Source organism: Bos indicus x Bos taurus, chromosome 18 (assembly GCF_003369695.1).
Source record: "Bos indicus x Bos taurus breed Angus x Brahman F1 hybrid chromosome 18, Bos_hybrid_MaternalHap_v2.0, whole genome shotgun sequence".
NCBI lineage: Eukaryota > Metazoa > Chordata > Mammalia > Artiodactyla > Bovidae > Bos > Bos indicus x Bos taurus.
Genome location: NC_040093.1, coordinates 41,982,441 through 42,126,619, shown reverse-complemented (window position 1 = coordinate 42,126,619; position 144,179 = coordinate 41,982,441). Strand labels below are relative to the sequence as shown.

General features: G+C 43.6%; 3 protein-coding genes and 1 non-coding gene across 4 annotated transcripts; all 4 read left to right on the top strand.

The window, feature by feature from the left end:
• Positions 1-46,243: 46,243 nt before the first annotated feature.
• Positions 46,244-73,473, top strand: MMP2 (matrix metallopeptidase 2). Its single transcript, XM_027516538.1, has 13 exons — positions 46,244-46,744; positions 49,918-50,144; positions 51,129-51,277; positions 52,338-52,466; positions 52,686-52,859; positions 55,437-55,610; positions 56,473-56,646; positions 58,815-58,970; positions 60,203-60,338; positions 64,565-64,701; positions 66,173-66,332; positions 70,684-70,793; positions 72,557-73,473. Exons 1-13 carry the CDS (start codon positions 46,589-46,591, stop codon positions 72,658-72,660), a joined length of 1,986 nt encoding a protein of 661 aa, XP_027372339.1. The 5' UTR covers positions 46,244-46,588; the 3' UTR covers positions 72,661-73,473.
• Positions 73,474-79,666: 6,193 nt separating this feature from the next.
• On the top strand, positions 79,667-143,904 carry LPCAT2 (lysophosphatidylcholine acyltransferase 2). Its single transcript, XM_027516536.1, has 14 exons — positions 79,667-79,917; positions 85,811-85,950; positions 87,397-87,614; positions 89,115-89,227; positions 91,367-91,427; positions 92,319-92,377; positions 93,855-93,889; positions 96,535-96,589; positions 106,396-106,478; positions 109,757-109,882; positions 111,734-111,887; positions 133,753-133,851; positions 139,499-139,634; positions 143,423-143,904. The coding sequence occupies exons 1-14, from the start codon at positions 79,747-79,749 to the stop codon at positions 143,605-143,607; spliced, it is 1,635 nt and encodes a 544-aa protein (XP_027372337.1). The 5' UTR covers positions 79,667-79,746; the 3' UTR covers positions 143,608-143,904.
• Positions 120,466-120,572, top strand: LOC113876884. Its single transcript, XR_003506618.1, has one exon. It is a non-coding gene; the product is annotated as a U6 spliceosomal RNA (small nuclear RNA).
• CAPNS2 (calpain small subunit 2) lies at positions 124,917-133,841 on the top strand. Its single transcript, XM_027516537.1, has 2 exons — positions 124,917-128,174; positions 133,753-133,841. The coding sequence occupies exon 1, from the start codon at positions 126,096-126,098 to the stop codon at positions 126,834-126,836; it is 741 nt and encodes a 246-aa protein (XP_027372338.1). The 5' UTR covers positions 124,917-126,095; the 3' UTR covers positions 126,837-128,174; positions 133,753-133,841.
• Positions 143,905-144,179: the final 275 nt, after the last annotated feature.

Genomic DNA, 144,179 nt, shown 5'->3' with positions numbered 1-144,179 from the left:
CTCCGCAAGTTCACAGTTCAGGAAACGGAGGCCCCGGTGGAGGAGACAGGCTTACTAAAGTGCACAGAGCGACTGAGAACATCTGGTCCCAGGCGCCCCCGCTACCCCTTCTTGGCACACCTCGGCTGTATTTACACAGTGTGCACACCCGCGTGGCCATGTTTGTGTTTTCCCCGGTCCTGAGAAAAAGCCCACCAAGCTGCCAGATGTGCGGAGCTCAAGGGAGCCCGAGGAAGTGGTTTGCCAGCGATGAGAAGCAGGCCTGGTCTGGGTGTAATCGCTCCTTCGTATCAGCCTCGCCTTTCCGCCCGCAGGAGATAAGAAATGGGAATGAAGGAAGCTGACAGCCAAGCACATACCCTGCACCCTGAAAATGGTTCCCTCTGCCCTCTTGCAATCCGTGGGCTTCCACAGCCCCACCCCTCCTCGGCTTGGGCGAAGCCCCAGGACCCTGCAGTGCAGTGAGGAAGAGACACCTCCTTGGGGTGGATCCTGTCCTTTGCCCGTTCCTTCCATTAATAGCCCCCTCTTTCCCAGGGTCTCTTTTGAAAGAAGACATCTGACATATCCATTTCTGCTTTATGTGTCAGCTCTTGCATTTCTCTAGGGAACCCACAGAAGAGAAGCTGGAGCCAAACTCAAAAGCATGAGGTTCCAATTGTGACATTACAGGCTGTTGGCCGTGAGGGACTTCTTGGTCCACTTTGGAGGGTACCTCTTCGGGACCCCTTATTCCACCTTCTGATAAGACTGTCCTGAAACTCAAGGGGCTCTGCCAGTGTCTTTCTTGTCCCACATGTCACATTTATCTTTGTCAGTGCAGACCTTGTCTCCAAACTATTTTCACTTAAAACAGTATCCGTGCGTGTTTGTGTGTACCCATGAGAGATGGGGGCTTCCCTGGTAGCTCAGCTGGTAAAAAACTCGCCTGCAATGCAGGAGACCCTGGTTGATTCCTGGGTTGGGAAAATTCCCCTGGAGAAAGGACAGACTACCTACTCCAGTATTCTAGGTTTTCCCTGGTGGCTCATACAGTAAAGAATCCACCAGCAATGTGGGAGACCTGGGTTTGATCCCTGGGTTGGGAAGATCCTCTGGAGGAGGGCATGGCAACCCACTCCAGTATTATTGTCTGGAGAATCCCATGGACAGAGGAGCCTGGCGGGCTGCAGTCCATGAAGCTGCAAAGAGTCAGACATGACTGAGCAACTAAGTATACACACACACACACACACACGAGAGAGAGAGAGAGAGAGAGAGAGAGAGAGAGAGATTGAGAGAGAGAGAGAGAAGAGCAGAGAGGAGAGAAGAGGAGGGGAGTGGGAGGGAGGGAGGGAAGAGGGAGAGTGAAGCACCTAATATGTGCTCAAATCCTCCCCACAATTACCCATCCTATGAAATAGGGTTTTTTAAATTTATTTTATTGAAATATAGTTGATTTACAATGCTGTGATCATTTGTGCTGTACAGCAAAGTGATTCAGTTATACATATATATTCTTTTCCATACTCTTTCCCATTACAGATAAAGAAGATGTGGTACATATATATATGATGGAATACTACTCAGCCATTAAAAAAGAATGAAATAATGCCATTTGCCGCAACATGGCTGGACCTAGAAATGATCATACTGAGTGAAGCAAGTCAGGCAGAGAAAGACACACACCATGTGATATCACTTACACATGCATCTAAAACATGATGCAAAGAACTTACCTACGAAACACACTCACAGCCGTAGAGAGCAGACTTGAAGCAGGTTTTCTCAGCCCGATTCTCCAGGTGAAGACCCTGAAGTGCCTCTCTCCTCTCTATGCCTTGCCTTCATCTCCCTCCCCTCTGCCCTCTCCTGCTTCCCAGCATCAATGTCATCCTCATGCACTGTCTAAGGAGGCCCATGCACATCGCTGGCCTGAGTAAATAGCCTGCCAGCCAGCACTCCATCTCTCCACAGGGCTGCTTACAGTGAAGGCTGTGCCTGGATGGACACCTGGCCTCAGCAGCTCTTGAGGAGCCACAGGGCACTGCAGAATGCTCCTTTCCTGGGGGGGATGTAGCCTTGAAACAAAACACCACTGTGGTCAGGCAGCCGGGGGGAGAGGAGCCCCAACTGAAGAATCAAAGAGAGCAAAGGTGCCCCTGCCGGTTGTGCCACCTCAGGTTAACCAATCAGCCAGTCTCCATTAAATGGGGTAGTACTAACTAGTTCTAGTACTAAGTACTAGTAGTACTAACTCATACTAGTGTTAACCACTAGTAGTACTAACTCATACTGGCTGACTACTGCTAGTACTAACTAGTAGCTTAGGGCTGCCTTGAGGAGGAACTGAGTGTTTGGAGATGTACAGAGCCCACAGATGACACCCAAAATGATTTTAGGTGATGCTCAGATAAGACAGTAAATAGCATTGATTTGCACAATTAGTACGTTATGTTCTTATAAACTCCCTTTCAACTCTCCTAATAATATCAAGAAAGTCTCCATTTGACGCGAGTGTGCCTTTAACGCCTGACATGTGTCTTCTTTGTGCTTTAAAAAAGACAGGGAAGACTTCAGGTGCGGAGCCTATTCTAGGCAGCAATACCGGAGTAGAATTTACGAAATTTTTTTGATCAGAATAATTTATATGGTTATTGGTTTTCTATTTACACTGGTGGTATAAATTTCGCTTTGTAAGTAAATGGATTTAAGTTTTAATAAAAACAGGTCCATTAAAGAGAGGGGAGAAGCACTAGGTAGATAAGATTCAATGACATTCAAATATGGCCAAAGTTTTAAAGGGAGCCAGGCTTCCGCAGAGGCTCAGCACTAAAGAATCCACCTGCAATGCAGTAGACAGTCTGCAATTCATGAGACGTGGGTTCTGTCTGTGGGTTAGAAAGATCCCCTGGAGAAGGAAATGGCAACTCACTCCAGTGTTCTTGCCTGAAAAATCTCATGGACAGAGGAGCCTGGCGGGCTGCAGTCCTAGGGTCGCAAGAGTCAGACACGACTTAATGGCTAAACCACCACCAGCATAAAGGGAGCCACGCGTGATGCAAGTTTGGAATCACTGAGAAAATCTACATCAGTGGGTTCACGCAGTGATTGTGACTGAGGTTTAGGCATCAATCCAAGAGGTGACACGGATTCTGAGAATCAGGACATGGTCCAGACCCAGATCCTCTCTCCCATTCCCTCCATCACCGGGCCTCAGATTGAAGAAGTAACCATAGTTCATAGAACATGGGTGAGGATGGAAGCTGGACGAGCACTTGAACTGGTGCCAGGGCTCTAGGGCTCAGGCAGCATGGGCTCAGCTCTTCCACATGCCCGCCCCGTGTGTCCTCATCTAAAACAGGGAAAACAAACTAGGTCCTCCTTCCCACTCTGAGGATCTGGCAACCCTTCCTTGTTTCGTCCATCATTTTTCTCTGTCTGTTTCAAAGTCAGATTCTCTGATGAGAAGTGAACCTCCTCTAATGAAGCCCTGGGCTTCTCCTAGGGAACACCGCTACAGAAAGATGATCAATGCAAACAAACAAAAAACCCTCTGGGGTTAAACCAGTTCACCTTTCTGAATCTTGGTTCCTCATCTGTAAAATGCTATTCCTGATAGTGCAAACCTCCTAGGATCTGTAGATTCACACTAAGATGATGTAAATGTCTCACAAAATGTGAGGAGTTACCTCAAGATGTATGTGGACAAAGCATTAAGTGATATTGACACAGAAAGCAAGTTTCCTCATTGCACCAAGGAGAAAGTCTCAGTTTGGTACTAAGATGGACACTTCTCTGACACTTGCCAAAAAACCCTAACTTAAGCGGAGAGCAAAGCCTCAGGCTCTTGGTAGGCAGCAGGGTCCACCTGGGATGTTTAGAAGGATGCTAGAAGGATGTTTAGAGGGATAGGAAGAATTTATCCCCAGGTGAGCCCTGGGGACAGTACAGCAGCCACAAGGCCAGCGGCCTTTGAGTTGAGCCCTAAAGAGGGAGGAAGTTTCCTCCAAGTAAAGCAGACCGGGGAAGATACACAGGTATGAGAAAGGGCAGTTCCCCTCAAATCAGGGTGTCTTAGCCTAGTGAGTACCATGCATCCCTTTACAGAACAGTGTCTTTTTTTTGTATGTGATTTGAAAATATCTGTATTGTTTCCATTGGTTTTTAAAAATTGTGATGAATTACATCACATAAAATTTACCATTCTATCCAGTTTTTTAATTAATTTATTTTTAATTGAAGGATAATTGCTTTACAATATTGTATTGGTGTCTGCCATGCATCAGTATGAATCAGCCATAGGTATACATTCATGCCCTCCCTTTTGTGCCTCCCTCCCACTTCCCACCCCACCTCACCCCTCTAGGTTGTCACAGAGCACGGGGTTTGAGCTCCCTGCATCACACAACAAATTCCCACTGGCTGGCTGTTTCACATATGCTAATATATGTTTCAGCGTTAGCCTCTCTATCCAGGGTTAAGTGTGCAGTTCAGTTGCATTAAGTACATTCACACTATTGTGCTACCATCTCCACCAGCATCTCCAGACCTTTTTTTCATCTGCCCAAACTGAAACTCTGTACCCATGAAACACTAATGCTCCGTTCCCCCTCCTGCCAGCACCTGGCAACCGGCATTCTACTTTCTGTCTCTATGAAGTCAACTCCTCTGGGTATCTTAGACAGGTAGGATCATACAGCGTTTGTCCTTTTGTGACTGGCTTATTTCACTTAACGCGAAGTCTTCAAGGTTCCCTACAAGTAATGTGTTTAAAGGCATAAAATTTTAAAATAGGATTACAAAGAAAAAATCATATTAAAGGACAGCTATTCAAGTAAGTTTAAAGATATAAGAATTCATGTGCTTCTATTAACCTTTAAATAACAAGATAGAGAAGTGGATCTTACAGTTATTATAATTTCAAGATAGTAATGAGTCCATTTTAAGATATCCTGGAGCAACTATAATATGATATTAAATATCTGTGATTTCTGTTGATGACAAAAGCCACATGCAGTGCCAATACAGTCATGGTTTGTTACCTACATTCAGAATTGGAGGAAATGCTAACTTTCAATTGGAAGTTAGAAAAAAATTAATGTGTGTGTGTTTGTGTGTGCATGTGTGTGAGTGTGTGTGTGTGTGTGTATACAGGCCTCTCTGGTGGCTCAGATGGTAAAGAATCTGCCTGCAATGCAGGAGACCTGGGTTCAATCCCTGGTTTGGGAAGATCCTCTGGAGGAGGGCATGGATATATACATTTTCCCATCTAAGTTCACAGACTCCCTGAATCCTCCCCCAGGAATCCTTCAGGCAGCTTCTGCTCCATGGGCTTCAAGTTAAGAAGCCCCCCAGAGAAGGGGTGTTTTTATTCTCCACCAGCTTAAGTCCGTCTTGGTTCAGAAGTGAGACAAAGGTCAGATTCTTCCAGCCTCCACCTAATCTCAGAAACCACTATCCACACCAGTGGGTCAGTTTCCAACTCACTGGGGTGCACAGTGGGGCCAATTTCTGGACATCAAACAACCTTCCCTGGGCTTCCCAGGTGGCTCAGTGGATGCAGGAGACACAGGTTTGACCCCTGGTCTGGGAAGATTCCACATGCTGCAGAGCAACTGAGCTCCTGACTTACAACTACTGAGCCCACATGATGCAGCAACTGAAACCCACACACCCTTGGAGCCTGAGATGACACCACGAGGAGAAGCCCGTGCACCACAACTGGAGTGGCGCCCCTGCTCACCGCAACTGGAGAAAGCGCACGCAGCAAGGAAGACCCAGCACAAACAACCTTCAATAACCCCACCCCCGCCCCCACCCCAGGCACTGTGTTTGGGCTGCAGCCCATGAAGGGGAATGATTAAAATAGAAGACAAGCCCATTTTTGCTCTGAAAGCTGCTCTGTTTAGCCTTGTGGTTCATTTCTATGTCATGCACACAGCATCTGATAAAGATGAGGGGATGGCCTGAAACATGCAAGAGCCTCATCACGTGGATAGGGTTTTAACCAACAGGAGACTCACGGCCCTGTTCATAGTAGTTGTTTAATTTTTCTCATCTGCAAACAGGCTTTGGATCGCCAACATTTAATTAAGATGCAGTTTTCTTTTCAAAAGCAATGTTCTAATAAATACCATCTGAGTTGGGGCGGGGTGGGGGGAGGGTGGTGGGTGCTACAGAAATTATAACTGCAGCTGAAACACCGAGACTCGCAGCAGACTAACCATGAAGACCTTCTGGAAGGGAATAGTTTCCATGTGCTTCAGAAAGGAGGTCACGCCTGGTGGACCGTGTTCCTGGGCTTTAAAGCCAAGCCACTGTGCCGTGGGTTCTGCCTTTTTGTGTGGAGAGAGGACCAGAAGAGGCAGAGTTATAGCTTAGATGACCCTCTGGCCTAGCGTTTTGACTTCAGAATCAAGAAGGTACAAGGGGTGAGGTTAGAAGGATTCCTACTGCCCTGAGACCTAGCAGCCTCCGAGAAGGGAGTGCCTAGAAAAGAAAATCTTTCTGAATTGAAATGTCTTGGCACCCTGTGTCTATTCCCTCACCCACCACGTAGATTTGCCAGATAAAATACAGGATGTCCAGTTAAATTTGAATTTCAGATCAATGATGAATAATCTTTTATTATAACTCTGTGCTGTGCAATATGCTAAAATATGCAAAAATATTATGGTTGTTTATCTGAAATTCAAATTGAACTGAGCATCCTGTATTTTTTATTTGCTAAATCTGGCAGCTCTACCTTAACTCAAACTGGATCCTGCAATGTCTCCTTGGGATCTTGGGAAAGAAACTCTGGGCCAGCCTGGGACTTGACTGAATTCAGCTTACAGACATCTCTGCAGTCAGCACGGTGGTTAAGGATGTGGCACTTTGGGGTCTTAAAGACTTAAACTGCCTTCCAGTTCAGGCCTGTCACTGCCTAGCGCGTTGTCCTTGAGAAGGTTACTTGACCTCCCACAGCTTCATTGTTGTCCTCAGCAGAATTTGGAGATTGAATATCATGGGTGATGTTCAACCATATCCAGATATGGTGTGTGGTCCAACTTGTCCTGGTCATTTAAAAATGAAACCCTCCCCAAGCCAGGTGATAAATAGGGCTTCCTTAGTGGTATGTGTGTGCTTAGTCTTTCAGGCATGTCCAACTCTTTATGACCCCATGGACTGCAGTCTTCCAGGCTCCTCTGTCCATGGGGATTCTCCAGGCAATAATACTGGAGTGAGTAGCCATTCCCTTCTCCAGGGGATCTTCCCGACCCAGAGATCAAACCTGGGTCTCCTGCATTGCAGGCAAATCTTTCCTGGGAATGGCTTCCCACTCCCACTCCCACTGGGGTCTCGAAGAGTTGGACACGACTGAGTGACTAACTAAGCCCCCTTCCATCTTGCCAGCCATCCTGGCTTCCTGTGCCTCCCCCAGACCCTCACCTTTTCTCTTCTTGCAATGACTAGCTGGCACAGACAAGGGCTTCACTTGGTGTCCTTTCTGATTGGCCCATATTGTAGTGTTAGTCAGTTCAGTTCAGTCACTCAGTCACATCTGATTCTTTGCAACTCCATGGACTGCAGCACAACAGGCTTCCCTATCCATCACCAACTCCCTGAGCTTGCTCAAACTCATGTTCATTGAGCCAATGATGCCAACCAGCCATCTCACCCTCTGTTGTCCCCTCCTCCTCCTGCCTTCAATCTTTCCCAGCATCAGGGTGTTTTCCAAGGAGTCAGTTCTTCACATCAGGTGACCAAAGTATTGGAGCTTCAGTTTCAGCATCAGTCCTTCCAGTGAATATTCAGCACTGATTTCCTGCAGACAGAATGGAAACCATAGTTACAGAAAACTGACCAAACTGATCACTTGGTTCACAGCCTGTCTAACTCAGTGAAACTATGAACCATGCTGTGTAGGGCCACCCAAGATGGACAAGTCGTGGTGAAGAGTTCCGACAAAACGTGGTGCACTGGAGAAGGGAAGAGCAAACCACTGCAGTATTCCTGCCTTGAGAACCCCGTGAACAGTATATTGTAGTGTGCTGCTGATGCTGCTGCTAAGTCGCTTCAGTCATGTCCGACTCTGTGCGACCCCATAGACGGCAGCCCACCAGGCTCCCCCGTCCCTGAGATTCTCCAGGCAAGAACACTGGAGTGGGTTGCCATTTCCTTCTCCATATTGTAGTGTACTGATAGGTAAACAGATTAACTATTACTTCTGTGAGGAATGTGCACGTGTGTGTTCTCAGTCATTCAGTGGTGTCCGACTGTTTGCAAACCCACAGACTGTAGCCCACCAGGCTCCTCTGTCCATGAGATACCCAGCTCAAAAGGTTGCTGCAAGGATTAAATGAAATGATATAGAAGAACTGTGGGAAATAGGACCTCAGCCCATGAGTGACAGACATGCATGAATGAATGAGTGAATGAATGAATGAATCCATATACTACTTATAAGGGAGAGCCTTAATTTTCTTTATACACAGCAAAGTTATTCTCTCTATGAGTATATATTTATATGTATGTGTAATATATGTATTTATTTTATATGTATATATATATATACACACACACACACATACATGTGTGTGTGTGCTAGAGTCACTAATTACACTGGCTTTAAGAAATCTTAAAGATCACTCTTTAAGTTCCAATTCAATTCCTTCCACTTTACACAGAGGAAAACTGAGATCTGGTTTTATTTACTGACTTATCTGAACAAAGCCATCTCTATGCACTGGAGGAGAATTGTTTTGAGGAATCATTGGAAAGATTTTTTTGTTCAAAAATATCCCTTTCATCCAACTGCCACAAAGCCTAAAATTTCCCCATTAGCATTTTCACCATTTTTTTAAATTGAACTATGGCTTATCATGGTGTTCCTCAAAGCCTACTCTCTTTAACGGGAAATGACCCAGGGTCATCCAGAGAGACTTAAGCACTGGGTCTGAGGAGGGAGGGGGGTGGTAGAAAGGAGATTCTAAACGAAGCTGAAAGGGGACCTAGGACTTGCCAAAGACACATGTGGCCAACTTTAAAAACTTTGTGACAGGCTGGCTATGCATGGGATTGTCCCCTGTGACAGTTGCATGCTTGTGCTGTTGCATAATACAGAAGGACAAAATGCATACAGACTAACTGATCATTTCATTCAAAAGAGCTCCTGACAAGAAAGCGGGACCCCTTGATTCAGTCTTATGCTAAACAAAGCTAAAAATCTTTCTTATATTGTTGGTCAAGGGTTTTGCCACTGGGTGGATGGAAATGTTTTCCACAGATCTACAAAGCCTGGATGGTGAAACAAAGCCTCAAACTATCCAGATACAAAAATGTAGCCGGGACTGTATCTGCTCATATACACAAATTGGTTCCACTACATGGGTTAACGCTGACTCTTGGGAGTCCAACATCCCTTACATTCGGTTGTCTTCTTTATTCCATCTACTTGCTATTTGGGGGACGGTTGCTGATACAGACTAGACTGTTGGCTCCAAAACATAATAAACATGACCTCCAGTCATTTGATTGGCTTAGTTTGGAAGATCAGAGCCTTAGGGAAACGAAGAGGGAAACTTCTAGAAAAAAGGGGTTTCAAATTCTGATCTTTACTTCCAATATCAGTTCATTACCAATAGATGACCACTAAAACAAGGAAGGATTTTTTCCTATCTGAGTCTAATTAGTTTTCATTGCCTTTTCTCCGAGTTCTATTGTATTCCACTCTACCCATCGGCTGCCTGTTTTAATTAATTTTGCCCTGCATTCAAAGGTTTTTGCTTTGGAGCCTCTCTGTTTGATTTAAATTCCTTTTTTGCAAATAAATAAATAAATAAATATCAAAGCTAATGAGGCTCTGAAGATTTGAGATGTAAATATCGTATGCAGATTCTTTTTTTGGGTCCCAGCTCAGCGGAAGACCAAAAATAACTCTTGGAAGAAGTTTGATTAAGAAATCTCAGGCTCCCCCTTCCCTGTCTCCCTCCAGACAATCTTTCTGCTGGCAAATTTCAGTTATTTCACAAAAAATCATGCCCCCCACACGCAAAACCCCGAAGCAAGTTCCTTTCAAGAAGAACTCAGGAGGGTGCAAGATGGTGCAGAGCTACTGAGATGGGTCTCCTACCAATGGATTCATGTCCATCCAGAGAGGTTTCCTATGTACATACTGTACAAACTCACATACCTACACACATACGTGCTCTCTCCAGGCACTCACGTGCACCGTTTACGCTCATGCATACAACACGAATGCCAACTCATACAGACATGTTCTGTGTATGCGTATCCTCACCCTTACACCAAACGCGTGGACCCATGCACACACAAAATCATACACATTCTGACACCCAAACTCACCCACATTCATACACACAGACACCCACACATGCTCACTCACGAAAACAGTGCACACATTTTCATACACACCTGCACAAACTTCATTGCATCCACACACACACACATGTTCATCCACTCATACACACTCATATACACACGCATAAATGCATGCAGTCTCATACCCACACATATATCATGCTCTGGCCAGTCCGGGTTTCCCATCTCAAACCTATGCCACCTACATTTGAACCACGTCTCTAACATGCTCCCCAAAGACCTCCCTGGAAGGCACCCCAGGACACCCCCACTCCTTTCAGGCATACCTAGGGCCTCCCCGGGCACAGTTATTAAACTGTATCCAAAGAGCTCTTACACAGTGCAATCTGCTTTTGCCTAGGATATTTGTATCTTTACCGAGAAAGGCTGATTCATTTCCCAGAAATTTTCATCTGCTATTAATCTTCCAGGATATAGTTAGTGTTGTGATATTTTCAGATATTGTTTTCGGGTGGCGGCGGGAGGGGAGGGTGGATTTCACGTGGCTGTCCCCTGGCAGTTTCTGAGATTACTCAGTGCACTAAGCAGCTCAGAATTGTGTGACAGCATTTCCATGCAAGGGACTTACAATCATGTTTCATTAATTCGACGTGAATGAAGCCTCATTTCTGGCCTTGAGGAGCTTAAGATTTATGTGAAATTAATAACAGAACAGATGTCTTCACAATTTGGTTCCTCTGGAAAGAAAAAAAAAAAAGGGAACCTGATTACTTTGAAAACTTCAATGCTGGAAAATGCAGACCCAGGGAGTTTTTACTCCAGGGTAAAGAGTTATGCCTTGATATCGTCCACATCTCAGAACTAAGCGGAATTTAAATGTCAGATTTATATTAAATAGTCATATTCCCCATTATGACATATATAAACAACAGCTTATTACTTTCATTAATAAGATATGTTGGGCATTTAAACTAAAGCTTCCGAGATAAAGCTGGCACCTCATAAGCAGGAGACACTGGGGACGGCTGGGGAAGATGCAGGCAGCCTGGTTTTGAGCTTGGTTTCTGATAATTTAATCATCGATTCCTCCTAGGAAAACAAAATGCATCTGTGCTCACACAAAACTCACTGCTTTCTAAAGGAGTCATCTCCCACGGATGTCTGCGCTGGGGGGCCCAATGCTCTCCATTTCACAGGACATTTTAAGTCTTGCTTCTTTATTTTCTCCTCTTGCCTGAAATCCCTTTTTTAAAAAAATCTAGGCTTCTGTAGCACTAGGCACCTCTCCAGCTGAATTTTAACATTCCTCCAGGCTCAAGTATGGGTGCACAGCAGTGGCGGCTGGGTTTTTACTTCTCAAAGTCCAAATAGGGAACGTGTTGTGTGGAAAGATCACCCACAGGCTCTGGAGGAGGGGGGTCAAAGAACAAAGACCCACACATGGATGGATGGACAGACATATGGACATTCCCCTCCTTCTAGCTAAGCAAGTTAAAGACGCTGCAGAGGCAAAGTGAAAGTCGCTCAGTTGTCTCCGACTCTTTGCAACCCTATGGACTATACAGTCCAGACTACTGGAGTGGGTAGCCTTTCCCTTCTCCAGGGAATCTTCCCAACTCAGGGATCGAACCTAGGTCTCCCACATTGCAGGTGGATTCTTTACCAATTGAGCCAAAAGGGAAGCCCAAGAATACTGGAGTGGGTAGCCTATCCCTTCTCCAGTGAATTTTCCCGTCCCAGGAATTGAACCAGGGTCTCCTGCATTGCAGGTGGATTCTTTACCAACTGAGCTATTAGGGAGGGGGCTATTAAATGGCAAAGTCCAGAGTGGAGGTAGTAGGTTCCAGACCCAGGCCCCTACTATGACTATGATGACCCGGTCCTCTACTCCAAACCTACTGGGTGGTCATTGAAGCCGCCACCTCCCCCATTTCCTCTATGGAGAACACAAGAGCATTGACCCAAACAATCTGAAAGCTCCTCCCATCCTTCATTGACTCTCATTCGGGGCTTTCCTGTCTCTGACTTCCTTAGTTCTCCTCTCATCTCCCTTCTTTCAAACCTGGACCAGGTGGGGGCGGGGGTCCCCTGCCCCAGTCACCTTTACGGACTGACGCATAAACAACGGTCAAGGGAAGTTCTCAGGTCTGGCCTCGGCACTTCCCAAGGGCGTGGTGTTGGGTGAGGCACAGAGTATTTTGATCCCTCGGTCTTTTCACCTGTAAGTGCAGTGTAACCCTCGCCCAGGGCTATTGAGACAGTCGTGTGAGCTGATGCTGGAGGGTGGGGGAGACAGTCCACAAGTAGCAGCCGCTGTTAGTAATCCACAGCTCCACGGGCGTGACAAGCAGCGGGCCTGAGGGAGACAGAGGTTCCCAGGAGTGACCTTAGGACACCGCGGGCTGCCAAGGGCCCCACCACCCCACTATTGAAAGAGGATTGTCTGAATCTTCTGTATCTTTGGCTGATCTCGGGTTGTGGCTCCAACAGCAGTGAGGAAAATGCAGAGAGACGGCCCCTTCCAAAGGGGCAAAGACGGCTCAGAGACACCCCAAGGGTGCATGCCAGTGGCACTGTGGGGAAAAGCTGGCCCTTCCACCTCTTCTTTTTTTAATTATTATTATTTTTTTTTTGCCACGCTTGCAGGATCATAGTTCCCCAACTACGGATCAAACCCGTGCCCTCCACAATGAAAGCAGAGTCCTAACCCTAGACTGCCAGTAAATCCTTTCCTTTCACTTCTTCAAACATGTTGGAAATATGGAGTTTTATGTGAAAGCTTCCTAGGGTTCTCTAGTGGCTCAGACAGTGAAGAATCCCCTTGCAATGCAGGAGACCCGGGTTCGATCCCTCAGTGGGGAAGATCCTCTGGAGAAGGGAATGGCAACCCACTCCAGTATTTTGCCTGGAGAATCCCATGGACAGAGGAGCCTGGCGGGCTACAGCCCACGAGGTCTCAAAGTGTCAAACACAACTGAGCAACTAACACTTTTGACTTTCCTTGTTTTGAGTAGAGGTCACTGAAAATGAAAGTGTTAATCACTCAGTCATGTCCAACTCTTTTTGATCCCATGGACTGTAGCCTGCCAGGCTCCTCCATCCATGGGATTTCCCAGACAAGAATACTGGAGTGAGTAGCTGTTCTCTTCTCCAGGGGATCTTCCCGACCCAGGAATCAAACCCGTGTCTCTTGTGTCTCCTGCATTGTAGGCAGATTCTTTAGAGTCTGAGCGACCAGGGAAACCCGTGTTTGTTCTAAAGGACCCACAATTTATCTTTTCTTCTCTTGTACCTCTCACAGCTCATGACAAGTCTCTACTGAGACCAGCACAGAGTTAACACAGGATATTGTTATTGTTGTTGTTCAGTCACTCAGTCACATCTGACTCTTTGCGACCACATGAACTGCAGCACAACAGGCTTCTCTGTCCTTCATCATCTCCCGAAGCTTGCTCAAACTCATGTCCATTGAGTCGGTGATGCCATCCAACCATCTCATCCTCTGTCGTCTCCTTCTTCTCCTGCCTTCAATCTTTCCCAGCATAAGGGTCTTTTCCAAGGAGTCAGATCTTTGCATCAGGTAACCAAAGTATTGGAGTTTCAGCTTCAACATCAGTCCTTTCAATGAACACTCAGCAATGATTTCCTTTAGGATTGACTGGTTTGATCTCCTTGCAGTCCAAGGGACTCTCAAGAGTCTTCTCCAACATCACAGTTCAAAAGCATCAATTCTTTGGTGCTCAGCCTTCTTTAGGGTCCAACTCTCACATCCATACATGATTACTGGAAAAACCATAGCCTTGACTAGACCGAACTTTGTTGGCAAAATAATGCTGCTTTTTAATATGCTGTCTAGGTTTGTCATAGCTTTTCTTCCAAGGAGCAAGCATCTTTTAATTTCATGGCTACAGTCACCATCTGCTGTGGCTTTGGAGCCCAAGAAAATAAAGTCTGTCACTGTTTCCATTGTTTCCCTGTCTTTTTGCCATGAAGTGATGGGACCAGATGCCATGATCTTAGTTTTTTGAAAGTTGAGTTTTAAGCCAGCTTTTTCACTCTCCTCTTTCACTTTCATCAAGAGGCTGTTCAGTTCCTCTTCACTTTCTGCCATAAGGGTTGGGTCATCTGAATATCTGAGGTTATTGATATTCTCCCAGCAATCTTGATTCCAGCTTGTGCTTCATCCAGTCTGGCATTTTGCATGATGTACTCTGTAAATAAGTTAAATAAGCAGGGTGACAATATATAGCCTTGACATACTCCTTGACAAATATCACAGGATCGAACTTGTGTCTCCTGCATTGGCAGGTGGATTCTTTACCATCTGAGCCACCTGGGAAGCAGATATTGCTGTTGCTGTTGTTATTCTTATTTCTCATATTATTTATTCTCACCCACACTCTCCTTGGCCAAATCAATTCATTTACCCTGAGGCACAAAAGATGAAGCACAGAAGGAATATGAATATCACAGGAAAAAGACCAAGGAGTTAGCATTTTGAATTCAGCCAAAGGCATAAAAATCCTAATTATTACGCATGTGTGTAACTCTTTCCACTTTTTCCTCCATCACTTCATTTGATTCTTAAAAAAATAAATAAAAAGAACTTACCATATAGCATGGGGAGCTATACTCAATATGTTTTAATAACCTATAATGGGAAAGAGTGAAAAAGAAATATATGTATATACTGTGTGCTTAGTCAGTCAGTTGTGTCCAACACTTTGTGACCCCATGGACTGTAGCCTGCCAGGCTCCTCTGTCCACGAGGATTCTCCAGGCAAGAATACTGGAGTGGGTTGCCATGCCCTCCTCCAGGGGATCTTCCCAACCCAGGGATCAAACCCAGGTCTCCTGCTTTGCAGGCAGATTCTTTACCAGCTGAGCTACCAAATAAGCCCCATATATGTGTATATGTACATATATCAGAATCACTTTGCCGTACACCTGAAAGTAACACAATTTTGTAAATCAACTATACTTCAATGAAAAAAAAAACTCAAGGAGTAAAATCAGGAGGGAAAATTATCTCCATTTACAAATGAAAAAACAGCCCGTTCCACCCAAAGAAACATTTATTTAGCAGAATTGGGATAGAATCTGAGTCCAGTTCAGATGTTTTTCTACGGAACACACATGTATATTCATGCAGCACATCCACACATACTCATTCTGTCATAAATACAGAGATCTAGGACTTCCCTGGTGGCTCGGTGGTAAAGAACCTGCCTGCTAATGCAGGAGACCCACATTCAATCCCTGGTCAGGAAAGATCCACATGTCACAGAGCGAAGCCATGCACCACAACTACTGAGCCTGTGCTCTAGAGCCCGGGAGCCAAAACCACTGAAATCTGAGCACCCTAGACCCCATGCTCCGCAAGAAGAGAAGCCACCGCAGGGAGGAGCCTGTGCACCGCTACTAAAGAGTAGCCCCCACTGGCCGCAACTAGAGAAAAGGCCGTGCAGCAACAAAGACCCAGCACAGCTGAAAATTAATAAGTAAATAAATTTAAAAAGAAAAGAAATACAGAGATATAGAGATAGAAATAAGCAGATGGATCTAACAAATGACAAAGTTACAAACACTCATAGGCCTCACGTAACCCCTGTCTTGAGCCAACTTTATTTTTTATTTTTTTGGCCACACCTGGCAGTATGCAGGGTCTTAGTTCCCTGGCCAAGGATCGAACCCATGACCCTTACACTGGAAGTGCGGCCTCTTAACCACACTGGGACTCAGATTCTGTCCCAATTTTACTGTTTAGTATCTGGACTGCCAGGGCTGCCTCTTGAGTCAACTACACACCAAAGAATCAAAAGGTCCCTGGGCCACACATTTTTAAGCCATGTATCAAATAAGCTGCTTCCCTACCTTCTTCCAATCTTTCTACTATCTTTTTTGCCATCTCCCAGCCCAGAGCCACCACATTGGCCATTTTTCCTGTCCCCCATCCTTATTTATCTCAACTGTGACCAGGAGTTTCTCTTAACTTTTGCTAATAAAAACTCTATTCAATTCAGTTTATATTTATGGATTGCCTAGGAGGTTGTTATTATCATGTCTATTTTACTGACCAGGAAACAGGCTCAAAGAGTTTAAGTAGCTTGTCCACGGTGGTACAGCTGGGCCTGACCACTTCCTCCTGCCATCCTTTGACCCAGGTGGCCTGTCATTTGATTCTACCCAGTTTCCTCCTGTTTGAAACTGGGGAGAATGAGAGTTCAGGTCCTATTCTTGAAGCAGGAAGGAAGCGGTTCATTTGAGTCCATCTTCAGATGAAGTCATCTTCATTCATTCATTTCCCATTTACTGAGTTCCTTCCTAGGTGGCGCTAGTGGTAAAGAATTAGCCTGCCGATGCAGAAGGCACAAGAGACACGGGTTCGATCCCTGAGTTGGGAAGATCCCCTGGAGTAGGAAATGGCAACCACTCCAGTATTCTTGCCTAGAAAATCCCATGGACAGAGAAGCCTGGTGGGCTACAATCCATGGGGTTGAAAAGGGTTGGACACGACTGAGTGACTAAGCACTAACGCACGTTCTATGTGTTAGGTCTCTTGACTTGAGATTGTGAAGGGTTTGGAGGGCAGAGGAGGAGGGAGAAGAGAGAGCACTACTCATTAAAGTGTCATTGGTTCCAAAACATTTATTCTTGAGTTAAAACCTATATTAGCAACCATTCATGGAAAATTAGCTAGCAGTATGTAGATGTATGCTGGAGAAGGCAATGGCATCCCACTCCAGTACTCTTGCCTAGAAAATCCCATGGATGGAGGAGCCTGATAGGCTGCAGTCCATGGGGTCACTAAGAGTCGGACACAACTGAGCGACTTCACTTTCCACTTTCATGCATTGGAGAAGGAAATGGAAACCCATTCCAGTGTTCTTGCCTGGAGAATCCCAGGGACAGGGGAGGCTGGTGGGCTGCCATCTATGGGGTCGCACAGAGTCGGTTGTGACTGAAGCAGCTTAGCAGCATCAGCAGCATGTAGATGTATGCAGGAGATCAGGGTTTGATCCCTGGGTTTGGAATCCTTTGGAGAAGACAATGGCAACCCACTCCAGTATTCTTGCCTGGAGAATCCCATGGACATAGAAGCCTGGTGGGCTCTAGTCCATGGGGCTGCAAAGAGTCTGACACGACTGAGCAACAGGGCAACACACACATACAAATGTATAGCATGGAGATCTATAATAGTAGGTAATACATGCATACACTGAAAACACATCTAAGTATGAAAAGACTCTCAGGACTTCCCTGGTGGTCCAGTGGTTAGGACTCCATGCTTCCAACACAGGGGTCGCAGGTTTGATCCCTGGATGGGAAACTAAGGTCCCACACGCCACATGGTGAGGTCAAAAAATGAAACAGTCTCTATCACATTCATCACGCAGCCACCCTGTTTTTCCCCTTAGGGACAATGACTTTAGTTTTTCATGAGTCCATCCAGAGATGATAAATCATACATCAGTGAAACCACTGATTTCTCTAGAATCCCCCCAAAATAATATATTATCAAAGTGACATACTTGCCAATCTAATCAATGAAAAAGAGTATCTAATTTTTCTTGCCTGTTCGTAGTCTTAGAACATTTATCTGTTCAGTTGTTTGATTTTTTCTTATTGATTTATAGAGATTTTTTATATATTCATTAAATCCAACTTTACCTAATACAAATTACACAGTTTTCCATGTTTAAATTGCTTTTTAGGGGACCCTCATGGCGGTCCAGTGGTTAAGACTCTGTACTTCTAAAGTGGGGGGCTCAGGTTTGATCCCTGGTTGGGAACTAAAATCCCACATGCCACACAGCACAACCAAAAAATTTTTAAATAAATTGCTTTTTAATGTTTTTGTTGTTGCTATTGTCATTGTTACGCAGTGTTAAATTTTTTTTTCTTTGTAGGAAATTGATCAATATTTTCTTTTATGGATTCTGGAGTTTCAGTCAAATTTTGAAAACTCCTACCCATTCTGAGATGATTTTAAAGTTTCCCTATATTTTTTCCCAGTTCTTCTGGGTTTTATCGAATGTACAAAATATTGATTCATCTGGAATTTATTTTGGTGTAAGTTGTGGGGTAGGATCCACTTTACACTTTTTCCAGATGCTGCTCCTGCTGTTCAGTTGCTAAGTCCCATCTGACTTTGCAACCCCATAGACTGCTGCCCACCAGGCTCCTCTGTCCATGGGATTTTCCAGGCAAGAATACTTGAGTGGGTTGCCATTTCCTTCTCCAGAGGATCTTCCCGACCCAGGGATTGAACCCAGGTCTCCTGCTTGGCAGGCGGATTCTTTACCACTAAGCCAACAGGAACCAGTTATTCCAAAGACATTTATTAAAGAAACCATGTTTTCCCCACTTATTTGAAATTTTCAAACCTTGGTAGCAGCTTCTATTCCAGCTTTCTTCATTTATTTCATTGTTTGGAGGTTAGAAAACTATCTCAGACTGATAATATCACTCACTATGCTTACAAGAAACATTTTGCACAAAATTTAGGAGATAGAGATAAAATAATGTTGGTAGAGAACAAGAGCTGTAAACATCCACTCATCAGAGAGACACATCACACTGATGCTATGAATGGCTTGGTCCAAATACTTCCTATCATGAACCTCTCTGATTGTGCTCAAGTTTCAGTCACCGAGAGAAAAAAACTCGAATACCAAAATGAGACATAAAAGCGCAGAGTTTTGGGGCTTCCCCGGTGACTCAGTGGTAAAGAATCCACCTGCCAGTGCAGGAGATATGGGTTCAATCCCTGGTCCAGGAAGACCCCACATGCCACAGAGCAACTAAGCCCGTGCACAACTCCAGAGCCTGTGCTCTAGAACCCGGGAGCCACAACTACTGAAGCCCACGCTCCGGAGGCCACGCCCCACAGCAAGAGAAGCCGCCATGATGAGAAGCCCACACGCTGTGCCTAGAGAGTAGCCCCCACTGTCCACAGCTCGAGAAAAGCCCGAGCAGCAGCGAAGACTCAGCACGGCCAAAAATAAATAAATAAAATTATTTTTTTAAGTGCATCATTTTGTAAACAAAACTTCACAACATGTGGGTTGAGGAGGTTCTCCTGTGAGGACAGCTTCAGGAACATGATGTTAATGTTGTGATTCTGCAGTTACTATCAGGCCACTACCCACCCCGCCACACACACACACACACACACCAGAGTCCACCTCACCCTTTACAGCAACAATTTTAATTCCTGGGGCCGGCCTTGAGCTTGAGGTGAACCGAGGACCTCCTTTCCACTGGGGAAGGCCTGGGTGCCCTTTAATCTTCTTAGAGCAAAATCCACTGAGCAAAATTATAATTTGATATGGCCGCACTTAGCCAATAGAAACTCATAAACCGTCTTAACATCGTAATGCATTGTGAAAACGAATCGCTAAGCACCATGAAATATATGAGAACCCCAGGCCTCCATTCATCATCAACTTTATACCAGGGCAGCATGTTAAAGTGATTTCAACTTCAGAGCAGAGCTTCCCAAAGGGTGCTCCAGTCTTAATTAAAATGTCAGTGAAGTACAGAAGTGCATGGGGGACATTTTCAGAAATCATTCCCTTTTCACTTGCCAATGGATGGCTGTTCCCTTCCCTTGAGCCTTGCCTGTTTGTCCACTCAGGGCAGACATTTGGCCCACCCTTCTTCTCTGCTACAGGGGAACTCTTGTCCAGACCCTGTACCACCCCTTTGGGAGACTAGAGGGAGGTGGGCCACAGATGTCTATGTGAGGCTTCCCTGTCTCTTGAGCTGCCCAAGTTAGCAGGCAGGGGTTAGCATCACCTGGCTACAGAGCCCAGAACTAGAGAGTGAAGGGTGGGGTGGAAGAGCAAGGGGGAAGGAAGATGAGAAAGTCAGCCTCAGACTGACCGGGGCAGCATGGGTAAACCAGGGAGACAGGAGTAACACAGGGATGCTTTTAACTCGGGAGTTGAAAATGCAGATACCTATGGAGCCAGACAAGGGACATAACAGGGTGTGGGGGAGGTGTGAGGTACTAGGAAGTGGTGGAGATTGTGGTCAACTCAAAATAACCCTCCCCTCGGATAAGGAAGGGCTTCCCAGGTGGCTCAGTGGGTCAAGAATTTGCCTGCAATGCAGGAGGTGCAAGCAGACCTGAGTTCGATCCCCAGGTCAGAAAGACCCCCTGGAGGAGGGCATGGCAACTCACTCCAGTATGCTTGCCTGGAGAATCTCATGGACAGAGGAGCCCGTGGACTGCAGTCCGTAGGGTTGCAAAGAGTCAGGCAGAACTGAAGCAGCGGAGCACACATACACAAATAGGGCAGCTGCTACTCAGCTTCAGATTGTTCACATGTGGAATTCAAGCTGGATGTCACTATGTCTTCTGACTTTTTTCAAATCTAGATATCTATATTTTTAAAATTTGAAACCTCCTGATTTTGTGTTGGTTACTTATATTATTTCAATATTTTAAATTTTAAATATTTAAAGCCCTTGTGTGGGTCACTTCTATTATCAAAATAAAACATATGCATGGATGAATTTTGACTTTCAGTCCTGGGAGGTACTATGAGGCCTCAGTTTTATCGCTTCTTCAATTTCAATATCCATCCATCCATCCATCTGTCCATCCATCCATCCATTTTTCTATTCATCTATCCATCTACCCGTTTATTCACCCATCCATCCATTTATTCATTTATCTATTCACATATCCATCCATGTGCATCCATCCACCCATCCATTGATATTCGTTAATGCCTCCAGGTACAAGGGCATGTGATAGAAACAGAAACGAGTCTAATCTCAAGTCCAATCTTATCTCCAGTCCTATTCTGGTCTTATCTTGACCTGAGAGAGGGACGCAGCCAGATACAGTTTTGAAATAATATTGTTTGCATGTGTGTGTGTGTGTATGTGTGTGTGTGTGTTTTAAGTACAGACCAAAGATCAAAAGTCAAGGTCTTTAGACCTATCTTGGCTCTTAAGTTCCATGTAAATTTGGGCTCATGCCATCCCTTCTTCAGGCCTCTCCTTTCCCACAGCACAAGCTGGAGTATCTTCTTTGAGACTTGAAGTTATCACCTGTGACCACTTCTGGTCTGGTTCTTAATTTCATTCTGGCCCAAGGTCAACCAACACTAACCTTGGTCCTGACAACACCTCAGTCTGGTGAGTTGGTCTGAATAGGCTCACCTGCCTGAATCTGCCACGACTTCCTCCCTGTGATCCTCCGGGACCATCCACAAGAAATGCCTCCATAAATGCCTCCCTGGAAGGAGGGAGGAGACTCCTGGGACAGGGCCTGAAGATACAGGCTGATCTGAGACTCCACGGGACCTCAAGGCATTCTGAGTGGGCTCTTCCCCAAGGAGCCCTTCCTCTCAAAGGTAGCTAGGTGCGTACTGAATATTTGGCTCTCATTCAAGTAGCATCTCTCAGGAAAAACTGTCACTTGGCAGGATCTCCCGGGCCTCAGGTAGAGGAATCAGCCTGGGAGGACACTTGTGATGGGGAAAACTGTCCTGTGCTTACCGAAACTCCTATCTCTAAGGCAGCCTTTAACCCTCCAGAGCCACGAGGAGGAAATAGACCCTTCCAAAGGTGCATCCAACCTCAGCCTTCAGCTGAAGAATGAAACATTAACTTGTTTATGTCTAGAGTTGCCAAACTGCAACATAGCTTCTAGGCTCTTTATTAAAAGCTTAGGATAATACCTTTAGACCATGAATGCCTGCTCGCTCTGTCTGTTTCTCTGAGTTCGAGGTCCCCATTTTCTTTATCTGCTGATCTTTTCCTTTGTGTCTTAAGTTGTGAGTCTGTACCACCTCTTGCACGTATTCACTGATTTGGGGCCATTTCGGGTCTGGTTTCTGAATCCAGCCTGGGGCTTTTATTCAACTGCCTTTCAGAATTTATGGGTCTTCAGCAGATAATCTGGCCATAATTTAACATTTGTGTTTTTTCAACTCTGTTTCAAACATTCTTCTTTTATGGGGTTATGCAGCCCTAAAGGGACACAGGAATGGGAAGACACGTTTGGGTTTGTTCTGCCTTTGTTTGAGCCTGTTGTTGAGAAATAGTGTATATTTTGTTCATCATCTTATCTTTCCAGCTTTTGATCGATAGCAGAGTGTGTTTTTTATATCAGAACTAATCAAATTTATTCAACAGATTACACATTCATTTTACCATTATGACATCGTACGAACAGATAATCCACACACACACACAAAAAGCCTTGGATTTCTTAAAAGTGAATTTAATTATAAGTAGTCATGTGTGCTGGAGAATTATAATTATGAAAAGTCATGTTCTGTAAGTCTGAAATGACAGATTATATTTCAAAGGCTTATTGCAGAGGAATTAAAGGACCCAATTTATTAGTTGTAAATGTACGATTATTGCAGCTTTGCTTTTAAAAAAAACCCACGCGCGCACACACGATCACAGTATATTCTAGCCGGATTTGCTACGTCTAATCCTTTCGACAAGAATTGTATTTGGCACCAAAAGCTGCCACTCAGTTAATTTGTTTGTGAGACAGAGGCAACTAATCTACATCTTCTGATCCCTGAATGGCAATAATTTCCAGGACTTGGTGGGCATATTCTGCTTCCCTCATTCCCATTCTTGCAAAGTGATTAAGAAGTTGATGCAATTCAAAGAACAGAAATAATGTTGTCAGGGAAGAAATGGAGACAGTCTTGTGGATGTTGGTGGGAATGGTGGGGCGGGAAGAACAACGTCTTCAAAGAACTCGGGACTGGACCACATTTGTTTCTACAACAAACATTTTCTGGGGCGTCTACTATATTCCAGATACCACACTGAGTATCTTCTGTGTGTTATCTCAATAAAGACTCAGAAAAACACCCTGAGGTTGCAACACTGTAAATTTGTCTTACTGATAGGGAAACTCAGGCTTGGAGAGATCACCAAGTAGCTGATACCCAAGTAACTGAGTTCCTGAGCGACGGAGCCAGGACTTGACCAGAGGTCTGTCTGGCCCCCAAGCCTGTGTGATCACCCCAGGGTCCCCATTTCTCTCCTACGTGGGACTCAGAGGCTCAGTGGAGAGAAAGAGTGGAGGGCAGTGGGCGTGGCCCAGTGGCAGTAAGCAGAGGTGGGAGCTGTGTTTATAGCACTCTCCATGACACAGGAAGGGAAGAGGAATTAATCGTGTGAGTTGGGAAAGGGGGGTTGCTTTGGAGAGGCTCAAAAGGATCAACACCACCCATGACGTTGAGCCAGACCCTGGAGGACTAGGTAGGTTGCTCCAGGCAGAGGAAAAGCATTCCCAGCAGGAGGAGCAGCCTCTAGAGGAGACAGGTTCTGAGGTGCACAAATTAAGTATCTTGTGTTTGCGAACACTTGTGTGATGCGGGCTTAGGGTGTAAACAAGAGCAGGGGAGTGGAGTTAGGGGCGGGAAGCAGGCTTGGATAGGCACTGGGAAGAGGCTTTAATGCTCAGCTATGAACCTCCCTGATGGCTCAGCAGTAAAGAACCCACCCGCCTGCCAACACAGGAGATGCAGGAGACGCAGGTTCCATGCCTGAGCCAGGAAGATCCCCTGGAATAGGAAATGGCAACCTCTTCTATTCTTGCTTGGGAAATCCCATGAACAGAGGAGCGTAGTGGGCTATGGTCCATGAGGCTGAAAAGAGTCAGACAAAACTGAGCAACTAAACAACAGCAGAGGCTCAGAAAGGAGCCCAGCCTCCCTCAGCCCCACTCTGCACAGCTGGGGGTGATGCGCTTGGAATAGAAATATTCCTTCAGGAGACTGGGGTACTGCCCACAGATGCACTTTGGAAATGCCCAGTCCTTTTCCCGTCTTCCTGAGATCCCTCCTAGTGGCCTGCCATCCTGCAGTTAGTCCCTCTTGAATTCTGTGACAATGAGCCTCCATTGGGTGGAGTGGGCAGAAGCCTCCTTGTCAACCCCTCAGGGCTGGTCACTGAGAGGGCAGGGCCAATGACCACCTGAGTTTGATGAGCGTGCGGACGGGATATGGAGAAAGTTCCAGACTTGGAGCCTGGTTTGGGCATCATGGCTGGGACCCCAGCCGGCGATGGGAGTTTGCAGGTCTCTGGGCTTTACAGCTGATAGGCAGCAGTCGAAAGCCAAGCTGTGAATTTTCCTCTTTGAAGGTTTCACCCACCTGAGAGGGACGGATGAGGTGGTACTTTCAGGAAAGGGGATTGACTGGGTTCTTAGAAAAACAATAGCCAAGAGCTTACAGCTGGGGCAGGAGGATTGGGGTCACCAGCTGGCTGTTTGATATAGAGATTGGTTCCTGATGCTTTGGAATTCAAGGGCAGGAGGCATTCTGAGGCCTCAACTAAGCCACGGGCTCCCCGGGCCCTGCCCGGGCTCCCCTCCCTGCGTCCTACAATATGTAGGGTATTCTGATTGTCCATTTCTCCTTCCTCCTCACTTGACTTATTTTTTTTCCACTGGCGAGTGGCTGGGATAAAGTCTTCCAGGCGTTTATCTGAGCCATGGAGGGACCTTATGGGGGTGCCAAGCGAACAGATCAACTCAAACTCAAAGCCAGTGGCTTTTTCTGTTCCTTGCCTGGGGGCAGTTGCTTGCTAATTATAGTGAGGGGTAGAGGCCTGGCTTGGGTGGGGAAAGGAGATATTCTGGACAAGGGACAGGCAGATGAAAGGTCATTCTTGCAAGTAAAAAGGCACCTACACAGAATCAAGAGATCTTGAGAGGGCAGTGCCAGAAGAATCCATGGGTTCCCGCTGTCATTAGAACACTGTCCAACTCCTTGCTGTTGCTGTTGCAACATGTCCGACTTTGTGCGACCCCATGGACTGCAGCCTACCAGGCTTCTCCGTCCATGGGATTCTCCAGGCAAGAACACTAGAGTGGGGTGCCATTGCCTTCTCCATCCAACTCCTTAGCCTGGCCAAATAGCATGATCTGGCCCTAACTTCATCTTCCTTTATTCCTATACTGCATCACTAGGGTTACTGGGTGCAAGCAACAGAAATCAATTCTGGCTAACTTAAAACAAAGTGAACATGTTAGTTGCTCAGTCGTGTCCGACTCATTGCGACCCCAAGGAACCTGCCAGGCTCCTCTGTCCATGGAATTCTCCAGGCAAGAATACTGGTGTGGGTAGCCATTCCCTTCTCCAGGGGATCTTCCCAATCCAGGGATTGAACCCGGCTCTCTCACATTGTGGGCAGATTCTTTAGGGTCTATGAACCACCAGGGAAGCCCAGCTTAAATAAATGGGCATTAACTGGAATGATAACACTGGCATGGAGGCAAAAATTAGACAGCTAGGGCAGGTGCCAGGATGGGAACACCAGGTCCATGGGACCCCAGAACTGGCATGCTTGGGCTCCCAGTGTTCAGTATATACTTATTTTGTTCATGATTTTCTGGAGGTCCCATTGGTTAAACCCAAATCACAAGCCCACCCTGGCAGGGTACCCAGAGGAAGATCCTGGTCCGTAAAGGCACCAAGGACCCACATGGCTTCTGAAGAGGGAAGGCAGGATCTTCTGTCTTCTCAGCAAAAGAGAAGCTCCCCAGCAGCACTGTCTTTGTGGAAGGAGAGAAGTGCCCCCCAAGGAAGGAGGGAAGATGCTTGGGGACCAAACCACAAATGTCCTGCATGTCCTTCCACACTCTGCTCCAGTCACAGTGGCCCTTTTGTTCTACAAATACAGTAAGCCTGCTCCCACCACAGGGCCTTTTCACCTGCCATCCTTTCTGCCTGGAACACTCTACCCCTGGTTCTGCACATGTCTGGTTCCTTTACCTCCTTCAGGACTCAGATCTTGTATCAGCATCTCTGAAAAGCCCCTCCCTGACCACCCATCCTCAGGTTTCCCCATCAGATCATCTTGATCCCAGCTTCACATGTCTTCTAACCACCAGCCATGACCTTGATTATTAGTTTATTCATGTACCTACTTTCTATTGTCTATCTCCCTCCACTTGAAGGTACGCACCATGAGACCAATGACTGTAGTTAGTTACTGCTGTATATCCAGTGTCCAGCGCAGGGCTTTAATAAACATTTACCAGGGAAACAAACAAGTAGAGACAAAGAGATCCAAACAGAGAAGGTGGCTTGGCCAAAGATGATCAGAGAGAAGACAGTGATGTCAAGGATGCAGAAGCCAAACCTTTCTTGCTCTGGGGCACCGGGTGGGCACTGGCTAAAAACATGGGCCCAGAGCAGATTGCCCAAGGCAATGCTTGCTAACTGTGCTAGGTATCCTCTTTGCAAGGGGATCTCCCTCTGAGTAAAGGAATAACCATAACAATATATTCCCAGGAGCTTGTTTGTAGGGTCAGATGAACTCATACATAGAAAGTGCTTAGGAGAGAGACTAAGAATATCATAATCCAGGTTGTTACTATTCTAGATATTTTATGTCCTTGTTATTGATTGACAGATCAGCGTCCAATCCCACCCTTTCGGCAACCAGGATGAAGAACAGACAAGCAAGACAGTTATAGTAATGGTCAGACAGACAGGCAAACACCGCAGCTCACAGGACCAGAGGCCAGGAGGTCCTGCCACGGCGCTCCAGCTTACCTGCGCAGAGCCCTTCATGCAAAGTGCAAGTGACACATCCCATGCTTTCTTCCTGCTCACCCACCGGCCCTAGAGCTGGGAGGGAAGTTGTCTGCTGGCTCACTGGGTAGTCGTGGATAAGTGACTGCTACTTTCTGGACCTCGGTTTTCTCCCCCTTTAAGCACAAAAATGAGATTCTCAGATGTGGAGTGGGTTGATGATTTTATTCCTGAACACATGGGAGCAGGTACAAATACATCAGTAGACGTCCCTTTGCAGTCCTGCTTCTTAAATCCTTGAGTTTAGAATCACCTGATGGCACCCCACTCCAGTACTCTTGCCTGGCAAATCCCATGGATGGAGGAGCCTGGTAGGCTGCAGGCCATGGGGTCGCTAGGAGTCGGACACGACTGAGCGACTTCACTTTCACTTTTCACTTTCATGCATTGGAGAAGGAAATGGCAACCCACTCCAGTGTTCTTGCCTAGAGAATCCCAGGGACGGGGGAGCCTGGTGGGCTGCAGTCTATGGGGTCGCACAGAGTCGGACACGACTGAAGCAACTTAGCATAGCATAGAATCACCTAGGAATCGTGCCTAAAATGCATGTTCTTAGCATGCACTCCACCCCCAAGATCTGGATCATTCGTTCTACAATGGAGTCCTAGAACGTTTAACGAACCTCCTCAGGTGATTCTGGGGCTTCCCAGGGCTAGTGTTAAAGAATCTGCCTGCCAATGCAGGAGACATAATGAGACGTGGTTTCGATCCCTGAGTCGGGAAGATCTCCTGGAGGAGGGCATGGCAACCCATTCCAGTGTTCTTGCCGAGAGAATTCCATGGACAGAGGAGCCTGGCGGATTACAATCCATAAGGTCAGATCGTAGAGAGTCGGACACGACCAAAGCCACTTAGTACGCACGCACGCAGGTGATTCTGAGGTTGAAGCTGAGTGTGATTGTACATTAAAGCCACTAGACGGAGCCACAAGCCCAGATAATGGTCTGACTCATCGAGCTCCACGCCTGCGGCTGCGTCACCAAGAGTAACCACCAGATGGCGCAGCCTGTCTGCAGAAGGAGCCGCTCCTCCGAACTGTGGGGTTGAGTGGAGGGTAACCTGGCCTTTACAACACAGTGGCCTGAGGGGCATAGATATGCTTCCCTGCTGAGCTGGCTTTTAGCCTCAAGAAGAAGCTCTGAGGCCAGGGGAGACCTAGTTCTATTTCAGGGTGATGGGCTTCCAACCCCTTGTTTCATTAGAAAACTCCATCTGCCAGTAATCGTGGCACAAAATCACTGTAGATGGTGATTGCAGCCATGAAATTAAAAGATGCTTACTCCTTGGAAGGAAAGTTATGACCAATCTAGACAGTATATTAAAAAGCAGAGACATTACTTTGCCAACAAAGGTCCCTCTAGTCAAGGCTATGGTTTTTCCAGTGGTCATGTATGGATGTGACAGTTGGACTATAAAGAAAGCTGAGCACCGAAGAATTGATGCTTCTGTTGCAGTGTTGGAGAAGACTCTCGAGAGTCCCTTGGACTGCAAGGCGATCCAACCAGTCCATCCTAAATGAGATCAGTCCTGGGTGTTTATTGGAAGGACTGATGTTGAAGCTGAAACTCCAATACTTTGGCCACCTGATGCGGAGAGCTGACTCATTGGAAAAGACCCTGATGCTGGGAAAGATTGAGGGCAGGAGGAGAAGGCAACAACAGAGGATGAGATGGTTGGACTTCATCACTGACTCAATGGACATGGGTTTGGGTGGACTCCAGGAGTTGGTGATGGACAGGAAGGCCTGGCGTGCTGTGGTTCATGGGGTCGCAAAGAGTCGGACACGACTGAGTAACTGAACTGAACTGAACTGAAAGGACTTGCATTCAGTAGGTGCTCAACAAAGACTTTTAATCAGATACACAAACACACGCCTACTTGATGAGCCCTGTAGGGAACACAATTATTATAGAAAGTGCTCCATTAAAAGTACCTACTGCATGCACGCCACACACTGTGTTAAGTGGTTCATAAACACTAACATACCCTCAACCCAGTCCTGAGAGATGACTGTTATGAATACTGGGCAAATAAAGAGAATGTGCCTCTCTGAGGTGTAGACACCTAGAGTCACACAGTCAAGTAAGTCATAGTCAGCACTGGACTGTGGTTACAGGGCAAGGACTCTGAGTCAAGGAGGGTTTCCTGAGGGTGAGCTCTGCAAGTAGAGTCATGGAGTGAGGGCATTTGGAAAAGACCCCTGAGCAAGGGTGAAACCAGTGAGCTGAGGGTAGCAGAGGGCAGGGAGGGGTATGACCACAGAGGTGCTGGGAGGGGTGGAAGATTGTGGGGTTGGTTGGACTACTGAGCTGAGGGAGGAGCAGCTGCTGCAGGGGAAAGAATAATGGACTCAGGTTGCAGTCTTACACTTAGATGCTGCATGTCCTTGGTTAAGTTACTTACCTTCTCTGGGCTCACTTATGCCCACTCACCAGCATGCATGCTAAGTTGCTTCAGTCATGTCCAACTGTTTGCAACCTGATAGACTGTAGCCCACCAGGTTCCTCTGTCTATGGCATTCTCCAGGCAAGAATACTGGAGTGGGTTTCCATGTCCTCTTCCAAGGGATTTTTCAGATTGGAGGGATTGAACCTGCGTTTCCTGTAGCTCCTGCATTACAAGTGGAAGTCTTTACCGCTGAGCCACCGGAGAAGCCCCTTTCCCCTCATATTCGTAGCCTAGTCACGAGTTCAATGAGAGGACTAAGCACGGTGACCTCTGAGAAGGTGCTTGCCTCAGTCCTTGGATCATATTGAGCCCCTGCAGGTGGCTCATCTCCCTTCCCTTGTGTGACCCCAGCAAATCTTCCTGTGTGCCTCAGTTTCCCCATCTCTCCAAGGCGTCTGTGTAGCATGCTGGTTGAGTACAAGGGCCCCGGTGTCAGTGGAGCCCCAGTGATACTACGTACAATGACCTTAGCAATGCCCATCTCTCTCTGCTTCTTTTCCTCAACTATAAATCAGAGACACTAACACACGACCTGTCAGAGGAACACCATGAGAATTCAACGTTCAAAAAAGACCCGGCCCAGTGCCTAAGGCCCCTTTCCAGAGGTGACTTCCATTAAACTGAGAGGCGCAATCAGACCCTCTTTAGGAGCCATCCAGATCTGACATGCTGGTTCTTCTTTAGTTAACAGCCTCTTACTTCTTTTCTCTTTTTTTCCTCTTGACTACACCTGCCTCTCATCTGTGGGGCCCAACGTGCCCGGGTAAGCCCCATAACCTCAGACTATGTGCTTCAATCTGGGCTTCCCCTTCCCCAGACCAGTGTGCCCTTCCACCCTATAGGACGGCCAGCTTGGAAAGGTGGCTGACAACAAATGAATGGACAGCTCAAATGCATAAACATCACTGCATTCACAGCAGAGGGCATCACTCAAGAGTCCTCTCTGCGACCTCTCTGATGGGGAATGGGGGTTGGGGGGCAGCCTGTCTGAACACATCCAACGACAGGGAGCTCACTACCTGGTTTCCATCTACCTTCCCACCATGACCCGTGCTTCTCAGAGCCATTCAAGCAGCGGCGGGAATGCAGGCCCTTCCTCACGGATGCCCTGGAGCCCACCAGCAGGATCTGCATTCCCCCATCTCTTCCACAGCGTGGTGCCTGCACAGGAAGATCTGACCCCCAAGAACTGAGGAAGGCGGGTTCTCTGCCCGGCTTAGTGACAAACTGACACTGGCACAGGCTCATCCACCAACCGTGCGGCTGCATCCTGGCAGCAGAAGCACCTCGGTGGTGAGCCTTGGCCAGGAACCAGGTGGATTCACTTGCACACTTTTAGGTACAGTGATGGAACTGCTACCCAAATCAGATGAAGTCTAAAAGTGTTCCTCAAGCAGAAAGACCAGGTGAGATGGTTTCAGGTAAAGCTGGATCCAGGGTTTCAAATACTGTTCCCTCATCCCTCTTCTGCTCCTGCCTCCACTGTGAGACCAGTTTTACCCCTTGGATAGAAACCAGCAAGTGGCTCCTGGATCCTAAGGGCTGGATGCTCCGACTGGCCAGGCCTGGGCCCTGTGGGAGAAAGGTGTAGTTTCCCAAGAAGAACCCAGTGTACTGTTAACGAGAATGGAGAAAGGGGGTGGAGCAGGCACAAACAAGGGCTGTGCCAGTACTACATTCTATCCTGATGATCACGGCCAGAAGCCTGGACAAAAACAAACGTGGCGGTATGGGGAGGAGGGAGTGGGCAGAGGCGCAACCTCAGGGCAGCCAGTGACCCAGGGGCTCAGAGATCCCATGTGGGTGTGATGGAGAGGAAATGGAGGGCCGAAGGGCAAGACAGGGGTGGCAGGGACGGAAGCCAATAGCCCACTTGTCCTTCCCAGCCTAGTCAGGGTCATTTTGCTGCCTGAAGGTTTTTGCATCCACCCAACTAGTCCAGGCGAGGCAAAAGAGGGTTTCACCTGTCCTCTGTCTCCTTGAGGTCCCTTAGAGAAGCCACTGTCTCAGCCTAACCTCTGGACCCTTTAAGGCCTCATTCCTTTGAGTCACTCTTGGGAAGTCCTACCTGAAGTCTACCTTGAGTTTCTCCTGCTGTTGGTTACAAATTAACAACTCTGCCCTGAGCCTCTCCAAAAGCCATCTGTTCCCACCTGACCTCCACGTGGCAGAAAAGGGAAGACCTGGGGTGATGCCTGTGCCTTTACAGTACAAGAAAAGCCCCAGAGCTTTGAGTCGTCCAAAATGGCTCCTAGTTAACCCAGCTCAGAGTTCCTGGGTGCTCATTCTGGCCTTTCCTTATACTCCGGGGACCACTGCACCATTCCCACCTTTGCTTACTTAGCCTACCCTGCCATCTCCCCACATCTAGCCAGAATCATTAATTAATGAATTGAGTACCTCCTATATGCAAAAGCTGTTTAGCTGTTCGAGTACTGGGGCCACAGCTGACATTCTAGTTCAGGAGTCAAAGATGAATCAAGAAATGAAAATTAACAAGATGGTTTCAAGACAGCTGTAGCTGCCAGGAAGGAAATAACACAGGGAGGTGGATACTTTCCAGGCATGGTCAGTCAAGGAAGGCCTCCCGGAGGAGGCAACATTTGAGCTGAGATCTAATGGATAAGATTGGCGCAGGCCAAGAGGACAGGCATGTTTCAGCTGGGTCCTCCGGGGAATACGTTCTGGGATGGGGAGTCCAGGAGTTTGGGAAGATAAGGCCAGAGAAAGAAATAGAGTGAGGAAGCAGGATGGGCCAGAGAGTCTCAGCTTCCACGACAGCTCCTCCAAAAAGGTCAGGTGGCCCCAGCCGGGAGCTCTGAAGCCCAGGTACCCTGTGTGCTCGGGGACCCTCTGAGGCTTGACCGAATGAGCACGGCGTAGGCTCAAAAGCTGAGGCTGATTCCTGCTGCTGTAGGCGGTCAGCTCCGTGCACTCTTTGCCACTGAACAGCGTGTTCTTTCTTGAAAGAAGATCTACGGCCGCCACCAGGGGGTTGCCCATCTTTTAGGAACTGAGAGAAAGCCAGCGTGGCTGCAGATAAAGCAGGGGCAGGAGGAGACGGCGGGCGGGCGGGTCAGCTTCCCGTTTGCTCCTCCAGATGGCGCTCCATCTCCCGCCCCGGGCCCAGCTCCTCCCGCGCCTGGGGAGCCCAGCAAAGAAGATTAGGAAGAAAGACAAAGGAGGGTGTTTATTCCAGGATCCCTCCCCGGGATTTTTTTCTTTTTTTTTTTAGAGGAGGGGGTTGGGGGACTGTCCTTTCGTTGAAGGCACCTGCTCTCCCGTAACTGCACCATTCTGTCAACCTTCTGGGCCTGATTGATCCCAATCTTGCTTCCGGCCCACTGCCCCCCTCGCCACACTCCACCCACACGCTTTGTATTTAATGCCTTCCTCACTAAGCTCTCCTTGAATTATCCTCCTCCGAGAGTGCCAACTGCTCCCTCCTGGGCTCCTGACTGTGTGGAGAGGACGTGGCCTGGGATCTGTAGACCAGGGCTGTGGTTGGGGTCCCAGCAGGAAACCTCAAAGGGTTTCCCTGGCCCCAGGGAACGGCCACTATGCTCCTCTAGGACTGACTGTTGGCACACTCGTGTTTCTGCACGTCTGCTTCTCAGATGTTCTGGGACCAGAGGCAGAAACAAAATGAGGGAGGTCTGTGACCTCAGGTGGAGGATCTGACTTCTCAGCTAAGTCTTTCACTATCAGTCAGGAATCTCAGATTGCAAGTGACAGAAACTCAACCCACACAGGCTTCAGCAAAATAACAAACCACATGCAAATTTAGGAGTTGGGGGCAGTGGGGTAGGATATATTGATTCACAAATGCAAAAGCTCAGGATATTCAGGCTTCAGGCAGGGCTGGGTCCAGGAGTTCTGTGGATGCCACAGGTGCTCAGCATCAGCGTGTCTGCTCTCTTTGGTGTAGCTTCAGCCTCAGGAAGCCTCCAGCCTTAAGAGCATCTCACTTTTGCATCACACCATTTAGAGCCGAAAGTGTAGCTGCATCCCAAGTACCTCCAGTGAAAATCCTGGAATTAATTTTCATGGGCTCCAATGGACTCATAAGCCTCCCTCTGAATCATCACCTAACCAGTAATACTCAGTTCACTTTTTAGCCAGGCCTGGGTCACATGGAGTCAGGAACCAGGAAGCAGGTCACATCCACTGAACCTCATAGACCAAGAATTTGGGAGAGGAAGTTCCCCAAAGGAAAATGAAGGGGAGGGGCAGCTACCAAAAGCAAGAAGACAGGGTCTTGGGAAGGAATAAACAACACATGGCCACTGCCTCCCCTGGGTCCAGTCTTCTTATGTTAAATATCTCACATCCTTGTTTTCCCTCTTTAGCGATACAGACTTCATCTCAATGCTGCCATACTCCAGCACCTGAAACAGTGTTCATTAAAGTTTTCCTGAATGAATGAATAAATGAATGAATGGCAGAAATCAATGCCATATCTTGGTGTTACCTAATCGTTGTTTAGTCGCTAAGTCGTGTCTGACTCTTTGCAACTCCATAAACTGTAGCCCACCAGGCTCCTCTGTCCATGAGATTTCCCAGGCAAGAATACTGGAGTGGGTTGCCATTTCCATTTTCAGGGGATCTTCCTGACTCAGGGATCAAACCTGCATCTCCTGCATTGGTAGGCAGATTCTTTACAGCTGAGCCACTAGGGAAGCCTGTCACCTAATTGAGACCTGTATAAATTTCCCAATGCTTCTGTAACAAAGTAGCATAAACTGAGTGGTTTAAAACTAAAACACCGGAAATTGGGACTTCTCTGGTGGCCAGTGGCTAAGACTCTGTGCTCCAGTGCAGGGGGCAGGGATCAAACGCTGGTCAGGGAACTAGATCCCACCTGCTGCAGCTCAGACCTGGCACAGCCAAATAAATTTAAAAAAAATTTTTTTTAATCAGAAATTTATTCTATCACAATTCTAGATAATAGAATTATCTATTCTATTAGAGGCTAGAAGTTCACAATCAAGGTGTTGTCAGAATCATGCCCTCTGCAAAGGCTCTAGAGAAAAATGTTTCCTCGCCTCTCACAACTTCTAGGGGCTCCTGTCAGTCCTTGGGATTCTTGGTCTTCCAGCTGTGTTATTTTAGATTGCACCTCCATGGTCACATGTGTGTTTCTGTGTGCAAATTTCTGCTAAGAGCACCAGTCATTGGATTACGGCCCACCTTAATCCAGTATGACCCCATCTAAACTTGGTGATTTTTACAAAGACTCTCTTTCCAAGTGAAGGTACATTTTCAGGTACTGGAGGTTAGGAGTAGAACACATCTTTTGGGGGGAACACAATTTTTTAAGGGCTTATTTATGTATTTGGCTGTGCCTCTTCTTTGCACACAGGATTTTCAATCTTCATTGCAGCTTGCATTCTCTTAGTTGCAGCATGGAAGATCTAGTTCCCTAACCAGGGATCAATCCCAGGACCCTTGCACTAGGAGTGTGGAGTCTTAGTCACTCGACCACCAGGGAAGTCCCAGGGGGCACACTATTTATACATATTACGATTGGCTAAAAGATGCTGCAGTAACAACCGTATCCCCAGATCTCAGTGGTTTTTTATGTCAAAGTTTGTTTTTCCACTTACCAAGTCTGCAGTGGTAAGTGGGACTGGTTGCTTTCATTTTGTGGTTCTGCCACATCACCATGGGGCTCTCGGGGTTACCACAGCTCCCAGGGTGATCACAGCAAGTCGCCAAGGCAGAGACAGCTAAACGGATGCACAGGGGTCCTGGAATGTATGGCATGTGCTCACCAACAAGTTCATTACCACTAGATATTTCCTATGCTCCCCTAGTCCCCTGGGCCTTAACCACTGCTGGGCACGGCCACAGCTCTGCTGGTCACCATGAACACCTGCTTCTGCAGCTTTCAATGTCTCTAAATGGTGTTAGGGAAATTAAAATGGAAGAAGTCTTGTTCAGACTTAAGAAGCAGGAGAGCAGTGCTCTGACCTTGCTTCTGACTGACCCGCCTGGACACTCCCGGGATCCTGTGCCTGCCCGCAAGCACAGGAAGTCAGGCAACACTTTAGATAAGGAAGGGAGTGAGTCTTGGAATCCTTGAGCCCCTGAGGGTCTGGCCAAACCTCTGGGGTCTAACGAAATCCTATGACTCACAAGGTGAAAGAAACAGCATTGTGAAAACGTGGAAGTCAAACCAGAGCTGCATGTGGGGGCACAAACTGATGATGATATCAGTTTGCGGTCTGATAGTATAAGTAGGAATCCCCCAAACAGCAATCTGAAGTCTCAGCCATGCAGTGGACACACTGCCCGGGAGCTTTTCCTGTTTGGGACTCCAGATTGCTGTTATTCAGGACTTCCCAGCATGCCATTCAAGTGTGAATGCTGGTTGGCCCGATTTGTTGATGTACATGCTGTTATTCTTCTCTGCTGTTTCTAGTTCTCTTTTCTTTTAATGACTACATATTGAAATTAAGTTAAAGAATCCTCTATTAAATATTGAAATTGTAATAAATGGTTTCTTTTGTTAACGAATCCTTTGAAACTGAAACAAAGAAAAACTCTTAGCAAAACATAAATTGGCGACATGCGCAGGATTCGTGAAACAAAATGCCACTCTTTAAGAAGAAAGAGGTTAAGATTAATGAAGATTTTATTCCTGGATGGGAAGATTTGCCTTACTGTTCGTTAGCTACTGAATGGGGCATATCCACTGGATTGTGTGAGAACGGAGACCCCAAGTTAAGGCAGACTGAAGCTTTAGAATTTATTGATTGTGGCTTGTGCCAACTGAGAAACGACAAGAATGTACAGTGCTGAGTCGGAGAGGCCAGATCCTCCTCTCTGCCTACCTATAAGGTACAGGAAGCCAAATTAAAATTGGTTGAAGAGGGGTGGGCGGCGGGCAAAAATAAAAAAAATAAAATAAAATAAAATAAAATTGGTTGAAGAGAAATTAAAATCGGATAAAGAGTTATGCAATTTACAAGGATAACTGTCCATGTTACAATGTCAAAGTTACATTTTAGCTGACCAAGTCTCCACTTTTCAGTCAGTAGGCAGAAAAGCTGCTGTAAAGGTTGCAGAAGTTAAATAGCAAAAGCAGTGCTTTCGATATCAGCAGATGAACAAAAAGAAAGTTCATCTGGCGACAGCTAAAGCAGGAAGAGATTGGGACCCCGATGCTTGGGATGGGAGATTAATCCCTCCAAAATTCAAGGACCTGCTTAGACTGTAAAGGTTTCAGAAATACAGTGGGCTAAAGGACATAGATTTTGTGTGAGTGTTAAGTCGCTTCAGTCGTGTTCAACTCTTTGCCACCCCATGGTCTGCAGCCCACCAGGCCCCTCTGTCCATGGGGATTCTCCAGGCAAAAATACTGGAGTGGGTTGCCACGCCATTCTCCAGGGGATCTTCCCTACCCAGGGATTGAACCCACGTCTCTTACGGCTCCTGCATTGGCAGGTGGGTTCTTTACCACTAGCACCACCTGGGAAGCCCTAGAGAGGTTTTACCTAAAGCTAAACAACAGATAATGGAATTTTAAAACTCCCCAGGCAAAAAGGAGACTCAAAAATATATAAGGCTATTTGGTTTCTGGAGACAACATATTCCACATTTGAGTCAGGTATTGCGTTCACTTTACAAAGTAGCTCAATGTGATGGAAATTTATTAAATAATTAGGCCATTTCCAAATAAAATAAGATGCTAAAACCTTAATTACTAAACACTGGCTTCCTCCTGCAGAGAAACTAACGCTATTTTGGACTATTAATTGTCAACTAAAAAAACTGCACAAAGCGAGAGTCCTGAGTTGAGTTTTATTGGGGGCAATATGAAGACTGCAGCCCGGGAGACCGAAGCCCAGGTAGCTCTGAGAAACTGTTTCAAAGAGGCGGGGGGAAGGGACAATGTATATGTGATTTTGGTAAAGGGGGGAGTGCAAACATGCAGGCACATATTTTTTGTAGAAAGTTTCTGCTGGTCTCATGAAGCTTCTGCTACTCATGAGAAACAGTCGTCAGCATGAACAATTTTAGTGCTTTTCTAGATGTGAGGAGATAGAAGAATTGAGCTCATAAAATTAGCTCCCAAGAATATCTAACTGACTAAAGACCTGTCCTACCAGTTTTCCCGGAGCACAGAGTGCCTCGTTTCTGCTCTCCACCCAACTCCTTCAGGGAGCGTTGAATGTCAGCAGCTGCAGTGGCACTTGATTTAATCCTTGTAGAGGTAGAAATCCTTGTAGAGGCAGATGGCAAACCGGCATGGCAAGTGCCAATTTGTGGCTGACATAATGAATATGTTAGGTACCATCCTGAGATCTTCTCTATAAGCAAGTAAATATTTTTTTTAGAAATTAGCACTGGTATTTATGGTCACTAACCTGACCTGCCTCTTGAGAAATCTGTATGCAGGTCAGGAAGCAACAGTTAGAACTGGACCTGGAACAACAGACTGGTTCCAAATAGGGAAAGGAGTACGTCAAGGCTGTATATTGTCACCCTGCATATTTAACTTATATGCAGAGTACATCATGAGAAACGCTGGACTGGAAGAAACACAAGCTGGAATCAAGATTGCCGGGAGAAATAGCAATAACCTCAGATACGCAGATGACACCACCCTTATGGCAGAAAGTGAAGTGGAACTCAAAAGCCTCTTGATGAAAGTGAAAGTGGAGAGTGAAAAAGTTGGCTTAAAGCTCAACATTCAGAAGATGAAGATCATGGCATCTGGTCCCATCACTTCATGGGAAATAGATGGGGAAACAGTGGAAACAGTGTCAGACTTTATTTTTCTGGGCTCCAAAATTACTGCAGATGGTGATTGCAGCCATGAAATTAAAAGACCCTTACTCCTTGGAAGGAAAGTTATGTCCAACCTAGATAGCATATTCAAAAGCAGAGACATTACTTTGCCAACAAAGGTCCATCTAGTCAAGGCTATGGTTTTTCCAGTGGTCATGCATGGATGTGAGAGTTGGACTGTGAAGAAGGCTGAGTGCCTGAGTGTGAAGAATTGATGCTTTTGAACTGTGGTGTTGGAGAAGACTCTTGAGAGTCCCTTGGACTGCAAGGAGATCCAACCAGTCCATTCTGAAGATCAGCCCTGGGATTTCTTTGGAAGGAATGATGCTAAAGCTGAAACTCCAGTACTTTGGCCACCTCATGCGAAGAGTTGACTCATTGGAAAAGACTCTGATGCTGGGAGGGATTGGGGGCAGGAGGAGAAGGGGACAACAGAGGATGAGATGGCTGGATGGCATCACTGACTCGATGGACGTGAGTCTGAGTGACCTCTGGGAGTTGGTGATGGACAGGGAGGCCTGGCGTGCTGCAATTCATGGGGTCGAAAAGAGTCGGACACGACTGAGCGACTGAACTGAACTGAACCTATAGAATGCTAATATAAAGGACAGTTCATGGTTGCTTAAGGAAAGTAGAATGTGTGTTTTTAGTAAAGAAGGTATGAAGAATGGAATTGCATTTTGTTAAGGGAAAAGGAAGTAGGTGAGACTTACCAGTGTCTGTTTTTGAATGGGAAAATACATTTAAGGATACAGACAGTGGTAAGAAAGGTTTGTGGAAAGCGGATCACGAGAAAAGAGTTCTAGGCATGGTACAAGCGTTCTTGGGATGTTGAACTGCCTTTGATAACAGATTTTAAGTTTCTTTTCCTCTTAAGTGATCTGTTCTATATTTGCCTTTGAAATCTTTTATTGCTACTTTGGCTGAATGAATAACTATTATTTCATAGTGACCTATGATTTTATCTAACTGAGTAATCTAAACCCTTTGGTATTTTTGACACAACTTACTAAAATCTAATTCTAAAGAAACTCTTTTGTCTGTTTGCCTGCTTAGTCACTCAATCATGTTCAACTCTTGGCGACCCCATGGACTGCAGCCTGCCAGGCTCCTCTATTCATGGATTCTCCAGGCAAGAATACTGGAGTGGGTTGCCATTTCCTTCTCCAGGGAATCTTCCCAACTCAGGGATCGAATTAGCATCTCTTGCATTGCAGGCAGATTCTTTACTGTCTCAGCCACCAGGGAAGCCCTGAAGCCCTTTTGACCTCTAACTAATTTTGAGGGTGCTTCAGAGGGCCCTGAGGCATCCCAAAGAAAGATATTAAACTAATTAGGTTCATCTGGTATGTTAAAAGTACATGGAAAAGAAGTCAAAGTGTTAGTCTCTCAGTCGTGTCTGACTTTTTGCAACCCCATGGATTCTAGTTCCCCAGGTTCCTCTGTCCATGGAATTCTCCAGTCAAGAATATTGGTGTGAGTAGCCATTCCCTTCTCCAGGGGTTCTTCCTGACTCATGGGTTGAACCTGGATTTCCTGCTTCGCAGCAGATTCTTTGCCATCTGAACCAGCAGGGAAGTCAAAGGTACAAAGGAAATACTGTCAAATAAGTAATAAATCTTCGCAGGTTATATTGTATGGCAAATGTTACGAATACAGCTATTTTAGAAATTAAATAGAATTCATAAGGCTCTGACATGTCCTGATAAAATGTTATCAGTCATAATTCTAGTTACATGTATTGACTTAAAAAATACTCACAGCCTAAAAGATGAGATTTATGTTTTATTGGGTGGGAACTTTTAGGACTTCAAGCCCAAGAGACAGGATCTCAAGTACCCCTGAGAGAACTGCTCCCAGGAAGCAAGGGGAGGAGCCAGGTTATACAGAAGTTTTCAAACAAAGGGCATGTAGTCTGAACATCAAAAGGTTATTGTTAATTAAAGAAAACCAGATATCCCAACTTGAGGAATTTAGCTCTTTCCTATGTATGGGAAGATGCAAGAGTCTGGGCTCACTGAATTTATTCCTTTCATATGCATTTCCGCTATCGGAGCCAGTATCCTGTGTTTTCCCACCCTGAGCTTCTTTTCCTCGGGGCTCACCATAGGGAATGGCTGTAGTCTGATGGTTGCTGAAAACTGAAACTGTTAGTCACTCAGTCGTGTCCAACTCTTTGTGACCCCATGAACTGGGGCCTGTCAGGCCCCTCTGTCCATGAGATTTCCCAGGCAAGAATACTGGAGTGGGTTGCCATTTTCTTCTCCAGGGGATCTTCCCAACCCAGGGATCGAACCTAGGTCTCCTGCACTGCAGGCAGATTATTTCCCAGCTGAGCTACTAGGGAAGCCCCTGATGGTTGTTAGATAGCAGGTATTCTCCTTCCTGCGCTCCCTTAGGGCTCACAGACTCACATTCAGTTCAGTCGCTCAGTCGTGTCCGACTCTTTGCGACCCCATGGACTACAGCACTCCAGGCCTCCCTGTCCATCACCAACTCCCGGAGTTTACTCAAACTCATGTCCATTGAATTGGTGATGCCATGCAACTATCTCATCCTCTGTCATCCCCTTCTCCTCCTACCTTCAATCTTTCCCATTAGAGGGCTGCAATTGCTGATGACTGTGACATTCTAATTTACTGATATGGCAAGAAATACTCCATTTCTCAACACAATATTCCATTCACAACAAACTGTGGAACATTCTTAGACAGATGGGAATACCAGACCACCTTACCTGTCTCCTGAGAAACCTGTATGCAGGTCAAGGAACAACAGTTATAACCAGACATGGAACAATGGACTGGTTCAAAATTGGGAAAGGAGAATGACATGGCTGTACATTGCCACCCTGCTTATTTAATTTCTATGCAAAGTACATCATGGGAAATGCAGGGCTAGATGAATCAAGATTGCCAGGAGAAATATCAACAAACTCATATATGCAGGTGATACCACTGTAATGGCAAAAAGTGGGAGGGAACTAAAGGGCGTCTTGATGAAGGTGAAAGGAGAGTGAAAAAGCCGGCTTAAAACTCAACATTGAAAAAACTAAGATCATGGCATCCGGTCCCATCACTCATGACAAATACAAGGGGGAAAAGTGGAAGCAGCGACAGATTTTCTTTTGGGGGGCTCCAAAATCACTGCGGACAGTGACTGCAGCCATGAAATTAAAAGATGTGTGCTCCTTGGAAGAAAAGCTATGACAAATTACACTCCCTTTGAAAAACTGTTGTTGGCTTCTGACTGGGCTTTGATTGATACGAAACAATTGACTATAGATCATACTGTAATATTAAGACCTCAAGTGACAATCATTCAATGAGTACAAAGTTCACCCAAAACCCACAGGACTGGGCAAGCCCAGGAGTCCAGCATAATAAAATGGAAATGATACATTCAGGACCAAGCCAAACCTGGGCCACATGAGTTCATGGCATTACACAAAAGAATTTCTGAAAATCTTACAAAAGGGCTCAAGCAACAGGCTCTAATTAAGCCTAAGATAACTAAGTTACTTGTAAAATGGTGAATGCCCTTTGACTGTGCAAGAAAAACAGCATGCGTGGTTTAGCGATGGATCAGCTAAATATATAGGATCCACTCGCTACTGGAAAGTGGTGACATATAATCTGGTCACTACTAAATCACTGACAACTATCAGGGAAGGTAAAAGTAGCCAATTTGCCAAGTTAGAGACATTACTTTGCCAACAAAGGTCCATCTAGTCAAGGCTATGGTTTTTCCAGTAGTCATGTATGGATGTGAGAGTTGGACTATAAAGAAAGCTGAGCGCCGAAGAATTGATGCTTTTGAACTGTGGTGTTGGAGAAGACTCTTGAGAGTCCCTTGGACCGCAAGGAGATCCAACCAGTCCATCTTTAAGGAGATCAGTCCTGGGTGTTTATTGGAAGGACTGATGTTGAAGCTGAAACTCCAATACTTTGGCCACCTGATGTGAAGAGCCGACTCATTTGAAAAGACCCTGATTCTGGGAAAGATTGAGGGCAGGAGGAGAAGGGGACAACAGAGGATGAGATGGTTGAATGGCATCACCGACTCCATGGACATGGGTTTAGGTGGACTCCGGGAGTTGGTGATGGACAGGAAGGCCTGGTGTGCTGTGGTTCATGGGTTCACAAAGAGTGGGACATGCCTGACTGACTGAACTGAACTGATGCTGTTTATCAGGTATTAAAGCAAGAAAATCTAACTGAATGCCATATATACACAGATTCTTGGTCGGTAGCCAATGGATGGGCCACCCGGCTTCCACTGTAAGTAAAGAGTAACTGACTCCAAACAGCTATGTGGAAAATTACGGTCTAACATTTGGGAAATTGTTAAAATGACTAACGTTTCAGTCTTTCATGTAGATGGTCACAGGGTTCCAAATTCTATGGGACAATGGTATAACTCTATTATTCAAGCCTGAATCCAAGCAGTAGAAGTCTATCCAGATTCCAGCGACTTAAAAGGTTTGACTCTGTGGGCACACCAGAAATGTGGCCATCTGGGAGAAAAAGCAACATACAGACTATTCTTCAACTAAGCCTGTAATGAGGATTGTCATTCACACCCCAACCTTCAAGGATAGGCTACAATTAAAAGAAAAATATGAAGGAAGCTATTGGGGAATCTTCAGGCTGGAGAAACATGAGCCAGACCCAAACTCAGGATGACTTCTCCTGCCCTGCCAACAAGGTCTGTCCTTTCTTAACTTTGACTGTCTATGGACAAAATTTACCTGTTTTCTAGATTACACAGCACTGCTAAAGATACAGCTCAAGCGTTGAATACAAGTATTATGTGCCAATTTCCTGTGTTACTTTAATAACTGTGCCCACTTACTGATAGACTGTGACAAAGCTACCTAAGGACTGCTACATGGACCAACTTCTCACATTTGAGGAACCATGCTTACTGGAGTACTCCACCAACTATTGTGAATGGACTATCTTCCCTAAATCCTTTAATATGTTTTTTGAAATAGCCCCTCAGTTTATATGTATTGTAACCAATGATGTAGAAACTGCTTCTGTGTATCAGTTAGGAACCCCTTTTTCCAGAAGCCTAACACATGTTGATCATTTATATTGAAAAGGGACCACCTATTATTTTCCTCCTATGAGAACTTTTTATTAAGGACTCAGATGTTATTTCCTACTTTGTCTATTCCTAATATTAGATTTTCCTTAGAACCTTTATGTAAAATTTTGCAAGGAACCAAAGAGTTACAAAATTTCACAGATAACTGCAATTGTGCCTTGATAGAACATTGTATCATTACCACTATTGCTGCCAATAAAATAATGGAAGTAAGAGTTGATGTATGAAAGCATACTTCTATGTTGAAACTTTTTCTTTACTAAATCCTCTACTGCTCAAAAATTGTTCTCTGCAATGTTTAACCCATTACTTGTGTCTTTGGTCACTTTATTTCTGTTGACTATCTGCAATTGTTACTTGACTTATAGAATTAAGAAGACTGCTTGTATTATTTTGCCTTATTCCTATGCTCTCCAACCTAAATAATCCCAAGATTGACTTTTAGGGAAATTAAAATGGAAGAAGTCTTGTTCAGGCTTCAGAAGCAGGAGAACAAGCCTCTGACCTTGTTTCTGACCTGCCTGGACACTGCCCAGATTCTGTACCTTCCTTCAAGCACAGGAAGTCACGCAGCACTTCAGATAAGAAAGAGAGTAGATCTCGGAATCCTTGAGCCCCTGAGAGTATGGCCAAACCTCTGGGGTCTAAAGAAATCCTATGACTCACAAGGTGAGACAAACAGCATTGTGAAAAGGTAAAAGTCAAACCAGAGCTGCATTTGGGGACACAAAGTGATGATGACATCAGTTTGCGGCCTGGGATTATAAGCAGGAACCCCCAAAATAACAATTTGAAGTCTCACCTGTGGCATGGACACGCTGCCTGAGACCTTTTCCCATTTGGGACTCCAGACTGCAGTTGCTCAGGACTTCCCAGCACACTGTTTAAGTCTGTTGATGTATGTGTATTGTTCTTATTTGTCTTTTCTTTTAATGATTGCATATTGGAATTAAGTTAAAGAATCCTCTAATAAATATTGAAATGGTTGTGTGTGACAAGTGGTTTCTTTTGTTAATGAATCCTTCAAGCCTGAAACAAAAGGAAAACTTTCCATAAAACAAATGGGTGCCAAGCACCTACACTGGGCACCAACGCCCTCGAAATGCCAAAACTGCACAGGTTGTGAAGAGGTATAGTCAAAGCTGCCCTGTTCCAGAAGTACCCAATGTCTTACAAAGGTTTTGGGGGAAAACACTAAACCTCAAAAGGGGCAAGTGATGTAAATGAGCAAGACTGAGCTGAGTCACATGTGAGGCAATAGAGAATGGTGGGGACTGTGGCAAACCAAAGCCCACACCTCATCTAACGAAGGCAGCCGCTGTTTGGCTTCAGCTATCATCCCCTGTGGAAACTGGCACCCAGTATTGCCAGGTTTGGGGGAATTTCTAAAGAAAACCAGAAAGTCAGATTTTTACAAGTTTCAAAATGCTGTTCAGGCGGGATTCAGCCCACAGGCCACGAGTTTGTAAGCCCTGCTTTAGTGAGACAACTTTTTCCATTTTCACTCCCAGCTCTCTGCTCTCCAACTTGGCTCTCTGGTAATCCAGAGGATGTGGACCTGAGCCAAACGGGGCTAAGCCAGGAGGCAATCCCCCTCCCCCACTGACCTCAGACTCACCCTCCCCAAAACAGGCAAGGCTTCTCTCTGGGTCAGGACGAAGGGCCAGGCTCCCTCCTGTGGGGTGAAGTCCCTCCCAAGGGGTTTCTTACAGACTGACTTCTGACCAGCCAGCAGGGCATGCCTGTCAGACAAGCCTGTACTTGTCTGAAACCCACTGAGACCCGAGCTGCAGAGGCTTTTCTGGATCTTACAATAAAGACCAGATTCATCACCCTGACTTCCGACACCCTCACAGGCAGATTCTCACTGACCGTTTCAGCCCATGATGTTGCTCCTCACATTGGTCCCTGCTGCCCCTCAGTCCCATCTCTTCCCCTCCCCCACTTCACCCCCAATTTTCAGACAGAGGGAACTTGCTGTCCTTCCTCTCTGGACCTTTGTAAATGATGCTCCCTAGACCATGAAGATCTCCTGGAGGAGGGCATGGCAACCCACTCCAGTTTTCTTACCTGGAGACTTCCCATGGACAGATGAGCCTAGCAGGTTACAGTCCATGGGGTGGAAAAGGGTGGGACACGACTGAGCGACTAAGCACCGCACAGACCATCCCGAACCATCCTTCCCACCCCCAACCCCCACCTAACACTTCCGTGTCATCAGATCCCAGCCCAGAAGTTACTTCTTCCAGGAAGCCTCCCCTGACCACCCATACTAGTTTAGGGACTGAGATCAGGTATTCCCACACCTGCTGGAGAGTCCTATCACAGCAGTGAATTCTTTTTCCTGAGAAAGGAAGGGGACGTTCCTCAGGGACAGGGACCAGGACTGCTGGGTTTCCGAGTGGATATCTAGCACCTAGCATTAAGCCTGAGGCCAAGTAAATGCTTAAACATTCATAGAAGGAAGGAAAGGAGGGGAAGAGAGAAGGAAGCGGGGCGGGGGAGGCGAGAAGGAAGGAAAGGAGGGAAGGAGGGGAGGACGGAAGGACGCTTCCTTTTGTTTCCATCTCTGTACCTCTTTCCATCTCTCTCATCTCTCTCCTTCCATCTCTCTCATCTCTCTCCTTACATCTCTAATGATCTAAATGCTCTCTCTCTGATGATCTGTAGGTGCGGCTGATCATCTCTTTTTGACCATTCCTCCCCATCTCTGACCCACGACCCTGGAGTGCAGGCCGTGCTGCTCCCCAGGACGTCAGAGTCTAGAGTGGTCGCGCCGGATGTTTCTCCGCGGGGGTCCTTAGGTTTTGCGCCCCCGTGGGGAGTATAGAGGTTGGGAGGTCGCGCACTCATGGTGCTCACAGAGGCCCAAAGCAGCTAGCTGAGGGGAGAGGAGGCGGAGAAAGGAAAAGAAAGGAGAGAAGAGGCGGAGGGCAAGAGGGGGAATGGGGCGGAGAGGGGCGGGCCCGAGCGCCCCTCCAACCACACCCGCCGCAGCCCTGCCAGCGTCCTCCCAGCCCAGCCGGCCACATCTGGCGGCGGCCCTCCCTTGTTTCCGCTGCATCCAGACTTCCTCCGGCGGTGGCTGGAGGCTACGCATCTGGAGCTTTAAACATAAAAAGGCTCTGCCAGGACTGGGCGAGAGCAGGCGGCGGCGGAGCGGGCTGGGGGCCGGGCCATGCTCTGCTGAGCCGGGCAAAGCCGAGGAGACCGAATAGAATAGCCCCTCGGAGCGCAGCGCCGCGCGGGGGAGCAGGCGCCAGCCAGGCGGCGACGCGGCCACACGCACCGAGCCTGCCACCCCCGGGCGACGCGCGGGGCCCGGGAGCGCAATGACCGAGGCGCGAGTGTCCCGGGGCGCGCTGGCCGCCCTTCTGCGGGCGCTCTGCGTCCTGGGCTGCCTGTTGGGCCGTGCCGCCGCCGCGCCGTCGCCCATCATCAAATTTCCCGGCGATGTCGCCCCCAAAACGGACAAAGAGTTGGCTGTGGTGAGTTGCGACGCTAGCCTCATCCAACCAAGTTTAGAGAAACTTTGGAGCGGGGGGAAGGGCCACCCCTCCCCCCACCCCATGGTGGGCTTACAGTGTGGGGGAGGGGCTTCAGTAAACCGCGCGGGGTGGTCTTTGGACCGCCGAAGGTGGGATGGTGGAGCTGCTGTAAGAGGAGAAGGCCTTTGATAAACAGCTTGGCAACTTTCAGGACCCAGAGGGGGGGCGCACCACCAGCAGGGTCGGGAACCGAGGTGCTATGGCAAACCTCTGGAATGGGCCCCTTTTGCAAATAACAAGGACATTGTCCAGGATCTGGGATTTGGCAACAGGGGGGCGGCTTTGTAAACAACTCTTGGACACATCTGGGGGGCTGGCTGACAAAGCCAGTTGGCCAGCGTCCTTGGAGGACTTTGGCAAAAAGCCTGAAGGGGTCTCTTTTGCGAACAGTGGAGGATCCTTGAAACCCCTGTTTAGGGGTTCCATTTTAAGGAAGAGGGAGCCTTTGACACACAATTTGGATAAAGCTTTGCACACGTGAGGGTGGGAGCTCTGGGCAAAGCAGAACTTTGGCCAACGTCTAGGAACCTTCTGCACACATCTGGAGAGGGGCCCTTGGACCAACCTCTCAGGAGTCCTTTTGGCAAGTATTTGGGGCCGATGGGAAACGACCAGCGCATCTTTTCTCAGTGGCTGAATGAACAAGTTGGTCAACGAAGGTCAAGGGTTGGACCTCAGAAAGTTTCCTCGAACTTCTCCAAAGGAGTCGGACGACGGAGGGAGAGAACTGGCCAGCAGGGCGGAGGGAGGGGCAGCACGAGGGCCCCGGCGCGTGGGGCGGGGGCGGACTGAGCCCGGCTCCGACGGGAGAGCAGCCAGGGAGCCCTCCCTCCTGGCGGGGTTCCGAGCTGCGGCTCAGACGTTTTGAGAGCGCGCGAGTGCGCGCGCCTGGCGCCAGGGGCATCCCGGCCAAGAGGTTGCACAAGCAGGGATGGGGGCAGCGGAAGGGCACTCCCCCTTCCCCCGTAAGCACCTCGGGCTGGGTCTGGACCCCTCAACACGTTCCTTCCAGCGCACATCTGCCAATTAGTTGCTTCAACCACCCTTTGTTGTTGTTTAGTCGCTGAGTCAACCGCCTTAGAAAGCCCTTATCCTCCCCACACTGTCCAGGACAGGATCGTCAAGCCCTTGGTCACCTGGTCACCCGGGGAACTCCTTCTCAAGCTATGACACCAGCCCTGCCCCTTTTCCAGCATCCAGGTCTCTGCCTTTTTTGGACAAATGGAGCTGGTCTGCATAATGATGGGGCTGTGGTTGAGGGCGAAGGTGGAGCTTTGGAGTATCAGTCACGAAGCTACCTGGGCCCCCACACTTTATACAATCTATGGAGGTCCATGTTGCCCAGAGACATACAGTGGGGGGCTTGAGAAACCAAACTTTGAACTTAGACCACCTGACTTCAAATCAGGGGGGTGCACTAACCAACTGGCCTAGTAAATCTTGGGCAAGTGACTTCTCTCTGAGCTTCTCCTGCAAACTGAGGGTAATAAGGGTTCCTGTCTTGGGGTTAAAGGAGCGATAATCTTAGGAAATTCCCTAGTGGTCCAGTGATTAGGACTTTATGCTTACACTACAGAGGGCACCGTTGGATCCCAGGTGGAGGAACTAAGATCCTGTGTGCCTCGTGGCATGACAACAAAAAATAAATAAAGGAAAATAAAGGAGAGGTAATCTTAGACACTTTGAAGGGTACTTGGGACATGGAAAGCACTCAATAAGTGTTAGTCATCATATGTTATTATCGTTTATTATTAATATTATTATTATACCCTTTCTTTCCTCTTTCCAAACTACCCTCCTAAACAAGGTTGCTACTGCTAACTGCTAAGTCACTTCAGTCATGTCCGACTCTGTGCGACCCCATAGATGGCAGCCCACTAGGCTCCTCTGTCCCCGGGATTCTCCAGGCAAGAATACTGGAGTGGGTTGCCATTTCCTTCTCCAATGCATGAAAGTGAAGTCGCTCAGGCGTGCCCGACTCTTAGCGACCCCATGGACTGCAGCCTACCAGGCTCCTCCATCCATGGGATTTTCCAGGCAAAAGTACTGGAGTGGGTTGCCATTGCCTTCTCTGCCTAAACAAGGTTAGGGCCCCATTAATAAGGCTCTCCCCACCATTCCTATCACATATTTAATTTTTCACTTATTTGTGATCCGTCAGCCTCCCTATACTGGGCTTTGAACCCTAGAGACTGAGACTAGAAACATCTGTCATGCTCACCACTTGACCCTCAGCCCTAAGACTGGGCTTGGCACCTGATAGGTGTCAGAAAGTATTTGTTAAATAAATAGATGAACTGATTGGTCTCTGACCCCCTGCAAGGGACTGTTTGGTTTTGGCCTGCATTTGGGCTGAGCCAGCTGCACAGTCACAGAGGGACGGGATTGTTTTCTTTGGGAAAATGGCAGATTCAGATTTGGAACCCAGGTCTGTCTCTTGCTGGAGCCCAGGGCACACAACCCTTATAAGAAAAGTGAGGGAAATAATCCCTATGTCATCAGCATTTTGGTGGATTAAAAGAGACAATGGAGGTAAAGAGAGGTGGTAGAGAGATAACAGTTCTAAGCCTGGGCTCTGGAGCCAGTTACTTGGGTCCCAGTTCAGTTCTGCCATTTAAGAGCTGGTGATCTTAGGTAAGTTTCTTAACCTCTCTGTGCTTTAGTATCTTCTTCTGTATGATGGAGATAGTTATACTGTCTACATGATAGAAGCTATGAGAAGTTTTGTTTTGTTTTGCCACACTGCGCAGCGTTGGGGGGATCTTAGTTCCTGGACCAGGGATCAAACCTGTGCCCCCTGCAGTGGAAGCAGAGTCTTATCCATTGGGCCACCAGGGAAGTCCCTGCAGTGAGCATCAAATGAGTTAACACATGCTGACATCAGTACCTGGGCATATAGTGGGCACCCAACATGTACTCCCAAACCACAGTATCTACAGTTTGTATGTCACTCGGCTAATGGGAGTGTGAGGCCATCTGGGAGTGTGTATGTCACTTAACCAGTGGTTTGGGAACCTGGGACTCTACCCAGTGCCCTGGGGTTGCTGATTCCTTTGGCCAATACTATACCATCCTAACATGGCTGTTTGTGCCTGGGTCTTTATTTCTTCCAGCAATACCTAAACACCTTCTACGGCTGCCCCAAGGAGAGCTGTAACTTGTTTGTGCTGAAGGACACCCTGAAGAAGATGCAGAAGTTCTTCGGGTTACCCCAGACAGGTGAACTGGACCAGAGCACCATTGAGACCATGCGGAAGCCGCGCTGTGGCAACCCCGACGTGGCCAACTACAACTTCTTCCCCCGAAAGCCCAAGTGGGACAAGAACCAGATCACATACAGGTGCCAAGGCAGGGCGGGCCCTGGTCCAAGGGATACTGTGTCTCATTGGGCGTTGTCTTCTCCCCTCTCCGGGGACCCAGGAGGGATCTTGGGAGGACTTGGCATCCTAAGGAGTTTGCGTACAAAGTTCTTAGGAATGGAGTCAAACGGACCAGGACTTGAATCTCACCCTTCCTGGGTGTGGGGCATTGAACTACTTCCTTTTCAGTGCTCTGACCCTTGACTTTCCACTCTACAAAACAGAATTAAAACAAAACCTTATTTATGGGTAGGTTGGGAAGTCGACCGCGTACATAAAAGGGTTTCACAGTGTCCAGCACATAGTGAGAGGGGGTAGCCATTCCCTTCTTTAGAGGATCTTCCCACACTAGGGATCAAACTTGGGTCTTTTGCATTGCAGGCAGATTCTTTACCATCTGAGCCACCACAGAAGCCCATAATCAATGCTAGTCATTGTCATTATTAGATGAGGTTATTGAGTGGGTAATGAGAACTTGATGATTGGTTGCTATTGATAATTGGGTTTTATGGTATAGAGTTGTTGTAATTGGTTGTTAATTGGGCTGAGAGAGCTCTGTTCTGTAGGGCTCATGCTGCACTCCAAGGATGACATCTCTGCGGGGTCCCGGAATGCACTGTTTACATTCCTATCCGTATGGGTTGATCTAAGGCTCCGCAGGACTTCAAGGCGCTCTAGTGGGCTCTTCTCCCAGAAAGCTCTACTTAACATGTACACACATGCCTGCGTGTGCATCCACACACATGCCTGCGTGTGCATCCACACTCATGCACACACTCATGCAGACACATACCTGTCACATGTATGCACACATTCACACACCTGTGCACACGCACCCACCATTGCACTCACACACAATCACATATACACACCCTTGCACACATACATACACATTTGTAGGCCTAGGCATACGCACATGCCTTTGCACACCTGCACACACTCACATGCACTTTTGTTACCTCCAGGATCATTGGCTACACACCTGATCTGGACCCCCAGACAGTGGATGATGCCTTCGCTCGTGCCTTCCAAGTCTGGAGCGATGTGACTCCGCTACGGTTTTCTCGGATCCATGATGGAGAGGCTGACATCATGATCAACTTTGGCCGCTGGGGTAGGCGGAGGAGGGGCGCAGGGGGTCAGTGTAGAGATAAAGGGGCAATCTGGATATTAGAGAGGCATGGGGGGAGTCTCCTTTCCAGCTTAGCTAGGAGGGTAGAAGATGCAGACACTAGAGTGGTGTAGACTGGAGCAGACATGGGAAAGCCACATTGACGCGAAGTGGATGATCTGACTCCCTGGAGGTGGTGTGACACTGAAAGCAAATGGTCTCCCCACACTGTCCAGTATAGTAGCCCCTGGATCCTCAAGGCTACTTACTCTTAAATTAGTTACAATTAATAAAATTTTAAATTCAGTTTCTTAGTCACACTAGTCAAATTTCAAGGGCCCTGTAGTCACATGAGGCTAATAAGTTGGACAAAGAACATTCCCATCACGGCAAGAAGTTCTGTTGGATGACACTCGTAGACGCTGAGGAACTCTAGATATGAAAGTGGGTCGGATACAATGGACCAGTGTAGACTTGAGAGTAAGCAGAATGGATGCCGGGGTCTAGGGCACCATGTGGGTTGGGGTGGGAACACAGTAGTGTAGACATGAAGGTAAGCAGTGTAGACATTGTGAGTGGAAAGTAATGAGGGTAAGTAGCACAGGAGACACTGCAGGTATGTGGGTAGATGGTATGGCCCTGGGTGGCAAAGTGGTTATGAGGGTTAGCGTTGTGGCCATTGGGAATAATATGACTTGAAGGGAGGTGATATGGCTAAGAGAGGATGTGAAGGTAGTTGCTATAGACACTGGGGACAGCGAGGGTGGTGGCGAGGAGACTGGTGTGGCAGTGTAGCTATGTGGGTAAGTGTAGCGTCATCAGCAGTAGTGTAGACAATGAAGGCTGGTGGTAGAGATTCTGAGGGCTGTGTAGACCATAGGATGCTGACAGTCAAGTCAGCAACACTCTACTGGCCTGCTGTGTCCTCAGTCCTGGATAATCCAACAGGGCGAGGGAAGGGGTCAGAGGGTAGATGGGCTGAAGGGCCCCAACCATGGATGAGATGTGGCTGGGGTTCAGCCCCCAATGGGGTAACTAGAAGCTGAGATCCAGTGTGTTTCAGAGCATGGAGATGGGTACCCTTTTGATGGCAAAGACGGGCTCCTGGCTCATGCCTTCGCCCCGGGCCCTGGAGTTGGGGGAGATTCCCACTTTGATGACGATGAGCTGTGGACCCTGGGAGAAGGACAAGGTAAGAGTATGACCATCTACATGCCTGAGCCTCCTCGCCGATTTTCTGCATGCCTCCCTGTCACCTAGCAACGAAGACTGTGGCTTCCCTGGCAACTGTAGACCCCTCCATCTGCTCAGGTGGGAGGGGGAGGGAGGTCACACACCCCGATGAGTCACAATCCTGGTCTCCAAAGAAAGGCCTAGAGAGATTCACCCTCCACCCTGTGTGGCTCCTCAGTGGTCCGTGTGAAGTACGGGAATGCTGACGGGGAATATTGCAAGTTCCCCTTCCGGTTCAACGGCAAGGAGTACACCAGCTGCACAGACACAGGCCGCAGCGATGGCTTCCTCTGGTGTTCCACCACATACAACTTTGACAAGGACGGCAAGTATGGCTTCTGCCCCCATGAAGGTGAGTGTCCTCCTGGCTTCAGGCCTTGACCTTCCCAGCCTCTATACTCCTCAGGCTTGGCACGGCCAATTAGCCAGTGTCCCCTCCACTTCCTTCAGCCCCCACATCCCAATTTGAGCCATCACTGTGCCCTTCTCATCTGTTCCATTATTCACTTAATACTTTCATTTATTCACTTCCTTTTTTAAGCTTCACCATTAGCAATATTTTTGAACTCATTAGTTTGATGTGCTAATTATTTTTTCCAACATACATTAAACTGAACTTAGAATGATTAAAATGCCCAATGGGTCTCTTAAGAACTACTTTCTACCCTCTAGCAGAATTGGAGGTTCAAGGGTTGAGGAGAGCCTTGGGATGAATCAGAAGCCTAACAATGGGATTGGTACTGAGGCCAGTATCCAACCTGGCTTGGGGACACCGACCTGGGGGATTTCAGCCATTGCTTCTGGTTCTGATGCTGACTCTGTGTGTCTGGGGGCTGTTCCATCTGCCTTTCTTGGTCTCCATCTATCGTGGCTTGTGGCTGCATCTCTGGGTCTTGGCAAAGGCATCAGGTTTGACCTAGTATTTATATGTGTGCTTTTGTCAGTGCTTGAGACATAAGCTCTAGATATTTTGAAACAATGTAGAGGGAATTTTTTTTAAAGGGTGAGGGTATTGACATATACACTCAGTTCTTTTTAATTTATCCTTGACGTACTTCATAATCAGAAATCATGAAAGGACAGCATATATAACCTTATACTCTTATCAAGTCATCATGTTTAATGATTCAGGAGGTTGAAAGCTGAGAAGATGTGGAGAAAATGTGAAAAAGTCCAAAACCTTTTAAAATACCTTTTTTCTTTGCTAGTCCATAAAGACTCCTTGATCTATATATACCTCTGTCTTCTTAGCTGTAATTTTACACGTTTGTGAATCTTTCTGACGTTATTGCAACTGAACCCTAAGTACCAGCCCTGTTGACAGAAGGAAAGAAACAAAGAGCTAGTTAAATGTGTCCCTGTTTACGCTTTTAGTACCCAAAACTCATGCAATACTTTTTTATTAAGTAAAGTTCAAGCCATTGGCCATTAATAAGTCAGAAATACTTAAAACCAAAAATATTTAATGTATCTTGCATTTCCCAGTAGGGATTTGGATGGCGTTAACCTTCCATGTGTCAACCCCTGTGTTTAGAACAGAATGTCTTGATAATAGAAGGGAAACAGCTGTAATTCATAAGTTGAGGAAGGGTTTTTCCCTGTTTGGGACATTAACCATTGGCTTGGTCCTTAGCCAGATGTAAGTACGCACGGCATGCACGTGTTTGGGTCTTGGGGCAGAAGTTCTGGTTACTCAGCCCCTCCTGACTGCTGAGTCAGTGTCTGCTTGTCTCCATCCCTTTGGGGGCAGGATTTGGGAAGAGATGGGGGCTTCCTGGGTGGTAGAAATGCTGCTGATGGGAGGCCAAAGGTGGAGACTGGTCTCCATTGAAGTTAACACTTCGCCTTTCCCATTTCAAGGCCACCAAGGCAGCTTGTCTTCTTCATCAGCCGCCTTGTTTCTGGCGTTCCAGGAGAAGGTCTCTGGGTTGGGGAGAAGGGAGCAGTGAGGGTAAGGGGCCCTGAGACTTGTGGGGGTGGCCAGGGACTGGGCTTGATTCTGGCCATGGTGGAGTTAATGGGGGCTGGTGAGGTCACCTCTGGCGCCGTTGTTCACAGATGGTCCTTGTTACGCACTTGTGGTTTTGCTAGTTGGCAAATCCAAAGACACACCATTCTGTAGCTTTGGGTGGATGAGGGTGCGGGGCAGCAGGGGGAGAACCCAAGATAGACAAGCCCAGACTCTTAATCCCACTGTCTCCCCTGAACCCTCCAGTCATGGCCCATGTCTTGGGGTGGTCAGAGTGGGAGCCTGGGGTGTGTATTAAAAGGTTCGCAAAGATACCACCTCCCCCTCCCGCCCTCCCTCTCCTCTCCCTCCTGCAGGGACCACAGCATCTGGGAAAACGCCTGGGGTTGAAGGGAGGTGAAGTTTTCTCTGTGTGCGCAAGCGTGAATGACAGAGTGAGGAAGGCAGAGATGGAGATCAGTGTGTTTTGTAGTTCTCAGTTACAACCCTCATCCATCTAGGTGATCATGAGTAGTTCTGGAGCCAGCTTTCTTCAAACCTCAGTTTCCCTCTCTGTCAAATGGAGAGATATTGCCATCCTGCCCACCTTGGATGATATATTTAGCAATCTGCAGGGATGCAAGCATCAATCAGGCAGAGTGGACTGTGACCCTGGGGCTGGAGTAGGGCTCTGGAGGCGCCTACCATGTGCCAGGGGTTAACTATTTTATTGCTGAGACAGAGGGGGGCGATCCATAAGGTCCAAGGAAAAGGCTGGGGCTGGCAAGGGAGGAAGGAGTATTTACCCCCAGAAGTTCAGAGAAGCAACAGTTTACCAACCAGTATAGATTTTTTAAAAATATTTTATCAATGCTATGACTTCCCTGGTGTGAGTGGGCAGGTGGGCAGCCAGCTCTGCATTCACACAGGTGCCCAGCGGATGCTCACATTCGCACCCTCCCCCTCTCTCCTGCACCCCAGCCCTGTTCACCATGGGCGGCAACGCCGACGGACAGCCCTGCAAGTTCCCGTTCCGCTTCCAGGGCACGTCTTACGACAGCTGCACCACGGAGGGCCGCACGGACGGCTACCGCTGGTGTGGCACCACCGAGGACTACGACCGCGACAAGAAGTACGGCTTCTGCCCGGAGACCGGTGGGTGTCGCGCCTCTCCCCACCCTCTGATAGCAGACCCACGAGAGCCCTCCCCACCCCGCTTCCCCAGGACAGGGGTGCTAATCAGGACGCTCAGCGGCTGGCCCAGCATGGACACCAAAGTCAGAACAGATGTTGGGCACCCACAGCCAGTTCAGCTGAATTGGCTGGTGATGCTTAGGCATCACCAGCCTAAGCTGGTTCAGGCCCGCCCAGGACTCCCTCAGAATGACCTGCACTCCCAGCCTCCCTGGTCTTTGTCTCTTCCTCCCCCTCATCCCAGAGTCTCTCTTCCCTGCCTCTCTTTGTCTTAGTCTGTATCTCTTTTGATCTTTGTTTTTCAATAAGAACTCCTTCCCTCCCTTCCTTCCTCCCTTCCTTCAACAGATATTTGCCGAGTCCCTGCTCTCTGCAGAGGACACAGGTAAGTCTCCCACTGGCCCATGTGTGATGGAGCTCCCAGTCTTGGAAGGGGTGTTGGCATCCTCAGCTCTGCCCAGCTTCCTCTGGCCCCACCATGGCCCCACCCATGGAAAGCTAATTTTAAAAGCTCTGGAGTCTGGCTGCCTAGGTCTGCATCCCAGCCCTGCCACTTCTCAGCAGCACTGCCTAGGCAAGTTACTTAATCTCTCTGAGCTCCAGTCTTCCCATCTGTGCAATAGGAGATAATCTAGGGTCCCTACCACACAGGGTTGTTTAAGAGGGGCCAAGATGTGAGATGTGTATAAAGCCCCTGACCCAGTGGCCCGGACAGAGCAAGCACTCAGTAAGTCTGGTTTGTTAATATCCACGTCCTGTCGTTGCTCCTGGTGGAGGCCTCAGACCCCCTGCCTTCCGCTGACCCATGTGCCTTATCCCACAGCCATGTCCACTGTGGGCGGGAACTCGGAAGGTGCCCCATGTGTCCTCCCCTTCACCTTCCTGGGCAACAAGCACGAGAGCTGCACCAGCGCTGGCCGCAGTGATGGGAAGTTGTGGTGTGCGACCACCTCCAACTACGATGATGACCGCAAGTGGGGCTTCTGCCCCGACCAAGGTATGAGGAGCCCTGGCTTTAGGTCAGAGAAGCCGCACATCCGGCCCCGCCCATATGTGGGCGGGGAAACCGTCCAGAGTCCCCACCCACCTCAGCCATAGGCACCGCCCCCTAGACACCCACCTACCGGCATCTCTACTGCGGACCCTCCCACTCACCAGAGACGCTGCCGTTCCTAGTGGGGACCGCTTGCCTGCTTAGCCCCGCTTCTCTGGGCAAAGAGGTGGCCTCCAAAATAAGACCTGATCCATCCCAGTTCCTGAGTGGGAGTCAGTTTTCCCCAGCAGATGCTGCTTTCCTTTCCCACCTCTTTACCGCTCCAGGTGGGTCTGTCACACTCCCAAACATTTCAGTGCTCGATACAGGGAACCCTGCTCCAGAGAGATGATTCTCCTGCGAGACATTCCCACTCCAGCAGAGAGCTGCCTTCAGGGAGCTGGGTGGGCAGAAGAGAGGAATACAGTAGGCACCTCATCCTTGCTCTCCCCACCCTCCACGCAGAATGGGGAAGCCCTCACGGCCCTCCCTGCCCCATGGGCACCATCCTTTGCCAGGTTGTGAATGGAGGAGTCCTTGTCAGTAATGGGTGCTGAAAACACAGCTGCCAGGGACAGCTCTCTGCCTTCCAGGGCTCACAGGCTTGAGGGAGAGAGTAACCAGGAGACAGGCTGTGACCTTACTGTGTGGTCACTGCAATGAACAGGATCCTTGAGGGCACCGGGGAGTCACTCTAGGCTGCAGGGCCCCGTGTCACTGGGTTCAAGGACCCAGATGACCAGGTGAGAATGCTGGGCTGGGGCCAGCCAGTATTAGGGCAGCCTCTTTTTAATGACAGAGGCTGGCCAAGGGAATTTTTTTTATCCTCCCCCAAGTGCCATGCTAAGACTTACCCTGATTTTACCTGCTCTGCTCCAGCCTCTATTTAAAGGTGGGGTTCTCCACCTGCCGGAGTGATTTAAGACTCCAGAGCAGGTATAGTGTACTTGGTTGGGGGAGGGGGCAGTGTATTAGTGTCCTCTTGCTGTTGTGTAGTTGCTAAGTCATGTCTGACTCTTTTGTTATCCCATGAACTGTAGCCTGCCAGGCTCCTCTGTCCATGGGATTTCCCAGGCAAGGATACTGGGGTGGGTTGCCATTTCCTTCTCCAGGGGATCTTCCCTACCCAGGATCAAACCTGCATCTCCCGATTGACAGGTGGATTCTTTACCACTGAGCCACCAGGGAAGCCCGTTTTAGTGTCCTAGGGCCGCCATAACCAGATGGCTTAAAACAACAGAAATTTATTCCCTTCTGAGTCATCCAGAAGTCTAAAATCAAGGTGTGGGTAAGGCCACGTTTTCACTAGAGACTGTATCACTCCAATCTCTGCCTCTGTTCTTTGGCCATGTACCTTCTAAGGACGTGGGTCACACTGCATTAAGGGGCCACCCTCCTGCAGTATGGCTTCATTTTAACTTGTAGCTTAATTTATTTGCAAAGACAATATTTCCAAATAAAGTCACAGCCACAGGTATATGAGGTTAGGACCTGAACATGTCTTTGCAGGGACACAGTTCAACACACAATCGAGTGCAATGATAGGATTTGCCCACTGTCTGGCTTGAGCCTGGGCAACCACTCCAAGTGAGCATCATTTTACTGCTTCCCCTGGGTTTCCTTTTTGGAGACTCTGCAGAGCAGGTTTTGCTCTTGTTCTTTATAGAGAAAACGAAGAGCCAGGTAATGGGATTTTTAAACAAACGGGCCTTTAAGTACAGGATTTGCCAATGCTGCGTGCTCCCCTCTATAGCACATGTGCAGTCCACATGGAAAGGGATGAGGGGACCTGGGTTGACTCTAATTGAAAGTAAAAGGTGTGGTCTGTTAACCCCAGAATTGTCCGAAGAAGAAAACATCAATATGTGCCACCTCCATGCTCTGAACCCTACCATGGAGATGTCCTCATATGTCCCCATTGTCAGAGCCAGGCCTGACTACTACTACTTTTTTTTTGGCTGCACCGAGTCACATGTAGTATTTTAGTTCCCCAATCAGGGATCAAACTCGTGCCCCCTATTGGGAAGCCCAGAGTCTTAACTATTGGACCACCAGGGAAATCCCCTGATCTGACTTTGTCCCTTATCTCTCTCCCTGTCCTTCTGCCTGCCTCCCCTCCCTATGGCCCTCAGGGTACAGCCTGTTCCTGGTGGCAGCCCATGAGTTTGGCCATGCAATGGGGCTGGAGCACTCACAGGACCCTGGAGCCCTGATGGCGCCCATTTATACCTATACTAAGAACTTCCGCCTGTCCCATGATGACATCCAGGGCATCCAAGAACTCTATGGTAAGCCTCAGCTTGGGGTCCCTGGGGCAGGGGTTTGGGGAGGTCGTGTCACTGGGGGTAGGGTGCCAGTGGGGGGAACCAGCCAGATCTGGGACTGCAGGAGACAAGGGCAGCAGTATTAACCTGGTCTGGGGATATTGGAGCATTACTCTAAGGCCTTCGGACAGCCCTTTCCTTTCCAAATAACACCAGTGTCTGAGCCTCACTTGGCTCCCCAGAGCCACGCCGCAAGGCAGGTGGGGCAGAAATGGGCTCTCCATTTTCTAGGTGAGTCAGCTGAGAAAGGTAACTTTCTGGCCTCAAGGTCAATGAGGTTTACGCATCCAAGTGAGGTTTAGAATCCAGGAGAAGTATTAATAGCTAAATACAGGGTAGAAATTCCCAGCACCTGGAATGACCTTAATGATACAGGAGTGCAAAACTTCTAGTTCTCCAAACAATTCTTTTATTTTAACGTGTAGTAGGATCAGTACAGCTAGTACCTGGAACCACTGATTTATGTATATTAATGCTTGCAATGAGGCTAAAGTTTACAAAGTGACTCCATTTTTTAAAATAAATCAACGTGTAATAGTACTGGCAGCACTTAGACAAGGCTGAAATCGTGAAAATGGTTCTGGAGCGAAGAGGTGTGGGGAGCACAGAACTTGGGAAAGAACTGCAGTAGAGTGAGTGAGTGGCTCTGGGTTCGAGCGTCGCCTCTGCCACTCACCAGCTTCAAGGGATGGAGCCGGCCTTTACCTCTCTGGACTCAGTTTCCTCACCTCTAAATGGTGGCTGGTTACCCTCAGGAGTGAAGGAGGTGCCTGCCACACCCCCAGTGCTGGCCACACGGTCTCGCCTCTGACACTGACTCTCTTGTGGGCTCAGAAACCTGGGCTTTGAGTTTAAATCCTTGGGCAGGTCATATACAAAACTTGTCTGGGTCTCAGTTTCCTCATCTGTAAAATGGGAGTAAAGATGATGCCTACCTCTTAGGCATATAGAGAGGAATAATTCAGGGGATGTTGGGGAAGAATGTTCATACAAGGTGAAGGACCACAGGATTCTGGTTTCTGTTCAGTCTCCTTTCCAAGTGCAGGCCTCTTCCCTTGTCTTCCCTGGGCTGACACCGAGGCCAGAATGCTATTCTGATGGTCTTTAGCAGATTGGGTAGGCCGGTCTTGGGGCTCAGCCTGTGGGGGAGAACCCCTGGGGCTAGGGAGAGTCTGAGGTCGGGTGTCTTCCCCCAGGGGCCTCCCCTGACATTGATACTGGCACCGGCCCCACCCCAACCCTGGGCCCCGTCACTCCTGAGCTCTGCAAACAGGACATCGTCTTCGACGGCATCTCTCAGATCCGTGGGGAGATCTTCTTCTTCAAGGACCGGTGAGTGTAGGAGCTGGCTTCCTTGCCCTCTGCCCTGTGTCCATTATTCTCTTGCCCCCATCTCTTGCTCAAGGACCCCACTGGGGGCTTCACAGAATGACCGGTATGAGACCCATTTTTGCTGCATGTCCGACAGATTTCGGTGCTACCACAACAGGCACTTCCTGTGCTGTTTGCTAACCTGTGGGTCTCCTCGGTGTCTCAGCTTCGGGCTGCAGTATGCATTCAGGGATGGTCTGCATGTCACTCCCTCTCCTGGGGTTAGCGGTTACTCGTGACAGATGGCAGGAGCACAGGAGGCCAGATCAGACCACACAAATACATTTAAGGCCTCCAGTCTGAGCATATTTGAGAATACTTCACTGGCTGAAGCTACTCACATGGCCAAGCCCACTACCTACTCTAGGGGGTGGTACTGCACAGTCATGTGACATCACACATGGATGTAGATTTCTAAAACAGGGATGGAGGGAAGACTTAGGAACAATGCATCTACCATAGACCTTCTCCTGGAATGGCCTTGACCTCAATGTTCTATGTTTGGGGAACAAGTCACCACAGGGCAGAGAGGTGGTGTCCTTCAGGCTATAAATAAAGGCCCGCACTCAATCCACCAGGGCTGTGATTCACCCAGCTGTCCTAGAGGCAGGCAACAAATCTACAACTACATTAAAGCATCCATCCATCCATCCTTCCATTCTCCTACCTATCCATCACGCATCTATCATCCAGTATCCGCCCATCCATCCATTATCTGTCCATCCATCATCGTTATGTATTCATGCGCATCATCAAGTCATTCATCATCTGTCCATCCATAGAGCGTAATAGTTGGGAGAATGGTTCTGGAGCCAGATTGCTTAGGTTAGAATCCTGGACCTGCTACTAACCTGTTGCATGATTACAGGCAAGTTAATTGTGTATCTTTTTACCTCAAATTACTCTTTTGGCTCAGATGGTAAAGTGTCTGACTGCAATGAGGGAGACCCGGGTTCAATCCCTGGGTCAGGAATATCCACTGGAGGAAGAAATGGCAACCCACTTTAGTATTCTTGCCTGGAGAATTCTATGGAGAGAGGAGCCTGGTGGGCTACAGTCCATGGGGTTGCAAAGAGTCAGACACAACTGAGCGACTTCACTTCACTTCACTTCACTTCACTCCACTGCACTTCACTTCACTCATCTCTAAAATGGGATTAATAGTCCAACCTATCTCATAGGGCTGTTTTGAAGATTAGATGAGCTTAGTGCTTAGAACAATGCCTGACACAGACTAAGTGTGTTCAATCATACTAGCTGTCCTTATTGACAAATAATTACTTGGCTTTTACTGTGCCAAATCCTTTGCTAAGTTTTGGGATCTGGGAGTGAGGTGTTTTGTGCTGTGGGCAGAGGGGCTGCTTAATGCCTGGATTGTTGTTTTAGTCACTAAGTGGTGTCTGACTCTTGCTACCCCATGGACCATAATTCACCATGTTCCTCTGTCCATGCATGTCCAAGGCAAGAATACTAAAGTGGGTTGCCATTTCCTTCTCCAGGAGATCTGCCCCACCCAGGGACTGAACCCACGTCTCCTGCATTGGCAGGAGGGTTTTTACCGCTGAGCCACCAGGAAAGCCCAATGCCTAGATTAGTGTTCTCAAAAAAAGGTCAATGAATCTCCCCAACAAAAATCACTTAGAGTGTGAGGGTTAAAAGTTTCTGCCCCCACCCTCGGGCCCTCTGACTGGAATCTCTGGGAATGGGTCCCAGGCATGTACGTTTAAAAAAATTTCCCCATGAGAAATTTCCCCTGGTGGTCCAATGGTTAGAACTCTGTGCTTTCACTGCCAAGGGTGAAGTTCACCCCCTTGCCAGGGAACTAAGATCCCACAAGCTGCAAGGCACAGCCAAAAAGAGAAAAAAAAATTTCCCCAATGATTCTGATGCACATTAAAGTTTGAGCGCCACTCGTCTGGTTTAGGGAACAGAGGCAGAGAGGACCGTCATGGCAGAATGAAAGAGATGTGACGGCAGAGGTAGTAGCACAACACTTTGTGGACACGTCTGAGTCCAGGCAGGCTCCGCAAGTGAAGTGATACCCAAGCGGGAACATTAGAGGAGAAGCAGGTGCAGGTGGACGTGATGGGGCTGGCAGGGTGGGAGCGAGGTTGAGACAAGGGAATTGCAAGAGCGAAGCTGGAGAGATGCAAAGTTACTGGCTTATCCCAGGAGAGCCTGGTGAGGCTGAAGATGTTCCAAAAACTCTTGTGAAGGGGGTCCTCTGCTCCAGGCATTAGGCTAGGTGCTGGGTGGGGGGTGGGAGGAGTGGGGCAGATGCCACAGAGAGATGAGACCCATAATGCACTGAGAAGTCAGGTCCATCGGTCCACGAATGCCCAAACCAGGACATGTAACAACAGATCTCAGTGTGTACTGCAGCCCTCATTTAAGGGATGGGGAAGAGGTGAGCCCAGGGAACCCATGCTCTAGCACCACCCTTGATCTGCTGCACTTCTCCTTAAGGAGACCTTGACCACTCTGGTGGGTCTGAGTACAGAGCTGGGAAAGGGTGTGGTGCCTAGGCCCAGGTCAGAGCCATCTCTGGTCTGACACATCCCACTTTCTTTCAAAAGGAAGTTGATGAGTGTTTAATGGGCTCCTTGAATTGATCAGTAAGTATTTAAACACTGACTATATGCAGAAATTGGTGCTGGACATTGTGGGGGACTAGAAAGGCAGTACTGAAGGATAATTCAACTCCAACTTTGGAGTCAGATCTGGATTTGAATCCTGGCAATTCCACCACCTCTCTGAGCGTCATTTGCCAAGTAAGGATCGTGGTACTTTCCCGTATCAGGATGTTTTGGTCGTAAGTAACAAAGAATCCCAACTCAAACCAGCTTAAACAATGGAAAGAAATTATTCCCATGTGGTACAAAGTCCAGGGGTAGGGCTGCCTCCAGGGGCGGAAAGAGGGTCACGGATTCAGTGATTTTTTTTTGTTTACTACCGTCCTTGGCATTGACTTCTTCCTAAGGCTGAGTCCCTTGGGGTCACACGATGACTACCAATGGCAATTGGGGCTGTAAACTTCCTTGCCCACATGCAGCAGAAGAGAGATTGAGAGAGAGAGATCTCCAGATGTGAAATACAAGTGTATGTCTTCAATATTATTGTGCCAACATAGGACATACGGCCACTGCTGAATCTATAACAGTTGCTGGGGAATGCTAAGCTCTGATAGGATTAGATCACTGGTCCTCAAACTTTGGCACGCATTAGAATCGGCTGGAAGGATTCTTAAGTCACAGATTACTGGGCCCCAAGCCCAGAGGGTATGATTCATGGGTCCTAAGTGGAGCCCAATAATTTGCATTTCAAATAAGTTCCACGTGTTGGTCTGGAGATCTCGCTTTGAGAGCGGGTAGCTTAAACTTATCAAAATGGGGACTGGATCCATCTATAGGAAAGGAGGGACCGTAAGTATGGGTATGTTGTGAGGAAGGATTATAGGGAAATAAATAATAGGTGCTGGGTAGACCACCAAGACTGCATATTATTTTATAATATTGTAAGGCTGACATTTTACAAGCCACATGAAGTGCTTGGGACTTAGTAGGCCCTCAATAAATGAAGGCTCTTTAGTACTCCTGGAGGAGGAAATGGCAACCTGCTCCAGTATTCTTGCCTGGAAAATTCCATGGACAGAGGCGCCTGGCAGGCTACAGTCCATGGGATTGCAAAGAGTCAGATATGACTGAGCAACTGAGCATGCACACACACTTTATTACTCCTGCCAAAGTGCATGAATCCATTTCAATTCGGGAAATGCTTTTGCGTGCCATAAGCTCCTGCCTCAATTGACTTCTAATCTGGCAGGAAAGATAAAACACTTAAAAAAAAAAACCAAACAATCAAACTACTGTTACAGGCACTTGGTGTTGCCAGTTTTGAGAGACTCAGAGTGGGGAGAGCACAGTATGGAGAGAGAGGTAGTTAGGGAAGGCTTCCTGGAGGAGGGAGCAGGAGGGGGAGCAAAGTGGTTGCTTCTCTGCTCTGGCTTCTTGCTGAGGGGACTCTGCTCATTCTCCAGTCCTTCTCCACCCTTCCTTTGATCTTGCCTCCCCTCTACCCCGCCAAGGAATTATCCTGGGATGTTTCTGAGTGGGCTTGGGGAGGCATGTGTGGTTACAGCTGCAGAGGGACTGAAGGTGTGGTTTCCTGTGTCCCCTTCCCCCACCCAGATTCATCTGGCGAACAGTGACACCACGTGACAAGCCCACAGGGCCCCTGCTGGTAGCCACATTCTGGCCTGAGCTGCCGGAAAAGATCGATGCTGTGTACGAAGACCCACAGGAGGAGAAGGCTGTGTTCTTTGCAGGTCTGTGGGAGGGGACCTTCTTGGCCCTCAGCTCCAGGGGGCGCTGTACCGGGATTCCTGTACGCTGGTGGGTGCTCCCCTTAGTTACAGATCTACTCTTTCAACCATCATCTGGGAGATTGGTTAGACATCCAGCATCAACCAGCACTGGCTCACAGAATGAACATTTCAGTAACCTTTTACTCACTTTGTAATCTTTTTGATTCCTTTTCCAAAGGAAAATGACACTTCAGTGCTACTGCCTTTAATACCTTCCTAATGCTAGTGCCTTCGGCAGATGACAGTTTTAGTTAGAATTTTTTAAACACTGATTTGTTTTTATTTTTAATGTTTACACTTATTTCTATAGACTTCAAAATGAATTCCTTGAAAGCAGAATGTTGAATTAAGTAATAGTACAAGGAGACTCTTGTTTAGTTGGTAAGTTATATCTGACTCTTTCCAACCCCATGGACTGTAGCCTACCAGGCTTCTCTGTCTATGGGATTTCCCAAGCAAGAGTGGAGTGCTGTTTCCTTCTCTGGGGGATCTTCCCAACCCAGGGATCAAATCTGCGTCTCCTGCATTGCATTGGCAGGCATATTCTTTACTACTGAGCTACCAGGAAGGCCCATGAGGAGTCTCTATAAGTGGTAAAAATCATTGAGGTAGGGTCATATGGGCTTCCCAGGTGGCTCAGTGGTAAAGAATCCACCTGCCAGTTCAGGAGACACAGGTTTAATCCCTGGGTCGAGAAGATCCCCTGGAGAAAAATGGCAACCCACTCCAGTATTTTTGCTGGGAAATCCCATGGACAGATCAGCTTGGCGGGCTGCAGTCCATGAGGTCACAAAAGAGTTGAATGTGACTTAGCAACTGAACAACAGCAGCAGGGCCACCTGGGTAACATCTGGGAAACCTTGCTCCTTTCCTCTTTATTCGAGCGCCTCCCATGTCCCCAGGGCTGCAACTCTTGCTCTCAGGGAGCTCATGAGCCAGGAGGGGAGACAGAAAAACAGGCTGTTAGGGGATTCAGGAAGAGCTGTGGCGGTTAGGGGGGTGAAGGCTGAGATGGGGACACAGGGACAGCTTCCTTGACGCTGAAGGCTCAGACAGCGCTGTGGGTGCATGCTGACCAGTGGACCCCCCAGCTCCTCCATCCCAGAGTGACCAGGGCAGCTGCTGGCTCACAGGGGACCTGGGTGCAAATTAGAAAAAGGTGCCTCTTCACGGCAGTTGTGGCACTTAGAATCTCTGACTTGATGAATGAAGCCAGGGTGGGAATCATTCCTGCTCACCTTCTTGGCCAGGGACCTTCCATAACCAATTTACGAAGCCTTACATGGAGGCCCCAATTCTGGGCACTGAATCCAGAAGTGAGCAGAACTCGTGTACCCGTTGAGAAAGGCCACAGTGGGGTCGCTGGCAGATTGGTGGTGGGAGGAACAGCCTTGAGCACTTGCCACCAACGCACCCTCTGCTTCTACCCAAGGGAACGAATACTGGGTCTATTCAGCCAGTACCCTGGAGCGAGGGTACCCCAAGCCACTGACCAGCCTGGGGCTCCCCCCTGGTGTCCAGAAGGTGGATGCTGCCTTTAACTGGAGCAAGAACAAGAAGACGTACATCTTCGCCGGAGACAAATTCTGGAGGTAAGGGAGGGTGGTGTGAAGGAGAGCCGCACCGCCAGCCATGTCAACAGAGAGAAAACACTGGCCTTGAGCCTCTTGGGTTGAGTTCAGAGGCTGGTGGGCTGTGGATGCCCCCTCTCTGGTCTCTAATCCGCCAGGGCTACAGGCCCTCTGAGCAGTCACCAAAGGGCGAACTATTCTTGGGCACGTTACTGGTACAGTTCTGGTTAGGGCCTCCTTTCCCTGCTCAGAAGTCTTTGGATTGGGCTCATGACTGTCTGGTCTGGAGCCTTGTATTTTAGGGTGACTCACTGAAGAAGGGGGTAATAAAAATAATAGCTGCTACTTTGATCCTATGTATGAGGTGGGTATTATTATTCTTCCCATTTTATAGGTGAGGATATAGGTTCAGAGAGTTTAAGTATCTGGCTTAACGTCACACAGCCAAGTAGTGGCAGGCTGAGATTTGAACCCCAGAATTCTGGCTCCCAGAGAACATGCTATTCTCCACTTTTCTACACTATACCTGAGGTAGTGGGGTCCCAAGAGATGGGAGTGGTGGAGGCAGGGATGGCAGAGGGCAAACACAGGATGAAAACTGAGACGGGTACCCACAGGAGCTAGCATCCAAATCTGGCCTCATTGGAAACAGCGGCACCCTCTGGCCCAGCTTCCACAGGTCCCCTGGCTATGGGGGCAAGCTGGCAGGAGGCCAGTTTGGAAGCATGTAGCTCTCTGCCCCAGCTCATCTAAGGGAAGGGTCTAGGGACTTCCTTGGTGGGTCCAGTGGCTAAGACTCTGTGCTTCCAATGCAGGGGCCCCAGGTTCAATCCCTGGTCAGGGAACTAGATCCCACAGCCATGACTAAGAGTTTGCATGTTACAACTAAAGATCTAGCCTGCTGAGACTGAAAAAGATCCTGCAAGCTGCGACTAAGACCCAGTGCAGCCAAATAAATAAATATTTTTAAAAATAATTTTAAAAATAAAGGGAAGGATCTGATTCTAAGAGACCATGGTCAGGGCTGAGGGCCAGGGAGTCCAATACCCAGGAAAGGTTACTGAGAGGCAGCCTGGATCTCAGGAATTTTCATTACAAATCTTCCCATTTCCTAGATGAAGAAACTGAGGTCCAAAGAGATGAACTAACTTGTCTAAGTTATTTATAGGCAAGTGTTGTCTGCTGATTACGCAGATTGTGGAATTTTAACTGCTTCTTTTGCCGTCTAACCCCAGGCCCCTGGCACTGTACCCTCAGGGTTATTGGGTCGGTGGAGGAGTGGTCTTCCTCTTTGCCTCCTAAGCATTCTCGTTCCTCCCGTGCCTACATCTGAACCTTTGCCACTCCTGGAACAATCCTGCTTCCCTCCAGAGTCCGCTGTCCTCCCCCGTCCTCCCCACCACCCGCCCCCAGTTGCCCTGCATTTAGAAGCTGTTTATGTCCCCAGCTGCCGTGTCAGGGTGGAATTCCAGACATATTGCTAAGATACTTAGCAACTTAAGCTGAATGATATCTCAAGCCTCAGGAAAGGAAACAGCCAGAAAACCACAGTGCTCTGCCCACAGGCTCCAGAACACTCCCAGGCACATGCCCGTGCTGTGTGGAAAGGCATCTCGGCACAGTAGTCACTCTGCATCTCCAAATCTTAGAATCAGAGAGCCCTAGTGTCTTTGAATCACAGTGTTGAAAGGACATTTATAATCATCCTGCAGCACACACTGTGAATGTAAACATATGGGAACAGACGTGTCCGTGTGTAATCATGAGTATTGCTTGCCTGCGTGCATGCGCACACACACACACACACACACACACACACACTGATGCTCAGGCTATGCTGGCATCTTGCTGGGTTTTGGGCAGAGTTATCTACTTTCTAGTCCTTTTCAATAGCAAGCCTACCTGCCAAAGCCTAGATCTGGGATGGACAGCCTGTTCCACAGGGAAAGCTCTGTAAATCTTCCTTAAAAGCAGCAGAACTGAAACATCTATTGGAGGTTCTGGGTGGGGTTTCTAAAGGAGACAGATCTTTTTCCCAGGAGAGGTAGTTAATGAGCCTGAGACACTGGTCCTGGTAGAGTCTACAGAGGCCCAGGCTTCCTTGCTGGAAAAGGAGAAATCGCTCCAGAATGATACAGGACAAGGAGCTGCTTCCAGCTTGGGCAACCCCAGGGAGTGGTTAGCCCTTGCTTCTATAAGCTTTCACTAAGCCCAGAAAAATGCATTCAGTATCTCCTATGTGCCAGGCATTTACCTTGGTGCTGGAAGATAGTGGTCAAGCAATAGGCGCTCTCTGGGACTTCCCTGGTGGTCCACTGGTTAAGACTCTGTGCTCCTAATGCAGGGGGCATGGGTTCGATCCCTGGTTGGGGAACTAAGATCCCATATGGCAGAGAAATCAATATAGCACAGAACTTTTTTTAAAAAAGGAGAAAAAAGAAATAGTTGCTCTCTGCCTGGTGGAACTTACAATATCATGAAGGGAAGAGATATAAACACGTACAAATAAAATGGTGATGGTTCTCACGATGGCCCTGTACCACATCCCGGGCTATGCATTTCACCTGTATTTCTCACTTAGGGCAGCCACGATTATTAGGTGCGTTTTCCAGGTGGCCTCAAGGATATACCTTTGAAAAATCTCTGACACAAATGTCTGTATTCGTAACACCTACTCTCTACACTACAGTTCTACAGCCAGAGAGGAGAAGGTCAGAGGGTCACAGAGAAAGCTTTCAGAAAGTGTCCCAGTGAGCAGGAAACACCATAGGAGGAAGCTCTGGGGACAGAGAGTGAAGACACATGGTCCTGTTCAGAGCCGGCATCTTCCGATGGCTCCATGCTGTATTCTTCCTGGAGGAAAAGAACTTAGAAGCACATTCCTTCACTTCTCTGAGCCTCAGTTGATTCTTGCCCTCCCTGCGTTCTGTGGGTAGAGTGAGAAAGAAATGAGGGCAAGTTCAAGGGCACATAGCTCCGAGCCATTGTCACTCCAGAGAATGTAGTTACAGGGGATGTGGATAGGATCCTGGAATTTTCCCAAGCTGGGAAACTTGGTTTTGGTACCTCAGGTCACAAGGAAGCATGTTAGGTTTTGCAAGAAGTCTCATGACAGAGATGGGATTAAGAAAGGCATTTCTGGCAGTTCTGAGGGTGATGGGCAGAGGGGGAAGACTCCTGTAGAAGGGGGCTCATAGGGGAAGCTGTTTTTGGCGTCTGGGATTGGAGGCTGGCAAGCTGGCTGTGGAGAAGAAAAGAGTCAGCTATGAGGCTGGTACTGGGCTGTCACCAGAATGAGATTCAAACACAGATCTATCTAGAAAATTAGCACCATGAGGGTAAGATTTTATCTTGTTTATTACAATATCCACAGCGACATAGTGGGAGGTCATTAAATAGTTGCAGAATAATAAATAGATGGAGTGTAGGTAGAGAAGCAGTGGAATCAAAATGACCTCAGCCTTTTAAAAGTTCTCCCAAGATTAAAATGAAAAAGACAGATGTTGCTAGCCAGGAAAAGAATATGCCAACTAATACTCCAGGTATTTACACAAATTAAAGGCAGAGCCCTGGATAATGACTTGCCCTGGGAGCTGCCGGTGGGCCTGAGATGACAGGAAGTTGCTCTGTGACTCACAGGGCTTGGGCTCATGCACCACCTTGTACTGTAACCTCATGTCTCAGCCGAGATCATTGCCCCAGATGTGGACTGTCAGCTCACTTGACAGATGAAGCAGCAGCATTTTTTCAAGCCGAGCAGTGATGGGCAGGACCTTGTCTCTGGGCTTCCGGTCCAGTGCTCTTTGTACTGCAGCAGAGTTTCTAAGGGAACTAACATTTCTCAGATACTGTTAAGCATTTTGCATGTGTTATTATTCCATTCATATATATGATAATTAAATATCAATACATTAAATATAGCCCATCTAACAGATGGTAAAACTGAGGCTCAGAGAGGAGTTTGCCACCCTGGAGCCAGTCAGGCCTGAGTTGGACTCCCACTTAGAAACTGGGTCCCCTTTTTAAGCCTCTGGTATATTAAATGAGTATTATGTAGTAACTGTCATAGGATTGCCATAAGGATTGACTGAGAAAGTATATGGAAACTTGGTAACACACTGTTTAAACGTCAGTAATAATTATAAGATTGTTTTTACGGGACTGTCCCAAGTCACCTAATGAGTGAGTCGTGTAATTAGGATTTACCCAGGTCTGACTCCCTGCCCCTCAGCTCCAGTCAGGGGCCTCCCTGAAGGGTTAGAGCTGGCCTCCCAGGCTCACCCAGGAGCCATCAGCCGGATCCTCTGGTTACGCTGGGGCAGGGCTGGCCTTGAGGGAGCCCACTCGTTCACCATGGCCATTCTCCTTGCAGATACAATGAGGTGAAGAAGAAAATGGATCCTGGCTTCCCCAAGCTCATCGCCGATGCCTGGAACGCCATCCCTGATAACCTGGATGCTGTGGTGGACCTGCAGGGCGGGGGTGAGCTGCCCAGGCCTCTGGCCGCTTTCTAGGACTCCCTGCCCCCAGCCAGGGCCCTGTTCCTCACAAGCACACACTCCCTCATTGTGTGGGGAGGCAGGCGGCGCCCGGGGAAAACAAACCAGCCCCTTCAGCCCAGCGCTGGGAAGGCATCCAGACCCCTGACCTCTGTTCACTCAGCTGGCTCCAGGCAGTAAGACCCAGAAAGGCCCCTCACAGCTGCAGAGCTTGGAGCCAGAGAGCGGGGAGGAGGGGAGGCCTGCCGGGGGCGAGAAACCTGGGCTTGGTGCCCTGGATTCATTCTGGGGTTTGATCCAGGCCCTTTTGGGTTCCACAGGAGGCCTTGTGACCGCCTCCCGTTAGCAGAAGGATGGCTCCATTTGAGACAGGACCAACTTTGTCAGGCCCTGATGCTGAGGTGGCAAAGATGGCCCATTTGTCTCTGTTCCTTTGCTGCATAAAACAACCAAACCAGCAAGGGCTAGAATTTGGAGTTTGGAAACCAGATTCCTGAGGAGTCTTCTAGGAGGTCTCTAGGGCCCTGGAAATGAGTCCAGTTTGGCTTTTTAGAGGAGATTTCAATGAAATTTCACAAAGATGCTTTTTGAGCTCCTATCACATGCTAAGCACATGGCCCTGACTAAACCTCTCACATGTCCAAGAAAAAGCAGGGTACAGCCAGGTGTCAGGTTAAGGATTATCTTCAGAAAGAAACATCTGTTGAGCACCTCCTGTATGCCAGGGGTTTGAAAAGAAGTAAATGAGGTCATATGTGTCAGGAGTAAGAAATTCCAAAACCCTAAGGGGCCAAGCTGGTGCATTAATGAGTGAAGCAGGCAAGGCAGACAGCGGGGAGTGATGTGGTCTGTGGAGCATCAGAGAGTACATGGCTTGTTTTCTGGGGACAGCTGCTTCTCTGCTTCTGATGATCTCTGCCCTGCAAGAAAAGGGGAGCAGGAACAGCAATCTAGTAGTTAAGAATCCATGCTTCCACTGCAAGGGGGTGTGCAGGTTCAATCCCTGGATGGGGAACTAAGATCCCACATGCCACCTGGTGCGGCCTCCCAAAAAAAGAGAGAAAAGGGGAATAGTGTTATTAGATAGTCTAGCTCTTTTAAAAAGAAGTGATAAATCTGTATTTTCATATGAAATTTCCAGATTATTCAAAACAAAACAGAAAACTTGTGTGGACTAAATAAAACCCATATGTGGGCCATCTGAGAGGGATAGCAGTCTCTTGGTTTGCCACTTCTAGGAAAGCAAAGTGGTGCTTGTGCTCAGCACAGTGCTATTATTTATATTAATCATAGCATATATCATCTCATTTTATCATCACCATAATCCCTAAGAGGTGGTATCTTTAGCCACATCTCAAAGATAAAGAAACAGGGACTCAGAGAGTTTAATTCCTTCCTCCAGCCTCCAGAGGGGTCTTCTGTGATTTAAAAGTTTCTTCCTGGGGACCTCCCTGGCAGTCCAGTGGTTAAAACTTTGCCTTTCAATGCAGGGGGTACAAGTTTAATCCCTGGTCGGGGAGCTAAGATCCTATATGCCTCCTGGCCAAAAAACCAAAACATAAACAGAAGCAGTTTTGTAACAAGTTCAAGAAAGACTTTTAGCAATGATCCACATTAAAAAAAAAATCTTAAAAATTAGAAACATCTTCCCTATGACAGGCAGACTTGTAAAGCTCTCAGGAACCTTCTCTGTGCTATAACATCTGAGGATGGGTTGGTCACAAGCTCTTCTTTTTCTCATTCCAGGTCACAGCTACTTCTTCAAGGGCGCCTATTACCTGAAGTTGGAGAACCAAAGTCTGAAGAGCGTGAAGTTCGGAAGCATCAAATCCGATTGGCTGGGCTGCTGAGCTGGCTCCGCCTCCCCCAGGGCCTGCCCCTCCATCACCTGCTGCACACCAGGGCCTGAGCACCAGGGAAGGACCCGGGTGGGCGTGGCAGCCCTCAGTTCTGTAATTAATCAGCATTCTCACCCCCACCTGGTAATTTAAGAAACCCTAGAGTGGCTCTGCCCTGTGCTCAAGTAAAGGTGCTGACTGTACTCCTCCTGGGTGTCCCTCCCCCTCCATATCTCACCGGCCCTCCAGAGCCACCCCCAAAGAGATGCCTTGAGATTCTCAATGCAGCCATGCCTTGGGGCTGCCTTGGTGCTGCCACACTTCAGGCTCTCCTCCTTCCACAACTTTCTGTGGCTTTACAGCACCTTGGGAGCCAACAGAGACTACGTCGAGAGGGCACTGGTGGCCCGACAGCCTGGTCTGGCATGGGGCAGTGGGAGTGGGGCACCGTCAGGTGACCACCCCAGACATTTGGCCTTCTCCCTGCTGGCTGCCTTAGAACTGTCCCTACATTAGCAGTTTGCTTTGTATGCACTTTGTTCTTTTCTTTGGATCTTTTTGTTTTTTCACTTTTCCACTATGACATTGCATTTCCGGACGGAAGGACTCAGGTTGTCTGAAGTCACTGCACGATGCATCTCAGTCCACGTAGTGATGGTCCCCTTGGTCACTCTCTTTAGTTATGTCCCTCCTCTGTCACTTCCTTCACTGGATGGAGGAAAACCAAGCCATGGCTCCCCCTGCCCAGCCCTGCCCTCCTGTCCCTTCAACAGTTTCCCCGTGGGAAAAATCAGTGAGTACGAATAAAGACACTAATTGAGTGGATGTGTTTGCCGGCTGTTTTAGTGGAGCCTAGAGAGGACCCCTAGCCCCAGCCCCAGCCCCAGCTCAAAGAGGAAACAGAAAGTCTAAATCTCTGCTCCCTGCAGGGCATAGGTGACATCTGCTGGAAAGGTCACAGCTGCCAAAGTAATCACCAAGAGACTCTCTGGGTGGGTGAGCTGGAGTCCCTTGGTCCCATGGAAAGAGCCAAAGCAGAGTTTCTGTTATTTAATTGCAGGGTCTTGTTCAAGGTTTCCTTTCTTCTTGAGTCTCAGTTTCTGCCTTGACAATAACATAAATTCTAATACTAATAATAGTGAATTTAACAGTAACACCCCTTCCATTAATACGATGCTTACTATGTGCCAGACCCTTCGCATGCATCATTTCATTTAGATTACAGCAACCTAAAAAAGGGAGGCTATTATCAGTCAACTTTGATTGATAAGGAAACTAAAGCTTGGAGAAAAGTGATTTTCCAAGGGTACCATAGATACTGGATAACATCCTGAGTAAGGCCAAAGATGACCTAGAGAAGAAGCTTTAGTCGGAAACCGAGTATCTCCATCAGCAGCATTACCCTCCATCTCCCCTCCCCCAAACTCTCTAATAAACACAGCTAGGGGAGAACTGTGTGCATTCTAAACACAGCTTCTATTGATGGGTAAGCTCCTTACCCTTCCTTCCCAGCAGACTGCCCATCCTTAATCCCCTCCTATATGGAAATTCTAGAGCTGCTGAGCTGTGCTGTGCTTAGTTACTCGGTCATGTCCAACTCTTCACCATCCTATGGACTGTAGCCTGCCAGGCTCCTCTGTTCATGGGATTCTCCAGGCAAGAATACTGGAGTAGATTGCCATTCCCTCCTCCAGGGGATCTTCCCAACCCAGGGATCGAACCCAGGTCTCCTGCTTTGCAGGTAGATTCTTTACCAGCTGAGCCACCTGGGAAGCCCAAGAATACTGGAGTGGGTAACCCATCCCTTCTCCAGGAGAATTTCCCCACCCAGCAATAGAACCGGGGTCTCTTGCACTGCAGGCAAATTCTTTACCAGTTGAGCTACCAGAGCTGCTAACAGAACTTAAGGCCTGGGGTTATTTCAGAGACCTTCCCTGGTTCCAACAGTCTATTACTTCCTCTCATGGTAGGGCTGGTGGGGAGGGGATGAGGAATGGACAGGTCTCTGGAGGTGACCTCAGTGGAGTCCTCTTTTCTCCTGTGGCCTGTTCAATCACTCAGGTTCTTAAGGACTCGAGAGACTTCCTTCTGTGCTGAAGGGCCACACAGGTCTGCCAGCCATTCTCTTCTCCAGGGGATCTTCCTGACCCAGGGATCAAACCTAGATCTCTTGCATTGCAAGCAGATTCTTTACCACAGAGCTACCAGGGAAGCCCTAGGGACAGTTTATATCATGGCTGTAATACATTGTTTTAAGGTTCTTTTTTATACTGAGAAAATCCAGCTGCTCCACGTGTAATACCTGAAAGGTGCCATTTCTTGCATGTACGTCTATGAACGCTACCGCTGCTAAGTCGCTTCAGTCGTGTCCGACTCTGTGTGACCCCATAGACGGCAGCCCACCAGGCTCCGCTGTCCCTGGGATTCTCCAGGCAAGAACACTGGAGTGGGTTGCCATTTCCTTCTCCAATGCAGGAAAGTGAAAAGCAAAAGTGAAGTCGCTCAGTCATGTCTGACTCTTCGTGATCCCATGGACTGCAGCCTACCAGGCTCCTCCGTCCATGGGATTTTCCAGGCAAGAGTACTGGAGTGGGGTGCCATTGCCTTCTCTGCTATGAACGCTACACAGGCATTATTTTACTTATTATCACAATCTATTTGGGGTAGGAATGAATCTTCCCATTTTGAGATGAGTATGCAGGCTCAGAGAGGTCACATGAGTAGCTAAAGGCTACATCTATCTGGTAGGGTAGGAAGATTCTGAGATTTCTACAGTGAATACCTTGGAAGGAGCAGCCGTCCCAGGGCCCAGAGTCCGAGTTTCATCATGCCTTCAGGCTACTCTGAGCAGTTGATTGATAAGCATGTCATTCACCAACTCCATCTACCTCTCAGCCACTCAGGGCTTGACGAACTGGTCTCAGGTACTGGGAATATCCTTTCCCTAACCCCTACCAGCGAAAGGTCCAGCTAGGCCCTTGAACTTCTTCCGGGTAGTGAAAAAATGAAAGTTGCTCAGTTGTATCTGACTCTTTGCGACCCCATGGACTATACAGTCCATGGAATTCTCCAGGCCAGAATACTGGAGTGGGTAGCCTTTCCCTTTTCCAGGGGATCTTGCCAACCCAGGGATCGAACCCAGGTCACCCGTATTGCAGGCGGATTCTTTACCAGCTGAGCCACAAAGGCAGCCCAGGGTTCAAGGAGGCCTCCCTCACTTTCCTTCTTTCTTTCTTTTTAAAATAATTTTAATTTATTTTATTTTTGGCTGTCCTGTGTCTTGGTTGCTGCATGGGCTTTTCTCTAGTTGTGAGGGGGGGCCTACTCTCTAGTGGCAGTGCTCGGGCTCTAGGGCATGCGGGCTTCGGTTGTTGTAGTACATAGGCTCAGTAATTATGATTTGCAGGCTCAGTAGTTGTGCTTCCCAAGCTCTAGGTCACAGGCTCATTAGTTGTGGCTCATTAGTTGTAGCACATGGGCTCTGTTGCTCCATAGCATGTTCAATCCTCTGGGACCAGGGATTGAAGCTGTGTCTCCTGCATCAGCAGGTGGATTCTTTGAGCCACTGGGAAAGCTCCTCTGAGCCACTGGGGAAGCTCCTCTCTCTCTTGGTGTTGCCTGCTCACTGGGCCTCTCCCTCGCTATGAGCTCTTTGTCATTCAGCAGGTTGGCCTGAGCCTCCCTAAGTAGTGGCAAGAGTTTGAGAACAGAAATTATAAGGCCCCTTGTGGCCCAGGCTCTAAAACTCACATGGTACTACTGCCACATTTTATTGGTCAGAACAAGTTGTGAGGTCAGCCCAGATTCTAGGGATGGGGAAAGACTCTGCCTCTTGATGGGAAAACTGTGAAATTGTTTTGCTGTGTTTTTCAATTCTTCATAATATATTAAAGAAATTCAGCTACAGATACCAAGATAATGCATGTCCTTGCCCCATGGTAGTTCTTTCTTTTCCTGTTTTATTCATCACTTGTTTTTTTCTGTTTGTTTTGTTTGTATTCTGTTGGCTGTGCTGCGTGGCCTGTGGGACCCTAGTTCCCCGACCAGGGGCTGAACCTGGGCCTTCGACATTGAGAGCTTGGAGTCCCAGCCACTGGACCACCAGAGAATAATTCCCTGTTTTAATCATCACTTGGTTTATTATCCTAAAATAATTTTGTGAGATCTAAAAAGATTCATACGCAGACTTACAGGTATTGAACACAAACTTACAGTTACCAAAGGGGAAATGTGGGGAGAGAGAAATCAGGAGCTTGGGATTAACATATACATAGTTCTATATATAAGATAGATAACCAACAAGGATCTACTATATAGCACAGGGAAGTCTGCTCAATATTCTGTAATAACCTGTATGAGAAAAGAACCTGAAAAAGAATAAATATATGTATAACTGAATCATTTTGCTGTATACCTGAAACAAACACAACATTGTAAATCAGTTCAATTCAGTCGCTCAATCTGACTCTGTGGGATGCCATGGACTGCAGCATGCAAGGCTTCCCTGTCCATCACCAACTCCTGGAACTTGCTCAAACTCATGTCCATCGAGTTGGTGATACGACTGAACCATCTCATCCTCTGTCGTCCCCTTCTCCTCCTGCCTTCAATTTTTCCCAGCATCAGGGTCTTTTCCAAGAAGTCAGTTCTTTGCATCAGGTGGTCAAAGTATTGGAACTTCAGATTCAGCATCAGTCCTTCCAATGAATATTCAGGGTTGATTTCCTTTAGGATTGACTGGTTGGATCTCCTTGCAGTCCAAGTGACTCTCAAGAGTCTTTTCCAGCACCACAGTTCAAAAGCATCAATTCTTTGGCACTCATCTTAATCAACTATAGTCCAATAAAATTTAAAAATAAAAGCTCCTATGGAGACAATTCTAATACAGGGGAGCTAATTTGGAGCAGATTTTTGGCAATAGGTATGCTTTTTTTTCCCTTCATTTCACTTTTAATTTCAGTTTAGTTCAGTCGCTCAGTCATGTCTGACTCTTTTCAACCCCATGGACTGCAGCACTCCGAGCTTCCCTGTCCATCACCAACTCCTGGAGCCTACTCAAACTTGTGTCCATTGAGTCGGCAGTCCAAGGGACTCTCAAGAGTCTTCTCCAACACCACAGTTCAAAAGCATCAATTCTTCAGCACTCAGCTTTCTTTATAGTCCAACTCTCACATCGATACATGACTACTGGAAAAACCGAATAGCTTTGACTAGACAGACCTTTGTTGGTAATGTCTCTGCTTTTTAATTTGCTGTCTAGGTTGGTCATAGCTTTTCTTCCAAGGAGCAAGTGTCTTTTAATTTCAGGGCTGCAGTCACCATTTGCAGTGATTTTTGGAGCCCAAGAAATAGTCTGTCACCATCTGCAGTGATTTTTGGAGCCCAAGAAATAGTCTGTCACCATCTGCAGTGATTTTTGGAGCCCAAGAAATAGTCTGTCACTGTTTCCATTGTTTCCCCCTCTATTTGCCATGAAATGATGGGACCAGATGCCATGATCTTAGTTTTCTGAATGTTGAATTTTAAGCCAACTTTTTCACTCTCATCAAGAGGCTTTTTAGTTCTTTGCTTTCTGCCATAAGGGTGATATCATCTGCATATCTGAGGTTATTGATATTTCTCCCGGCAATCCTGATTCCAGCTTGTGCTTCATCCAGCCCAGCATTTCTCATGATGTACTCTGTATATAAGTTAAATAAGCAGGGTGACAATATACAGCCTTGACGTACTCCTTTCCTGGTTTGGAACCAGTCTGTTGTTCCTTGTCCAGCTCTAACTGTTGCTTCTTGACCTGTATACAGAATTCTCAGGAGGCAGAATTTAGGGACTCCTGAACCCTGTTCTCTCCATTATATAAGTGAAAACAAAGGCTCAATAAGGGGAGTGATTTTTGTCATGGGTCTGTGGTAAGTTAACCCTGGACTTCAACCTTGCTTTGGGTTTTGGGATTTCCAAGGCTGTGCTCTTTTTTCACCAGACCACATGATCTCTCTGGTTCTGACAGTGAAGTGCTACAGGCAGAATGTTTGTTTCTAAGGTGCTACATATTTCAATTGATTCCTTGAAACCTGCCATAAGCCACTTCCAATTCTCAAGAGTCACTTTTCATACCTTGATCATGTCACCTGATTTCATTTTTGCCTGATGAGTGTTTGCTGAGGGACATCAAAACGCTTCCCTTCTTCCATGGATTTGCTGTCCCTATGTCCTGCCTTCTCCTGAAGCCAGCCTGGCAGCAGCTCCATTGGTGGATCTTCTGATCATGCTTTTTATTTCTTTTCAGACTCTGATGCGAGTAAAGTGGAGACAAACAGTCTCCAAGTTTCCAAGTCACTTCTCTTTTTTTTGAGACCAGGTTCCTCATCTAGTTCAGAGGGCCATGGTGGTTTTGTATTTTTCTAGTTATTGCAGCTCAATTTTCCTTGGGAAAACTATCTTCACGTTGTCAGTCCATATTTTGACTGGAAGACAGCCCACTCCTGGCTCCAGTTTCTATATTAGTCAGGACTCTTTCAGCTGTAACTGATAAACATGACACTCAAACTGGTTTAAGCAAAAGCAAAATATGCACCAGAAATCAGATCCACCCTGGATAATGAGCCCTCTTAATGGAACAGCCCACGAGTTGCTCCTACAATCGCTAGATTCAGGTTCGGTTTATCTTGGTATTACGAATGGGGCCACGGAGGTTCATGGAGACAATGATTTGGCCAAAGAGCCAGTAAAAGCGAAAGTTAAGCCAGGTTGGCCTGATGCTGGGGCAGAGAACAGTCTAAACTGTCTCTCTTGCGGGTGCGTCGCTTTGAAGGAAAAAACATTCACCTCCAAGGGGGCAGAGCTATGAATCCCAAAAGGAAGGGCCAGACACCTAAAAGGGTGGGACTGTGCTTGAGGTGGGGGTTGGGGGGTGGGGCCAGAACCTGGGCGTGTTCGGAGCCAGAGGGGCGGGGCGGGGCGAGAGCAGAGGGCGGCTAGGTAACTTTGGCGCCTGCGCAGAAGCCCCGGACTCCTAAGCGGCTCCCACTGAGTCTTGGCGGCGGTGCCCACTGGCGCGCTCCGCGTGAGTCGCTTCGCTCTAGTCAGACGCCAGGGTCGGCCATGAACCGGTGCGCTGACGCGCGGGCCGTGGCGGCCACTGTGCCGGGAGCTGACGTCGGGAATGCGGGGCTGCGGCCGCCCATGGTGCCCCGCCAGGCGTCCTTCTTCCCACCACCTGTGCTCAATCCCTTCGTGCAGCAGACGCGGCTGGGCGTGGCGAGGCGCATCCAGGTGCGGGGCGAGGGTCTGACAGGAGAGGTGGATTCCAGTGAGGGTCATGGGTTAGAGGGAGGAGGGCAGATTCGGGTGAGGGACGTCTGACAGGGGAGGCAGACCCAGGTGAGGGATGTGAGTCTGACTAAAATTCAGGGGAGTGACTAGAGACTGACAGGCAAAGCAGATTCCGGTGAGCGACCGGAGTTTGAGAGTGGAGGCAGGTCCAAGTGAGGGGAGTGGGTCTGAGGGAGGAAGCAGTCCAGGTGAGGGACGCCTGACAGGGGAGACAGATGCAGGGCAGGGGTGTGGATCTGAGGGAGGAGGCAGTTTGAGGGGGGCCATGGGTCCGTCAGGGGAGGCTGTTTTAGACGGCAATGTGGGTGTAAAGGGGAAGTGACTGAGAAGAGTGAGTCTGGGAAGCCGGGCTCGAGGAAGAAAGGGATGTAGATCTGAGAGGGGAGGGCTTCTGAATGGGCCAGGAGTCTGCAGGGGGCAGAGATGCTGCGCTGAGAATTTAGGACCCTTGGAGGATGCTTGGAGGTCTGGGTGTGTGTGTGAGAAGGGAAGATACAAAGAGCATGTGGGTCTTGGGAGAAGGTGCTAAACAGGAGGAGGCTGAGCAGGCCCATGGCAGAGGAAACATTCCGTACTGAGAGGAGGGAAGGGCTCTGGGAGAAGAACTTCAACCTGAGTGTGTGGAGGTGTAGTAGGAGCTCATTGTACTGCAGGAGAGTGAGTTTGGGGAGCTTTTTGTTGTTGTTTTGCCTGAGGGAAGGAGAGGAGTCCTTTTGGGATGAGAAGAGTGAGGGAGAAGGCAGAGAACCCAGGTCTGAAATTAGAACCAAAAGAAAGGTGGGATGTTTTGGTGGAGCAGTTGCGTCAAGGGTGGGAAATCACAACCTAAGAAAAGGAATAATATGGGTCCGTTTAAGGTATTCAAGAGTTTTTGGTCCTGAATCAATTTTCACCCAAACACTTCTCGTAGATTTAAGGACGTAGATTCAAGGACGAGAGACTTTCTCTGGTTGTTAAAAACAGCTCTATACAAAAAGGAAGTTCCTGTCCTTTCCTTTTTCTTGTAAAGCACTGCTTTTACCATTAGCAGTTACACTCACTCTTTGGACTTCCTCTTTGGTGAAGTTAGTGATCAGAGAACAAGATAGACTATGCAAGCTACATTTGTTCTATGTGTTCTGCATGGGAAAAAAAAATAGTTTTAATGTTTCCTGTCCATCTTACATATTTATTTACTTTGGATTTGAAATAGTGTAATTTTTGCACAGCATGCTTATCTGCACTGAGACCATTGTCCTCTACGGCAGAGATAGGTTAAGTGCTGGGCTAAGCAGTGTGGGTGGTGGTTACAGTAATGGTTGATGGGTGCGAAGGTATGAGAAAGGAAGAGGAAGATAATGAATGTAGCAATACCTCTTTGTAAAGAAACTAAATATTTAAAAATGTGATCTTAAAATGTGTCTTAAAATGGATTGATATATCCGGCTCTTTGTGACCCCATGGACGGTAACCTACCAGGCTCCGTGGTCCATGGGATTTTCCAGGCAAGAATGCTGGAGTGGGCTGCCATTTCCTTCTCCAGGGGATCTTCCCAACCCAGGGATCGAACCCGGGTCTCCTGCATTGCAGACAGACGCTGTACCGTCTGAGCCACTAGGAAAGCCCACATTGATATTCCCATGATATCTTGAAATTTCTGAAGGTGAAAGTCACTCAGAAACACTTAACAAATTCATTGACTCTCATTCAGAATTCCTTTTGACCTGAGTTCATCAAATCAGTTATACTTAAATGAAAGTATGTCCATCTCTTCTGGTTCATGTATTGGAGAGAGGCTCAAAGTGGCATGTTTGTAAGTATGTACATTGTGCCTGGATTACTGAGTTTTTGGTTTTTAAATAGTATGCCTGCAACCATTTAGAGAGCACTTCCAAGTAACTCTATAAGAACTGTGATATAATGGAATGATCACTAGTCTTAGAAAACCTGCTCAGGCCCTGTCATTTATAAGTTGTATGACTGGCCAAGTCAGTTGACCTCTCTGAACTTCACTTTCCTTATCTATTAAATTGGAATAATAATACATCAAAGGAGGGTTAAACTTAAGTGAAATAATACGTGAAAGAACCTGGTATTGCTTGCTGATCTTGATAGTTATCAATGCCATTTGTTATCTACAAATTGTATGCTGCTGTTGCTAAGTGGCTTCAGTCGTGTCTGACTCTGTGCAACCCCAGAGACAGCAGCCCACCAGGCTTCCCCGTCCCTGGGATTCTCCAGGCAAGAACACTGGAGTGGGTTGCCATTTCCTTCTCCATTGCAGGAAAGTGAAAAGTGAAAGTGAAGTCACTCAGTCGTGTCCGACTCTTAGCGACCCCATGGACTCTAGCCCACCAGGCTCCTCCATCCATGAGATTTTCCAGGCAAGAGTACTGGAGTGGGGTGCCATTGCATTCTCCGACAAATTGTATACTGTACTTAAAACTTACCACTTGGATTGGATAGAAATGAATATAGTCGCAATATTTTTTAAAACGTTAAAATGCATGTAGACAGAGATTCCAAAGTAGTTTCAATGGCTTAAACAGTCTGGGTAAAGGAAAATTTCAATAGACATGATTGAAAAACAATGTTGTCTGTATTATCCAGTTTAAAAGATTGATATACTTGTGTTTAAGGATGACTCAATATGATGAATATAGGCTAAATTTAATCTTAAATGATGGTCAACATCTTGTTTAAGGATTGTTGTCACTTCTGCATCTCATAGGGCTTACTTAGCTTTACTGCTCCTCCTCTCTTTGTGACTGTTTAAGGGTCTGTTCCATAGTGGCATGGAGAAAATTAGCCTAGCTTTTCTTTCCTCAATAGAATATGGAATTATAACTATGGGTCATTTACCATATCAAAAATATTTGTTGGATGCCTTCCATATGCCAGGCACAATGTTACTCTCTGGAGATAGAGATATAATAAACAAGAGAAAAAAGGACTCTGCCTATCTTAAGCCTGTATTTCACTGACAAAGTTAAATAAGCAAGTATAGAAATATATATAATTCCATGTCTTAGTAAGTGCTATGAAGAAAGAGAGGAAAATAATCACAATAGTGTCAAAAGAAGGCCTTCCTACAGAGATAACTTATTACCAAAAGAAAATATGATGCATAATCCTCTTAATCCAACAGAGTTACTCAAAATTGGTTTTGTCATCTTAATAATGTTTAAATATTAAAATTTTAAATCAACTTTGTATACCAGCAGCAACTGCAAAATGAAATTAAATAATCTCATGATAGCAATAAGTGAAAGTCGTTCAGTCATGTCCGACTCTTTGCAACCCCATGGACTGTATAGTCCATGGAATTCTCCAGGCCAGAATACTGGAGTGGGTAGCTGTTCCCTTCTCCAGGGGATCTTCCCAACCCAGGGATCAAACCCAGGTCTCCTGCATTGCAGGCAGATTCTTTACCAGCTGAGCCATCAGGGAAGCCCAAGAATACTGAAGTGTGTAGCCTGTCTCCTCTCTAGCAGATCTTCCCAACCCAGGAATTGAACCAGGGTCTCCTGCATTGCAGGCAGATTCAAGACCACTACAATGAAAACAACAGAACACTATTGTAAGAAATTAATGAAGATTTACATAAAATAAAGAGCTATACCATGTTTGTAAGTTGGAAGAATCAACATTATTAAGATGGTAATTCCTCCCAAATTGATCTATAAGTTCATCGAAAGCTCAACAAAAATTCCAACAGGCTTTTTGTGTGGAAACTGACAGATTAATTCTGAAATTTACGTGGAAATACGAAGGATCTAGATTATCCCAAAAGAAGTTTGAAAAATAGAAAGTTGGAGGACATACGCTACCAGATTTCAAGACTTACTACAAGACTACAGCAATTAAGAGAGTAGGGAATTGACAGACATACAGACAAACGGATCAACAAAACAGAATAGAGAGCCTACATGTATGTTCAATTGATTTTTTGACAAAGTGGCCAACAAAATTTATTGGGGAATGTGGAGTCTTTTCAAAATTGGTTCTGGGGATGGCACTTCACTGGTGGTCCAATGGTTAAGACTCTGCACTTCCCTGGAAGGGGCACAGCTTTGATCCCTGGTCCAGGAACTAAGATCCCACAGGCCTCACAGGGGAGGCAGGTCGGGGGGTGGGGGGGACAGGGCGGGGGGGGGCAGTGGGGGGGTTGGGGGTGGGGGTGGCGGGGTGGCGGGGTGGCGGAGCTGGTTTTGGAACAACTAGATAAATCTGTAGATAAAAATGAAACTTGATCTCTACTGTACACCACACAGAAAGTAATTTACGATGGATCATAGACTTGAACATAAAAGCAAAATCCATATATCATCTAGAAGAAGAAGATATAAAATATCTTCATGATCTTGAGATAGGTAAAGATTTCTTAGAAAGGATGCAGAAGAGAACTAAATTGATAAATTAGTCTTCATCAGAATTAAAACGCTTCTCATTGAAAGATAACCAATAAGAAAATGAAAAAGCAAACCATGGAATAGGTGAAAATATTTTCAATATATATATTGAAAAAGGGCTTGTAAACAATATATGAAGACCTCCTAAAAATTGATCGGAAAAGGACTAACAACCCAATGAAAATGGACTAAAGACTTGAACAGATAGGTTCAAGGCATGACCAATAAGCACGTGAAAAAATTTGCTCAGCATCATTGTTCATTAAGGAAACCACAATGAGATATCATTTTACACGCACCAGGATGGCTACAAAGACTGACAACACTGAAAATTGATGATGTGAAGCAACAGGAACTTTCACCCTTCATTGGTGGAGATATAAAACGACACAACCACTTTGGAAAACAATTCAGCATGTTCTTTAAGCACATTTCACCTGGCCTGACAATTTTACCACCATCCACCATGAATGAAAATGTATGTCTCAAATGAGTCTCAAAAATTGATGTTTACTCATATAGATAAGAACTTATAATAGGCTAAAGGTCCCTGAACAGATTAATAGGTAAATTAATTGCAGTATATTCATACAATGGAATATCACTCTGCAATGAAAAAGACTGTATTACTGATACATATGACAACATGGTTGAATCTCAAAAATATGAAGTGAAAGAAGCCAGACATAAAAGAGTACATACCATGTGGTTTCATTTATATGAAAATATGGAACAGGCAAAAACTATAGTGAAAGATTGTCAGTGGTTGCCATACACTGAGGATACATTGACTACAAAGAGACACAAGTGAGCTTTTTTGAGTGATGGAAATGATCTATATCTTGATTATGGTGGTGTCTGCATAGGGCTATGCATTTGAAAAGCTCATATTTAAAATAGGTGCATTGTATTTTATGTAAATTATGCCTTCATAAAATTGATTTTTTTGAAGTGATTTTAAACACCAAATGTCAGCAAGGATATACAGTGACTGAAATTCTCATACACTACCAGTGACATTTTAAAATGATACAACTGGACTTCCAGTGGTTAAGACCCTTGCAATGCCAGTGACAGGGCATTCAATTCCTGGTCTGGGAAGATTCCACGTGCCGCAGGGCGACTAAGCCTCTGTGTCACAACTACTAATCCCGCACTACCACTAAGCCCAACACACCTTTTCTTTGTTTCCCCAGCAACCCCTATTCACATTCACTGGTTTTCTCCCCTATTTCTTTTGCTGCCTAGCAGACTTTGTGAGGTCAGATATAATGTCTTATTTCCTTTGTGCTTAGATCGTTGCCTGGTGCAGGGTAATGCTCAATTCATCTTTGAGTGAAAGTTTGAATAGCCTAAGATTTTTCTTTTAAGTATGTCTGTTTGATAACTACAGCATTAAAATAATGTCATCTATTTTTTTTTTAATCAACTTTGACTTTCAGATTTTCTTCCTTGGAATTATCCTGCTTCCAATTCGTGCCCTATTGGTTGCAATAATTTTATTACTGTCGTGGTCGCTGGCTGCAATTTCAACAGCATGCTGTCCTGAAAAGCTGACCCACCCAATAACTGGTTGGAAGAGGTAAGAAGTAACTATGTCTAAATATTAGGTGAATCAAGATTAGAAGAATTTATTGAAGTTTAGGCAGTGATCAACAATTGTGGCTCTGAATATAGGATATTTTTGGAATGCAGTCGTTAGAGGCTGTGCTGTGTTGTGCTTAGTCGCTCAGTCGTGTCCGACTTTTTGCAACCCCATGGACTGTAGCCCTCCAAGCTCCTCTGTCCACGGGGATTCTCCAGGCAAGAATACTGGAGTGGGTTGCCATGCCCTCCTCCAGGGGATCTTTCCAACCCAGGGATTGGACCTTGTTAGAGGCTACATCACTATAAATCAAAAACAGGTCTGAAAGTTCTGTGACGGGGTGAGTTCTTTATCTCTAAATAAATAAAGATCTCAGCTCTTAAACTACAGAGCAAGGAGAGAGCAATCATTTCCCTGTGCCCTCCTGAAAAGTACTTGGGCTTTCTGTGTCTCACTTCTCACCATGAAATAAAAGTTAGAGAAACTTCCTTGGGAGTTAGTTGCTTAATAGCTCCTCACAATATTATTATGTGAATGTTGAGAGAATTCAATAGGAAGCTCATTTTTTAAAACTCCTGTTAGATGTCTTATGGGAGACACATATTTTTCATGAAAAGCTGTATGCTTATTCATATACTGAGATGTCCATCGTGTGTTTGCACTTCTAGGACTGTGTTTTTGTTTTTCTATGCAATTGAGTTTATCAAAGACAGAGACTGGATCTTACTTGTCTTATGTGTCCAACAGAATTCCTGGCACAATTTGATTTAATTAATTTTTAATGACAGATTCTTTTAAAATAGTAAACAAATCAATAACCAGAATTAAGTGCATCTTTGTTCCAGGAAGTGAGATAATAAATTTACTTCTTAAGATTCTTCATGATTTTTAAGGGCTATAATGATATAAGTAATAAAGCTTACTTTTAAAATTTTATTTTTAAAATAACTCTGAGGACTGTTTCAACATGCTAGTTCTAAGAGTGTTTTTGGGGGTAACAGCATCTTTGTTACACAAATATAGATATCTAAGGTGATTCATATGAAGGACAAGACTGATTTGAATTTCTCAGTGGGGGATGCATGTTGAAAATTCATTCTTATTACTTTATAGTCACAGAATAATGGAGCCACTTAGCCACGTGGCCTTGGAAAAATTATTTCTCTGGGCCTTAGTTTTATCATCTGTAAAGTGGGAATAATGATAAATGCTCTATATTTCATAAAATTGGGCTAGGGATTAAAGAAATTAATATGCATAAAGTACTTAGAACAGTGCCTGGCAGAAAGAGCTCCGCTGAAGTGTTAGCCATTCTTCCTAGCTGATATTTTAAAATGAAGTGCTGACGTGTTTTGGTTTTTGCTTTGTGCTTTAGAGTAAAACCCTGCTGGTAGCTGCAATTGGTAAAGCTAATTATGTCCATTTTTATATTTATTTCCAAAGGAAAATTACTCATCCAGTCTTGAAGTTTCTAGGCCATGCCATGTTCTTCTCAATGGGGTTTGTAGTTACTGTGAAAGGAAAGATTGCAACTCCGTTGGAAGCACCAATTTTTGTCGTTGCCCCTCACTCAACATTCTTTGATGGAATTGCCTGTGTTGCAGCTGGATTACCTTCTATAGTGTCTCGAAATGAAAATGTGCAGGTGCCTCTGGTTGGCAGTAAGTACTCTGTAAGACAACAGTGATAAAATATTTTCATGTTCATGCTTTAACTTTAGAAAGTTCTGTATAGTTTACTGATAAATTTTTTGAAGACTTAAAAATAATAAAACACTTCAAACATATTTCATTGCTTTTAATGAGGTATAATATCAAAAGAATGAATTTATGAAAAAAGATTAAAGACCTCCCTACCTATATACCTCATCATTCTTTTTATTTTCTTTTTAATTTTTAAACCTTTCAGATATAACTCTTTTAAATATTTATTTATTTATTTCATTTATCTTTTTGGCCGTGCCGTGCAGCATGTGGGATCTTAGTTTCCCTACCAGGGATCAAACCGGCACCCCCTGCAGGGAATGCACAGAGTCTTAACCACCAGATCACCAGGGAAATCCCCTATCATTCTTTTTAAACCTTACCTCTCCTGCTGCACCATCACTTCTTCCTGCTCCTAAGCCCAAAAGAACAGTTTTTCAATACAAAATATGGTAAATTTTTTTAAGAGAGAATTTAATTGAAGAATTTGTGAAAGCACCAGTTACCTAGTATTTCAGTGAATTTCTCTTCAGGGTATTAGGCTGATAAATGCAATAAGTCTTTTCTCCTAACTCTGTTTTCTTCATTATTGCCCCCAAATCTCCATGAGGGAAAAATGTGTAACTTGTTGAAAATTATGACGTAGAACAATAAATGCTTCCTGACATAAAAATAATGAAACAAGTGGAATGTTTTTTCCCACCAGATGCTTTGCTCTCTCCCCTGGGGATTAGTCTCTAAGTAACTGCTTCCAGTTGTCCCAAGGCTATTGCCAAGCATCAGGAGGTGAGAGGGTAGGTTTGAAAATTGCCTGATGCTGTCTTGGTACTCTAGAGAAAATGATAGCAGTTCTTACAGCTTTGTCATTCAGCTAAGAAAGACACACACACTCTCTTCCTTTTTTTTTTTTAAAGATAACCACCTTGCTTTGTGTAACATGACATTTCCCCCCAAAGTTGTTTAGCAATAGATTTTTGGTGAAATGAGGTTTATTGTGCTGGAAAGCCACCTACTTAAAAGACTATTGCACTGAAAATTTTATTAAGATAAATAGCAATTGCCCCCTACCCACATGTACTATGGCTTCACATAATCAGTTTGCAATATTATTGCAGGAATATTCCCAAAATGAAACAAGACAATCTTATAGCGTATTGCGAATGTTTAATGTAAATTGAGAAGTCTTTTAGGGAGAAAATTGCATTTTTTTTTTCATATTCCTGTTGCTAACTTCTGTGAAATCAATGAAATATTTTTAGGTATAAATAGCCACCTGTCCTTTTGAAGCCAGAATCTATTAATAAGTTCTAACAAACTTTGAGTTAGAGGGTTTTTTAAGTTGTTCTCTTTGATTTGCTATCTTTTTAATTTTCCATACAATTTGTTTTATGATTTGGTATCATTTCTATAGTAGCTGTAGCCCAAAAAATGACTTATGACCTTTCATTTGTTTTAAAGGAATATTGCGGGCCTTGCAGCCAGTGTTGGTGTCCCGTGTAGATCCAGATTCTCGAAAAAACACAATAAATGAAATAATAAGGCGGGCCACATCAGGAGGGGAATGGCCCCAGGTAAAACACAATAGATGTTTATTTAAATATATTGAGAATTTATTTTTTGTACACTTGTATATATTCGTTTGGATCACAGATAACAATATCAGGGTACACCGTATGCTAGTTGTCTTTAGCATAATAAAAGCAGGATAAATGAGTAGGGATTAAGAGGTCCTCTTCTGCATGAGATACTCCTAGAATTAAATGTATCATTCTTATTTATTCTCCAAACTCTTTGAACTGGTTTTCACTTTGTGTCATAAAACATAATTCTCTACCTCTGAATTTATCATTTTAAAGATGAGATACTAAAGCTCAGTTATACTCAAAAATATGGTGGGTGGGTATTTTTTGAAAGTGATTAATATCTTAAGATTATCTGAAGTATATTTAGATAGTGCTTTTCAGTTCAGGGGGCATTTCAGAATCACCTGTAGAACTTTTCTACATTTTACCATCCCATCTCCTCCTTCCCCTGGAATGCTTTTTTTTTTTTTTTTTAGTTTATTTATTTTTGGCTGTGTCTGGTCTTAGTTACCCCACAGCATGTGGGATCTTAGTTCCCTGCCCAGGGATTGAACCCACCTCCCCCACACATTGGAAGACAGATTATTAACTACCGGGCCATAAGGAAGTCCCTGGAATGCTTTTGAAGGTGTGGAAGGAGCAACATTTATTGCATAAATAGAGCCTCATGGGTGATTCTGATAAGTACCCCCCTGCCTTTGCCCAGGTGAAAACAAGTGATCGCTAGCAGAACTCATGGTCCTGAGGTGATCTGGCTACTCGTGGTAATGTTTAGATATTAAAGTACTAAGAGGCGTATGATCAGCCAGGAGGTTTTAGAAACCAAGGCATGTGAGGAATGATTTAAAGAGTGACTGGGAAGAAATGACATTTGGAATAAGGATTTGATTTTGCTCTCTGGCTCCAAGGAATTTATCTAGGACTGGTGGGTGAAAGTAAACAAGATTTCAGTTCACTTTGCTCATTTCAAGGAACTTCCTGTCCAAAATTAGAATGGTCTGATTTGGAACCTCTTTCTGGAATGTTCAGGCATTGGCTAGGCAACCACTTGAGGGGATATTATAAAAAGAATTCAAGTATTAGAGATGCTATATGATGTTTAATGCCCCTTCTAGTTCTTGCTGCTGCTAAGTCCCTTCAGTCGTGTCCGACTCTGTGCGACCCTGTAGACGGCAGCCCACCAGGCTCCCCCGTCCCTGGGATTCTTGAGAGTTTATGATTTACTCTATATTAATTTATTCTTCATGGTATAGCTATAGAATATCCACTACATGAATTATATTTGTTATTGTATCTAATTGGAATAGGAAACCTGTTTGTTTTTTAAGTTGGAGAATGGAATCACACCTATTCACAATTTTTATTTCACAAATAACTTGTTTTATGGCAGTTTAGCTTACTAATTACTTTAATTATTACAAAATACCCATTACTAAATGCTGTAAGTGCAGGGATTTTGTTTCTGTGCTTAGCAATTTATTCATTGCTAAATTCCAGAAGTTTCAGAAAAATCAACCTGCTGTTTTATTCAGTTAATGGGGAACTGTAGTGCATAGTTTTTGTGTGGAAATCATAATATATTAAAAACTAAAAACACCTCCTCAGAAAAGAGTATTAAATTGTATTCCGTATGTCAACAAATTCAAGTAAGCATAAAGCATATTGTTGGTATTTCCTCCTTTTTTTCTCAGTACAACCTGAAACTGTATGTTGTAAGAGGGAATATCATTTAATGGGAAAATTGAAGCAGAAGTAGCAAATGATTTAGTTAAAGATGTATACCAGTAGAAGAAAGAATTTAATATTGCATAAAATGAATGCAACTTTGACCATGATTCAGGGTCTACAGCTTTTTTGAACCCTTTTCAGATCATTAGCATCATCATTAAGAAACATTTACTGCGTATATTCTCTCTTCAAAACTTTAATTCATTTTCAGGTTAATGGTCAGACTATACCTCTTTTAGAGCAAAACTGAACGATCTGATTCTAGGTTTCACTGAAATCAAGTGCTAGCCTTTTATTTTTGCTTTATAAAAGTTGGCAACTGTGAAGTCATAAGAAAGCAAGTATAGAGGTAATCTGTTAATTAGACTGAAATATTAAATCTATTCCTTTTCTCCCAAGATACTAGTTTTCCCAGAAGGTACTTGTACTAATCGGTCCTGTTTGATTACTTTTAAACCAGGTGAGATCAATTAAATTATGTATTGTGACAAAATAATGATTTCTCAAATGAGCTAATAATAAATATACAAACTAACTCATCAGTTTGCTTGGAGCATTTCTTATTTTCTGATAAAATGTTTTTAATACTGTGAATCCACAACTCACTCTTTTACTTTCTCTTTTGGTATCATAACACCTTCTTCTTTGGAATGTTGTGTGTGTGTGTGTGTGTGTGTGTGTGTGTGTGTGTGTGTTTGAGCAGAAACCACTAGCAATTTTTCTTTTCCTCCGAGAACAACCCCCACAGACACTTGGGGTCCGTGTTATCAAGTTAGAAAACCTATTTCAAAAAAAGAAAACCTATTTAAATTATCATTATAATGCTTTCAATTCCTTCTGAGGGTCATGCCTTTTTAAAATATTATGAAGTTGTGAATTTTATAGCAATTTATAATTTCATATGTCATTTAACAGTCATTACTAATATTTTAAAATGTTTTTGTACTGGCTGCTAGAATGCTCAGAACCAAAGTCAGAACTCACTCTAGCAAGTGTGGTAGTTAGTGGTTCAGCTTTTAGTTTCATCGACATTTTCTTCTCTTTATTTTATCTTTTCCTCTTAAAAAAAAAATTGTTGAATAAAAGGTATTTGGAAAATGAAAACAAATGGAGATAAAAATAATATTTTAAGTGACTTAGGCATAACATTTAATATTTTGCTTACATATTTCTAAATTTAAAAATCTCTCATTTTGGCTAACGTTAGGAATTTACCAACATTCAGCCAATAGTTTATGTGTACTCTTAAAACATTTAGTATATTTACATCATTTATTATTAATTTTTAATTCACTGTAAAACTTGTATTCATATAAAGAGCATGTTATAAAATTTCACTATGTGGTTATAGGAGCCTTCATTCCAGGAGTTCCAGTGCAGCCAATTCTCCTCAGATACCCAAACAAGCTGGTAAGCATCAAATTTTACTATGAGAAGAATCTCACCATTCCAAACAGCACAAATATCCTAGGACCCCTTTTGCTTGAATAAATTGATGAATGGGTAAATGGTGGGAACAGGTGGGCAGTCTCATTCTCCTTGCCACATTTAGTTTTTAAAAATTTGCAAGATTGGGGAGTTCCCTGGTGGTCCGGGGTTAGGACTTCACCTTCTGGTGTTGGGGGTGAAGGTTGGATCCCTGGTTGAGGAGCTAAGATCCTATGTGCCTCATGGCCAAAAAACCAGAACATAAATATCAGAAGTAATATTGTAACAAATTCAATAAAGTTTTCTTTTTAAAAGTCTGAAGCCTGGTTTATAACCTTAAAAAAAAGATACTTTCTTAAGAAAAACTTGCCAGGTAGGCACAAATTGGTTGATACCAATTTTTGATATTGCTTTTGCTATTACTAAGCTACAGGAAGATATCTCCTTAGCTTCTGCCCTGTTGTCCCTGTGATGGTATGAGTACGTCTCAGCTCCAGGGTCTCTTAGATTAGATTTGAAAAAGCTCTCACAAAGTTCTGATTTTTCATTAAGCTTGAAAGGAAAAACATCTCCTGATTCAATGGTTATTACTGGTGGAGAAGGATTGAAGTAGCAGGATAAATTTGGAAGAGGCTTGGTGTTCAATGACACTCAGTACTTAGTAGCTGAGACACTTGGCAAGTAGCTTAAATAAGAAAATAGCTGCAAAGAACTTCACATTCTACAGAAAGTCCATGTGGGCTCAGGAAATAGCCTTTGCTCCAGCAAGATGTATTGTCGTCTTCTGGATATTGGTTGTGTCACCATTTTCCTAAAGAAAGTTATTTTTTGGCAGGGAGATGGATATTTTGTTTCTGAGAGGAACTTTCTTTACTACAGAATTTACATAAAAAGGCAGGATGTAATTATTCATGCTCTATGTTATTTAAGATTGAGTTCTTGATCAACTTCCTATCAGTGGTTGATTTCTCAGCTTTGCACACTTTTAGTTAAAATTTATCAAATTTTTACTTAATATACTTCTGCCTATGGATTTGTATTTGTCATTTATCCAAATTTTTTCACTCTGTACTATTTCATTTCTATAGTCTCTTCTCCAATATAAACTTCTTTTTGAGAACTGACGTATTCTGGTTTTTGTAAGCCAATTAATTATCCAGATATGTTTTTATTAGGAAAATAGTTAAGCGTACACAATCATTTAAAAAAAAAAATTCAGATCAACTTAATTCCAGAAAAAGATACGTGGTTACATATGGATGACAAGACAGCTCTTTGCCATGTAGATATATAATCCAAGAACTGATAGATCACTTCACTATTGTTTAGTGCTTGTTTTGCTTTTCAACATATTGCTTTTAATTCAAAAAGGAAGTATATGAATACCAATATCAAAATAAAATTTTTGGTTTTGTTTGATATTTTTTCTGTAATAGTTTAAATACTATTGTTATTCTAGGATACTGTGACTTGGACGTGGCAAGGATATACATTGTAAGTTGCTTATTATTCATTTATATAAATTTTATTTAAGTGAAGAAAGAAAGAATTTTTTTTTTTTTAAGCCTTGTTTTTATAGAAGTAAAGATTTCTCATCAGAGCCTTAAATAACTGATAAGTTTCTGTAGAGAACATAACTATCTTGCCCATTAAACCCTAACGTGCAGAATTTAATGTGCAGAATTCTCCCATGTGCAGAATTCTAGTTGTTTGTCAGTTCTAATGCATCTCAAGTGTTTACCAATTCTTAAGAAACATTCCAGTGATCTCATTTGCATCTTCCTTAGCTTAAATTTTGTAGTTTCATTCTCAGTGCAAATTTAACGTTATCTGGTGTCTCCATCTGTTTTTTTTACCTCATTGGTTTAAATAGTCCAGAGCAGTTTAGTCATATGGCCTGAAATAGTTGTGATGTGTCTGATTTGAGTTGAGGAAATAGCTAAGCAAGTTTTCACTTCCACTCTTTGGTTTTGAGAGGCTGGGAAATCAGCAGTTTCTGTAAACAGTTAAGAGAAGAGAGGAATACTGTTTCACTGTTAAGCAAGCTGAAGTGAAATAGACCTTTTAAAAAGAGCAGAACACATAGAATCTTACTTTCTCTCAAGAAGTTCTTTTGTTTAGTTCCCCTCCCTATTCAGGTGCCTCCTTTGGTACCTGCTCAGACAACATTGACATCCCTCAGTGTTCACCTCAAGGAACCTGGCTGGCCTTGGGCTGCAGAAGAGAAAAATAAAATGACAAACCTTCCCCCAAATTAAAAAAAAAAAAAAGACAACATTTTGGATTTGAGGGCTTTCCCAGAGCTTATGCAGTAATGCCTTTTGATACTGTTACACACAGAGCTCAAATTATTGATGGATAGGTGACCATCACTTGGAAATATTTAAAAGAAATCATACTTTGCCTTCAAATACATTGTAGACAATCCAAACAACTTATGAAAATTAGATTTTTTTCACTACAAACTTATTTTCTCCATTTTTTGTGTATGTAAATTGCTTTGAAATAACACATTTAAATCAGAATAGATGGGCTGATTACATGTGTTAATAAACACTGATACTTGTGAGACGTTTATATTCCTGTTATGCTTTAGTCCTTGGTCGTCAGAGTTAAGTAAATAACACTAAAAATAGGGCACATAAACTGTAAAGGATATCTATTTATTCCCTTGGCTAGAATATCTTTCCTGTCATTACTAATTTCGAATTCCTGGTTTTCAGAAACAAATAGTATGAGAACATTTTAGGAAAAAAATACCTGAAAATTGAGGGATAACATATTTCTATTTCCTGAGGTATGTCATCCTCAGGGCCTTTACAAGTCTGCTTAGAGATAGTGACTTTGGGTTCATTGTGACTTTTTTTGGTTTTGCAGCTGGACCAGTGGAAATGAAGGTCAAATAGGAGATTGGGGGTAAATAGCGTGGTTAAGTATTTAATCTAGGCTTCTAACCTGAGAAGTATGTAACAGGAGGAAAAATGGGAGAGAGAATACAGCTAAGAAAGGAAAAAAATATTTTCAGAGTTAAAGATATCTTAGGATTTGTAAACAAACACAAGATCTTCTGAAGAAACAACTTTCATCTTAAGTCACGTCGCACTTGTGTGGTAACCTCCCGTTTTTACCTTATCTTCTCATCTCCATCATCTTATATTTAGCACTGTGTCTGTTATGTCCAAATCAGTTTCCCCAGTTGTCCTTGAGAATTCCATAAGAAATGCTGTTTGGTTTGTCTGTAGTGTGGACAAGTTGAGTTTCAAGAGATGTTGTGTGTGGTTTCATTTTCTTTTAATAGTGTTCAGAATTTTCAAATCAATATTTAAATCATTGAATTCCAAAGCTCTCTGTTAATCATTAAAGAAAAACTTACTTAATGAGAGATAATGTGGATTGGCTTTTATTTTTATGGGCCCACATTTTTTTTTTCACTATTAAAAATAATTTAGTAACATAATATTCTACTCAGGAGTTTTTCTGTAGACAAATTACTATATCTTAAAATGTGACTGTGAGTAGTTTTCTCTAGGTCTAGGAGTCTTAGTTGTCAAAGAGACTTCAAATTTGGGGTTCCTTCTGCTGACCTGTGGCTCTGACCCACAAATACATATTTGGTATTGTGTTTGGCAATTTAACTTTTGAATATCAAGAATAGTTCTCTATCCTCCAATTAAAAAAAAAAATCCTATGATAAACCATGGGGGCTTCCCAGGTGGCACAGTGATAAAGAATTTGCCTGCCAATGTAGAAGATGCAAGACACAGGTTCAATCCCTGGGTCAGGAATATCCCCTGGAGAAGGAAATGACAATCCACTCCAGTATTTTTAGGAAATCCCAAGACAGAGGAGTCTGTTGGGCTACAATCCGTGGGATTGCAAAGAGTCAGACATGACAGAGCAACTGAGCACATGATAAACCATAAAGGAAAAGAATATTAAAAAGAATGTATAATAAAAAATTTTAAATATTTTAAAAAGAATAGGTCTCTAAGCCCAAAAAGTGGTAAAGCAGCACAGTGGCATTTATAAATGCAGAATACGTACAAAGAGTGACAAACGTTGCTTGTTTGTCAGGAAAGGATGGTTGAGCAAGTTTAGGTAGTACCACATAAAAATGGCCTTCTCTCTTTTCTCCTCAGCATTCAACTTTGTGTGCTTACTTGGTGCCAGCCCTTCACAAGGGTGGAAGTTGAGGTAAGTGGTTCAAAATGTAGCCTTGAAACTTGTGGTTTGGCATTTCTTATCACAGTGAATTTTCAGTCTGGAGAGACCAGATGTAGAAAGATTGGAAGTTAAGTTTGCCACCTTGAAAATAAGCCCTGTTCTTTTGCAAATTGTGTATCTAAACCCAAGCTGTCAGAACTAGCCCTTAAACTTGTGTTAGGAAGCACAACTTCCTAGCTTCTGGGAATTTCCAACATGTCACCACCCTGATTGGCCATATTTTCATTACTCACTCCTATCTTTTTATTCCTTTTAATGCTGACAAATAGATTTAAGGGACTAGATCTGATAAACAGAGTGCCTGATGAACTGTGGACAGAGGTTCGTGACATTGTACAGGAGACAGGGATCAAGACCATCCACAAGAAAAAGAAATGCAAAAAAGCAAAATGGCTGTCTGAGGAGGCCTTACAAATAGCTGTGAAAAGAAGAGAAGCGAAAAGGAAAGATTTACCCATTTGAATGCAGAGTTCCAAAGAATAGAAAGGAGAGATAAGAAAGCCTTCCTCAGTGATCAGTGCAAAGAAATAGAGGAAATAACAGAATGGAAAGACTAGAGATTTCTTCAAGAAAATTAGAGATACCAAGGGAACATTTCATGCAAAGATGGGATCAATAAAGCACAGAAATGGTATGGACCTAACAGAAGCAGAAGATATTAAGAAGAGGTGGCAAGAATACACAGAAGAACTTTACATAAAAGATCTTCATGACCCAGATAATCACAATGGTGTGATCACTCATCTAGAGCCAGATATCCTGGAATGTGAAGTCAAGTGGGCCTTAGAAAGCATCACTACAAAGAAAGTTTGTGGAGGTGATGGAATTCCAGTTGAGCTCTTTCAAATCCTGAAATATGATGCTGTGAAAGTGCTGCACTCAATATGCCAGCAAATTTGGAAAACTCAGCAGTGGTCACAGGACTGGAAAAGGTCAGTTTTCATTCCAATCCCAAAGAAAGGCAATGCCAAAGAATGCTCAAACTACCACACAATTCCACTCATCGCACATGCTAGCAAAGTAATGCTCAGAATTCTCCAAGCCAGGCTTCAGCAATACGTGAACCATGAACTTCCAGATGTTCAAGCTGGTTTTAGAAAAGGCAGAGGAACCAGAGATCAAATTGCTAACATCCACTGGATCATCGAAAAAGCAAGAGAATTCCAGAAAAACATCTACTTCTGCTTTATTGACTATGCCAAAGCCTTTGACTGTGTGGATCACAATAAACTGTGGAAAATTCTGAAAGAGATGGGAATACCAGACCATCTGACCAGTCCTTTGAGAAACCTATATGCAGGTCAGGAAACAACAGTTAGAACTGGACATGGAACAACAGAATGGTTCCAAATAGGAAAAGGAGTATATCAAGGCTGCATATTGTCACCTTGCTTATTTAACTTATATGCAGAGTACGTCATAAGAAACATTGGGCTGGAAGAAGCACAAGCTGGAATCAAGATTGCCGGGAGAAATATCAATAACCTCAGATATGCAGATGACACCACCCTTATGGCAGAAAGTGAAGAAGAACTAAAGAACCTCTTGATGAAGGTGAAAGAGGAGAGTGAAAAAGTTGGCTTAAAGCTCAACATTCAGAAAACGAAGATCATGGCATCTGGTCCCATTACTTCATGGGAAATAGATGGGGAAATAGTGGAAACAGCGTCAGACTTATTTTTTTGGGCTCCAAAATCACTGCAGATGGTGATTGCAGCCATGAAATTAAAAGACACTTACTCCTTGGAAGGAAAGTTATGACCAACCTAGATAGCATATTGAAAAGCAGAGACATTACTCTGCCAACAAAGGTCCGTCTAGTCAAGGCTATGGTTTTTCCAGTGGTCATGTGTGGATGTGAGATTTGGACTATAAAGAAAGCTGAGCACTGAAGAATTGATGTTTTTGAACTGTGGTGTTGTAGAAGACTCTTGAAAGTCCCTTGGACTGCAAGGAGATCCAACCAGTCCATCTTAAAGGAGATCATTCCTGAGTGTTCTTTGGAAGGACTGATGCTCTAGCTGAAACTCCAATACTCTGGCCACCTGATGCAAAGAGCTGACTCATTGGAAAATACCCTGATGCTGGGAAAGATTGAGGGCTGGAGGAGAAGGGGACGACAGAGGATGAGATGGTTGGATGGCACCGACTCAATGGACATGAGTTTGGGTAAACTCCAGGAGTTGGTGATGGACAGGGAGGCCTGGCATGCTGTGGTCCATGGGGTCACAAAGAGTCAGACACAACTGAGCAACTGAACTGAACTGAATGCTGACCTCTGCCAAGTTTCATGATAAGCCTTCACATCCTGACCAAAGGAGCTACAGTAGCTGGTGGAACCCCTCAGCTTCTTGAAGATTTATGTTCCGTGAAATCTGAGAGATTGTGAGAGAGGTACAGAGTCAGAAACTCTCATTTTTAGAATAGTCTGTACATGGAAAACCTGAAGAAATCGTGTTATGTGAGCCATTAAGGCAGAAGAGCCATAAAGGTAGCTCATATCATCATTCACAGGACACTTTTTCACGTTCAGTGCCAGTGGCAGGTGGGGAGTGGAGGAGTAATTAGAATGTTCTGAAAATTCTGACCAGATTTTTAAGACTTTGAAGATTGATTCCAAGAACTCTGCTTAGTTTCTAGGGATGACATGGAATAATGGGCCTTTGAGTTCAGAATCTTGTTGGCTTTGGTGATACCCTTAAGTAGCTTCTGAATAGAGGATCACAATAGTGGTTCTCCAGATTTTTGCTTGGATTTTCCAATTGCATCCACAGCTTTTGTAATGAAAACCCTAAGTTTGTATATGTAATTCAGAGTCCTGAGTGGGGGCCAGTGCTCTAAGTGACAAGACTGTGGAATTTAAGTTATAAGAATCTTATTTTACCTTGTTGGATAGCTTGGTTATTCAGCCATTTAGATGTCAATAATGCCAAATGTTGTAGGAGCTCAAATTATGTCAGAGTGAGTTTGACTACAATGAAATTTTCTTGAGACTTGCAAGTTGCTTGCCTGCCATGAAAATACTTGTTTATTAATTACATGTCACACTTCCCCACTTTTAAACCAGCTCAATATCTTTCCATGTGACCAGAAAACACTAGATCTTAGATGTTTCCAGAGAAACAGGTTCAATTTCCTGAGTCTATGAAATAAACTGACAACAAGCAGATTAACAGCGGAAAAGATATATACAAATTTATTCATCTGTATCCTAATAAGTTTAGAAAGTATGAGGAGAAGCAAATTAATCAGATTTCTTTTTCTGAGACTTCTCAGTGCCTTTGAAATGTTTGACCACTGAACCCCTTTTCTCTCTGGAAAGCTCCTAGAACTAGTGTTCCATAGAATAGCATTTTGGGAAACCTTGTTGGAAAGAAATATCTTATTACTTCTAAGTACTCTGAGCACTGCTCTTCCTTCTTGAATAGCTTCTCAGATAGCTAGCCCTGTTTTCTTAATCTAAAAAGGAAAAGAAAACCCAAACATAAAACAGCCATACTATCTTCCCTGCAAATTCAGAGATACTGTTTTTATATATGTGTGTGAGAAGTCACTCATTCATGTCTGGCTCTTTGTGATCCCATGGATTGTAGCCTGCCAGACTCCTCTGTCCATGAGATTTTCCAGGCCAGAATACTGGAGTGGGTTGCCTTTTCCTTTTCCAGGGGATCTTCCTGACCCAGGGATCAAACCCAGGTCTCCTGCATTGCAGGCAGATTCTTTACCACTGAGCCATCTGGGAAGCTCATATATATATATAGCTATAACTATATATATAACTATATAACTATATATCGGAGAAGGCAATGGCACCCCACTCCAGTATTCTTGCCTGGAAAATCCCATGGACAGAGGAGCCTATAACTATATATAGAGTTCCTTCCTCTTAAGTTACCCCTCTTTAGCTAAGATCTGGCAGTAGATGTGGAAATGCACACAGAACTGTTCATTTTTTTCGTCTAGCACACAAATCAGTGGTCAAATTCTGTTACAACAGAGGTATGCAAATTCCTCGTGCTTTTGCCCTGACCATTGTTACCACATTTCCTTTCTGGGTCGGGGCTCGCTTTCTTTCTTTTCAATTACAGCATTTGCATCCTCCTACCAGTTCTTAGACCATTCAGATAATATTTTCTGCAAAGCAAAGAATATATCCTTTGTTCGATGACTTCACACTCAAAACAGCTTTCAACCAGTTGAAAACAGCTGAATAGGTAGGGATTTGAGGTGTAAGAATTGAAGATGGAAATTTGTGGAGTTCAAATTGGGTATTCTTGTTTTTGTTGTTGTTGTTTAGTTGCTCAGTCGTGTGCAACTCTTCTGTGACCCCATGGACTGTAGCCCACCAGGCTCCACTGTCCGTGGGATCCCAGGCAAGAATACTGGAGTGAGTTGCCATTTCCTTCTCCAGGGAGTCTTCCACCTCAGGGATCAAACCTGCATCTCATTCACTGGCAGATGGATTCTTGACCACTGTGCACCCGGAAGCCCAAATTCTTATTTTAATTGTAATTTGAAGTTTATGAGTCTGCCTTTCACCCAGGGGACTCCTAGCTACTTTATGACTTTTGAATATGTTAATTCCTCACTGCTGCTGCTGCTGCTAAGTCGCGTCAGTCGTGTCCAACTCTGTGCGACCCCATAGACGGCAGCCCACCAGGCTCCCCCGTCCCTGGGATTCTCCAGGCAAGAACACTGGAGTGGGTTGCCATTTCCTTCTCCAATGCATGAACGTGAAAAGTGAAAGTGAAGTCGCTCAGTTGTGTCAGACTCTTCGCGACCCCATGGACTGCAGCCCACCAGGCTCCTCCGTCCGTGGGATTCTCCAGGCAAGAGCACTGGAGTGGGGTGCTGTCGCCTTCTCCGAATCCCTCACTGGTGGGCTGTAATTGCAAAATGTATCCCAGAGGCCCACCAGGCACTAAGTATATGCGCACCATGGCTCAAGACTCTCGCAAGGGGCTTCCCTGGTGGTCCAATGCTTATGACTATTTTTGCTTTGCAAACTTTGCAAATAAGTTCATCTGTACCATTTTTCTAGATCCCAAATATAAGTGATATTATATGGTGTTTGTTTTTCTCTTTCTGACTTACTTCACTCTGTATGACAAGCTCTAGGTCTATCTACATCTCTGCAAATGGCACTATTTCAAAGAACTGCACATTTCTTAAGATTCATCTGTTAAAATCCTTTTCTGTTACTTAGAGGAGGAAAAGATTGATTGTAGTATCATTACTAATCAATCTTCCTCTTGTCATCATTTATTTAATAGAAAGGAATGTGCTCATGTGGTCATTAAATAACGAATAAACCAGCTTTACTGGTTCAGAGTATTCATGCAAAAGACTGGCTCTGGGTAACAGAGAGCCTTAAACAATGCTTGGGAGAATTGGGGCTTAATCTTGTGTGGAGTCTAAGGCCCTTGAGGAGGTACTTTTGGGACCAAAAGTACAAAGGATGCTAGTGTGGGAAGCAGTCCAGTTAGACTCTGACCTCCTCCTCGTCTGGGTCGAAATGGTACAGAGTAAATAGAGTAAGGGAGGAGAGAAGATTGCAGTGAGGAGGGGAATGGACCTGGGGAGCCTATCTCAGGTGCAATGGGAAAGTGAATTGAAGTTCACATGGGATGCTCTAGGGGAGGAGAGATTTCCCTCTACCTATCCAGGTTCGATTCCTGGGTCTATGAAATAGACTGACAACAGGCTGATTAACAGCAGAAAAGATATATACAGATTTATTAACTTTCCATATGGTATGCACAAGGGCATCACAGGGGATAAAAAGTGAATACCCAAAAAAAGTGAGATTTGAGTACCTTATTATTTCCCATGGGCAGAGGAGCCTGGTAGGCTGCAGTCCATGGGGTCACGAAGAGTTGGACACAACTGATTGACTTCCCTTTCACTTTTCACTTTCATGCATTGGAGAAGGAAATGGCAACCCACTCCAGTGTTCTTGCCTGGAGAATCCCAGGGATGGGGGAGCCTGGTGGGCTGCCGTCTATGGGGTCACACAGAGTCAGACATGACTGAAGCAACTTAGCAGCAGCAGCAGCAGCAGCATACCTTATTATTAATAATGAAAGCAAGGGAGGGAAGGGCATAGGCCACTTAGGGGAGAATAAATGATTTTTAAGAAAGAACAGTAGGCTCTTAGAAGAGATGGGAGATGTGATGGTGTGTGATAAAGTTTGTCTGGGTGTGATGTTGCCTTCTGGTCTCCTCCCCTCTGATGAGAGTCAGTCTTGCCTGTATGATGAAACTCCCTAGGAGGAGATTTAGGACAATTAAGTTCTTTTTGTAAGATCTGTCATAGGCAGATAAGGGGAATTTAGAGAAAGCCTCTCCCTCCATTGCTGTTTTTAAGTGTCTTCAGCTTAAAATAATCAATATATCTAAGAGGCATATTTGGTGTGGCATGTCCTGAACTCCTTCACTGTCTTCTTTCTAAAGTTGAAAATGAAGTGTCATTGAAATGAAAGTGGAATTGCAACTTGAGACACAAGGACCATGTTTGAAACAGGAAAATAGGCTGGCAGCAGGTCAAAGAGGGATACAAGAGGACTTCCAAGTACCAGTGAGGTTCGATTTAAATAACTTGATCCTCACCCATCACATCGACAATAAAAAAAAAAAAAAAATAGACTTGGTGTTAAGATCACATGTTTTGGCCCACCTGCACAAACTAGAAGGATAAAAGATCTTCAATATAATAAACCAAAAAATTTTTTGTCTCATTGCAGCATGTGGGATCTTAGTTCCCTGACCAGGGATTGAACCCATGTCCCCTGCAGTGGAAGTGTGGCATCCTAACCACTGGACTGCCAGGGAATTCCCAAAAAAGTACTTTTATATTTGGAGCCAGCATGGTCACCTTGAGAAATTACATAATTTTTCAAGCAGCTCCAAGGACTTGAACATGAGTTTGTAGTAGCCTCAGCCAATGAGGTTTTGTACCTTTGCTGAGCATCTCTCAGTTAGCATCACTGTCTAACAGGAGTAGGAAGGCAGGATCAGGAGAGGTGACTGAGCATGTGATTAGCACCCTGCATATGGCGGGAGTGGCAGATTTAGGTGACAGAAAGGTCATACAGAAGTGTCTGACTCCCAAAGTCCAGTGTAGACAGGCAGACAGATGTTGCCAGGAGGGGGTAGATAGAGAGGGATGAATAGGTGCTGAGAGAGACCATCAGGTTCTTGGAGTTTCTGCATGACTAGGTTAAGGGAGGAGTAAACACTGATAGATAATGAGAAAGTCTCATGGAAAACCTTGTCAGAGGAGGAGATCAGAATGGCCAGGGCGGGGTTGAGAAGGGTATCTATGGCCAGGTGAAGGGGCTGTGAAATCAAGATAGGCCATCAGTGTGGATACTGAGGATAGCAAGAGAAGATAAAGGTAGAAACTTTGTGGTAGAAAATTTGTGGTTGGGGTCACTGGGGTATTTAGGTGTGTATTAGGGTTCAGTGATAGATAATGGCAATCATGTTACCCTCTCTCTGGCTGATCTTCCTTCCAAATAAAAGATATGTTAATGCAGTGAACCTTGAATGACTTTGTACAAATTGGAAATGTGATATAGAGGACAAAGTCTTCTCCAAGGAGAAGTGACTTATTAGAATTTCCACTGAATGGCTTCTCAGAAGGGTTGGGGGCCTCCAAGACCTATGAGTGTCAAATCCAGACTGTTAATTATTTTGGACTCTCAGTGGAATTTGTTTTTGTGGAAAATACTTCCAGCACTAAAAGCAACCAAACTCATAGTTCATTGTATTGTGTTCGGTTAGCAGTGTAACAGCAATTTATTTTTTTAGGGTTTTCAATATGTGCTTTTATGACCCACCAATCAAGTGTATTATAAATGATCCTTTGGCTTTTTAAAAATGAATAGTTATTTGACAATTTAAAATTTTAATTGATCATATTATTTTGTTAGTTTTTCTGTGAACATCTCTTTTAACATAGTTTTCTCCCTTGGATTTTATCCTAAGCAACTGTAAGAGATTTTAACCTGAACATGATGGAGGGAACTTTTGGAAATATTTATTTGCATTGTTTGTTGCTCTGGATATATAAGTGATGTGGGGACCTCTGGTGGCTTAGTTTATTTTTCCAGCTTAAAGAATGACTGGGTACTAAGTGAAAAGCTAGACTTAGAAGTCCAGTTGAAAAGGACGGAATCTAGTCAATTTTTTTCCTTTGACACTAGAGGTAATTGAGGCCTATAAAGGCTAAATGACATTTCCAGGATCTCGCATAGCAGAGCCAAGGCGTCAACCCAGGCCCATGCTGTCTCCGCACTGTGACATTGTCCTCTTGGAGAGGATGTTAAAAAAAAAATGTGAGAAGTAAAGTGACATTATCCTATGATTTCTGTCCATTTTATCCTAAAAATGTCCCTTGGGTCCATTCTGGCCTCTATATCCTCCCTCCCTCTGCTCATGTTATTACCATCACTCACGTTGATTGCAGTTGTCTCCAGGGCTCCTCCCTGCTCTGAGCCCCTTCCCCTTTGGTTATCCACTCCCTGCCACCGAAGTTACTGCTCAAAAACTCTGAGCCTCTTCCCCTTTGGTTATCCACTCCAAGAGTCGGGCCGACTGAGCGACTTCACTTTCAGTTTTCACTTTCATGCATTGGAGAAGGAAATGGCAACCCACTCCAGTGTTCTTGCCTGGAGAATCCCAGGGACGGGGGAGCCTGGTGGGCTGCCGTCTATGGGGTTGCACAGAGTCGGACACGACTGAAGCGACTTAGCAACGGCAGCTATTGACAAGATCATGCTTATCCTCAAAAACTCAAGATCAAGTGTTCGCTTTTCTGTAAAACCTCTTTGATTGCTTTTTCCAGCCCCTTGACCAAATTAATCATTTCCTGTCACTCATGCTCATACTCCAGGAGAGTTGTAAAATATGACAGGCCTTGGGCTGAATCCTGGTCATGTGACCTATATAACTTTAAGTAAGTTAATTAAGCCCTATCATTAAGGGTAATGATAGTTCGTGTGTGTTGTGTCAGTCTACCCTATTAAGATATGTATCTTCTTTAGAGCAGGAGTTAGGGTCCTGTTCTTACCTGATACATAGTAGGTGCTCAAAAAATCTAAAATGACTTAAATACAGTACCAGAACCTTGTTAATGTTAGAAGACTATAATCAAAAACAAGGGCAGTATCAATGAGGTATCACAGAATATCACGTGGAGAAAAAAAGTAAAATTTAAAATGATAAAGGAAAACATGATGTTAGACGAAAGATAGAAAGCCCACATAGGGTTAAAAAACAAGCAGAAGAAATGATAAAACAAAATTTGATCAAGTGATAAAGTATGACTGATATAGGAATGGATAGAGAAGATAAACTGCAAAAAACAAAGTGCTATTCCTAATAACATTTTCAAACACAAAGGCTGGGTGGGAGAAAAGGCAGCTTTGAGAATAAGATCTGAGCAGTTTCAGCTTTACAACTTCCAGAATTCCAGACATTGACTCATTTCATCCTCACCACAACCAGGGATGTGGGTGATCATAGCCCTCTTTTTAGAGTTGAGGAGACAGTTCAGAAAACTTAAAGGTCATAATAGTTAACATACAGAAAGACCCAGAGCTTGAATTCACATCTCCTGAGTCCAAGCACAGTGTGTTCTTTACATTTTATCTTGTAACCTGTGTGCTAGAAAGGCAGGGGATTTCATATAATGACAGCTTATAAACTAATTTATTTAGCAATTAAAGTATTAGGCCTCACAATTGTAATGGAAAGGTTTATTTGCCTTTCAGTTTATGCCTGTTCAAGTACCAAGTGATGAAGAAAGAAGTGATCCTGTCCTTTTTGCCAGTACAATCCGGAATGTAATGGCAGAGTAAGTATCTATATGTGATTGTAATCAGTAAATAGTTTTTAAATTATTGGTAAATGACATTTACTATTGTTTGAAGTTTTTGTTTTTTCTTTCTGAGGGCCTCATTCCCCAACTCATTTTGGTAAGGAAAAAGAATGTGCCCAGGAATGTAGTCAGTAAGACAGTCTATAAATATTTTCCCAGATGTAACCCCAAACTATTGGTAACGTGCCTCTGCCAGAATGGGAGCAGGAAGGGTACATGACCCAGAAGAAACCAGCCAGTGACTTCCAAAGGATGGATTCCCCCAACCTGGCCTGTCACCATCAGCCAAAGATGGTCTGAGCCGTTCGTGCCATGACCCACCTTCTATCCTCTCAGCCTCCATGTAGCTGCTGAGGTTGGGTGTTTCAAAGGCATAAATGATTACAGCACTGAAAAGGAAAAAGTCTGCAAGGAATGCACTAGCTGCCTAAAAAAGGGGAAAAGTCACCCTCACTAAGGGGATGGATATAATTTAGGATTTAGAAACTGCAAAACATAAGCCAAGTGTTTTCCTGCACATAAAGGAGTTTTAACTGATTGCTCTTCTGATTATATAAATTACCTCTCCTCCTATAATGAAAGAGTGTTATATTGAGTTCATTTTTTCTCAAAAACCCTGATGAACTTTTTTGCCAACCCAATACTGTCCTCACCACCCAGGCAGTCTCAGAGCCCTCCAGGTGTGTACACGCTTTCCCAGCACCACCTCCCTCAGTCATGTCCAGCAGTGGGTTTGGAGCTAATAAACCAGCTGTATTTATTCTCTTAGTGAAAATGCAATGAGAACTCTGAATTTAGCTTCATAGCTGAATTTGGCATTATAAACAAGATTATATACATTATATCAGTATGTTTATGTATATTATATATATTAATACTTCACAGGAAACTAACTTTATTTTCAAAAAAATAAATGTCTAAGTCTTTGGCTGAAAAAGTTTTGTTACTGTATGTCCCAGCATGTAGTTGATTTACCTAGTTTCTTGAGCAGCTACAAAATTTGCTTTGATATTGTTTTCTTCCCTCTTCCCTTGTGTTTTCATAGTAGCTTATGTCCAAAAGTTAGGAAGGAAGATAAGTATAAGGAAATGACATAATTTATATGAGATATTTTGGCTTCCTGAAATGTCTAAAAACATTTTTTTGTGTGTGCCTAAAAACAGAGGAAGGATTTGTTTAAGCATCCTTTTCCTGGATTTGGAGGCATGGAGGTAGAAGGGCCTTGGATAAAGAATAAGGAAGCAGATTTCCCTGGTGGTCCAGTAGTTAGGACACCATGCTTCCAGCACAGGTGGTGCGGGTTCAATTCCTGTTTGGGGAACTAAGATCCCATATGCTGCATAGGGTGACCAAAAAAATAAAAAGAGCAAGAAAGACCTCAATTAGTTGCACAAGGTTGGACAAGTTCCTTCCAAGGCTCCTTTCCTCATGTGTAAAAGTGGGAGTTCTAATCCTTGCTTGGCCTTTCTCATGGTTTTGGTTATTATGAGAGTCAAGTAGGAAAGTATTTGTTGAATGCATTTGAAATGGTAAAGAGCCAAGTCAAAGTAAGTCATGGTGGTCGACCACCAATAAATATTTACCAAGCGCTATGCTAGACCATTTACTTGTGTTATGTAACATAATCTTCACAGCAGCTCTGAGACAGGTGAGGAACAGAGGCTCTGAGGGCAAAGTGTTTTGTTCAAGACCATGGTGGATAGTGAGAGTCTCTGGCATGCATGCTCCATCACTAAGTCAGGTTCAACTCTTCTGCGACCCCATGGACTGTAGCCCGCCAGGCTCCTCTGTCCATGGGATTTTCCAGGCAAGAATACTGGAGTGGGTTGCCATTTCCTTCTCCAGGGGAACTTCCCCACCCAGGGCTTGAACCTGGGTCTCCTGCATTGGCAGGCAGGTTCTTTACCACTGAGCCACCAGGGAAGTGAGAGTCTCTTGACTGGGATTCAGAGCCATACTTCATGTTACCAAAGCCCAAGTTCTTGACTGTTTTGTTCTGTTCACTGTTATAATTCCTGAAATGTTTTTTAATTCTTCATATTTTTTACACCAAATAGTTATTAATCAAAACAGCTTAGTTGCAGGTAAGAAAAAAATGTTTCTTTATATTGCATTCATTGAAAATTTAATGTTCTTAGCCATGATTCAGCAAAATCAAATAACAGCTGATGACATAATGTTATGATTGTCACTGAATAGGTGTGAATAAAACTTTAGCCAAGAGGGATCTGCAGGAAATTTATGTACTGCACAGGTGTTCTTCTTGTCACTCAAGTGTCTTTTTTTTTTTTTTTGGACTTGCCAGCCTTGGTTTTATTTATTTTTTTTTAAATTTTATTTTATTTTTAAACTTTACATAATTGTATTAGTTTTGCCAAACATCAATCAAGTGTCTTTTCAAGTTCTTGTTAATATGTATTTTTGCCAAGTCTGGTTCCCTATTAGTAGATCTCTGAGCAGGAGGGAGGTGGTTGGAGTTGTGCACCTGTTTGAGGATGGAGGGTGTTTAGGTTTGTAAGAAATATGATCTTATTATCAGTTCTGTTCAGTATTTTTTGAAGATTGCTGGGTAACAAGAAGACAATCTTCAAACTTAAAAGATGAAAAAATGCAGATGACTAGTGATCTGTATAAACTATTCACTTATAATATCTAGGTGTCATTTATCTGTTTAAATATCATGTCCATAGGGATTCTTAGTTGGTCTTTAAAATAACCAGGGTTATTTAAGGAAATGGCGGGTTGCCATTTCCTTCTCCAGGGGATCTTCTTGACCCAGTGATCAAACCCGTGGCTCCAGCCATCTCCTGCATTGTAGGCGGATTCTTTACCACTGAGCCACTAAGGAAGCCCACAGTAACCCAGTGGAGGAAGTGACTATTCTACGCACAGATGAGAACAATGAGGCTTAGGTTAAGTGCCAAAAGTGCCACAGCTGGTAAAAGACTCCATAGAGTCTTGAACTTAAGTTTTCTCATTACTTTCCATGGACTGAAGTCAACTACTATTATCATTGTAGTCAAAGCACAAAACTGGTGAACTGGCAGAGCACACAGACATGAGGAGATTGACTTGGGCCACAGGAAATCTGTGAAGTAAAGAAATATGTGTCTTTGGCAATAACAAGCCAAAGCCACTGGTTCAAAAGGTAGTAAATACTTTTCCATTTACTGTTTGTTGACCAATTCAAGCTTACTGAAAAATCATCACCTTTTTAAAAAAGTTGAATTTGTTTGCTTTTTAATACTTTATAGAGCTCTGAAAATTCCAGTAACAGATCACACCTACGAAGACTGCAGATTGATGATTTCAGCTGGCCAGTTGACACTGCCTATGGAAGCTGGGTTGGTGGAATTTACCAAAATCAGCCGGAAATTGAAGTAAGCATATTTTTAAATCACCACACTTTCCTAAAGGTGTCTGAAAGAGATCTGAAATCCTGTATGTTTATTTTCTTTGGTTTCATTACTGCCTAGCTCTAGAACCTACATGGTGTTTATTAGGAAAGCCATTTAGTTTATACAATTTTGTTTTTTAAAGAAATGCTACTTCAGAAATGTTTGTTAGTAGTGGGAGAACAAGAGATAGTAAACATGGGTCAGCACAAATCTGCCTCTCTACTCAGAAACGGCTCAGAGCAGTCAGTCAGTCCTGCCACCTTCTTATGAGAAGTATGGCATAGGGACTTCCCTGGCTGTCCAGTGGTGAAGACTTTGCCTTCCAATGCAGGGGTTGGAGTGCACCCCTGGTTGGGGTGTGAAGATCCCATATGCCTCACAGCCAAAAAATCAAAACATAAAACAGAAGCAATATTCTAAAAATTCAATGAAAACTTTAAAAATGGTCTATATAAAAAAGAGAAGGATGGCACAGTTATATGGTACTGGCATGAGGTGGTCAGAACTTCTCATGTGAAATAGGAATTGACTTGCAGAGTAGCAACTCTGATCATCATTACATTTTAAATACTTCCCTAGATCAACCTTCTCCTTCTGGGCACATAATTTTTTTTTTTTTAAGGCAAAATACTCCTTTGTGATTTTATGATCTAGTTTAAGACTGTTTAGAACATTCCCTTTGTAGTTCATGGTATGAAGGTGTAGCTTCCTCATCCCTCTCTGATTACAGTTCATTGTTTTCAGCTGCATCAGGGATCTGCAGAATTTATTACTTCAGTAGACCTTGGCATCCTCTCTTGGAGGGAGCTGCAGAACCAGTTACTGTATTAAAGTTCAAAAATAACAAAAAATATTTTGGGAGCTTCTGTGGTGGTCTAGATTAAGAATCTGCCTGCCAGTGCAGGGGGCATGGGTTTGATCCCTGGTCTGGGAAGATCCCACATGCCAAGGAGCAACTTAGCCTGCGGGCAATTAACTACTGAGCCTGAGCTCTGGAGCCCATGTGCCTTAGAGCTCATGCTCTGCAACAAGAGAAGCCACCACAATGAGCAGCCCAGGCACCGCAATGAAGAATAGCATCCGCCCTCACCACAACTAGAGAAAGCCTGAGTCCAGCAACAAAGACCCAGCGTAGCCACATATAAATAAATAAGATTTAAAAAGAATATTTTTTGATAATTGATGTAGGAAATACTATTTATATCTTCTACATAACAATGTTGTGATATTATATTTTTACAATATTCCTATAGATATGAAAACTTTAGTTAGTCAATGAACTTAGATGTAGAAGTATGTGTTAAGTCACCTGTTTAATTCTATAGGATGTGATATAAGCCACAGTATATTTTCCAGGGTTTTAAAGTTTTTTATAACTAACATTGGAGGAAGTGTGCATAGTCTAATGAATCCCCCATCACAACATTTTGTGAAATGTGAGCCCATTATCAGCTGGAAAACACCTTGAAAGCAAGAATTATATCTTTTTTTAAAACAACTCAGTAAGTATTGTTGACTTACTAAGTACTATTTAGATTAAAATGTGAGTCCTTGTTTTCTTCTCAGGAATCATTTATTATCCTACCACATTGCTCATCCTCCCAGTTACTTTTCTTTCTCTCAGATACTTGGGATAATTACAGTTATGCTAATACTCTTAAAAAAAATCAGAAGTCTGTAATCATATCCAATATGTGCTTTAAAATAATTCATTTTATTCTCCTTTTCAGATATTAACACTTCAAACACAGACACATGAATAAAATAGCACTCACAAAATGTCCATGTGGGTTGTGAAGGGCTAATAACGTGTCTTCATAACTCTTTGTTTAGATTGGATTGGGATGGAATTCGAAAGCATTTGGATGAGTATGCCGCTATTGCAAGTTCCTCAAAAGGAGGAAGAATTGGCATTGAAGAATTTGCAGAGTATTTGAAGTTGCCTGTTTCAGATGTCTTGAGACAACTTTTTGCACTCTTTGACAGGGTAGGTTAAAGTTTAATCTTTAACATTTTTATTTCACAAGTCCCCGCAGAATATAAATCAGCATGGCAGGCATTAGAAAAACTTGCTAGGTCACTGTTAAAGAACAAGACTGAGCCCATAGTTGAATTGCATGATTTTGATTTTTTCCCCTTAACAGTAGTAGTAGTAGCACTAGTAGTAATAATAATAGTAATAGAATAATAATTGTGAATATGTGTATGGCAACAATTATGAGTGTCTATTTTTTATTTTTATTTTATTATTGAAATATAGTTGCTTTACAAATGTTGTGTTAGTTTGTGGTGAATCAGCTATATGTATTCATATATCCCCTCCTTCTTGAGCCTCCTTCCCATCCCACCCCCCAAACAACTGTGGTTTCTGTTTCTTTTAAACTCCAGGTCAGAAATAAATATTGTCACCATATAACCATATTTGTGTATAGAATTGGAAAGGTTTATATAATTAGCAAGAATTTTAAAATTTATGTCAAAATCATGCATTGATGACATTGGTGGCACTGTTCTATTCTGAAGGTTTCTGGACTTTCCCCAAAACATCTGAAGACCAAATAGATTTTAGTTTATTTATAACAAAGTTTTTAATTAAAGCTTGACTGTTTGTCCTTATAGTGCGGATTCAGTTTTCTGCTTATGAATATGTATGTACACGGAGTTAGATAACTGAATTGTCAAAAGTTTCCTTAGGAAAAATGCATCAAGACTTCAAGTTCTCTTTCTTTCAATTTGTTCTTTTAATACGTAAAACTTACAGTAAAACTCACTTTATGATTATAGTTTTGTGAATTCTAACAAATGCGTAGAAGCGTGTAACTACCACCACATTCAAGATACACAATAATTGGGGGAAAAATTCCCTGTAGGTATGCTTTTGTAGTCAGGCCCTTCCCTCACTTTTAACTGCTGGCAGTCACTCCATCCCTTTAGATTTACCTTTTCCAGATGCCATACAAATAGAATCATTTGTATATCCTTTTGGGTCTGGCTTCTCTCATTCAGCATAATGCATCTGAGATCCAGCCATATTGTTGCCTGTATCAGTAATTTGTCTCCTTTTATTGCTGAGTGGTATTTCTATTGTGTACCACACTTGGTGTATCCATTCCCCAATTGAGGAACATTTGGTTTCCAGCTTGGGGCTATTATGAATATAACTGTTCAAAGTGTTCACATATAGGTTTTTGGGTGAATGTAGATTTTCCTTTCACTTGGGCAAACACTTAGGATTGGTTAAATACTTGGGGTTGTGATCTTTTTATTTTGCATTCATTCCTGAAGGATATTTTGGTTGTACATATATAGAATTCTGTATAGAGTTCTTCCCTTTCAACAATTTAATAATTTCATCTTTTGCCTTCAGGCCTCCATGATTGCACTGCTTAACTAGTTGTTTTTCAACTACCTCCTGCTTGCAAGAGATAGTGCTTGCTTCCACCGCCCGCCCCCCCCCCCGCCCCGCCCCCCGCCGCCCCGCCTTCTGTAGGGGAAAGGGAAGTCTTTAAAAAAATTTTTTTTTACATTATTATTATTATTTTGGCTACAAGGCATGTGGGATCTTTAGATTCCCCGACCAGGGATTGAACCCATGCCCCCTGCATTGGGGGCAGTCTTAATGCCCCTGCAGTCTTAATCACTGGACTGCCAGGGAAATCCCAGAAGTAGTGATTTTTGAATTTCAATGAGAGTCTGTGATTGTAGTGAGAAGGAGAGATAGGCTGCCCTGGGATCATTCCATCCTGGCTGGCACCAGAAGTCCCAGTTCTCTATCTACCACTGGGAAAAGATACTTTGCAAAGAAATTATAGCTTGATGACAGAAACCAGGACAGAGCTTGCTTTTTTTTCTTCTTACCCAGAGCTCATTAATGTTCCTAATAACTTACTCTGTGATCTCTTAGATGAACTATTCTTTAACATGAGGCAGATAAGCAACCGTCTTCTGTATGAATTGTGCAAACCTCCCTTCCGGGCTTACTGCAGCATACAAATAACCTTTCCTTGTCCAAGAACAGGTCATGTATCACTGCGATGGTGCTGCTAAAAAGTGTAATGAAGATTTAAGGGAAAGGAGAGATAAATTACTAGATGTAACTGTGCAAATTGGGAAAAGAAAGGCTCTTTTCATTTGTACCATTACTTGTGTTTCTATGAGATTTATATAGCATCTTTTGGTATGGCTCTGGGAACAATAAAAGCAATCTTAAAGTTTTTAGAAATATGAACTTGGTGACAGGAAGGAATATGGCAGGGACGTACAAATAAGGACAGAAAGTGCGGAAATGGAAAGTGACATGAAACAGGGACCAAGGAAGTTCAGAGCACAGCAGACGTTATGCTTGTCAAGATTTTTAATCAAGATTAAAAATAATCTCTATAGAGGTTGCCCCACCTTTCAGGTGTTGAAGTGTCATAACAGCAGTGAGAGGATTGTATTGACACCAGTTCTGTCTTTGGTGACTAATGATACCTGCCAGTGGCCTCATTGTTTCTATAGCACTGGATGTACGGGAAGATTTGGGAGTAGGGAAGGGAGTGTAAACCAAGGATTACAATAAACCCTCGTAAGCCAGCGTGACTCACTCTGATCTAGAGAATACAATTGACTCCAAGCAGTTTGGAGACTGGTGAGCCTTTGTGGCCAATGTGATCAATCACAATTTTGCATGCATTCCTTCATCACATACCAATTATTTCTGTGAGTTTTCTTCATTTCTTTGTGTAGTGTGTAGACTTGGCTTTGGATATAGACCATGAGTTGGTCTTTAAAACACTTTTGATCTCCGGCACCCTGGAAGGTAGAGAAGATAATCTGGAGAATTAACAAAGAATGCATTTGACCTTTCTTTCCTTCTTCCTTTCCTTCTTTCCTTTCTTTTCTCTCTATCTCTTCTTTCTCTTTCCTTTTTTGTTTTTCATATACCTGCATGTCTGAGCCTGTGAAGATTTGCTTTGTTTTGAGAAGCTGAACTATGCAGTCATTGCCACACCCTGTGCATATCCCAGGCTCTCTGAGAGATTTAGCTGGGGAATGTGTGTGTGTATGTGTGTGTTCCACAGGAAAGACAAAGAAGTTCAGTAATGTCATAGTTTGTTTCTGTCTGAGTAGCTTATCTTCCTAAACTCAGTGTTTATGAGGGGTGGGGGAGGAAGAAGGGTGGGAAAGAGAGAGGGTGGGGTGTTCCTCTTGTTCTTTCAGTAGCTATAAATTCTTGCAGGGCAGAGGGCTCCTCCCATGTGCCTTTCCCAATTTATCCTCCTTTCCCCCTTTTTTTCTTTACTTCTCTCAGTCTCTCCCCAAGTCTTGTGCAGTTGTGGTTGGTATTTGGGGGAAGCAGAGAGACCTAAGTATCTCTCCACATTCCCTTACTCTTTTTTTCCCACATACATTCCTGGCTAGTCTGCAAAAAACTTCTTAATGGTTTTCATTTCAGTCTGGTTCCTGAAAAAAAAAATTCTGTCTATTCAGTTCCTTCTGATAGTCTCACACATTCTTTTAGACTGTCAGATATGTGATGGCAGATAATTTAAAGGTTCAACAGAAATATGGCCTTCATGATCCAAAGCATGGCATGGTTCAGTAGTTTGGGATCATTTCCTTAGGAGAAGTCTCATCTCTTTGACAAAAAAGGAAAAATACCCTTTTGCTCGTTAGGTTTCATTCACCCTCTTTATTTTCCTGAATGTACACTGAACTCTCTAGATCAGAGGGTGATTTGGATTAGCCACAGAGTTCAGATGAGTTAGAGCTGAGAGCTGAGACAATAGTTTAAAATAGTGGCTTCTCAATATTTTTTATATTCATAATTCAGTTTTCAAGACTAGATTTTTTTGCCAGCACTCTCAAAGGGATTTAAATGCACTTAATGGGACTGAGAAACAATACTGGCTAAGTCAGAAATGATTATAACACAGTCATTTTTACAGTTATAATAGTGTCCACACAGCATCACTTTATTTCATTCATTCTTCAGTGCTGTATCCTTGAGCTGAACCTGTGCTGCCCTGCCAGCAGTATTTTATATACCCATGAGACAAAGTTCTCAAATGTTTTAGAACGCATGTTGTCTCTTTGTTGCTAGTTTGACAATATACCATGTTATCCACCTCTTACTAGGGACAAGTCACATCTCGTCTAGGCTACATCTCATGATACATTCAGTGTAATGCTCCACCTGGCACCTATCACCATGCATATGTATATGTGTGCTCAGTCATGTCCAATTCTTTGCAACCGCATGGACTGTAGCCCTCTAGGCTCCACTGTCCTTGGAATTTTTCCAGGCAAGAATTCTGGAGCAGGTTGTCATTTTCTACTCCAGGGGATCTTCCCAACCTGGGGATTGAACCCACATCTCTCGTGTTCACTGCTGGCAAACCTGTATTTCAACAGTTAGCAGACTTTTTCAGCAAAGAGCTAGATAGTAAATGGTTTTGACTCTGTGGGACATTTGGTCCTAAACTTTGAGCACAACTTGCACAACTGAATAAAATTGTTAATCCACCCCACTTAGAAGATTTTTTCTGTTTATTTCCAGTCACTTAAGCCTCTTAAGTACCCTTTCCTAACTCTCAGCATGGAAATCTGTATAATACAGCACCCTACCTTCTCTCCCCAGCACCCTACAGGGAATGGCAAGCAAGGATGCTTATTATTGTTGGCTCATGATTTAACACTTGAACTAATGTCAAGAACAGAGCATACAGGAAGAACTTGGGATAAAGAAACACATTCATTCCACACAATGAGAAACAGTCCTAAAAGATCTCCAGAAAATTTGTAATAGTCAAAAGTGCTGGATTGTCAAAGTGCTAAAGTACACACACATCTTTCCTGTCTAATATTTAAACAAAGTACATAGTAAAACCAGAAGAATTAAGTACTGGCTAGAAGGCAGAAATGGGAAAAATCATGATACTTTTCACATTTTTTTACAAAATGGAAATATCTAAATTTTCTTAGCCTGTGGTCTCTCGTGTGCATAATGGTTTTGGTAAAAAGACTGAACTTGTGGCAGACTATAGCTGAGTGATTAGTTCCTGTCATCTTTGTAGATGAATGATATACCACTAATTAGAAATGGGGAGGATGTCAATAAGAAGTAGACAGATATGGCGAGAATAAAGATTCAGAGTGACCTCTTTTAAATCAGATGTGGAACAGTGGTCACCATGAACCCTGACTGCAGTCCTTCAATCCAGTCCTTAAAATTTACCAGCATATTTTATTTTCATCTGTTTAGAAAATATAGAAAGTAACAGTAAACTACACTTGATGGATGAGATCCAGTCTGATGCTTGTTTTATAAATAAAGCTTTATTGGGGCACAACCATGCTCATTTATTTACGTACTGCCCATGTCTGCTTTCTTACACAATGCCAGACATGAATAGTTGCAACAAAGAGTGAAGTCTTCTCTCCTTTAATTTTTAATTGAAGTATTAGTTGACTTATAATGTTGTGTTAGTTTCTGGTGTACAGCAAAGTGATTCAGCTATATTTACATATTCTTTTTCAGATTCTTTTCCATTATAAGTTATTATAAGATACTAAATATAGGTCTCTGTGCTATATAGTAGTACTTTGTTGTTTATCTGTTTTACATACAGTAATAGGTATCTGTTAATCCCAAACTCCTAATTTACCCCTCCCCTAGCTCCCCTTTCTTCTACCCTTTAAACTTCCAGTTCAGGTTTGATATGTACTTTAATATTTCATAACTCATATGAAAAGAACTCATCTTGATTCTAATCTCATTTAATAGAATTTGTTATATGAAATATACTCTAAAGCTCATATGATATAATTAACAGAAGAAGGATATAACTTTCTGAGTGGACTAGATGAACATTTCTATCCAGTTGTACAAGCCATCCTGAAAGTTGGACGGTCCTATATGACCAACCATTTCCCTCTTCAGTTCTCAGGTTAACTCAGTCTCCCCGTGTAGTCCATCATAATATTGGGTGGGCCAAAACATTCATTTGAGTTTTCTGTAACATTTGACTAACCCGATATTTTCCCTCCCTGAATGTTCTAAATATCCTTTTTTTTTTTTTTTTTATGTACTAAGAATTTTTATTGGATTATTGTTGCTTGGAGGGGAGGAAATGGCAACCCACTCCAGTAATCTTGCCTAGAAAATCCCATGGACAGAGGAACCTGGAAGGCTACAGTCCATGGGGTCATAAAGAGTTGAATACAACTGAACATACACACACACACACAGTTGCTTTACAATGTTGTGTTAGTTTCTGCTGCACAGCAAAGTGAATCAGTGTTCATATATCCCCTCTTTTAAGGATTTCCTTCCCACTTAAGTCACCACAGAGCACCCAGTAGAGTTCCCTGTGCTATACAGTTATCTGTTTTATTTAGAAATATTCTTTCAAGCATGAGAATTATATGCTTTCTTTTTGGCTTCGCAGTGTGAATCTACCGAGGAGACACTTAGAGGAAACAGGAAGGAGAGGGCATTGATTAAAGCTTAACTTTTTTATTGGAGCAAGTGAGCAGTTGCTGGCCTCCTCAAAGAGTATAAGGATGTAAAGAATAGGGCTTTGTAAAGAGCAAATTGTGTCAGACCAATTTAATTTCCTCCTATGACAGAGTGACAGTCCAAGATGATAAAGAAGAAATATATATTATCTATATGGACTCTAGAAAGGCTTTTGATTTCATGCAACATGACATTCTCATCAATAAATTAGGAAGGTCTGGTTCAGATCATGTTGCAGTGAGGTGAAAGCCCCACTTGACAGAGAGGCTTCACTGAAAGTGGGAGCCATGTGTCCTTCTGTGTTTTACCCACTGCAGTCCCCCCACCTTGGAATCCTGTCTGGAGGAGCAACATACTTGATAGTTTGTCGAAATACTTTTGAAAACAAGACAGTATGTCAAAGCAAAAATAAGAGTAAGTAAGGATGTCTTTAAAAGTTATAGATCAGACCCAAGAAAAAGATGAGATTAAATTCATATATTGCATAAAAATACTCAGGCACGAGAAGGAAACAGAATGCAAGAATGAAGCTGCTACTTCATAGCACATGAAGATCTAGACTCAGAATTCTAGAGCTGAAAGGATGATTAGTGTGAAATTGCCCATCTTCCTCATTTTGCACAAAGCTTCCAGCTCAAGAGAGGAAGTTGCATGCTCAAGACTACACAGCTAGTTAGTTACAGGACTGGGAGCAGAAGTCCTAGTTCAGTATTCTTTTTACTACAGACTGTCTCTGGACTTTTAAAAAAATAACTTTCTTGAGGCATATTTTACGTTCAGCTATTTTAAGCATACAGTTCTATGATTTTTTTATTGTTTACCATAAATCAGTTTTAGAGTTTTTCTATTATTATTCCTTGTGTCCTTAACTGTTCATTCCTGTTACCTACTTATCTCCCGTCCCTAGGCAACCACTGTAGAGTTGTAAGTCCCCGTGTGTTATTCTAGACTTGGTCTAGAATCAAGACTAGAGATTTTCTGTCTGTATAGATTTGCCTCTTCTGGACATTTCAATGAATGGAATCCTATGATATATAGTCTCGTGTCTGGCAGTTTTTGAGGTCCATCTGTGTTGTTGCATGTATCAGTAATTTCACCCTTTTTATTGCCAAGTAGTTCTCTATTATATAAATATATCATATTTTGTTTATTCATTCACCTGTTAATGGATATTTAGGTTGTTGCTACTTTGGAACTATCATGAATAGTGTTGCTAATAGCATCTGAGTATCACTATTGACTTTTTAAGTTCAATAAGTTCAGTAACTCTTCCCTCCTCAAACTGAGGTTAAATTTTCCATTGAATGTGGCCTCTTCCCCTACTCTTTCTCTCCAGATCTGGGCAGTAGAGTTTTCCCAGACAGCAACCAAAGTTCCTATTAATGGTCTAATAAATAGCCATAGGGGATTAAATAGTCCAGAGAAGAAAAGGCTTGTTAATCTAATAACAGTCTTTTATTCCATGATGGCTTATGAGAAACTGTTAGCCAAATGCTCTCTATCTTCACAGAAAATAAATGAGAAGAATTGGATTTAAACTTCAGCAAAAAACACTTAGATGGGCATAAGGAGGCACATTTTATATGGCAATGGATGCTGTCAAGTTAATTTTGCAATATTATAAAAGCAAAGCCCATGTAATTTCCTCAGAGAGAAGCTTATATGAATGGATTTAAATCTGTCTGAGGCCAGATGGCCCCTTGTAATCCCCTAAAGGGAAGAAGTCCTTTTGTGGTGCTTCCTCAATGTGGTAAAGGAAGACATTTCGCCTTTGGTATTTACAGAGACCATTTCATGGTGCCCCTGAGACCAGTTATTGGAGTCCTAGTGCCATAAAACTAGTTGGCAGAGAATTTTATACAAAACACTAGGTGTGGCAGGAGACCTTGCCCCCATGTCCTACGTAGAGCAGGGTCTCCCAGCTACTATTCTCTCCCCAGTCATACATAGAATAATCATTATTTAATTCAAGAATTATACAGTTTATGAAGTAATTTTTCATTTAATCTCCTATTTGCACTTAAAAAGTTATTAAGTTATTGAACTTAAAAAGTTAACAGTGGTGCTCGCTTCGGCAGCACATATACTAAAATTGGAACCATACAGAGAAGATTAGCATGGCCCCTGTGCAAGGATGACACACAAATTCGTGAAGCGTTCCATATTTTTTAGCATTGAAACATGTATAATATCATATATGAAACGAGTCACCAGTCCAGGTTCGATGCACGATACTGGATGCTTGGGGCTGGTGCACTGGGACGACCCAGAGGGATGGTACGGGGAGGGAGGACGGAGGAGGGTTCAGGATGGGGAACACGTATATACCTGTGGCAGATTCATGTTGATATATGGCAAAACCAATACAATATTTTAAAGTTAAAAAATAAAATAAAAAGAAAGAAAGAAAGAAAGAAAACTATTAGGTCAAACAGCCAAAATAAATAAATAAATAAAAGGTTTTCCTGGGAAAAAAAAAAAAGTTAACAGTGACACATGATTGCTATTAGCAACACTATGCATAGTAGTTCCAAAGTAGAAAACCTAACTGAGTGACTTCACTTTCACTTTTCACTGTCATACATTGGAGAAGGAAATGGCACCCTACTCCAGTGTTCTTGCCTGGAGAATCCCAGGGACGGGGGAGCCTGGTGGGCTGCTGTCTATGGGATCGCACAGAGTCGGACACGACTGAAGCGACTTAGCAGCAGCAGCAGCAACTGAAAACCTAAATATCCACTAACAGGTGAATGAGTAACCAAAAATGTGATATATTCATATAATGGAGTACTATTTGACTTCATACTTGAAGCTTAGGAGTTTCCACAGTAGCCTGTGAGATAGACTCTGTCAAATGGCTATTCAAAGTCCTCTCCAATTTCATTCTATCCTATTGAGCCTTTATCTCCTATCATTTCCAGCAATAAACTCTCATCACTGTTGAACTATTCGCCATCTATTGAATTCCACACATCCTTTAGTTCCTCTGTCTTTTCACAATACCACCCCTTCATGTATATCCTTTGTCTGTTTGGAGAACTCTGACTTAGCCTATAGTTAGGCCTACACATTATCTTTTCTATAGATAAATGTTCTCCTATCCTTTGCCTCAACAGAACTTATTGCTACCCTCTTTGGGGACTCATAGTGGTTTGATAATCCACTGTTTAGATAATATATTAGCTGTATGACCTTTTCAAAGTAGCTTAACATCTCTTGAGTTTTTCTTTCCTTATCTTGAATGTTTGTGTCTTTCAGAGGAATTATATGAGACCTAGATACCAAAGAATATTATATGCAAATATTATATAAAAATGTAATAGTTTAGTATTAATGGTATAGATGTGAAATAGACTTCAGATTATAATTACAACACCTAGGTTTCTATAGGTCTTCTTACCCATAAGCACAGTGACCCTGATGCATTCATTTATCTCTCTTAAATATTGAGTCTAAGTCCTGAAGCATGATAAATGAAATTGAATCATTATAAAGTAGACAAGGAGATACTATTATTATCATTTTGGAGATTGAAATTAAGGTCCAAAATGCTGAGAGATATAATGATTTAGTTACATCCTGGCTACTTTTCCCTGAGTTTACCAATAGAATTTCCAGAGACTTCTGGAGGACTTGTACTCTGACTCTACCTAGTATCAAGGCTGAGGTTTCTCAAGATATTGTCTGAGACTACCTGTCATAGACTGACTTTTCAAGATACATATTAAAAACATAAAATCAAATCTCACAAATGTAATATCGAGCAAAAAAGCCAGACACACAAAATCAGAAAAGAGAGGACAATACTACCAACCTCACAGAAACAAAGGTATTAGGAAAGAATACTATGAGCAGCTCTATGCCAACAAATTGGGTAACTTAGATACAGTGAACAAATTCCTAGAAATATACAACCTACCAAGACTGAATCACAAAGAAAAAAATCTGAACAGACCTATAACTAGTAAGAAGATTGAATGAGTAATTTTTAAGAAACCTCCCAACAAAGAAAATCCCAGGACCAGATGGCTTCACTTGTGAATTCCACCAAATGTTTAAAGAAGAATTAAGTATCAGTCCTCCTCAAACTCTTTCCAAAAATTGAGGAGGAAGGAATACTTCCTAACTCATTCTGTGAGGCCAACATTATCCTGATACCAAGGTCAGAAAAAGATACTACTGTTGACCCTTGAACAATGCAGGGGTTAGGGGAACCAACCCCTTGTGCAGTCAAAAATCTGCATATAACTTTAAAATCAGCCCTACATATCCATGGTTCTGCATCCACAGTTTCAAACAACCTCAGATGGTGTGGTATTGTAGTACATACATATTGAAAAAAATCCTAGTAGAAATGAACCCACATAGTTAAACCCGTTTTGTTCAAGAGTCAACAGTACATGAAAAGAAAGCTAAAGACCAATGTCCATATGAATAGTGATTCAAAAATCCTGAAAAAAATATTAGCAAACAGAATTCAATAGCACATTAAGAGGATTTTATATCATGACTAAGTGGGATTTATTCCTTCAATGCAAGAGTGGTTCAACATGGAAAAATCAGTCAATGTAATAAACTACATTAACAGAATGAAGGGGGAAAACATGGTTATCTCAACTGATACAGAAAAAGCATTTGACAAAATTCTGTACTCTTTCAGATAAAAACACTTGGCAAACTAGGAATAAAAGTAAAGTACCTCAACATAATAAAAATCATGTATGAAAAGCCCACAGCCAACATCAGACTCAATGGTAAGAGCCTAAAAACTTTTTCTCTGAGATTAGGAGCATGAAAAGGTGCCTGATTTTTGTTGCATCTATACAAAACAGTACTGGAAGTCATAGCCAAAACAGTTGGGCAAGAAAAGAAATGAAAGGAATGTGAGTTGGAAAGGAAGAAGTAGAATTATCTCTGCTCACAAAATACATGATCTTAGATGTAAAAAACCCTGCAGACAACACACACACATAACTGTTAGAACTAATAAACAAATTCAACAAAGTTGCAGGATACAAATCAACTCACAAAACTAAGTTGTGTTTCTGTAAACAATAAACAATCTGAAAAGGAAAGTAAGAAAGCATTAAAAGGAATAAAATAGTTAGGAATAAATATAACCAAGAAGGTGGAAGCCTTATACACTGAAAACTGCAAACTGTTGTTGAAAGAAATTAAAGAAGACATGAATAAGTGATAAGACATTGATGTTCATCTATTAGAAGACAATATTAAGATGTCAGTACTACACAAAGTGGTCTACAGAACCAGTGCAATCCCTATCAAAGTCTCAACAACATTTTTTAACGGAATTAGGGAAATCCATACTAAAATTCATATGGAATCTCAAGGGAGACTGAATTACCAAAATAGTCTTGCAAAAGAGCAAAGTTAAAAGTCTTACACTTCCTGATTTCAGAACTTACTACAAAGCTATTGTAATCCAAATAGTGTGGTACTGGCATAAATACAGATATATAAGCCAATGGAATAATATAGAAAGCCCAGAAATAAACTCATGTGTGTGCATACAAATGATTTTCAACAAGGGTGCCAAGCCCATTCAATGGGGAAAGAATAATCTTTTCAACAAATGGTGCTGAGATAACCACAAGCAAAGGAATGAAGTGGACTCTTACCCTATGTCATATATAAAAATTAACTCAAAATGGATCAAAGACCTAAACATAAGAGCTAAAACTATTATGTTTTGCCTTAGACAAAAACATAGAGGAAAAGCTTTGTGACATTGGATTCCTTGTTGATTTTTTGGATATGACACCAAAAACATGAGCAATAAAAGAAAAATTAGATAAATTGGACTAACTACATAAAAGTTAAAAACTTCTATGCATTGAAGGACACTGTCAACAGAGTGGAAAGACAGCTCATGGAATGAAAGAAGATATTTGCAAATCATATAACTGATAAGGAGTTAATATCCAGAGTGTAGAAGGAACTGTAAAATAGCAACAAGAAAGCAAACAACCCTATCCAGAATAGGCAAAGGACTTGAATAGACATTTTCTCCAAAGAAGGCATACAAGTGACGAACAGGTATATGAAAATGAGGGAAATGAAAATTAAAGCTACAGTAAGATATCATCTCATATCCATCAGGATGGCTATGATAAAAAAAATCAAGTCTGAGGAAAAATTGGAACCCTTGTACATTGTTGGTAGGAATGTAAAATAGTGTAGCCACTGTGGAAAATAGTATGGTGGTCCTTCAAAAAATTAAAAACAGATTTACCATTTGATCCAGCAATTCTGCTTCTGGGTAGATATCCAAAAGATTTGAAAGTAAGGACTTGAAGAAATATTTGTACACCTATGTTCATAGCAGCATTATTCACAAAAGCCCAAAGGTGGAAGCAGCCCAAGCATCCATCAGTGGAAGAATGGATAAACAAAGTGTTATATCCATACAATAGAATATTATTTAGCTTTAAAAAGGAAATAAATTCTGACACGTGCTGCAACATGGATGAACCTTGAAGACATTATGCTAAGTGAAATTAGCCAGACACAAAAGGACAGATACTGTATGATTCCACTTATATGAGATACCTAAAACAGTCAAATTCATACAAACATGAAGTAGAATGGTGCTTGCCAGGGCCTAGGGGGAGAAGGAAATATTTAATGGGGACAGAGTTTATTTTGCAAGATGAAAAAAATTTCTAGAGTTGGATGGTGATGATGGTTATGCAACAATGTGAACGTAGTTAATGCCTCTGAACTGTGTACTTAAAAATTGTTAAGATGGTAAATTTTATGTTATATGTATTTTACCACAGTTTTTTAAAATTTAAAAACAAGATACCAAAAAAAACATATGCTGTACAATTCCATTTATTTAAAGTACAAAATTGAATCTGTGGTGTTAGAGGTCAGAATAATGGTTACCCTTGGAAGAGGAGAGTACCTAGAAAGAGACATGAAGAAGCTTCAGGGGTCCTGCTTGTGTTCTACTTTTTGATCTGGGTCTTATAACATGGGCTATTGCAGTCTGTGAAATTCTTTGAGCTATACATTTGTGATTTTTACAGTTTTCTATGTGAATGTTACACTTCCAAAAGATTCCAGAAATGTAGATCATGAATGCGACACCAAACTGCATAGAATCAAAATCTCAGAGCATGGGATCTAGGGACCCTGCATTTAAAAAATCTCCCTTCCAAGTTTTTCTTAAGAACATTAGATATTGCAAATCTGCTGAAGGAAGAGAATTAGATAAATATTTTTCTAATGCCCAAAAATTCTTCAGTTGTGCCCTAGCAATAAATATTCCTTAGAGAAGAAATTCTTGATATCCTTAGGTCATTTACTTTCTTCTGCTAGGAAAATCCATGTCATCTGCTGAGAAAGAGAACTAAGAATAATTAACAGCATATAAAAATCTGTAGTTTAATATATTATACTTAAAATATGATTTCTTCTAATTTGTCAGATATACTGTAATTTAGGAATATTTTATTGAGGCCCTCTGAAAAATGGCAGGTGCTAGGACCTAGTGGAATTCAGGCAACTTCAGTAGGAGGTGAAGCATCACACCCCAGGGTGTGGTACAGTGCAGGCAGGTACAGAAAAGCCAGTTCTTCCACATGTAAGCTACTTAGACTCCATTTCATCTCTCATACCACCTCCAAGATTTCAGCAGCTTTTATCCTTGCTGGGTAAACCAAAAGCATGTTTCTTGCAAAGGCTATATTGGAAGGAGCAAATCAAGGTCTTGGACAAGCCCTTGGAGGCCTTCTTGGAGGAGGCGATCAGAGAAGAGGAGGAGGGGATATTGGAGGGATAGTTGGAGGAATTTTGAACTTTATCAGTGAAGCTGCGGCTGCTCAGTATACCCCAGAACCACCACCTACTCAGCAACATTTCACCGACGTGGAGGCCAATGAAAGTGAGGAAGTTAGGTGTTTTCGGCAACAGTTTGCTCAGCTGGCTGGACCAGACATGGAGGTGGGTGCCACTGACCTAATGAATATTCTCAACAAAGTCCTTTCTAAGCACAAGGATCTGAAGTCTGACGGCTTTAGTCTTGACACCTGCCGGAGCATCGTATCTGTCATGGACAGTGACACGACTGGGAAGCTGGGCTTTGAAGAATTTAAGTATCTCTGGAACAACATCAAGAAATGGCAGTGTGTTTACAAGCAGTATGACAGGGACCAATCTGGATTTTTGGGAAGTTCTCAGCTTCCGGGGGCTCTGCAGGCAGCAGGCTTCCAGCTAAATGAGCAACTTTATCAAATGATTGTCCGCCGATACGCCGAGGAGGATGGAAGTATGGACTTTAACAACTTCATCAGCTGCCTGGTTCGCCTGGATGCCATGTTCCGTGCCTTCAAATCCCTGGATAGAGATGCAGATGGCCTGATTCAGGTTTCTATCCAAGAGTGGCTGCAGCTGACCATGTATTCCTGAAGTGGGCATTAAGTCAGGACCCTCCCTGGAGGATAGGACTGCTAGAAGCCTAGCCATTCTCTCTGCATGGTTGCAGATACCCCATCTGGAGCTGTCATTTTCTGCCGAGTTCTTGCACAACAGGACCTATTTCTGAACTTGCGTTGCCCTTTATTGCTTAATTAAAACAGATTTTTCATGAAAAATATTCTGAGTGGTTTGTATGTTGGCTTTTTGAGATTTGGAATTTATATGGACCTATATATCGGATGGGGAGGCATGCAGGGCAGGCTCTCATGGAGTACATTTTAAGAGTACATTGCTTGTTTCGTGGATTAATTCCAAAGAGCAGGGAATTTGTTGTTGTTACTGTTAAGAATGAGATTTGGAAAAAAATCCTGGGATAAATCAAGAAAGCTCTCAAGAGACATATTTTTTTCCTTCAAAAAGGTGAGGAGGTGGGAAATTCAAAATCTGTCTTTCTCTTAATTCATGTCTGGTCTTCCCATTACATTAAAAATATGCTTTCCTGGAAACATATTTAACTGTACAGAAACAGGCTCAGAAATGTGAAATTAAGCAGTTTTATATAAGGTAGTTTTTTTTTTTAATGGTGAAGCAGCTATCTAAAATCTAGAATTCTTTAGTCTAATTTTTTCAGTAAAATAAAATGTAAAAGTTTTGTTTTGATATATTTATGGAGGACAAGAGTGTTGAGGAATGAAAGGGTATACTCATAGTTGAAATGTCACTGATTGCCTTAATGAATCAAAATGATCCCTCTTACATGTACTTCACACACAAAATCAGGCATGCCCAGCTGATGTTAGCCAGCTCTTGTCATGTCTTTCCCTGCCTCCTAGCAAGGAATATTCTTTCATTTGTTTGAAAACCGCAGATAGGGAAAAAAGTGAACAAAGAGAAAAAAAAAGAACATGTACACAAATCATATGTGTACGTAAATGTACACTTATATAAATCATTATGTGTATATACATGTTGCTGAGTCTTTATTGCAGTGTTTCTCAGCCCTGACTGCAACATAGAATCACTGGGAGAGCTCTTCAGGAATAGTGATAGCTGAGTCCCACTCCACACGAGTTAAAGAAAAAGCTTTAGAGGTGGGGCTCAAAGATGAGTATTTTTAAAGCTCCCCAACTTTAAATGATTCTGATGAGCAAGCAAGGTTGTCTGACAGTGCTTTAAGGTTATGCTATTTTACTGTATTTTTCATATCAGCCTCAGCTGAAAACTGAGGCCCTGCAGGAGTCAGTGTTGCCAGTGTCCAAAAGAATGAAGATAGGAGTATGGAGAAACTGCCACCCAAAAAGCGGAGGCCTTCCTTGTGGATGCCCGTTGGTTTGGCTTTTTCTTTTTTCAAATATTTATTTGGCTATGCCGGGTCTTAGTTGTGGCACACGGGATCTTCTTTGCAGCATGCGGGATCTTAAGCTTCAGCATGTGTCTAGTTCTCTGAGCAGGGATCAAACCCGAGCACCCTGCATTGGGAGCCTGGAGCCTTAACATCTGGACCACCAGGGAAGTCCCTGGCTTTCTTCGTTTTGATTCAGGTGTTGATAGCAGGGTAAACCGGAATCTGGAATCCCCTGGCCAGTGGACTCAGCTAGAGAGGGCTCATTTGCAAGTGCTCCGTTCATCTGCCTGCTGTATAATTGATTTCTATCCCTCCTGTTTCGCTAGTTTTTAATTCATTCCCTCTCTCCTACTCTACTTTGGAAGATCATCCTAAATTCAAAGATAAATCCTTCCTTTCTGACTCATTTAGAGGAAAATTGTAACTCTCAAAATGATGTAATTGGCCTATTAACAGACTCAGCTGCCTGTTAGAAATCCCCATTGAAATTGAGAGAGGTTGGCATTTGGCCTCTGCGTACACCATCATCACCATCTTATAATATTTATTGAATACCACATATGTGTGATTCTGAGTTGAGCCAAGCACAGAGATCATGTCCACTTTCCTCAAGAGAGTTGTAATTTAAGCTTGGTCTGGGGAGCTACTTAAACCAGGTGTGGTTATATAAGAGTGAGGCTGCTGCCAGAAACCACACATTAATATCAGGATCCCTATTTTAGAATAAAGCCACTAATATGTTAGGCATGGATGTAGTAATGTAGCCAGGAAAGGGGAGAGCTGCCAAGGTGCCTTTTAAGGTCTAAGAATATTAAGTTTATAATTTAACCTTTCCATGTGATGGCTGGGGAAAAGAAAATGTAGGCCCACTTTTCTCCCCTCACTTCGTTCTAAATATTTTATGAAAGTTAAGACAATTATCTCACACTAGAGTGGTACTGAGTATTCTCTTCCTCTTCACGTTAAAGGATCACTACTTTTATGATTCTCTTCCTGCATGCCAGGGCAAAACATTCTGATATTACTTAAGTTTCTCTTTTATTCTCTTATGAATTTGTATAAAACTTGTATAGATTACCCAAGGCACTAGAGTTGACCCCAGAAAATTTAGTTCAAAGTCTGGATTTTTCTGAGTAACCCAACCTTTGGCATTGTGTCAAACCAATAGCTTAAGAAGTGATTGGATTTCTTAGTTTCCATTCAATTTTTTTTTTAAGTTGATGTTTTAAAGGCAGATTTTTCAATATAAAAGGAAGAGTTTACCTAATACTTTTTTAAAAAATTTGCCTTTCCTACATGGAAAGCTACTGATAGCCTAAGATGAAGGACTTTGATTTATATAACTCTATCATTTAAAAATTTTTAAGAGCAATGCAATCAATGTAGTAAGTAGAAAATAATAATGATTTTGTTTAAATGTGACATTATACATTTACACTTTTAAATTGCGAAGTATCCCATATGATTTTGGAATACACTTAATCTTGATACAATCCACTGAATTCGATAACCTGTAACAGCAGGAAAAAGAACTGTGTGTTCTGTACCTAAACACAGCAAATGTTCAAAAACATTCAAAATTTGTATATCATCTCAAAGTTCACTTTAAAAATATTTTTTGAGTAATAGTGCATGTGTTTTTTAAAGTTTATTTATGTATCAACTTCAGTCAGAAATTTCACCAGTAATACTACACAACTCAACTACAGTAGGACCTTAAAAAATGTTTGCTCAAGCACCTGCAGGGCACTGATATTAAATATACCTATAGCTGAAACTCCAGTACTTTGGCCACCTCATGCGAAGAGTTGACTCATTGGAAAAGACTCTGATGCTGGGAGGGATTGGGGGCAGGAGGAGAAGGGGACGACAGAGGATGAGATGCCTGGATGGCATCACTGACTCGATGGACATGAGTTTGAGTGACCTCTGGGAGTTGGTGATGGACAGGGAGGCCTGGCGTGCTGCGATTCATGGGGTAGCAAAGAGTCAGACATGACTGAGCGACTGATCTGATCTGATCTGATTGATCCTGCAGTGCTTTCAGAATTACTTTTTTTTAATGTCTATTTTTAATGCTAAGTGGATTAAAACAATTTAATTCCTAGAAATTGATAATATAATTATGCAGATGGGTAGAAATATGCTCTTAATAAGAATACTGAGGGAAACAGTGCCTCTTCCTGAACTCTCCTGTATAACTGAGAGTTTATTGAATTTGAATAATAGTGCTTTTCCTGAGAAGTTCAATTGATTTTTACAGGAAAAAACCCACAGATTTGAGGAATCATTTCTTTTTTTACTATGGGACTAATTTGAACTTGAAAATTAAAGGACTGCATTTTACTTACACTTTTTTATTATCTGTTTTTGAATATATTTTATCATTTACCTGCTTTAATTTGAATGAGAGTCAGATTACCTAAATGTTAATTGTCATTATAGCAATAATGAGTGTTGTGACCTCAAGTAAAACTTATGTCTTAATTTTTTATTAGTAAAAATAAAGAAGTTGACTGGATGATTTCTAAGATACCCCCCAGTTTGAAATTTTGTTATTATGAATTTGTATGGTATAAAAAAAATGTATTTTTTTTATTAGTCCAGTAATAAAATATCTCAGAATAATTTCCATAATATGTTTTTTCCTTCACATTATTAGGATAAAAACTCACATAAAATTTCTCATGTGATTGATTATCAAGAGTCTGCTTTAATATTCTTTTTTTGGTCAAAGCCACTCATATAAAACTGTTAATTAAAATCAGGGGCCCAGAATATTACCTTTATTTGTGAATAGCAGTAATATTACTAATTAATATTAATAGCAGTAATATTAAGAGTTCTTTAGATTTCTGGTGCTCCATTCAAAAATAAGTTATACTGCTTTACCTGTATTATAACATTGGATTTAGTAGTATAAATAAAAATTGGATGCCTCACAATAAATTCAAAGGAGTATTTCAATAGGTGGTAACCGTACTACCTATGGCTGTATCTTCAGTGTCCATAGATATTCTCTTTCTTAAAATTTATTTAATCAGTGTATTAAGTTGACTTACAATGTTGTGTTAATTTCTGCTGTACAGCAAAGTGATTCAGTTATACATATATATATATATATACACATACATACATACATTCTTTTTCCTATCTTTCTCTATTATGGTTTATCACAGGATATTGAATATAGTCCTGGATCATTCTTATATCTATTCTTCAGAACTTGTATTTAACACTTCTTTGTTTCTTAGTGGAAAAAAAAACCAATTGCACAAGAAATTTACCTTATTAGACATATATCCACAGTTCAATAAGCTGTTCAACCGCTAAGGCCTAATGAACAACAGCCCTCCATAGTACATAAGAAAATTAAATAGAGTCACAGCAAGGAAAATTTATGTCCCTTAAAAGTCTCCCATCTCTGAAACTTCGGGGTGATGACAGTGTCGCTGTCAGTTGTGGTAGTGGTTGCCCTGGTGTCTACATTTTTTCAAAGAACCTTAAACTGTACCCTGAAAACTGATGCTTGTTATTGACTGTAAATGATACCTCAATGAAGTTGATTAAGGGGAAAAAAAATAACTCTTTTAGAGGCTGATAATCAGACAAAAGGGCTTCCTAGGTGTATCAGTGGTAAAAAACCCACCTGCCAATACAGGAGCCATGGGTTCAGTCTCTGGGTCGGAAAGGTCCCTGAAGAAGGAAATACTGCAGATCCCACGCCAGTATTCTTGCCTGGGAAATCCCATGGGCAGAGGAGCCTGGCAGGCTACAGTTCATGGGGTCATAAAAGAGTCAGACATGACTTAGCAACTAAACAACAACAACAACAACAAATCAGACAAAAATGGAAGTCAGATCTGAGTTTTTAATCTCAGGAAGAAACCCTATTACTTCAGGGAACTCTTGAAACCTCTGTTTCTACCTTATCCAGTGGGCTGATTAGTGAAGGTAAATTACTTTTTTTCGTTCCTACCCTGCAGCAAAATAAAGGTAACATGGTGACAGACTTGGTTGCTTTGAGAAGCTGACGGGGGACTTCCCTGGTGGTCCAGTGGGTAAGACACCACGCTTCCACTGCAGGGGGCATGAGTTCAATCCCTGGTCAGGGAACTGGGTCCCACATGCCACCATGACACAGCCAAAACCAAAACTCACAGAAGCTGCAAAATGTTTCCCTAAAATAATGTACGTATAGAAAAGGCACACCCTTTCAGGGGCTTCAAAGCGTTCCCTTTCTAGCTCATCTGTGAAACCCTAGTGAAGAACACTGCCTGAATGTGTTAAGGTGAACCCAAAGTAGTAGGTAAGGGTAGATGAGGAAAAGGTAGCATGGTTTTTATCACCTACCTGTGTGTGCTAGGCAGTGAGAACACACTGTACAGAAGGAAGGCAACCCTTGCCCTAGGGGAACTCCTAATAGTTGAAATGTAGACACTTAGTCACAGTTAAAGATTATGGTCTTATCAGTACCAAAAGTCTGCTTACTTATCAAGGAGCACACTAACTTTGTTGTTACTAGTTCATAGCTTATCTGGAAACTCATCACTTGAAGATTTTGCTGCCAAAATGATCTCACACCTGGGATTATAATTATTGTGCTTGTTATTCTGTTTTCTTTTTTTCTCCCTTCTACTCCTCTCTCTCCTCCTCCATCTTTCTCTTCCACTCTCCATCTCACTTTTCCTTTCTCCTCTTTCCCTTTCCTTGTTGTTTGTTTTGCCTCTTTTATCTCTTCCTTCTGTCTTCCCTCCCTCTCTTCCTTGCCTCTGTCTTCTTTTCTCCCTGTCTTCCTTAAGCTCTCCTTTCTCCACATTTCATCCCCTCAGTGTTCCTGTCTAGGTGAGTAGTTCATGTGCAGGAAAAACTCTGCATTCAGTCAGCATGGGTTAGAATTATCAACCCATCCTTTTGTATTGCCATCATGAAATACCTGATGAAGTGTATAGATATTAACATCATATGAATTAGTTTTAGTTTCCAGAGGCTTAGAAGTGCAGGATCTTCCAGGGCCTGATATCACTAAGGGGCCCTTGCCATTGCTCATGTTTGCTTACTTGCTCCTGCTTTATTGCAAATTAAGCCTGGAAAGAAAAAAGAATGTAGCTATGATTATTGCCTCAATTGGCCCTTTTCCTTTCCCTTCTGTTTCCTACCTGTAGAGGGTCTCTTCGTGACCCACTGAGTGTTGGCCATCCTGGCATGCCCACCATCAATGGTGGGATGAAGGCTTTGGTCTCACCTAGGAATGAGTCCTCCATCCTGCTTCCCAGAGAGACTCCCATCAAGGCTGAGCTCAAAACCCCATGCTGATATCCATAGAATCACTCTTAATGACCGTCAGTGATAAAATGTTTATATTTATCACTGAACACAAATCTATTTTTCTTCCCTCTGAATTGGGCTGCTCACTAGCTGTTCTATCTCAGTGCAAGCTTTTTTCCAAATAGACTCAGTGCATGATGATGCTGAGTTGCATGGCCTGCCTGAATTTCGCCTTGTGATTAATAGTTATTCAACCAATGGCCCTGCTAATTGATTTCACCCATCCTTTCACAGAACCACGATGGCAGTATCGACTTCCGAGAGTATGTAATTGGCCTGGCTGTCTTGTGCAACCCCGCCAACACAGAGGAGATCATCCAGGTGGCATTTAAGGTACTGTCAGCCCCACTGAAAGCATCTAGATCTGTCTCATAAACAAGTGTTGACTCTAAGTGTATTATTTGAAAATCAGTTCATCCATTACAAGTGTTTATAGATTTGCTGTGACATGAACACGAGAATAATGTGATTAAGACAATCGCTACTGAGAATAAAGAAAACACAAGCATCCGTTTAAGCAAAAAAAAAGTCTTTGGAAGCAGCCCAGTTAGCAGCATCGAGATTGAAGAGCAGGTGATTTAATAAATTAGCTTAAAGATTATTTCTTTTCAGCCTCCCTATTTGGGAGCCCCAAAGTGAGGTTTATAAATAAACACGACCTGTCTCTTGTCATCCTAGTTTGCCATGCAGAAAGTTTTGATCCATCCTTATTTTCTCACTCTATGTGTCAGAGATGTTTTTGGCGATCTTTTCCTGATGAAGTTTATTTTGTTGTGGTGGTATCAAGTGATAAGAGTCCACATACATGACTCAGAAGACACATAGTAAGATCAAGTTTTGATTTTACTTGAGAACAGAGCATGTATGATTAGAATTCGGAAAGGAACATCCCATTCAAATACAAATTAGATGAAGCACCTTTCATCTGTACCATGATGTCTTGGATTTCCACCCTGTATGTTTCCTGTTGTATCATATATATTGTCATAGCAGGACAGGGGATTAGGGGGCAATGAATAAAATCCATGTCCCCCATCCCCAGCAGAACTTAATGGAGGTTTAAATGATGAGAACTCAGATTTCATTTATCACTTATATGTGCAAAAAGAGGGGAAGAATACATTCCCAAAGTATGTTTCAATTCTTTAGAGATGAAAGGTGCTTCATCTAATTTGTATTTGAATGGGATAATCATACATGCTCTGTTCTCAAGTAAAATAAAAGCTTGATTTCACTATGTGTCTTTTAAGTCATGTATGTGGACTCTTTTATCATTCAGCCCCTTGAGTCTCTGTTTCATCCACCATATGCCTGAGGACCTTTCCCATGTCTGTTTCCTACTCTTATTTCTTCCTGATTTTCTCAGAGAAGAATATCCCACTATGTCCTCAACAAGTGTCTTCCCTTCTATTATTCAGGAAGACTCTTCCTCCCAGAGTCCTTTCTCACGTCTTAGAGACCGTCCTGGATAGCCTCAGGAATTTCCATGTGTTTTGTCATTGACAGAGAGCCCCCAAGTTGACTTTTTATTTCAGATTGTTTTCAACAGAATTAACTGCTGGGTCTATAAAGAACCTAAGAGGCTGATGCTTAGCAGATGGTCACAAGGAAAGGGCCAGAACACTTTCCAAGTTGAAAACTTTTGGCTTTTACAGACTTATTCATCGTAAAACCTAAAATTATGCACATAGCTAACTTATTCCGATCCAGTTATTTCTGTTCCCGTTCTGGGATTGTCTGTGTGATTATAAGTTCAGCTGGGCAAGTGGTCACTTTGGGCTTACCAATGAAAGACCTGATAGAAAATTTGGCCCTTAATCATAGTAATTATTGTTTTTAAAGAAGTCCTGAGATTTTTCTCTAGCCTAGACCTTGGTTTTGGGGGTGGAGAGGTAGGGAAAGGAAAGGAGAACTTAAAACTATAATTAGCTCTTTTTTTCAGTAAGGCAAGTGTCACGCTTTATTTTGGTTATTTTTTTAACCTTCTCAAGGGTGTTTGATGTTTTTGAAAATGATTTTGGCAGGCTTCTATGTTTTTCATTTAGCAGTATCATTTTATATATACAGGATCCCTTCTCATCCTTCTATTTGAGTAATGCTTCACAGTTAACTGCCCATCTTTGATCATATTTCATCACCATGGTGACCTTTAGAGGTAGAATATTAGTCAGCATTCTTCAGTCATTAGCAGTAGACTGGCTGAGGAATCAGTTGTGAGGACAACAAGCAGGCCCCTGGGAAGACCCTGAAGCAGGCAGCTCCAGAGGTCCCAGCTGCGGGAACTGCTCTACGTCTCCCTTGGGCACTGCTGTCAGAGAGACAAACTCCAAACTCTGTTCATCATTCAGATGCCAGGCAGGGTCCTGGTGGTCTTGAACCATGGGCTTGCTAGGGAAGACAGGATGTTTTGATTCAGAGCCAAGTTTACTCTACCCAGCAAGGATCTCATTTAAAAATTGATGGAGAGGTCAAAAGCTTTACAGGCAAGCAAAAGTTAAGAGAATTCAGCACTACCAAATAAGCTTTACAAACAAATGCTATAGGGACTTCTATAGGAAGGAAACACAAGAGAAGGAAAAGACCTACAAAAACAAAACCAAAACAATTAAGAAAATACCAATAGGAACATATATATCAATAAGTACTTTAAATGTAAATGGATTAAATGCTCCAACCAAAATACACAGACTGGCTGAATGGATACAGAATCCTGCAGCATTCTGTGCACTGAGGAGAGAGCACTCCCCCATTCTCCAAGGAAACTGGGGTGTTAAACCTTCTACCAGAGCCCAGAGGATGGGATTTACCTGAGATCTGGGAACTGTGTAGCAAAGAGACTATTGGGAACATGAGGAATTGAGAGAAATGGAGGGGTATTATGGGGTCGTTGTGGCAAAATGTCCTTTGTCACAACAACTGTGATAGGAAGTAAAAGCCCCAGGATGGATGTGTGAAGGGAACTTATACAGAAGAGAGAGCCGTCAAAGAACCAAATGTGGCAGGAATTTAGACGATTTGATGAGTTGGTGAGAATTGTTTAGGAATGGAAGATTTTTATAGAAAACTTAGAATTTATGGGAGTGGGGTGTGTGACAACCTGGCTGTTCATGTCTGAAGTCTGAGGCCCATAAAGAGCCCTGGGGCTACCATTTGTAAAAACAAATGCTAATGCACTTTGTACTTTCCAACTGTCTTATCCTCCATTCAGGGGCTCAATGTAGGAAGTGGACTAGGAGTCTGTGTCTTCTCATCAAGGGACAGGAAATCACAACTTCAAATTCTGTTTTTCTCCTCCCACCCTAGTGGATGATTAAAGCACTATTCAATATTTGCTTGTTGTTCATTTCTCGATTATCACACCTTACCCTATGCCTGTTTTTGATTATGTGTTTAGTCAGAAGTGGATACCTTAACAGCAGGAGCTCTAGATATTATCTGCCTGCCTTTGAGTGCCAGCTTGACCACCGACAAGCTCTGTGACCTTGGGAAAGTTGCCTGGCTTCCGTGTTCCTCAGCTTTCTCATCTGTGAGATAGGACTAATAACAACCCCTCCCTACATAAGACTCATTAGGGGAGACTGTCATCAGGGTTAAATGAGTGTGTAAAGGGATTTGAACATGTTGGATCAGTGCCGGCAAAGAGTTAGTGTTGATATCATTTAAAAAATGTGAATACCCTGGAGAAGATTTTGAATATGACATATCAACTATCCCTGATTTGCAACTTGACTTTCAGTGTATCCCACCCTTTCCCCTCTGCCTATAAACATATTCAGTCTCTCCCTTCCTGTAGGCAGCCTCCTTTTGTGCATGGTTGTTACCCCATTTCTCTCCTGCCCTTTATCCATAATTTCTTTTTAAAGTAATGATTTATTTTTGGCTGTGCTGGGTCTTTGTCACTGAGCAGGCTTTTCTCTAGTTGCAGAGAACAGGAGCTACTCTCTAGTTGCAGCGTGTGGGCTTCTCATTGTGGTGGCTTCTCTTGTTGTGGAGCACAGACTCTAGTGTGAGCGGCCTTCAGTAGTTGTGGCATGTGGGATCTTCCCAGACCAGGGATCAAACAGGAAAAACAGGAGTCTGGGGTGGAGAAGCAGGAAGGGCAGGAAATGAGAATTTATAAGGAAGCAAAAACAGAACTTGCATATCAGTTTGAGGTCTGTAGTGCTGGAAAAGAAGGAGCCAGTGGTGGCTGAGGTGTTTTGGCTTGAGCAAATGGGTAAAAGTGAGTTATGTTACCCACTGGTATCCCAGGCATTGCAAGGTAGATTCTTAACTACTGGACCACCAGGGAAGCCCTCCATAATTTCTTAAAAGAAGAACCCATGCCTTTGCCTCCATCAGTTCAGTTCAGTTCAGTTCAGTCGCTCAGTCGTGTCCGACTCTTCACGACCCCATGAATTGCAGCACGCCAGGCCTCCCTGTTCATCACCAACTCCCGGAGTTCACTCAGACTCACGTCCATCGAGTCGGTGATGCCATCCAGCCATCTCATCCTCTGTCGTCCCTTTCTCCTCCTGACCCCAATCCCTCCCAGCATCAGAGACTTTCCAATGAGTCAACTCTTTGCATGAGGTGGCCAAAGTACTGAAGTTTCAGCTTTAGCATCATTCTTTCCAAAGAAATCCCAGGGCTGATCTTCAGAATGGACTGGTTGGATCATCTATTCATTCCTTGACTCCCATTACCATCTGTCATCAGGATCTCCTAATTGCCAAATCCAGCAAACCTCTTTGCTACCTTGCTTCCAATGGCATTTTACTGTGCTGGCCATTACCACAGTCAGAGTTTCTTCCTCTTTCCTAAAAACCTCCCCTAGCTTCCAAGATGCATATTCTTTCTTTCTGCTTCTCCGTCTCTCTGACTGCTTTTGTTATTGTTGTTTTTGCTGGCTCCTCTTTCCTGCACACACCTCTACTCTTAGTTTCCAGGACTCTGCCTTACTTTGTGCATTTTCCACAGAGAAGCTCAAACACACTTAGAGTTTCAGTTCTTAACTGAATTCATATCTCACAGCTCATCATTCTCCTGTGCTGATGTGCTAGACTTTACTTCTAACTGACACTTCTGATTCAAATTTATCTCTCCAGGTCTAACCCTTGATCTCATTGGGTACCTGCTCTCCCACTCTGGGTAACATAATGTTTTCACCCCTTGCTCAAGTCGGAACACCTCGGCCATCGCTGGCTCCTTATTTTCTATCACTGCAGACCTCTAACTGAAATGCAAGTCCCACCTTTGTTTCCTTATAAATTCTCTCTTCCTGCCCTTCATGCTTCTCCACCCAAGACTCTTAATTTTTTTTATTGTCTCATAGACTCAATGGATATTAGTTTGAGCAAACACCAGGAAATACTGAAGGACAGGCAGCCTGGAAGTCCAAGGACAAGCAGTCCATGGGGTTGCAAAGAGTTGGACCTGGCTTAGCAATTGAACAAGAACAGAAGTCTCTTCAACCTTCTGCCTCCAATCCATCCTCCACCCTCTTCCTTAGAGAGCTCCCTCAGTTCACAGTCGATCACGCCACAGGCCTTCCCATCATCATCCTGAAGGGTTAGATGATACACTATGATCTGATTCTTGGTTGTCTTTCTCTCTCCTGACTCGAGCCCCAAGCAATCACTTACCAATATCTATATATTCCTTGCATATTCCTTGTATATTTTCTTCATGTTTTAAGACCCAACTCAAATGTCATAAAGCCTTTCCTGACCTCTCCAGCTAGGATTCATCTCATTCTACAGAGGACCCCCATGTGCTTCTGTGCTTACTGTGGTTATAGCCCCTATTTTATTTTTATGTCTTTCTACCACTAAACTCTAAGTATTGTGAAGGCAGCAGAGATCATACATATGGACATATATCCCAAGCCCCTGGCACAGTGAATGTCTGAATTACTAAAGAATTTATTTTCCAAGATTATTCCATACTGTCATTGCTCTGGAGGAGCTCGTTCTTAGGCTTTGTTTTCTTTTTCCTTCAGCTCTTTGATGTTGATGAGGATGGCTTCATAACAGAGGAAGAGTTCTCCACCATCCTGCAGGCTTCCCTTGGAGTGCCTGACCTTGATGTTTCTGGTCTCTTCAAGGAAATAGCCCAGGGGGATTCTGTCTCCTATGGTGAGTAGGCAGTTTGGCTCCTGATTCAGTGTATGAGGAGGGCATGCAGACTATGACTGACCCTCATACAAGTGTTGTTTCCCTCCTCTAATATGTTAATGATAGAAATAATAGTAACAATGATGATGATAGCAATAATAGTAGTAGTGGTGTAATGGTAGAAGCTAATTATTGGGAAATTACCATATGCTAAGCACTCTTCAAACATTTTATATATATTAATTCATTTATTCTTTACAGCATGCCTATTCAATCAGTACTCTTCATTATTCTTATGTTATCAAGATGCGAAGAATCTAAGTGACTTATCTAAGATCATTCACCAGAAAATGTCAGAGTTGTAGCCACAGTAGAGGGATACAGGCTGGGGGACCCACAGTAATAATAACAGTAATTAAACCGTCTATTAATGTTTCCTGTTAGTAGCTTAGGTGAGCTTTCGCATTCATTATATCATGTCACGTTGATGGCACCCCTGTGAGGGAGGGACTATCATGGAGGAAGACCTTGAGGCCAGACGGCAGGTCTGTCCACCAGCCTTTCTCCTGATGACTCAAGTCCATGCATTAAAATAAGTGCCCTTGGGACTTCCCTGGCAATCCAGTAGTTAAGACTTTGCACTTCCAAGGCAGAGGATGCAGGTTCGATCCCTGATTGGGGAACTGAGACCCCTCATGCCTCATGATGTGGCCAAAAAATAAAAACAAATAAAATTAAATAAAAACAAAAATTTAAAAATAAGTCCTGTAAGGGATGAAGGGATGGTTCATCAGTTTCCATGTATTTCATAATGTTCTTAGGAAACACAACTTGGTGGAGCTTTGATGTGGTCATAGACATGGCTTATCTTCCCCAGTCTTCTCTGGTGGGCTGGAGGAGGATTCCTCTTGAATGCCTTTTTCCTTCTGGTGCTCAAAGAGTCTCTGCCTGATAACTTTCACTGGATGGGGGCTTTAGATCACATACTACGCTTACTCTCTGTTTTTAATTACTGTCATTTGGCTATCTTTTCTTCTATTTTAGATAATTAAATGCCTAGGGCACTTACTCAAAGTTCATTAAAAAAAAAAAAAGAAAGAATAAAATGGAAAGTGTATACTGATGTAAAACTTAAAGAGTCATAAACCTCACGTGTACTAATTCTCTGGCCATTTTCATTGCATAATTAAGACTGTATTACTCCAAGCTACCATTTTTTTTTTTTTTTAGTATTCTTTTTAATTTTTTTTTTGATGTTGACCATTTTCAAAGTCTTTATTTAATTTGTTACAATATTACTTGTTTTATGCTTTGACTTTTTTGGCCTCAAGGCATGAGGGATCTTAGCTCCCCTGCTGCTGCTACTGCTGCTAAGTTGCTTCAGTCGTGTCCAACTCTGTGCAACCCCATGGACTGCAGCCTACCAGGCTCCTCCGTCCATGGGATTTTCCAGGCAAGAGTACTGGAGTGGGGTGCCATTAGCTCCCCTATCAGGGATCAAACCCGCATCCCCTGCATTGGAAGATGAAGTCTTAACCACTGGACCACAAAGAAGTCTCAAAGCTACCAAATTTTGAAAAACTATTTTGAATTATTATTTCAATGGAAGCTAATCCTGAGAACTACTTGTAGGTAGTCATATGTTTACCTGTTGATTTTAATATTTTTTTTATAGAAATATACTTTATTTTTTTTGGAGTTCAATACTTTTCTTTTTAGAATACAAAGAATATCTCCTCTTCCCCAATATTAGGCAAGCCCACTTTTTTTTTTTTTTTTTTTGCAGGAACATTTGAGGTATTTAAATATGATTTTATGAAAGAGTAGGTATAAAAATTTATCATGAATGTGGCCATTTACATTATTTAAATATGATCATTTAAGTTTTTATTCTTGGTTTTCCTTTAGCAAAATGAATGCCCAAATTCTACTTATCACCAGTTCATAGCACTTCTAGAAATGAGTTACTCTTTAATGCCACTGGCATCCCCAAAGAAGACAGAGACCTTCATCTTCTGACCAGAGCACAAGTCTTAAAATTAAAGCTCATGCTTTCTGTAGATCAACTCTCCTGCCTATGTATCTTAGAAATCACTTAATGTCTACTTTACCTCCATCACTGAAATAGACTCATGCAGATAAGTCTTTATTTTGGGTGTTAAGAAAGAATAATTAATAGCTTACCTGATTTGGAAATATAAAGTCTATTAATACAAAATAATGTTGTAATTACAGAGAATGATCTGGGCTCAATCTGGTGACTTCCTCATCACTAAGACCTGTCTATATCATCAAGAATTGCTAGGTACTCTAATGTGCCATGAAGTAGACACTTGGTTATAGGAGGATTTTTTTTAATCGATAGAAATAGGATATTGGGTTAAAAGCCTTTTATTAGAGAGTCAAATAGCAGGCTTATTCAAAGACCAGGCTTCCTTTGCTATATAAGTTCAATAAAGCTTTCTCCATCCTAACAGAAAAGGAGAGAGAAATTTCAAAGTTGAGGGAAGCATCATATTTCAGAAACTATTAGGGGCTTAAGGTTCAAATTCTGATGGTTAATTTAATAAGTTAATTTCTATACTCTACCTATGTCGCAAATCAAAACACCTGAGATAAAAGGAGGCCCATGACTGAGGGGTCTTGTGATATGATTATTCTATATTGTACACTCTACTTGTTCTTACTGATCATAAGTCAGGCAGGGCTCACCTTTTCAACATGGTTCATTTCTTTACCAGTTTTAAAGGTTAAAATCATTTTAAAAGTCAGTAATAGAAAGTCCTGGGCTTCCCTGGTGGCTCAGCTGGTAAAGAACCTGCCTGCAATGCAAGAGACCTGGGTTCCATCCCTGGGTTGGGAAGATCCCCTGGAGGAGGGCATGGCAACCCACTCTAGTATTCTTGCCTGGAGAATTCCCATGGATAGAGAAGCCTGGTGGGCTACAGTCCATGGGGTAGCAAAGAGTTGGACACGACTGAGTGACTAAGCACAGCACAGCACAATAGAAAGTCTTGGAGAATAAATTTTTAAACATTTTTTATTACAGAGAAATAGTAAAATTATATATAACAATAAAACATAATCATGGAGCATAATGAAGATTTATAAATGAACACTTGTGTACTACCACTCAGATCAAGAAATAGAATTTTTCAGTAACTCTAGAAGCCTCCATGCACCCCTTCCAAAAATACAACCCCTTCCTCTGTCTTAAAGGAGGGAACTGCTGACCTGACTTAAAAAGGAATCTCTGCCTGCTTTGCTTTAGCATCTCGCCACAAAAGTACAAATTTTAAATATATTTTAGTTTTGCCTAAGTTTTTGAACTTTGCATAGTAGCCTCATACCACATGTGTTCTTGTGTATTTGGCTTTTTTCATTCGACATTATGGTTTTAAGATTTATCCACATTGTTACAACACAGCTAATCATTCATCTTCATTGCTGTACAGCATTATGTTCTCTGAATATGCCAGGATTTATTTTTCCATTTCAACTGTTAACAAACATTTGAATTGTTTCCATTTTTCACCTATTATGAATAACATTGCTGTGACTATTCTCATGCATGTCTCCCAGAATACAGTATGCACAAATCCTCTAGCTTATTTATCTGAGAATCAAGTATGCATATCTTCAACTTGACTAGATAATGGAAAAAACTATCTGCCAAAGCTGTTGTATAATTTATAAGGGTTGAGTAATAGACTTTTGCAATCATTATATTATTAAGATCATGTGTTAATCTGCATCATGCCAAAAGAAGATTCATCTCAATTTATTGAATTTTTTTTCTACTCTTTTAGAGGAATTTAAAAGTTTTGCCCTAAAGCATCCAGAATACGCTAAGATATTTACAACCTACTTAGATCTCCAGACGTGCCATGTGTTTTCATTGCCAAAAGAAGTCCAAGCAACTCCCTCAGTTGTAAGTAATAAAGTCAGCCCTGAAAGTCATGAAGAAAGTACCTCAGATAAAAAGGACGACTGAAAACAAATATTCCTAATAAGGAAACCACGGTGGCTTTTATTTGAAATTTCAAAGGCATGTATTGGTAGTATTTTACTTGTGATTGAGTAAGGATGATGTTTAAAATAGATAGCTTTTTTATAAAAATGATAGATTTTTCTTTATTGAAAGGCTTCTATTCACATGTATTTATCAATATTCCTTTTCTTTTATATAATATTTTGCTATACTGATTGGCTTACTGGTGAGAAAGGTATTTTTATGGATTTTCCAGGTTAGTTTGCATATCCAAATAAATGAAATGACCTCCCTTGTTTACTGAGGAGCATTAATCAACACTGTAAAAAAAATTTTAAGTATAAACACTTTTTCATCTACCTTCCTCTAAAGAAATAAGGTTGTATTCTGTTAACTCTAGTTTCTTCCCATTCTGGAAATAAGAATGAAGAGCCTGAGGAATGTTGCATAATTTTATACCTTTAATTTCACAGATTCATCTCTTCCATTTGTATTTCAGTTTCTTGGATCACTGAATGTGGGGGGATTGGAAGGGAGAGCTCTGTTAATTGGATCAGTTCAGTTCAGTCGCTCAG

Coding starts and splice junctions, on each gene's coding strand:
- MMP2 (XM_027516538.1), top strand. CDS start 46,589: ATGACCGAGGCGCGAGTGTCCCGGGGCGCGCTGGCCGCCCTTCTGCGG. Junction 50,145..51,128: donor AAGAACCAGATCACATACAG/GTGCCAAGGCAG, acceptor TGTTACCTCCAG/GATCATTGGCTACACACCTG. Junction 58,971..60,202: donor GGGCATCCAAGAACTCTATG/GTAAGCCTCAGC, acceptor GTCTTCCCCCAG/GGGCCTCCCCTGACATTGAT.
- LPCAT2 (XM_027516536.1), top strand. CDS start 79,747: ATGAACCGGTGCGCTGACGCGCGGGCCGTGGCGGCCACTGTGCCGGGA. Junction 85,951..87,396: donor CCAATAACTGGTTGGAAGAG/GTAAGAAGTAAC, acceptor TTATTTCCAAAG/GAAAATTACTCATCCAGTCT. Junction 106,479..109,756: donor ATCCGGAATGTAATGGCAGA/GTAAGTATCTAT, acceptor AATACTTTATAG/AGCTCTGAAAATTCCAGTAA.
- CAPNS2 (XM_027516537.1), top strand. CDS start 126,096: ATGTTTCTTGCAAAGGCTATATTGGAAGGAGCAAATCAAGGTCTTGGA.